This window comes from Acinonyx jubatus, chromosome B3, assembly GCF_027475565.1.
Source record: "Acinonyx jubatus isolate Ajub_Pintada_27869175 chromosome B3, VMU_Ajub_asm_v1.0, whole genome shotgun sequence".
NCBI lineage: Eukaryota > Metazoa > Chordata > Mammalia > Carnivora > Felidae > Acinonyx > Acinonyx jubatus.
This window is the reverse complement of record NC_069386.1, coordinates 112,390,110-112,507,748: the sequence shown is the minus strand read 5'-3', so window position 1 is coordinate 112,507,748 and position 117,639 is coordinate 112,390,110. Positions and strand designations below refer to the sequence as shown.

General features: G+C 51.9%; 1 protein-coding gene and 3 long non-coding RNA genes across 7 annotated transcripts; 2 read left to right on the top strand and 2 right to left on the bottom strand.

Annotated features, from left to right (window-relative positions):
• Positions 1–2,058: 2,058 nt before the first annotated feature.
• LOC113601356 (uncharacterized) lies at positions 2,059–12,367 on the bottom strand. Of its 2 annotated transcripts, none has more exons than XR_003422573.2 (3): positions 7,285–10,904; positions 6,538–6,697; positions 2,059–4,988 (listed from the first exon to the last, which is right to left on the bottom strand). It is a non-coding gene; the product is annotated as an uncharacterized LOC113601356 (long non-coding RNA). The 2 variants fall into 2 exon arrangements; XR_003422576.2 differs by lacking the exon at positions 7,285–10,904 and adding an exon at positions 11,760–12,367 and having other exon boundaries at positions 2,060–4,988.
• ACTN1 (actinin alpha 1) lies at positions 10,966–106,600 on the top strand. 3 transcript variants are annotated; one of them, XM_027066016.2, is made up of 22 exons: positions 10,966–11,314; positions 61,717–61,831; positions 66,227–66,346; positions 73,194–73,280; positions 75,612–75,699; positions 76,200–76,278; positions 80,226–80,307; positions 82,159–82,244; positions 89,375–89,467; positions 90,786–91,016; positions 93,536–93,683; positions 96,940–97,090; positions 97,570–97,678; positions 98,159–98,299; positions 99,099–99,281; positions 99,584–99,718; positions 100,868–101,047; positions 101,798–101,944; positions 102,851–102,931; positions 103,371–103,436; positions 104,633–104,791; positions 106,176–106,600. In XM_027066016.2, exons 1-22 carry the CDS (start codon positions 11,210–11,212, stop codon positions 106,332–106,334), a joined length of 2,745 nt encoding a protein of 914 aa, XP_026921817.1. In that variant the 5' UTR covers positions 10,966–11,209; the 3' UTR covers positions 106,335–106,600. The 3 variants fall into 3 exon arrangements, with proteins under 3 accessions (XP_026921817.1, XP_026921820.1, XP_026921819.1); XM_027066019.2 differs by lacking the exon at positions 102,851–102,931; XM_027066018.2 differs by lacking the exon at positions 103,371–103,436 and having other exon boundaries at positions 10,967–11,314.
• Positions 12,695–18,557, top strand: LOC128316064 (uncharacterized). The gene is made up of 2 exons (XR_008299494.1): positions 12,695–16,843; positions 16,877–18,557. It is a non-coding gene; the product is annotated as an uncharacterized LOC128316064 (long non-coding RNA).
• A 3,647-nt stretch (positions 106,601–110,247) lies between the features above and the next one.
• LOC128316065 (uncharacterized) lies at positions 110,248–113,466 on the bottom strand. The gene is made up of 2 exons (XR_008299495.1): positions 112,726–113,466; positions 110,248–112,310 (listed from the first exon to the last, which is right to left on the bottom strand). It is a non-coding gene; the product is annotated as an uncharacterized LOC128316065 (long non-coding RNA).
• Between the last annotated feature and the right edge of the window lie 4,173 nt (positions 113,467–117,639).

The following is a 117,639-nucleotide window of genomic DNA, read 5'->3' as shown; positions in this document are numbered from 1 at the left end:
TTTAGCTTCCTCCAACTCGCTTAGGTCTTAAATGTTACCTACTCTATGAAGCCTCCCCAGAACATGCCATTTTAAAAATGTAATCTCCCTCTACTTCTCCCCTGAGATATTGTGATTTATAAGAACAAATATATATTTGGTCTTTGTCCCCATTTCTGGCACAAAGCTCTTCATACCCTTGGAACTTCCTATGTGATAAGAGTAAGGAAGGTGTCTTGATATTCACAACGAACCCTTTTCAATAACACCAGAGTTTGTGTTAATGGGGTGCCTTTTATTTATTTATTTTTTATTTTTGTTTTTTAACGTTTATTTATTTTTGAGACAGAGAGAGACAGAGCATGAATGGGGGAGGGTCAGAGAGAGAAGGAGACACAGAATCTGAAACAGGCTCCAGGCTCTGAGCTGTCAGCACAGAGCCCGACGCGGGGCTCGAACTCACGGACCACGAGATCATGACCTGAGCTGAAGTCGGCTGTTTAACCGACTGAGCCACCCAGGCGCCCCATGGCGTGCCTTTTAGAAAGCACCTAGGAGTGGGGGCTGGTTGCCAGGAGAGCCAACCATGTGGTGGAAGGCTTAGAACCTTCAGTCCCACCTCCCTGACCTTCTGAGAGAGGAGAAGGGTTGGGGATTGGATCAATTGCCAGCAGGCAATGATTTAATCAGTCATGTAATGAATCCTCCATAAAAGACCCCAAAAAAGATGGTGTTTGGAAAGCTTCTGAGTTAGTGCACATGTGGAGAACCTAGGAGAGTGGCACCCTGTCCCCATACCTTGCCCTAGGCATCTCTTCCATCTGGCTCTTCCTGGATTATATCCTTTTATAATAAGCCAGTCATCTAATAAGTAAAACATTTCTCTGAACTTTGTGAGCCACTCTGGCAAATCAGTCAACCCCATGGAGGGAGCTGTGGGAACCTGGGATCTATAGCCAGTCAGCCTGAAGCAGAGGTGTGATTGGCATCTGAAATCTTGCAGGCCTGGGCACTTAACCGGGGGACCTGATGCTGTCACCAGGTAGACATTGTCAGAATGGAGTTGAATTGCTGGGCACCCAGTTGGTATCAGAGAATTGCTTGGTGATGTCAGAAAACCCATATATTGGATCCCCGTACTCTGTTCCCATCCCTGCTTAATTTTTTCCTTAATATTATCCTATTATTTTCCTCACTTCTCCTATTATCAGTCTCTCCTATTGGAATGGCAGCTCCACAGGGAAGGAGCTTGTCCATTCTGGTCACTGCTACACCCTCTGTACTAGATAAATGATGATAGGATGAATGAATGAATGTTCACAGTCATCCTGTGAAGTAGGTAGAATCAAGGTGATTCTCCTTCTCTTGAAGGTAAGGACAGTGAGATTTTGTTTTAAAGATATTTTAATTTTTTAAATGTTTACTTATTTTTGACAGAGAGAGAGAGAGCGAGCGCTAGAGCAGGGGAGGGGCAGAGAGAAGAGAGGGAGACACAGAATCTGAAGCAGGGTCCAGATTCCACACTGTCAGCGCAGAGCCCGATGTGGGGCTCAAACTCACGAACCTTGAGATCATGACTTGAGCAGAAGTTGGATGCCTAACTGACTGAGCCACCCAGGCACCCTGAAACTTTTTAATTAAAAAAAAATTTTTTTTAAGTAAATTCTACCCCCAGCGTGGGGCTCAAACTCATGACCCCTGAGATCAAGAGTCACATGCTCGGGGTGGGGAAAAAAACAAAAACAAAAACAAGAAAACAAGAGTCACATGCCCTACTGACTGAGCCAGCCAGGTGCCCCAAAATTAAAAAAAAAAATAATTGAAGTATAGTTTACATATAATATTATGCTCATTTCAGGTATACAACACAGCATTTCAACAATTATATATATTACTATATACTTAACCATAAGTGTAGTTACTGTCACCACACAAAGTTATTATAGTATTATTGACTATATTCCCTATGCTGTACTTTTCGTCCCTGTGATTTGTTTATTTTATAACTAGAAGCGTGTACTTCTTAATTCCGATTTTGCCCACCCCCCACCCCAGGACATTGAAACTTGAGAGAAGGATCCTGTTGGCAAAAAGATTAAAAAGAACTTAAAAAAAAAAAAAAAAAGGAAACGTCTTTAATTGTGGAATGCTAATGAGAACACAGGAGAAGGGAACTTAATGCATAATGGTGTGTTCCCTCCAAGGGTTAAGTGATGCCCTGTTGCAGCAGTTGAGACAGTAGAACAGAGTCACGGGAAGGCATGCGGGAAGACAGGCGTCCTGAAGGCAAAAGGGCCACCTACTCTGTCACCGCCAGAACTTCAGTCATGCTGGGAGGAGCAGTTTCACTTGGGCAAATAGCACCAGTCAAATTTAAATTAAAGCGGCTAAGGTGAGTCTTACTGCTTTTATAGTTTCTTTTAGATGGGAATTTGTAAGCTTGTTTTTATTCTATGTTAATTGTAAACCTAAAACCTTAACAAGTGTGTACCTAGTTTTCCGTTTGTATATATTTAAGGAACATTAAAACAAAAATTAAGTAACTTTGTGAGACTCTGTATCTTTTATAGAGGAACTTGCTTATTTTTTTTGTCAATGTTTATTTATTTATTTTGAAAGAAAGAGAGAGAGGGAGAGTGAGCAGGAGAGGGGCAGAGGGAGAGGGAGAAGGAGAATCCCAAGCAGGCTCCACACTCAGTGCGCAGACCGCGACGCGGGGGCTCAGTCGATGGATCCCACAACCGTGAGACCATGACCTGAGCCAAAATCAAGAGTCAGACGCTTAACCAATTGAGCCACCCAGGCGCCCCTAGAGGAATTTGTTTATATTCAAGATTGGACTCAAACCCACTTGTCATCGCAATATAGAGAAGGAGCCTGAGAAAGATGTTCTTAGGGTAGGGCTCAGGGCTTAACCACCATCTGGTGAGTCCAGCCCTCTTACTTTGCAGGTGAATAAACCAAAGCCCGGGGGGCACAGGTCTCCTGGCCCCGAGTCTTCTTCTGAGGTTACCTTGCTGCCAGAAGATTTTTCTCTCATTTCTAGGAAGCGCCCTGGGCAGGCCTCTGGGGCTCAGCTTCTGTGGGAGACCAGTGGGACCCAGTTGCTAAGAGAGGGAAGCTGAGGTTAATCAGACTTCCCTGCAACGCGTTCCCCCGGCCTGGATTCTGCCTGCCAGCTCCTAAAATGGGGCAGGGGCGTGTGTTACTCAACAGGAATTTCCCAGCTGTGATTTGCTGGGAACTAGAGGTAGCTGGGGGAGCTCGCGGCCCTCCTTGGAGGACTCAGGTTTGGCAGCTAGCAGGCATGACTATCTCTTGCTCACAGAACCCGTCTCAGGGTAATAATCGGAAGTGAAGACTTCTGAGGGTCCTGCCTGGATTTCCTCTGGAATTTGGGGTAAAGATTTATGCCAAAAGATGAAAAAGAGGGCACCAGAGAGGCCAGATGTTCCATCACTTGGCACCTAGACCCGAGAACGAGGCAGAGCATGGAAACAAACTGCTGCGTGCTCTAGGCCTGTCCTTTACTAGAGATTCTGCTAGAGGGAAACTGTGTTCTCTCCTCCCCTGAGCCGCGTGTAGTGGGAGGGGCAGGAGCTGGCCTAGAGGCAAACAACCTTTCCCTGGTGGTGAAGAGGTAGGCCTGGTGAGGGCTGGGAGCTGCTGGCTGAGGCATGTGAGCTAGATGGCCACATCCGTGTCTCCAGCACTGGCTCCTTGGGTGGTCAGAAGACTTAGGAAAGGCTTACATAGGTTATGGCAAAGGACTGGACTTCCAGGGCCTCCTACAGGTTGATGAGGGAAACTGAGGCACCGAGATGGAATTTGCCTAACGCATTGTTTCATTCAGCAAAGATTGAACTGGAGCACCTATGGTGTTCTAGGCCCTGTGTGGGGGAAGGAAGAGGGATGAAACCACAGTGTGACAATAGGAAATAACACGGGGACAAAGAAGCACAATAGAGAACGCTATAATATATGATATATATTAGAGAGACAACCATAAATGGTGTCTATGGGAATTCAGTGACAAAGGCGTGCATAAATTAGACTGCTGTTGGGACCGGCAATGCAACTGAGATCTCTGACCTATGGAGCCAGGAACCCAAGAAACCATGGTGACTTCCCTCCCTCCTTTTAGCCTTCTGCAAATACTACTGTCCTTAGTTCTCTCAGGAAGAGCCAATAAGGAACCCGTGACCATTAGGGTGTAAGGTTAGAGATTTGGGACACGCTGAAGGAAATCCCCAGAACTCTGGGCTGGGAGGTCCACAGAGCTTTTACTTTCCAGAATCTTGCAGATGCTGCTTTTTTTGTGTTTCCTCATGGGGACTTGCACGGCCAATGAATGACACATAGTGGGGTAAGAAAAAGAAACTGCTGAGCATCTAGGTGGCCTGGTGCATGTCAGGCACTGGGCTGGTACTCTACATTGTTTATGTCACCTCACGTGGCAGTCCAATTCATTTCTATTCTCTCAGCCTGTCAGTAAGTATCTGATGGATTCTTGGATGATGAATTCTAGAGGCGGAAACCCATTGTTTGGCCGCAGCTAGTCCAGAAGGTTTGGGAGGAATAGGGCTCTTCTGTGGGTCTCCTAGAATTCTGCCTGGCACAGAGTAGGTGCCTAATAAGTACTCCCAGAACTCATAGACATGATTTCTTCTTTCCAAGGAAATTGGGTCATCTACTCCAGACCTAGGTTCTTTCAATAGCAAAGCACTTATGGCTTTCTGGGTGACTCATTACCGACTAGATTGGGGCAGAAACAGTTGTCTGCAGTGCTGGTGGTGGATTCGGCTAGTCTCAGAGGCTGTTGCTGCTGAGTCAGGAGATCTCCCATCCAGGGAAAGGCCTGACTGGTGCCTGAAGGGACATCAATGTTGTCTGCCCTGCCATGACTTGAGCAAACTTCTTGAGCCTTAGTTCATGGCCACCTGCCATGGCAGTGAATGGCAAGAATGGCAAGAATTCTGGCCTCGATCTCGGTTCCTTTGTCATCGCACCTAGAGAAATGCAGAGAATGAATGGGAAAGGGGCAAAAGAGGCTGAGCCTCTGGAAAGAGAGGAGTCAGGACTGCTTCCAGATAAATCCTCCAATTTTCCTTCATGATCTTACCTCACTCCATTTTGGCTGCCCACATGACCCCAGTGATTTTGTTTTGTTTTTAAAGAGCTGTTTGGAGGGCACCTGGGTGACTTAGTCGGTTAAGTGTCCAACTTTTGATTTTGGCTCAGGTCATGATCTCACAGTTGGTGAGTTTGAGCCCCGAGTCGGGCTCTGGGCTGACAGCACGGAGCCTGCTTGGGATTCTTTCTCTCCCTTTGCCCCTCCCCTGCTCCCTCTCTCTCTCTCTCTCTCCCATTCTGTCTCTCTCTCAAAAAAAATCTGTTTTTTTTCTTAAACTTTTAATTGAAAAGTCACATGAAATGGCCATGGCTTCCCACCAAAACAAGTCCAAAACAAAACAGCTCCTACTAGGGGCTGAATAGCCTCGAAAAACAATTATTCATGGAATATTTATTAAGCATCTACTGTCTATTCTAAGATGGACATGACCATTCTTGCATCTTTATTCTCCAGCACGGTGCAGGGCATAGAGCAATTGCTTGCTAAATATTTGTTGAATGAATTAAATTTGGTGAAATCGATACAATACACATGCCATTGTCTCCTTATCTCAAGGAGCTAATACATTAAGAATCAATTGCTATTAATGGCAGCAAGAATGGAAGTTTTTTATTCAAAAGGTTGATAAGCCTATGGCAAGATTAAACCCATAAAAAGAGACCATTCTTCACCCACCATAATGGCTAAAATTAAAACAAAAATTGACAATAGCTTGTAGTCAGAGGATGTGGAATGACTGAATTCCTCAGACCTTGCTGCTGGAAATTCAACTGTTACCATCAATTTGAAAAAGTGTTTTGGCAATGGCTACTAAAATGAAATAGAGACCCACCCTATGACCCAATCCATTCCTAGGTGTATACCCAAGAGAATGAATGCATATGGTCACCAAAAACACACATAGAAATGTTCATGGCACTTACGTATGGTAGCTCCAAACTATAAATGAGGCAAGTGCCCGTCAATAAGAGAGTGGATACATTACTTGGGATATACTTATACAGTGAAATACTACACAGCAAAACCAGAAAAAAACAAAAACAAATGAGCTATGGATACAATACACAACACACACACAAATCTCATAGACATGAAATCACGTGAAAAATCCAGAAACCAAAGCATACACACTGTATGATTCCATGTATATGAAGTGCAAAAACGAGTGAGAACAATCACTGGGGGTAGGAAGTCAGAATAATGGCTTCCAACGTGGATCAGGAGTATAGATTGGGAAGGGGCATGAGAAAACCTGAGGTGCTGAGAATGTTTTATCTCGAGCTGGGTAGTAGTTTCATGGGTGTAGACCCAGGAGACATTTCACTGAGCTGTATGCTGAAGATTAGCACCCTTGGGGAATGCATTTTACTGTACATTATACCCTGACTGAAGGAAAAGAATGGATGTTAGAAACACGCATATACCTTAGTATCTGTAAAAAATCAGCATGTTTAGTAATTCTGTTTTCTCTGTGGGAGATGGCGTTATATGGAACTAGTATCACAGTGTGATGGCCACCAGTGAGTCCTGGATGGAAAGACCGGTCAATTCCACACCTTCAGTCCATCCTGTGGGGCCTCTTCCCTATTGAGAAGACCAAGATCATCAGTTACTGCTTCAACCCACTCCCGTACCCTCTTGAGATTCACTTCTGGACACCCTCGCCCATCCTCATCCCCCACCCCCCTACTCAGAGCACCAGGGCCTTTTCCTCTTTTTTTTTTTTTAAGATTTTATTTTAAAAAATTGTAATGTGTATTCATTTTTGAGAGAGAGAGAGAGAGAGAGGGAGGGAGAGAGAGAGAGAGAGAGAATGAGCAGAGGAGGGGCAGAGAGAGAGGGAGACACAGAATCTGAAGCAGGCTCCAGGCTCTGAGCCATCAGCACAGAGCCCAATGTGGGGCTCAAACTCACAAACTGCGAGATCATGACCTGAGCTGAAGTCGGGCGCTTAACCAACTGAGCCACCCAGGTGCCCCAAGATTTTAGTTTTAAGTAATCTGTCCTCCCAATGTGGGGCTTGAGCTCATAACCCCAAGATCAAGAGTCATATGGTCTACTGACTGAGCCAGACAGGCACACCCCCTTTGCCCTTTTTATGGGCCCATCTTTTCAGCCTGCACCCTTGAACCCACACGGTCTTGTCTCCTCAAAACTGTGCCACCTCTCACCTTTCACTTGCTTGCCTTTTCAGTTCTTTCCTCTCAACGGAATCCTTCCTCAAGTTTCTCCTATTCAAAGAAAAAAATTCCTCCTTTGGACCGCTGTCTGGGACTTCTATATTCACTGTTGTCCTTTATTCCTGGATAGTGTCTCTTAAAGTCACAGCTTTGGCCACATTATTGAAATTCCACAGGCAAAGGACACCAGTGAATTTTCAATGATCACATGCAAAGAATACTTCATTAAGCCTTATTTTCCTGATATATCTGATGTTGCTGACTCCCCTCACTTTGAAACTTCGTACCTTTGACTTTTATGACACAGAGTGGGCCAGGCTCTCTGTGTTCCTGCTGACCCCTTCCTCTCTGTCTCCATCAGGGGACCTTGTTCTTTATATTTCCTTCCAAGTGCTGCTTCTCCTGGTTCAGCCGTGGTCCCTTCCCAGTCCCGCTTAGGCATTCGTTATTCTTCATGGGTGGTCACATGGGGTCAATACCACCTGTACACAGATGACTCTCAGATCTGTTTCCTCTGAGGTCAGGGCCATGCGGTCACCTGCTTGCCGGACCACCGAATCTGAACATTCTCTGAGCCCTTCAAGCTCCGTGCGTTCAATCCAGGATTCCATTCCCAAATCTGAAATTCTTTGTCAGTTGGTCGTACTGCCACCATTCACCAGATCATCCAAACTAGAAACCAATAATTAAGGCAGGGGTTCTCAACCCTAGTACTGTTGATATTTCGGGCTGGATCATTCTTTGTTGTGGGGAGACTGTCTTGTCCTGCTTGTTAACAGATGTTTAGCTTCTGTCCACTGCATGCCAGCAGGGACCCGCCAGTTGTGACAACTAGAAAGTGTCTCCAGATATTGCCAAATATCCCCTGGGAAGGAGGGTGTCAAACTATCCTAGGGTTGAGAAACACTGGGGCCAAAGCATGGGTTTAGGTGTCACATGTATGTGTGTTACGTGTATATGGGGCTAGTTAGCTACCTCACTGAGCTTTGGTTGGTTTTCTCTGTAAGGCAGAGACAGCCCTCATCTCATAGTAGAACTTACCTAAGATAATATAGATAAATTGCATGGTCTATTCCATATGGGACATTGGTCGAGAGCAGCAAAGACTCCTCTGTTCTCACACTGAAACTCTGAGGCACTCAGTTTTATTTTCTAGGTATTTCTTGTCTATCCACTCTTCTCCATTTGCAAGAGACTGAAGTTCATGTCCCGCCCAAATTCACATTTTGAAATCCTGCCCCCCCACCCCCCAGAGCGACGGTATTAGGAGGATGAGTGGGTGTCATGAGGGCAGAGCTCCTACCACCACTTGAGGACACAGAAGATGGCTGTCTAGGAGCCAGGATGTGGGCTCTCACCACACCGAATCTGACCTTGGACTTCCCAGCCTCCAGAACCCTGAGAAATAAACGTTCTTGTCGAAGCCACCCAGTCTACGGGATTCTGTTACAGCGGCCCAAATGGACTAAGGGGCCATTCCTACCCGGATTATTGCAATTGCTTTGCACCTGGTTCTCAAAGCTTCTGTACAGCCTCATTCCCCACAGATCCACACTTCACATGGTGCACCGGGCCTACGTGGTCTGGCCGCTGCCCATCTCCACAGCCCCATCTCTTGCCCTTCCTGGCCTTGGATTTCTAGTCTAGCCGCAGTGAAATGTTAGGCATTCCTTTTATACCCTGCAGTTTCCTGCCCCCATGTACTAACTCACACCGCTCCTTCTGCCTGGAATAACCTCCCACACTCTTCATCTGGCTGACTCTTGTTTTCAAGGCTCCCTTGAATTTCACCTACTCCCAAAAGCTCCACCTGGAGCCTCCCTTCCCCTGCTGGACTCAGTGGTCAGAGCTGTCTCCTTGCAGTATATTTTTGTTTCTGTACCTGTCTCGGCTGGGCTGCATGGGGAAGGAATTGTGTCTTTTTCATCTGTATATACATAACATCTAGCACATCCCCGGACACACAGACGGTGCTCAGCAAATATTTATTGAGTGAATGGATGGCTACAGCACGATATTATCCTCTATGTTAGGTTTAGAGCCATAGTTCAGAAATGGTTATAAAATAGTCTATAAATCTACCCTCTCTGGCTCCGAGGCAGTGCTTCCTCAGCCAGGGGCTGGTGGCAGGCACAGTGCTGGCCGCTGACCGGTAACACTTGCAGAAACGTGAGGTTGACTAATGATACAGGGAGTGACAGCGCAACAGATAGCGGCTTACAGCAGCATCAGCTAGCTGTTCTGAGAGTCGGAGGCACTTCACCTTTTCCCTCTGTGGCCTCTCACGTATCCTAATTCATGGCCCTACCTGGCAATGCACTCTTCTAACTCCTTCACTCCCCTCTGGGGTGACACGCTGGAGTCCCTGAGTTGGCTCAGCTAATCCTCAGGGCACCAATATAAAAAAAGCCCCACCATGCCCATGACCTGTCGGAGGTCTGCTTGCTCCTGCTGTTCTTCGGTCTGGGATCCCTCAGAGGAACCCACCAGGAGGTCAGGGCTGCCTCTTCCCAGTATCTGTCACAGCTGGGGCAGTGTGTTTAGGCCCTCCTTACTAGGCCTGGGGAAGGAAGCCCAGGCAGGCACCAAGAAGTGAGAGGTGTTTAGCCAAACCCGCCCTCTTTCTTCCTCCAATAACAATAAGGCTTTGTTTATCAGGCCTAAGGTTACAGGTCAGTCTGTGGAGTCCTGAAAACCTGCTAAATCCCTTTTCGAACCCAACTCTTTGAGCCTCGGTCTCCCCATTTGTCAGGTGTGTGTGTTGGGGGCGGGGCGTGGAGTGGGTAAACCACTCAGGGCCCTCCGTCCCAGTTTTCAGGGTGCTGCCCAGGTGTATACGAGGGTAGATCCGGCCCGTCCGCCCGCGGGGAACGACAGCGGATCCCAGAAAGTTGGGGGACGTAGGCGCTGCCCGGGAAGCCCCTAGGCAGAGCGGTCCCCTGAGACCGAGGTCGGGCCAGAAAGGAGCCGGTGGCGAGGCGGGAAAGCTCTGAGGCTCCTGAGTGCCATTCAGTGGCAAGATACGGGCTCTCACTCGTAGGGCAGGGGTCTGCCCGGTCGCGACGGGCGGGGCCGGGCGGAGGCGGGAGGGATGGTCAAGAAATTCCCGGGAAATTCCTTTCCATTCCAGCATTCCCTGCCCCCTTTCCTTGGGTGCTGACCTCTCCGGACCCCGGGAAGGAGAAATGAAACGCTTTCCGGGTTTCCTCGCGTCCCTTCTCCAGCCGCGGGCCGCCTGGGGTTTGGAGCGCGTCGGGGGAGCAGTAAGGCCGGCGCGCCGGAGTTCGCCGCCTTCCCGCGGGCGGGGAGCGTGTCCAGTCCCAGGCGGCGACTGGGGCTCCGGGGCGCGCTGCCGCTCGGTCCCACAGCTCGGGGAGGCGTCCCCCGGCTTCGGTCCCGTTCGGCTTAAGCCGGTGTCACATGAGCGGCGGGGGAGTGGGAACCCGGGGAGTGGGCGGGGGCGTGCGCGCCGGGAGGGGGCCGCCCAGTCCACCTATATGCGCCGCGGCCCTGCTGACGGATGCCAGGAATTCCCAATGAAAGGCGATGGGGGGAAGTTTGGGCAACTCGGCCTGGCCAATGGAGAACCTCGGGAGGGCTCTGCCCCTTCCCCCCGCCCCCGCCCGCCTCTGCTCCCGCAGCGCGAGTGTGTCCGCCTCGCTCACTGTGCGTGGAGATTAGGTCCCAGGCAGGCAGTCCGCGAGCTCCAGCAGCCGGCCGCCGCCACCGCCACCAGCAGCAGCTACCGCGAGCAGCGCCGCGGCGGAACCGGGCGCAGGGGAGCGAGCCCGGCCCCGCCAGCCCAGCCCAGTCCGGCCCGACTCCCTCCCCACGCCGGGGCAGGAGCAGCAGCCGCCACCGCCGCCCCGAGAGAAGGTGGAGGAAGAAATCCAGCTTGTAGCACGCGCGCACCATCATGGACCATTATGATTCCCAGCAAACCAACGACTACATGCAGCCCGAAGAGGACTGGGATCGAGACCTGCTCCTGGACCCGGCCTGGGAGAAGCAGCAGAGAAAGGTCAGCAGCAGCCCCAGCACGCCGTAGCACCCCGGCCCGGCCCGCTCCGCTAGCCGCGCTCCCGGCTCGGAACGGATTCCAGGCTCGCACGAGCGGGGGCGGGGGATGCGCGGCCGCCGCGAGGTGGGGTGTTGGGTTACAGACGCGGGCGGAAGCGGGAGAGCCCCTTTCCCAGAGCCCGCGAACGCCGGAGCCCGAGCGCGGGGAGGTGGGGCAGCCGGCGGGCAGGTCGCCTTGGGGTCCGCGATTCAGGCCACCCGGCTGCAGCCGCACCGTCCCCGCGTGGGCAGGGGGTGGAGGGCGGTGCTTGGGAGGCTGGGGCTGAGCCGTGGCGCTGTGGCTGCTTGCTCCGGATCGATTTTCCCTTCCCTTCCCCGCCCCCTGGCCGCCTCTCCATCTGGCGTGCGGTGGCAGCGCGCTTCCTGGGCCACCCTGGGCTCCGTACCTGCAGGAGGCGAGCTGCACGCGACTCTGCACCTCCCAACCCCAGCCCGCAGGCCGAGGGGAAAGCGGGCGCCGCAGGGGTTGGCAGCCGCCTCCGGGTCTGCCTGGAGGTGGACCTGCTGGAGTGGGTTGGGGCCGAGGAAACTGGGGGGGCATAAGCGGGTTCTCCAGCTGGCCCTGTGGGGGCGGGGTCAGGACGACCAACCGTTTTATTGCTTAACTCAGCTGCCGGCGGAGATGGGGGTTTTGCGTCTGCGTCCTGCCAGTCCGACCCCCGCTTATTCTCGGGAGAAGGCGAATTTGGGCAACTTGATCTGAGTTGAAGGGCTCCAGGGCAAGAGGTTGTTTACTGAGATATTTGGGGTCAGTCAATGGGGAACCCCTGCTCAGCCACCTTCCCCAAGAGTCCCAGACGAGGTGTGCCGGGTGCGCACCCTCCACGGGGGCTGGGCTCAGAGCTGGCGATGGGACCTGGGCACAGTGGCCGGCGGCAGGAAGAGGTCAGAAACCACTCTTGTGGGGAGGGGGAGGAGGGTGCCCCAACCCTGCCTCTGCTTCCTGCCCGCGCTGTGAGCTCTTGCCCCAGGCGGCCACGTACCCTGAACACCCTCCTCTCCCCCCTCCCCCGCTGTCCGCTCCCATCCGGTCCCTCCTCATTTCATCCCCCCCCCCCCCCCCCGCAGATCTGGGAATGGGGGGGACAGGATGGCGCGTCCCTTTGGATAGTGCGGTTAGGGCTGGGCTTGAGGGAGAACGCTCATGTCCAAAAATGGTAACATTCATTCCCTTTTTTAAACTTAAAAGGGGGGGAGTTTAGGGAGCCGACTGAAGTTTTTTTTTTTTCAGCCAAAGGCATCCTGTATTAGCTCACTCAGGAATCCTAAGCCCTGAATCGGCGCCCTTTTTACTCACTTCATCAGACAAGCAGAGGTAATTTAAAACACACGCACAAAGGGCTTCCTCAAAGCCCGGCGACCTGACACCCAGGCCGAGGCTTCTGCTGGGCCCAACCCTATAGGGCAACGGCAGAAGGTCCCCGGCTTCCAGCTGACTTATTTGCAGTGTGGCAGTTGCTTAAACACCCCTCCCCCTCTTCCTGTTGGCCCCCCAGGGGGAGCTGCGGGGAGAGGCTGTGACAGCCCCCCACTCTGGGGGCTTATTTCCTGGGGCATTCGGGCTGTTGGTGGAGCTGAGAAATGGAGTGGTAATTTGGAGATTATCAAGAGGCCAAGGCAGGGGGCCCTTTTTAAATTTCAGGGTGAGGCCTTCATGAGACTAGATTTTAAATTGGACAGGAGGGGGAGGGAGTAGGGGGGTGGATGTCTTGGGATCTTCCATGGGAGTAGAAGAGACATTCCTGTTTACTGAGCACCTACTGTATGCCTAGTTGGGGCAGGAGTGACAGGACTGTGGGATGAAGTTCCTGGGGGGCAGAAATTCCTGTCTCCTCAGCGTTGCCACTGGACCTGCTCACAGTATTCCCTGGTATCGAATGAATGAATACATTAGATATAGTTGGGGAGGAAAATTGTATTGTTTCTATTTGTCTGTGTGTATGTACACACATATAGACTCACAAACCCCTGATCAGGGTGGTGGGGGTGTGCACCAGGCCTCTGGGTAGCCAGGTGGGATCAGGGTCATCTGGGAAATGTGGTTATCTGGAGGGCAGACTCAACAGTTCTAAGAGCTGGCTCTGGCTGATGTGAGCCTGGCACACCTGAGGTTGAGGAAATGAGGGGCAGAGGGAGAAGCGACCAGCCCCGAGGCCCAAATGGTGCATGATGGGACTGGAATGCAGCCATGTCAGGGGCGGGAAGCTTCCCCTCACTTGTCCCTTGGTGGCGAGGAAGGCAGGAAAGCTGGGCTTGGCATCCAGAGCCTACGAGGATCTCTGGACCAAGGGGAGTCAACCCGTGCTTTGGCGGGTTGATGGGGTGGGGGGTCGGGGGGGCGTGGCACAAGCTCCGGGCCTCACTTTGAAAATCCAAGGGTTTTTTTTTTGGCCTGCCATTGATTCTGTTACCTTGCATGGGCCTCGGTGAACTTGTCTGAAAATTTCACCTCGTTTTCAGCGGGGTGGTAGGTATATAAGGAAGTGGTATTAGGTGTGGGGGATCGGATCTGAAGTAACTGGCTGCTTTTGACAGCCTCCCTGCTGATCGTGGGAGGTCAGAGTTGAGTGGGATCAGAGCAGACGGGTGGACAGAGGAGGCTGACCATTGCAGATGGAGGCAGCAGAGTGAGTGTATGTGGGAGGGTGGGTGGGAGGACCCAGTGCGCTAGGATACGAAGGCCTCTGGGTGGGAGGCAGAAGGCCCTGTTTTTAGCCCTGGTGTGTTCACAACAAGAGAGACTTTGGTCCAGTCGTTTCACTTCTCTGAGCTTTTATTAGACTATTCAACACATAACTTTGAGCAGCTACTCTGTCAGGCCCAGTTCCAAGGGCTGAGGATAGAGCGCTGAATGGTACAGACAGGTGCTTCCGATCTGTTTCCTGCTCGGTAAACGGGCCACATTCCCGTCCTGCCCTGCCCTGCCCTGCCCTGCCGATCCCCAGGGCTCTTACGGGCATCAGATTAAGTGATGTGGTAGGAAGCGCTTCCTTGGTGAATGGTTAGGCCTGATGCAGATGCAGGTAGAAGTCTGTGCAGGCAGGAGGCATGACTCAAAAACCTGCATTGGTTGGCCGTGGCTTGTCCCTTCTTCAAAGAATGCTTTCTTGCAGCGTTCCTGGGGCTTGACTCCCTGCCTCCAGACATAAAATGCAGTGGATTAGGGAGTTTGCTGGCTTTCACAATCTTCCTGACCTTTGAGGCTGAGCTCTAAAGCCACCTTTTAGAAGGTAGCAGGTCTGAACGCCCGTCTTTTCGAGATGACCGTAGCCCCCAGTTTTTTCCCTCACCCACACCCTCATGCGAGGCCTGCTGGATGCCAGGCAAGCTGGAAAGAGCATGGACTTTGAGTAGCATCCTGGCTCTACACTTTCAGGCTTGTGACCTTGGGCAAGTTACTGTAACCTCTCAGCCTCCGATTCCTTATTCATAAAAAGGAGCTAATACCTCCACCTGCTGGGTTGACGAAGATTTGTAAAATGGCAGCTTTTGGTTGTTAAATTTTATTTTCTCTCTTAAATCTTGGAGGCTCTGGTTTAATGTGGATTTCCACAGGTGCCAGTCCTGGTTTTTTTTTTGTTTTTTTTTTTTTAACATATGTAACTTAATCAATATTTGTTGAGCTAATGGTGTTGAAACAGAGAGGCATTCACCTGGCAGGTAAATGAAGGTGGTTGTAAATAGTTCCTGCTCCGGAGTCTGTACCCACATCATTCCAGGTCACAGGAATATGTACCACCTTGTTTTTTGTTTTTTGTTTTTAATGTTTTTTCAATGTGTATTATTTTTGAGAAAGAGAGAATAAGCAGGAGCAGAATGAGAGGGAGACACAGAATTGGAAGCAGGCTCCAGGCTCTGAGCTGTCAGCACAGAGCGCAACGCAGGGCCCGAACTCACAGACCACGAGATCGTGACCTGAGCTGAAGTCGGCCGCCAAACTGACTGAGCCACCCAGGTGGCCCTGTACCACCTTGTTTGTACTCACTGCTGGTCTGCAGGACCATCACAGGAGCTAGCCAAGGCCACTGATGAAGGTGGAGGCCTGCAGAGAGGGGAGACCTGTTTTAGAGGGGTTTACATGGGGAGGAACAGGACATCCACCTGCCTTGGAGGTTAGGACTGCAAAAACCAAACTGATGCCTGGTGGAAGTAAAATGTCCAGGAGGAGAGAATTGGCTCTTGTTCCCATCCTCCTACCCCTCGCTGTTGTGCTCTCCTGCCTGCTTCACTCCGTGCCCGTGGCCATGGGCCCAGCGCTCAGTCTGTCCTGTTCTCTGCTGAATCCCTAGTGCCTCCTGTGGGGTTAGGCCTGTAGGTGGGTCAAGAAATAACACTGAATAAATAATTGGCATCATCCTGGGGCTGTATCTAGACATGCTCTGGGCACACTGGGTTCAAATCTCAGCCCGTCCACTGACTACCTATGTGATCCTCGGGGGATCACTTACCTGCTCTGTGCCTGATGATGCCATTGGGGAAATGAGTCTAATAATCGCTCCTGCCTGATTTAGTTGAGTGGAGGTTTAAACCAAGTAATGTGTGTAGGGAATTTAATACAGCACCTGACAGCGCGTGCTCAATAAAAATGCATGTTAACTATTTTGAGGAGCCAGAGTTTCTGTGGCCTTTACCCTGTATTCTTTGAGATAAGGTGTAGTATATAAACCCATCTTAGAAGGAGCCCACTCCTAGTTGGCTAGGAGTGTATGGAGTTGTGTTCTCCTTGACCTCGGACCCTGACGTCATCTCTGGCTCATTCGGTGTCACTTGACCTTTCTGATTGCTCAGTCCCTTCACTATAGAATGGTGTAGAAACCCTTGCTTACCCTTTGCCTACATTTTGGGTATCCAGGAGAAACAAATGAATGTGACGTGCTCAAAAGCTTTGTAAGTTGGTCACAGTACAGGTAAAATGACCTCAAAGTATGAGTGTCTTCTAAAGGAGACAGCCTGGGGGCCCCTGGGTGGCTCAATCGGTTAAGCGACTGACTCTTGATTTCAGCTCAGGTGATGATCTCACGTTTCATGAGTTTGAGCCCGGAGTTGGGCTCTGTGCTGACAGCGTGGGGCCTGCTTGGGGTTCTCTCTCTCCCTCTCTCTGCCCCTCCCCGGCTCACGCTTGCTGTCTCTCTCAAAATAAATAGGTAAACTTAAAAAATACACTAAACTAAAGTAAAGGAAATACACTAAACTAAACTAAAATAAAGCCTAGAGTGTTTTCAGGCCCTACAGTCAACTAGCTGAGGGCGTTCTTTAGGCCCTGCCCAAACCTCCCAGTAGCCTACCAGCCCTGCTTTGCCCCAGGGAGCTGTCTCTGGCTGCCACCCAGCCTACCCTGGGACAGATGTGAGAAGGCCTGGAGCTTCCTGAGAACCAGCTTGTCCAGTTTTGAGGAATGATGAGATCTCCAGGAGCCGTTGGTCACTGGAGATGGGCTTGTAGGAGTGACAGGCTAGCAGGCTCCTGCAAGGTCCCTGGTCACCAGCCTTTTCAAACGAAAAAGGAGCAAACTTGTTTCCTGAAGCTCCTTTCTTGAGAAGGGGCTGCTAAGGCTGTGCTCCGTGGAGTGGGGGTGGGGTGGGAGGAGGCCTGGGCCCCCGGGCCCTTCCTTGTGGGGCGGTTTTAAGTGTGAAGAGGTCAAACCAAAGGGGTGTCTTGTAGTTTGTTGTTTGTGGTTGGGATTTGGGTCTCCCCTTTCCTCCTCCAGGAAGGCCTGGGGCTGGGCGCCTGGCCAGTGGCCACAAACCGTAAGCCTGGCTTGAGGACTTGTCACACAAGACCCGGTGCCTCCTGTGGGTCTGGAACCAGGGCGGGGTGGCCCAAGTCTGAGACATGAGATCTGCTGCTGGGTATCTCTAGAGAAGAGCCAATGTCTCTGCTCATCTACCTTCTAGTCCCTTCTTAGTGTGAGAACATCAGTAATTTCTCTTGGTAGACTCAGTCAGTGAGCATTGGTTGAATCCCTTTTGGGTATCCAATGCTCCACCCACCTGGGGTTGTGGAAAACCCATGGTTTAGATGGAGAGGGAACTGGAAAGGTAGAAATCACACCGGGCAGTGCCACAAATGGCCAGAGATGTGGTGTTGGTCTCTGTGGGGCAGGAACCAGCACTGCTGCCTGGGCTGATGGCATTTGAGTTGCATCTAGAAGGACAGGCAGGATTTGAAGGTGCTGCTGGGAAGCCTCCCCTTTCCCTGACATCTGGGCTGTGTGTGCGTGTGTGTGCATGCGTGCGCACGCGTGCGTGCGTGTGTGTGTGTGTGTGTGTGTGTGTGTGTAAAGGAGGGTAGGGCAGTAGGAGAAAGGAGAAGGCTAGAAGGGCAGACCAGAGGGCGATGATGTGTAAGCTGCTGCAGGCTAGGGAACACCCCCTCCCATTGTTCTCATCCTTTGTCCTTCTTTCCCGGTCAGCTTTGTCCCTCCCAGAGCTGAACTCTCACCTTTCTGAGAGGTCAGTCTGTTTGTACAGCTCGAGAGCCCCACACCTGTGCAGGTGTTGTTGGGACTGTCCCAGCCAGTTAACCCCACCTGAGCTGCCCCAACGTGTAACCTACCCAAGCTTTTTCTAGGACGGGATGTGCAGCCAAGGGGCTGTGGTCTCAGGGCACCTTCCCCACCAGCCCTACTTTTCTCCCCTTTGTGTTTGCTCCTTGGGCACACAGCTCTGCAAGGGCCCAGGGAGCTGGGCTCAGTTACTCACCAATGACCCTGGAGAGGTCCTGGAGCCCACCAGCTGGTTTAGACAGTTTAGTCTGTAGCTCCCCAAAGGGGTCATGGCTGAGTTCCTTAGTCCTGGCCACTCTGGGTCAGCCCGATTGGACTCCTTTTTTTTTTCCTTAGAGATTTTATTTTCAAATAATCTCTGTACCCAATGTGGGGCTTGAACTCACAGCCCTGAGATTAAGAGTCATATGCTCCACTGACTGAGCCAGCCAGGCGCCCCCTGATTGGACTCCTGATTCAGCCCAGGGTTTTGTCTCACTGCTGAGGCACTGGTATCCTGCTAAGCACCACTACCTGCCCAAACCTGGCCTTGATGGAGGCTCAGGGGACCTTGGGAGCGGTGGGGGCAGGAGACCCAGCAAACCAGGGCTCAGAGTTACCCTGGAAGCCCACCTTCCTTTTTTTTTTTTTTTAAATAGATTTTTTAAAAGTAATCTCTATACCCAGCATGGGGTTCGAACTCACAACCCTGAGATCAAGAGTTGCATGTTCCACCAGCTGAGCCAGCCACCTTCTTCTGAACCATCAAGTTTTCTCACTGGGTCCCAGGTTAGGCATCAAGTCCCAGCTCCCAGAAGCCTTCCTTCTCAGTGGGTAGGGGGTACATTTACAGAGAGGGCTAGTTAGATGCTGTCTTCTCTGCCTTGCCTAGCCCCTGCTCCCATTTCCTGGCTGGGGATTATCCGGCAGATTCTCAACACAGTGGGCCCCTGTCTGGTGTAGTGATGCCCAGAGCCACCTAGGCGATAGTCATGACTCCAGCCTACCCACTCTGGGTGCCCCATTCAGCCCTCCCAGACAAATAAGCAAAACTGATGGCAGTCCCCAAGAGCCTGGGTACAGTCATCTTCCCGGGGACCGGACCTGGGAGCAGAGCTGTACTTAAAAAGAAAAAAATTCTTTTTCTCATGATCTCCATAGTGGCTCACCTTTTCTGAGCACAGGCTAAGTATCGGGCACTGTGTCAGGGACTCTGTGTTGTGTTAGCACGTCTAGTCCTGTGAGGTGGGCACTTTATCCACATTTTACGGATGAGGGAGCTGGCTCAGAGCAGCTGCATAACTTCCAAGATCACAGAGCCCGTGAGAGGTGGGCAGTGTGGCTCCGGCATTTCCCTCCTCACCACTTTGCTGCTTATAAAAGAGAGAGATGCTTGCGTGTCTGGAACACTGACCAGAGAAGACATATACAAAAAACAAAACCCAGTGATGAAAACATTCTGGAATTAGATAGTGGTGATGGTGGCACAGCCTTGTGAATACACTAAAAACTATATACTAAGTGAACTAAAACTTCCTCTAAATATGTATACACTAAAATATATGTAAATATAATCTAAATGTATCTAAATATACTAAAACCCACTCAAACGGATGACTTTTATGGTATAATTCCATCTTAATTTAAAAATTTAATGTAAAAAGCCCCAGAAAATGCTAAGTAATACAGAGAAGAAAATGACAATTACCCGTCCTCCCACCTCCGAAGCTAAGGGACCTCACGGGAGCTTCTGGTGCTCTCTGCCTCCTTGTCCCTCTTCCTCATTCGTGTCTGTCCACCTGTTCTCTCCTGCTGACCGTTTACTCTAAGGTCGGGGATCCAGGTTCATGGTGCGTGAGTGGGAGAGCCGCCGAAGAGGTAGCTAATCAAGAGGGCAGCTTTCATAAAAAGCTTGATGTGACCCTGTGCTTGGAGACTGCTTAAGAATGGATCACAGATAAGCCCAGGCAAGTAGAAGGCTGGGGTGGGGAAGGAGGGGGTGGCTTTCCTCATTTCCCCCAGGTGGAGTCCCCACTGCACCTGCACCTATAGACCCTGTTGGTCTGGGAGTGCTTCTCACTTTCTGCCATTCCCAGGGTGAATGGGGTCCACGTGGGGCAGCTTTCCCCAGTCCCGAGAAGTGGGGGGGGGGGGGGTGCGGTCCTCCCCCAGGAGGCAGCTGCACTGTGCTCAGGGTTGCCTAGCAATAGTGGGAAGAGGTGACTTAGCCCACTACAGAGGCGGGAAGAGAATTAAAAGCAGCTGGGGATGGAAATCCGGAGTAGGTGCAGAGGATGCTGTTACCCTGGAAACTGCCTGCTTGGTCCTTGGCTGTAGCGGGCTACTTTTGGGCTGGTGTCTGCTCTTTATTGAGAGGTTTTGGGGTCGTGTCCAGGCCTGTCATCTCTCACAATGGGGGGGGGGGGACCATAGAGAAGCCCCCGTTGCACATGGCTTGTATGGTAGATGTGTTCTGTCGATGGGCCCCGTTTAACATTCACAACAGCCTTGTAAGGGATGTGGGATGCTCACACCTGATAGACGAAAATCCTGAGCTTGGAGACATAACATGCTCAATGACTGCAGAGCAAGAAGGGCCTGGGAATGAAGGTACCCTCGGTCCTTAAGGGGAACTTTACGTTTTGGTTTAAAGCATTGCCTGGGGCGCCTGGGTGGCTCAGTCGGTTGAGCAGCCGACTTCAGCTCAGGTCATGATCTCGCAGTCTATGAGTTCGAGCCCCGCGTTGGGCTCTGTGCTGACAGCTCGGAGCCTGGAGCCTGCTTCGGATTCTATGTCTCCCTCTCTCTCTACTCATGCTCTGTCTCTCTCTGTCTCAAAAATAATAAAAAACATTAAAAAAAATTAAAGCATTTCCCAAACCCATGATTGGAGATAATGTAAACACTGTCCACCTCCCAGAAAGGAAAGAGAAGGTGAGAGAAGGACGACTAGAAAGGGGATTAACTGTTTTGTACCAACCAACCAGTATTTGGTAAGAATGTTCCCCAAATAATAATAGTTCATACTATTTGAGGGTTGCATGGTTTGGATTACCTCCATCCGTCAACCCTTTGAGGAAGGTACTGTTACTTTCCTTTTTGCAGACAGGGAAACTGAGACTCAGTGAGGTCAAGTGTCTTGCCCAAGATCAAACAGCTAGTAAGCCAGGTTATGCATGAACCCAGGCACACTGATCTTGGAACTCGACCCTTCACTAGAAACGGACAAACCTTTTGCTATTCCATAGTTTATGTTTTGAGGGACAAGGCTTATATAAATGAAATCGTAAGGAACGATTAAAGGTGCTATATAATCAAGTACTCATTACATGATTCATGATGTTTTAAAAATAAACTCCACCCCCAATGTGGGGCTTAAACTCACGACCCTAAGAACAAGAGTCATGCGCTGTACCCACTGAGCCAGGCAGGCGCCCCATGATTCATGATTTTTAATATTTATGCTTTCACACGTGGTTTTCTCTTCGTTAATCATGATGAGCAAACTTGTCAGGCCTTCTCCCCATTTTGTAGACAGGGCAAATAAGGCTCAGAAAGGTTCAGTGACTTTACCAGGGTCTCCCCTGCAACCTGAATGGACGGGTAGAGTTGGTTTTGAATCCAGGTCTTTGACTGGAGGGTCTGTAGTCTAAGCCAGGTGAGCAGGACCTTTCTGAAGTTACTTTTCTCGGTTGAAAAGGTAGGGGAGCGTTCTAGTCATATTTCTACACATCTAAAGAATAACTGACGGGAATACACTCAGGTCCCCTGAACCTGGAGGGCCCTAGGTGTCCCTGGTGGCCCCTGTAAGAGCTGACTCCAGCTTTTGGGGACTGGCTTCCCTGCTTTCAGATTCAACCATGTCCCTCCTCTGTTCCTTCAGCCTCACCTGTTCATCTTCCCTTTGTTTGGTCACCAGGGGAACAACAGGCTTTGAACCAGGTAGCTGAGGTGTTTGTTTTGCTTTTGAAAGCTTGTGCACATGGAACGTGAAGTTGGAGGTTCTTGTTTAAGCCTTGAGGCTGGTAAAAAGTTGGTGAGGGAAAGTTGGCGAGGCTTAGGTTGTTGGGAGTGAGCCGTTCTGGCTTTTCCGCGCTGTGGACCAGGCCAGAGGACGGCACGGAGGGTAGGACAGTGTCCTTCTTGGCCCCCGGGGTTGAACCTTTCGTCTCAGGGTCTAAATCAGAGGCCCCGGGGGGTTCAGCTGATGGTGGAAAAGCGATCCTTGGGGGAAGGGAGCTTTTGACAAGCTGCCTCCTCTCTACCTTGTTTTTCCTGTTTCTTGGTGGTTGATACTATGGGGTTGTTCCGAGCCCAGTCACAGGCCTGTGATTTGAGGCCAGGCCGGGGCTTGCAGGGGAGCATTTTTATGGGCCCAAAGATTTATTTTTTAAAAGCCATCTGTAAAGCTGATTATAAACGGATGGGAACAGAATGGAGTGATGCTGAGCTCTATTTTCAGATCGTCTGTAGGTGAACCGACAGGAGGTGGGGGGGCACGTCAAGGTGGGTGGCCTGCTTCAGACAGGTCTCCTCATGGAACTTGGCTTTGCATCTTGGAGGACAGGCCGCAAGCCTTGTGCTCGGGTGGGTGGGGGCTTGTTCCAGCCAGACTCTCTTTTCTCCTTGTGTCCAGCGTGGGAATGGCCACACAGCCTGTGGCTTGGGAACGGATGGAAGTGGGGCTTTTACTTCTTCTAAGTGCCAACACCAGGAAGTAGGGTCCCCGCCTGCCCCCCAGTGCAGCGTCTGCAGGGGGGCTGCAACTTTATGGAGGTTCTGTGGTCCTGACAGCAGTGTCTGTCCGGCTCTGTGAGCACGGCTGTGCGTGTCGGTGTGAGTGCAGGCACATGTGTGTGCCTCTTTGGCTCTGAGAAGCCCCCCTGTTGATTTTGGCCACTGATTTGAGTTTGGCAGAGGAGTGACTCCCTTTCAAACGCCGCAGACATCCTCCAGATAATACATAATGGCACTTTCCAGTAGAGCTCCCCGTTTTTCGGAAAGGCCTTTCTTTCCAGGAACCCGAAGTGCTTTTCCAGGCTTGGCTCTGGGAACCAGGAGGAGGCGGCTCATGAAACCTGCATTCCCGGAGCAGGGGAAGTGGGGCCAGACCCCCGGTTTCCTGCCCTTTATCCTGGATCCTGGCTGGGACTGTTGGGAGGTAGCTTTGCCTGCATGAAGCCCAGAGGCCTCTTTTTAATTTAGATGTTTCCCCAAACTTTCATCTCAGGTGAAAGCCACTTTGTTGTTGTGGTTGTTGTTTGTCTTAAGCTATAGTTAATTGAGAGGTTCATTCTATAATTAACTTTCAAAAAATTAAGGAGTGCCACTCTGGGGTTTCAGTTCAGTGGGCCTGTCTGGAGCTCCTCTACTAGGGGTGCTTGGCAAAAGCATTAAGGCCACAGCGGGCGCAGGGGGGTCAGGCTCGGGACCGGCCCCTGATTACCTTTTCATGGAAGCCCCTGGTTCGGAAGGCCCCAGCTTAGGCCCAGGCCCAGGCCCAGGGAAAGCGGAGCTGAGCACCCACCCCCAGCCTGCCCCCAGCACGTGCCGGCCCAGTTCTGTGCCGTGGGCCACGCACACTCTAAGTGTTTCCCAGATACTAATTCATTTAGTCTTTGCAACACCTTATGCGATGGCTTAGCTGGAGGTAACGAAATTTAGAAAGGTTTGCAAAGGCTCAGTTGGTTACAGCTGTTTTTCTAGGTTTTCTGCTTTGGAGGCCAGTTCACAAAGGCCTTATAGGCAGAGGTAGGGTTCTGGTGTTCCTGTCCCCAATGCTGTTCCCTTCCTCACTGGAATTAACCGCTGTCCCGCATTTGGTGTTTTCTTTCCTCAACGTTGGTTTATACAGCTCCTGCCTGTGTAGTTGTCTGTATCTTTGTGCCTGTTGAAAACTACATAAATGGGGGCGCCTGGGTGGCTCAGTTGGTTGAGCGTCCGACTTCGGCTTAGGTCATGATCTCGCAGTCCGTGAGTTCGAGCCCCGTGTCAGGCTCTGTGCTGACAGCTTGGAGCCTGGAGCCTGCTTCGGATTCTGTGTCTGCTTCTCTTTCTGCCCCTCCCCAGCTCATTCTCTCTCTCTCTCTCTCTCTTTCTCTCTCTCCCCCTCTCCCCCTCAAAAATAAATAAACATTAAAAAAAAAAAACAAACTACATAAATGGTGTCATACCCAATGTAGCAGCGTGCTCACATGCTGTTCTTTCTGCCCACACCGTTCCTGTGGCCTGGAGCTGTGGAGGTTGGCCTGGCTCCGCCCTGTTTTGTGGATGAGACAACGGTTGAGGCCCAGAGGGGCTGAGGGACTTGAGGGACTTGTCCGAGTTGCCCAGAGGGGCTGAGGGACTTGAGGGACTTGTCCGAGTTGCACAGTGGCTTATAGATGGCAGGTGGGACCGGAGGCTGCAGGTGGCTCTCTCTGTTATACCTGCTGCCATGAGCCCCCTCGGGGTTCGGAGACTCCCTGGTATTTGAGGAGGGAGGGCAGAAGCAGCCAGCCTCAGTTTCTTCTTTTCTTTCTTCCCACATGTGTTTTTGGCACCTGGCTCCCATTTCCTGGGTGGGGGGGGGACCTACACCCTTGCCCGCTGCCCTCTTCCTGGGGCTCCAAGAGTCAGCTTCTTAGGGGCTCACTGCTTTGCCAGTTTTTCTCCTCCCAGGATAGCAGTTGTCCTTTCATTGCTTCTTGATGAAGCAAATATGTAATGACAGAAAGCTACTGTGAATTTGGGAATGCTTCTAAATGAGTTTGCATTTTATGTCTCACAGTGGTATCTTGCAACATTTGGAAGTCAGTTGTTCTCTGCACATAGAGTTTTGGAAGAGGCAGAGGTGGGGAGCCACAGCTGAGCCCTTCTTGGCCGGGGCCGGGGGGCAGCCAGTGGGATTCCAGTTATGTCTCCCTGTCCATGCCTGGTTTCCTGGCTCTGGCCTTTTCTTCCTTCTCTGCTGGCTCTTGGCCGCTCAGCCCTTGCCTCGCTCACTTAGCGCCTGGGTAGAGGATGGGCAGGAGGGAGCTGGAAAGGACAGGCGAGTTGGCAGCCTCTTGGCAGTCCTCATCAGAGTCGCTTTGGGCATTGTTGTGAAACTCTTGGCCCTGAGGACATTTGGAGGGTTCTCAGGGGATATCACTGATCTGTGAATGACTTGGGGCTCCTTGGATGATTGGAGGTGGGTCTGGGGGTCTCGTGGGAGCCTCCCTAGTAGGGGGCTCCTGGAAGGCTGTGCCACCGGGATCCAGACACATTCAGGCCACCTCATCTCAGAGCCTTGAAGCCTAGAAGGGTGGTTCTCAAACTGGACCATGCATCAGAATCACCCAGAAGGCTGCTTAAAATACAGATGCTGGACCCCATCCTCAGGGTTTATATAGGTCTGGGGTGGGGCCTGAGAATTTGTATTTTTAACAAGTGTGAGGGCACTGCAAAGCTACTCGCAAAGAAGATAGATACAGGCAAGGGAAAGCATTGGGGCTACTTTTGCAATCTGCCCTAGAGGTCTTTATGTAGATGGTGACTTTGCTGGTATTTAGTACCTAGTGCCTCCTCCCTCTTCCCCCCCCAAATAAGGGGAAGTTGCGTTCTTTCTCTGTGGGGGGTGGGGGGGCCTGGACCTGGGGTGGGAGATGTGCTCCTGTACCCTGCGAGGGCGACTCCTCAGGAGCCTCCTGCTGGCACACAGTAGGTGCTCACCAAATATTAGATATGCTGAGCGGTGACCGTGGGTGCCTTAGAGGGGGTGGGGCAGCCACAGTCCAGCCGGAAATGTCTGGCGGATGCTGAGGTGTTGGGTGGCGATAGTCCAAGGCATCAAGGGCCACTTTGGTGATGGGGCTGAATTGAGGTCCCAGAGGGAGCCCAGGCTGGCCTTGCAGCCTCAGAAGTGTGCCCCGGAGTCCAGAGGAGGCCAGGGAAGCTGGCCTTATGCTTGAGCTGGGGTCCGAGCTCAGGATGACCTCAGCCCTGCCATGCTGCTCGACACCCCCTCCCAGGTGTCTGACCGAAGCAGGGTGGCCGGGAGCCAGCGCACCCACCCCCCCTCCCGGCTCCCTGGCAGGCAGTCCAGCTGTGTGTTTTCTTCTTTTGGCCAGCGGCCCACTTCAGATTCCTCTCCTGAGGTACTGGCCGTGCTGACACGTCCTTCTGTTCCCTGCCCTTGTTGGATTTGGCTACGGCCCCTACTTCAGAAAATCTTAGGGAGTTTCTGGTCCTCTTATGTGGGCTTGGGGGCCTCAAAGGAAATAAAACCTTCCAGCCCCAGCACTGAGGGTTCTCTCTTTGGCGGCGGACGTCAGCAGCCTGCTCTCTTTAGCCACAGCAGCCGGTTGGGGGGGGGGGCGGGGCATGGAACCAGACAGAACCTTCAGACCCCCCAGCTCCCTAGCATGTGGGGCCCAGCAGGACCCTGGTCCACCTGCCTCCTGCTCCCTTCCTGTTGGGACCCTGGTGGGTGGCATTTCGGAAAGGACTAGATATGGAAAAACTGTCCTCTTTGAGCTATCAGTCCAGAGAGCTGCCTGGGAGGACCCTGTTCTGTCCCTTCGGAACAAGGACAGCAGTTGTGCTTTGGGTACCAGGGCCACAGGAGACCCGAGGTCTGGTTTTAGAGCTGCTTATGGCTGCTGTGTGATGCTGGATAAGCCACACCTGATCCTTACCTATAAAATGAGAGGACTGGGTTGGGGGGAGTGCGGTGTTGGAAATGCCTTGCCTGGATTAGCACATGGAGATGATCTCTAAGGTCTGGGGCCAACGCCAGCTTTCTGTGTTTCTGTCCCCTTGATGGGGGTTGCTCAGTAGAGCCAAGGGCTTCTGGAGGTGATCTTGAGGTTGATTCCTGGGCTTCCCAGCCTGGCCCTGAAACTAACTATTCTGCTCATACACGGACTCTTATCTTTAGGAGTCTTCAGTGTCCTCAGCTGTCAGGAATTTGTTCCTACCCTCTAGGGAGGGTGTGGGTGGGGCCCGGTGAATGAGCTTCCCTTACGGGATCCGGTGGTGCTCTGTGTCTTGGGATCTGCATGCACTCTCTTATTCTGGAAATGCCTGCTTAGGGTGTGGCCATGTGGGAAGCCAGGTGCCTGTGGAGGGTAGGCAGCCTTATTTGGGATTGGTGAAGGGTCTCTTAGCTCTGCCTTCTAGCCTGGGTGCTCCAGGTATGGTCCTGGGGTGGGGAGAATATCTGGGCCCACTGCAAGGTGGGCTGCTCATCATCGATCCGTCTTTGGTGTAGGCTTATCTGGGTCACAGGATCAGTGTGAGGTAGGAGAGACTGCAGGCTGAGTGGAGCCAGGGAGCAAGGATTTCAGCCTGGAATCTGCCCAAGGGACTGGTGTCAATAGGCAGCCTTGTCTTCCACTTTGTTTACTCCCAGGACCCAGCTCTAGCCCTTCTTTCTTCTGGAGCAGTTTGAAGAAATCAAGTCACAGAATGCCAGAGCCCGAAGGGAACTATACCGTCACCTGGTCCTCCCCACCTAGATGAAGAGACTGAGGTCCACGATGGTGATCTGACTTGTCCAAGGATGCTCTGCCATGAGTTCATTCCTTGTGGGGCTGGTTTTGGTAAGGACTGTTTATTCCAGGCACATATAAACCCTCTTCTGAGGTCATACTTGTGGGTGGGCTCCAAACACCTGGTGACAGACAGGCAGCGTGAGCCTCTGTGCTCTGAAGGCAGATGGATGGAGCCGCTGGGGTTCTGGCTAGTGTGTGGGTGGTCGAGTTCAGGTGAGTTTCACACGTGACGGCAGCTGTCCTCTGCCAGGTTGGAGGTGGTGAATGACAGGTGGGTCCTTTGCATGGCTGCCCTTGTACCCAGATGTTCCCAGGACTGGCTCCTGAGATTACAGCTGAGGAGGGGAGCGAGAAACGAGCCAAAGGGACAGGTGCAGGTGGCGCTGGTGGCATGAGCGGTGCCGGTCCTCACATTAGCAGCTAACGCTTACTACATGCCCAGCCCTGTGCTAATTCCGTAACGTGCATTATATCAGTCATCCTAACCGCACTGTCAAGTGCAAGTACTATTTCATTTTCATCTCCACTTTGCAGAAGAAACGGAGCTTTGGTGAGATTAAACCGTTTGCCCCAAGCCACACAGCTCTTGAGTGGTGTTCCAGACTTTGAACTCAGGGCTGCCTGGCCAGAGCGCACTGTCCTCGCCAACTGCTCTGGCTGTCCCCTCCCTGCCAGGTTCCCTCTGCTCGGCAGCGAGCACCAGCTGCCTTCCCTGACTGCAGACCGGAAGCTCCTCACTAGAGATAGAACTGGGTCTCCACCCTCCTTGGGCCCCAAATACCTCTCTTCTGACACACACATTCCTGCACTTGCCTGTGGAACCCGGAAGTGGTCCGTTCATAAGAGCTGTGCCTGTGGCTGCTGTGCGATGCTGGACAAGCCACACCTGATCCTCACCTGTAAGATGAGGGGACTGCGTTCCAGGATGGTGGGCACTTTCTGTTGTAAATGCTGCGGGTTCTGGTCCCTGACACCGCAAGCCCCGGTGCCATGCCAAGCAGTGGAGGTGGGGCAGCCCAGGGCTAGATGGGGGCTGCTCCTTCGCCTCTTCCTTTCTTCCCCGTGTCTCTTCTCTTTCCTTCTTGCCTTGCGTGGCACCCCAGGCACTGGCCACCCCCAAGGAGGGTCTTGGGAATGAGGCTGTACTGGGGAGGGGCAGATTTCCTCGCCTCCTGGGAGCACGGGGGTGCTGGTCATGCCTTTGCTGGCTGCCCCCGAGTATGGCACCTTCTTGGCCATGGCAGGGTTGGGCCGGTTCTGTGGCTGTGGGGGTGTTCCAGGCTCCACCCTCTGACATAGTCACGGTGGTTGTAGGCCCTGTGCCAGCTGTTTGTTTGTTTCACATCACACTATTATTTCATCCTCAGAGCAAGGTAGGAGGCATTAGCTCTGTTTACAGGCGAGGGGCTCAAAACCCTGAGAAGTCAAATAACACGCTGAGGCTGGCATACTGCAGGCTGAGATCCGCACCCAGGTCTGTGGGGGCTCAAGTGCTCCTACCACCTAACGCCCAGGGTGAGCAGAAATTGACAGCTGGCTGAAAAAGACAAAAGCCCTGAACAGCAAGGACACAGTGCTCAGCCGGGCTACAGCACCCTGGGTGTGGGCAGGCTGGGGGTGATGAAGGGGCATTGCTGGCTTCCTCTGAGAGAAGAGGCCAGATGGAAAGCATTTGCAGGCTCGTGGGCACCATTCACCCATTAGGCTGTGGCTGCGGCATTGCTCGGAAAAGCTCAGGCAGACGAACGTAATGGTGCAAAGACAATTGGAGCCAGTCTGTGCCTGTCTCTTGAATCTGGCCTTGCCTCTGTGATTCCTTCTTTGCATTTCAAGCTCCACTGTCACCTCTGCCTGTTAATAGGCCGTGGGGGCCTGGTGAATAATACTAATACAGGAGTCATACGAAGTAGCTCTTCTAATGCGTGCCTGGCACCGTGCTTAGCTTTTTGCATCTAAGCACCGGGATGAGAATTTCCCATGCACTGACCCATAAGATTCTCACAACAACCCCGTGAGGCAGGCAGTATGTCCCCATTTTACAGATGGGGAAACCGAGGCCCAGAGAGGTTTAGTAGTTTACCCAGCGTCCTGCAGCTGGTAAGTGGCAGGGCTAGGATCTGAATCCTGGGATTTCCAGTCACTAGAACCATGATTCCCTTAAGTCAGGGATGTCTGTGTGGCCTTTATTTCTATCTCCGAAGCTGGTCTCGCACCTGATACTGAGAGGGCTTTAGGAGAAGTTGTAATGACAGAATGAAGGGTGTTTGGATCCTGCCCTTTGAGGGGAAAGCTGTCTTTTGCAGGCTTCCTGGGGGCTTGTGAGATCTGCAGCAGCTCTGAGGCCTACCCTTGGTGCCCTGCGGCCATTTTCTGAATGGGGGGCTGCCCCGGTACAGGGGGAGACCCTGTAGGTGGAGGAGGCAGGGCTGGGGAGACAAGCCCAGGGGACACAGTTCCCAAAGCCCCTTATCGGTCTTCTTCCCTCCGGGGAGATCAGCATTGTCTTGTCACAAGTGTGGTTAGATGTTAATTTTCAGGGAGGGTTAAGATAGTAAGTAATTTAGAATTAAAAAAAAAATGTTTATTGATTTTTGAGAGAAAGAGAGCCAGTGCAAGCAAGTGGGGGAGGGGCAGAGAGAGAGAGAGGGAGACAGAGGATCCCAAGGGGGCTCCACGCTGAGCGCCGAGAGCCCAATGTGGGGCTGGAACTCACAAACCATGAGATCATGATCCGAGCTGAAGTCGGACGCTTAACCAATTGAGCCACCCAGGCACCCCAGTAATTTAGAATTTAATAAAGTTTCAATTCATGGCAGGGACGGGGGAGGGTTGTTTCTTATTTCTCTCTTTAGCCATGATGTCTGAAATGTGGGAGGCACTTAGGGGATATTAGTTGTGTGAATAAGTTAAAAAAACAAAACAAAACCTAATTATCATGGAGAATTCAAGTGCAGGAGTAGAGGATAGTATAACGAATCCCGATTTCCCCTTTCCCCAGCTTCAGCGCTTAGCCACAAAACCTCCCTGTCCTGTTTAGCCATCTGGGCTAGCATGCAGTGAGATTAGCTGGGGTGAACTGTGTTCTCGCGAATGAAAAGGATGAGCGGAGGTGAAACGATACGCCAGTACCAACGCAACCTCGCCCGTGGGGTCACCACTGTGCCGAGCACGATGCAGACGTTCCAGAAGGTTTGAACGGACTACTTGGCAACTGGCCAAGTGGCATTCCTCCAGCCCCAGGGTCGGGGGAAAAGTTTCTGAAGGATGAGTTCAGCCAGATATTTGAGGTGGGCAGACATAACCCGCACCAAAGGCACGGCTGCCGACGATGGTCTACCCTCTCAATTCACATTTACTGTGGATCATTTTATTTTTTTAAATGACATTTGAAATATAAGAAAAAGTGTAGAGAACACCACGACAAAGACCTACGTGCTCACCACCCAGGTTTAACAAATATGAAGCACTTGCTCTTTCCAGGTCAGGGCAAAGTGCTCGAGAGGCCAGTGGGTGACAGACCTATGAACCGCATTTCCTTGTCACAAAGATGTGACGTGCAGTATGGTGAAGCGAGCCCAAGGAAGGCCCCATCCCACCTTGGAGGAGATAGGGAAGGCTTCCTGGAGGAGGTGATAAAAGTGAGCTAAAAAATCTGGAGTATGTCTGGGTGAGTCAGGCAAAGGGGGTGGTGGCAAAGGGCGGGGGAGGTGGGCCAGGCAGAATGTGACCAAAGGCATGAACAGTGAGTATGAAGCTCTGGGAAGGGTGGGGCAGGGGATGAGTGAGAAGGAGTGGGCTGGGAGCAGCTGGAGAGAAAGAGGCTTGGGGGTGGGTGACAGCGGACCGGTGAGTCAGCGGACGAGCTTGGCCGTCTTCGGGGCAGCGGGGGGCTCTAGACTTGTCCTGAGTCCTGCTCAGTGCCTGGCTGTCTGAACTGGACCCTGGACACTGGACACTGCCCGGTGGGGTGGGTGGGAGCCGGGTCAGGAGTAGTGGAAGGAGCCTGGCTGTGTAGACAAGGCTGCAGACCACGTTGGGAGGCCCAAGGGGGCAAAATAGTACTTGTGGGGGTTGTGTGGGAGATGGGAGTCTAGCTCAGAGCTTCTGTCAAACTTTCCAAAGAAGGAATGAACTGTGGGGTCATGAGTTTCCTGGTCTCAAGTGTGTTGGGTGGACTTGTCGAAGCCGGTGGGGGCGGTGGAAGGGGGAGGGCTCTGCCGTGCCTGGCCCCCAGGGCCCCGGCTCGCTCTGTACTCTCGGGATTCAGGCGGCGGACGGCGGGCTAAGTGACCCTTGGCACAGGGCGCAGGCGCTCCAGGGAAGGCGGCTGTGGAGGAGGCGCTGGCCGGTTGCCATGGGAACCACCTCTGCTGTGGGTTTCTGGTTCGAGGATGCCCTGGAAGGGAATGAGCTCACCCCACCTGCAAGGTGGTGAGTCAGCCTCCGAAGACCTACTTGCTCTCCAGGGCTAGGCTCCCCTGCCCCACGTGGGCTGCTGTCACTGGAAAAGAGATGGGTGCAATAGAGACAGCGGCCAGCCACTCTGGCAGCCCCGGGGATCCTGAGTCCAGTGGAGGGAGGAGGAAGCCTCTAGTCCAGTCGCCCAAACCTTGGTCCTCAGCAGAGGCTGAGCCATCCTGTCTGCCGGCCATGTGGCTCATGTGGCCCAGGTGCCATCTGCAACTGCGCCGGCCTTGGGCTCGCAGTCCCCTGGCCTGGACACACCGAGGACGGGGTTTCAGGTGTGTCAAGGGTTTCGAAGGAGACGTGCAGGCTGTGTGTGAATACCCATCAGTCAGGTGCGAGGGTCGTTTCTGGGGATGCAGGAGGAAAGCTTCCCGGAGGGAGCGCGTTTGATCTGACACGGGAAGGCTGAGGGGTCACTAGTTTGCCCATCGAGTCCTAGGCATGTAGAGGTCAGAGGTCGTGGCTTATGGCTCCTGCCCCTCCCCACAACCATGTGTGCAGGTGTCTAGTTTGTTGTTCTTATGAGGGTGTGTTCAGAACATGCCCGCTGACGGGTAGTGAGGACAAGAATTTCAAACCGCTGTGATTTCAGGGCACTGGGCATCTTCTGCAAGACCCTAAGAAGTCCAGCCCACCACCTACTGGGTTCCAGTCTCTAAGGAGCCACCTGTGGGCTTGTAGCCTGTCTCCACCCCCAATGTGGCAGCCTTGGGGATGACATGGGAAAGGCCAGGGAACACTGACTTTTGCTTGCCTTACTTGATACATCTACCTGGGCCTCTGTTGCCATTGGAGAAGAGAAAGCACTTCAGAGGGGGCAAAAAAGATGACATTTTAACCCTCTCACCTACACACCACAATTTATCGTTTCAGAAACCTATTTTTGTTTTTGTCCTCATACGTGCGTTACTTTCATAGTGGTAACCATAGCGTGTATGCAGTTCAGTTCCGTTTTTTTATTTCTCCACGTGGCTTTTTATTAAAGATTTGTTTTTTCATATATAGCAACACAGCCTTTGCGTTCCTTCCCTGATGAAAGTGAGATCCAGGGATAGAGTTTATTTCATGAATATTTTTTTATTTGTGCTTTTCTGCCTCTTTCCAAAAAGCATTTGAGGAGAGCACATCCAAAGGCTCATGTATGGCTAAGTTTTAAAGTCGGAAGATCTGAGCTTTGTCAGGGTGAGGATGAGGTAACTGTTCAAAGAGGTTAGTTTTTCTTAGTTTGCCCTGACCCTCATTCCAAGCTTCCTGGTAGCCACAGCAAAAGGGGAAATTGGAATTATCATAACATTTATTTCCTAATGAAAGGAAGCATAATTACTGACCACCAGGGACTTTTCCATTTTAGAGTCGTGTTGTGCTCAATGCTGTCGGTCGTAGTTTCACGGAACACACAGAGACCTTTTTTGCATATTGGTTCTTTCTTTCTTTCTTTTTTTTTTTTTTTTTTTAAGGTTTTTATTTTTAGGGACACCTGGGTGGCTCAGTCAGTTAAACATCCGACCTCGGCTCAGGTCATGATCTCACGGTTTGTGGGTTCGAGCCAGGTGTCTGGCTCTGTGCTGACAGCTCAGAATGTGGAGCTTGCTTTGGATTCTGTGTCTCCCCCCCCCCCCCGCCCCTCCCCTGCTTGTGCTCTGTCTCTCTCTCTCTCTCCTTCAAAAATGAATAAACACTAAAAAATAAAAATTAAAAAAAAGATTTTTAGTTTTAAGTATCTTTACACCCAGCATGGGGCTCAAACTTACGACCCCGAGATCAAGAGTCGCATGCTCTGCTGACTGAGCCAGCCAGGCGCCCCTGCATATTGGTTCTTAAATCAATCCTCAGTAGAGCCAAAGGCATGGTGTTAAATCACACTTGTATGAAGGCATTTCTGTGAGAAGCTGAATAATGAAATCTCGTCCTACTGCTTCAAGAGGTCCAGCTGAGGCCAGGCCTCACCCCTTGCTTGTCACTGGAGACCCTCCCTCCCGGTTGTTTGTGAGGTTTTCCGAGGCCTGCACAGAGAAGAGAACTGTTTGAGGTACCAGGCATGTGAGGACCAAAGCTGCTATTTTGTTAGGAAAATGAGAGGTCGGGGCTGGGCCTGGCATCTACCTTTTCAGAACGAAGGTGGTGGAGGCCAAGGCTGTCTTCTGGAAGCACATTTGGATTTGCTCTGAGCCTCAGCAAGGTGCTTCTGGCCTCAGGCTCTTGGCCACAGAGCAGGGATGAGGTCCCCCCGGGAAGGAAATGGCTTACCTGTCGGGGCTGGGCCTGGCATGTCACCTTTACTGGCTGCCTCTCTCCTCAGTGAGGTGCTACTCCTCTCCTCTTCATTCTCCCGGCATTGGACATCTCCATGGTTTCCAGTTTTTGGCTATCCTAGGTAATGCCTCTATAAGTAGTCCTTTCCTGTGGACGTTTTCTTGCCTTTTAGGTTCATATCTGGGATCTGAGTTAATTGGTCAAGAGAAATGACCATTTTACGTATTCATCAGTTGCCTTTCTAAGACGGACTGACTTAATATGCCACCGGCAATACACAAACCTGTTTCTTTAATTAAGAAGGAACGTAATGTTTATTGTGAAAAATACAGCACCGTACAAGGAAGAAAATAGAGATTGCCTGGAATTCTCCCACGCTGAGAGCATGGAGGTGTCGGTTTGGGGTGCTGCTGTAGTGACCTCCTGCCTCTTGTCAGGCAGGAGTGGGAGCTGTGGCGGTCCCGTTAGTCCTACGTGCCCTCCTGCTTGGCAGGGAGGGCACCCGATTTTCCTCTGACCCAGAATAGCTTAGCCACTGGCCTGCCTGGCTGTGGGCTTAACATTTCTAACCTGAAGTCCCTGTTAATATTTCAACCTAGTGCTAGATATGTAGAAGGTGGTTCAGAAAACTGTCAGGACTTAAATATTTGGGAGGAAAATGTGAAATATGATCCTCCGCTGGCAACTTAGTAGATTCTTCAGTAGCTACCACCTGCCAGGCGCTACCTCAGGGGCAGGGCACAAGGCTCATGAGCCTCCGTGTCTGGGAAAGTTCCCCCTCCCCCGGACCTGGCTGTTGACCACATTGTCCCTCCCCCGGACCTGGCTGTTGACCACATTGTTGCAAGTTCTTGTCTGTCTGTGAGGCTTGTCAGAAGAGCCAGGGTTCTTGGTAAAGCTGAAGGGAAGTGGGAGAAGACCTAGAACAGAACCTAAACCTGCCGGCTCTGTGCCGGGCTTTCACTTCCCCCCTTCACTTCTCTGAACCAAACATTCCATGGCCCAGGCGACCTTCTCCCATACTTCCATCTGCAGGAGGAAGCCTCAGGGTGGAAGAGACCGCTTCCTGCTCCCGCTGGGCCCTTGATGAACTCTCGACTGGGGTTGCTGGCACTCCTCAACCCGGCAGGGTTACTTCTGTCCCCGGGCAGCTCCACCGTCCCCTGAGCAGTGACGTGTCTGATGAAATGCCCCTGATGCTGGGCTGGGAAGAGGAAGCTGGACTGTTCATGAAATGGCTTGACCTGAAGTAGGGAACGAGGCCTCAGTCCCTGGGAACTCTTAAGAGCCAGCTGAAGATTTCTCAGGTGGCTTCAAATGCCAACATGGGTGAATGCATGGGGGCACCTGGTGCTGTGCCCACACTAGTGACACACTTGGATGTTTGTGTCATTTTCAATATGGATGCGCAGAAGCTTCCTTTCTCCTGCAGCTGTGGCTCTCCCCTTGTTTCATTTTAACCTAGTGCTAGACGTATGGAGTCAGGTGCGCTTCGGTTGGGGATCATACCTGGAGGTCCACAGGTGTTTCTTGGGGAAAGACGAGATGGAGCTGCAATGGTGGCTTCTTCGAGCCACCCCAGCCCCCGTACCCATGTGTGGGACTCTCAGGCTGCCTTGGAGGTGCACCTAGAGCACGCTTGATGTCCCTAATGCTGAGTGTCCTACGGCCGCCCCCTCCGACACAGTGGCAGACTGTTTTCCAATGTCCAGGGGCTGTGGATGATCAGAACTTTGGAGCCGTGGGATTCACCGGAGGGATTCTCGGTGTTGGGGGCACCGAAGGGGGAAGCCACTGGAATGTCTCAGCTGCTGTTTGAGTTGGTTAGGTCAAGAGCTCCCTGTCAGGGCCTCATGGTACTCCAGCTTGTGGCCATGTGGACGGGCTGGGATTGATTTGTTCTGTCTGGTTTGTTAGACACTCTACCCTCTCTGTCTCTCCCTACCCAGAAACCACAATGAACTGTAAAGGCTGGTCCAATTAAGACTCATGGTCGTTGGGAGGGTGAGAGGGACTCCTGAGGAGACCACAACATGTACTTAACTTTGCTCTGTGAAGGAGAGGTTCCTTTGCTCTGAGGAGGGAAGGTGGGCAACAGCAAAGGGCGTCCTGCCCACACTGTATTCATTGAGCACCCGCTTCAGGTGACCACATCTTCCGGTTCTGGTTCCAGTGGGCATGTCCACTCTCTACCACCCAAGTGGAGAATTTCACTCCGATGCCATATTTACTAAAGGGTGGTCCACGGCCCACTGAGGCTTCATGTATGAACTGTAGCCTCCTGAGCCTTGCCCAGACCTGCCGAACCAAATGCTCTGGGCTCAGAGCCCAGGAATCTGCATTTCTAGCAAGCCCCCTACTTAATTTTTAGAGAACATCTAGGAAGGCTTACGTGGAGAGTATCGTTGCTCTAGTCTGAGTGGTAGGAGTATCCCCAAAATGTGAACCAAGTGTCTCTTCTGGACCCTGAACCCATATTATTACTTAGAGGGAAAGTAAATAAGGAAAGGAAAGAAAATCTGTTCTTGCTTCCCTGACCGTAAATTGTTTTTGGCTTTGGAGCAAGAGGGCCAATAAGGCTGCTTTAAAGCAATATTGCAGTGCTAATGGTGGAGGCCATGCTTTTCTCACCCTGGGCATTCTGAGGGGCCACTTCTATCAGACAGGTGGCCCTCCCTGCTCACCCAGCACAAACATCTGTGTCCTTTAGTGACAGTCCAGCTCTGTTTGGTTTCCTGTGGAGAGAGGGCTTTTCAGCGCCCCATATGCTGCCTCGCCCTGTCCCACCTTAGTGACCTCTGACCCTGTAGTCTCAGTTGAGCCAAATTCTGACTGTGTACTGTTGTGTGGGTTCTAGCTTTCATCCAGACAGCGTGACAACAGGGGTTTGGGTTGGCTCTAGACTGTGGACGCCTCCTCATTGCCATGCTCCTGGGTCTTTTCAGTCCGGGGGTCTGCCAGCTGCAGTGTGTTTTGTTGGCATAGACTCCAACTGGCCCAGGGAGACAGGCCCAGGCAACAGGAAGCTGAGAAAGCACGTGAGACTCAGTATTAACAGGGCAGTTCCACATCCCTGGGTGTCATTTTGGGGGCTGTAGGTCAAGAACCACCCCTTCTGCCTCTCTGACTATCCGCAGTCTCTCAGGGGGGATGTGGTACCGTGGGAGGAGGGGCACAGTGTAGAAGGGAACCACGACTCTCAGAAGTTGAGGGGGGAGATTGAGTTTGGTAGAGCAGGCCTCAGGGGGCCACAGCATGCCTCTGACATCAGAAAGGACTAGGGTTACAAGGGTTGGTATAGAGAAGGTGGGTCTGAGAGCTAAGGTATAAGAAAAAGGACCCTCAGAGCACTTATTCTGGAGTCCCAGAGGTAATGAACTGTTTCAGGCAATACGTGTAACTGAGACACAATTTGCAAAGAGAAAAAAATCCAATCAAGGCAAGGTTTTAGATGAACAGGTGGATGGACTCCTTTCTGAAGGCTCTAGGGATTGTTGCAACTTGTGGGTTAGCATCGTGGCTCATTTATGTAGCAAAAGCTGTGAAAATGTTCATATCCTTTGGCCTGGTAATTCCACCGTGCCCCCCCCCCCCGCCCTCTCCCCCGCTCCACTAGCCTCCAGGATTTTGTCTGAAGAAAACTGTTCAACTGAGACAGAAATGCCTAAGAATATGCTCTGTGCCATCTGGGGAAAAAAAAAGCTTCCGTGTCTAAGCAACATTAGGGGAGGAGTTTAACAAACCTTCCTGATACATGGTAGTGGTGGGACATTTTTTTTCAGCCTTTAGAATGACATTTATACAGATTATACAGGAATAGAATATCCAATAGACTGTTGAATGTTAGAGTAACACTATATGCTATATGCATTATAATCAGTTGCAACCATAAAAACCGGTGTAAACAGGTAATACGCAGAAACGAAAAAGACTATGTTGAGGTTGTAGGATGAACTACTTTTTAAGAAAAAATAGTATTCAATTTAATAGCAAGTCAGGGAATTTCTATCTGAAGCACCATCTCTCTCCAAATTTTATTTATTTATTTATTTATGTATGTATTTATTTATGTATTTATTTATGTATGTATGTATGTATTTATTTATTTATTTATTTATTTATTTATTTATTGCTGTAACCTGTCCTTTGCTTGAGTAATGGCAGCTGCATGAGATTTAACCGTCTGTTCTGAGCACGCTCAGTGTGTGTTATGTGCTGCTAGGCGCTGTGGAGTGCATAGAAGGTGTAAGATGTGGTCCCCTGAGCTTAAGGGCAGGGGATGGATGTGTCCCCTTGCTGTGGAGACAGGATGTGCCTCTGTAGGGCCAACTGATTAGTGCTGGGTGCTGAGGCCTGGCCCTAGCATAGGGGGCATGGGCAGGTGGGGGGGCGGTTAGGTGGATGGTGGATGGGGTGGTCTGGGACTTCGGCTGGGGTTGGAAGGATCTGTAGGACCCAGGTGAGCTTTTAGGACAGGGGAGCGACCAGCCTGGCAGCCCAGCAGAGTCCAGGTCTCTTGAGGTGGGCTCTGTCTGCACCGGCACAGCCTTGCATGAGATCAGAGATAAATCAGATACCTGTTATTCATCCCATTTCTAGAGACTGCAAACTCGAGTCCTGGAAATGGACTCTTCCAGGAATCTCCAGAGTCCGCTAGGGACAGGAGTGATGCTCCCTGTGAGCTGAGTGCCCCTGCATGTGCAAACCCTCTCTGTGCCGTCCCCAGGGGCAAATCCCCAGGCGCGGGAACCACTCCTGGAAGGTACCTTTGGTACCTTCTGGGCCAGTGATAGAGGATCAGCATTTCTTCTCCAGTGACCTTTCCTTTTAAATCTGTCCCTGGCCTGCATGCGTGCCAGGCACTCCTGGGGGGCCGCCCCATCCACACTTGCCATTTGGGTACTTTGACATTTTGTTTAAGCGGGGATGTGATTGAGAATGTGTGAGGGTGAGAACCGGAGGTGCTGGCTCTTTAAGGCTCGGCCTTCAAGTGAATTTTGGCAGAGGAGACACTGAATGTTTAATTTTAGGGCCAGGAGGGGTGGGGGAAAGTCCCTACCACATCTGGTTTGTGTTAAGCCCTTCCCTTCAGAAAAGGGCTGTGTTTATGGTTCAAATCCGGCAGAGATGGGGTGGGAGGGGCGCCACTTTCCCCTACTAGGCAGTGCGGCACCGAGAATGCACGAAGCTTCCTTCTGGTCTTCTGACCCCGTCCTGAGCTAAACAGTTCCAACTCTGAGAAAGCCGAGACACCCATTTGATCCTAAAGTTACAGCAGACGTTTGCCTTCAGAAGGCCTCTGGCAGCTGGGCTTTGCAGGGCTGAGCCTCTGTCCCTGGTGCCGCATGACTCTCTGGAACTGGCCGACCATCAGCTGTGCTTGTCTGGAGTCCACGGGGCCCAGATGGTCGGGGTCAGTGGTGCTGCTGGGATCCCGGGATCCCAGAGACGCCCAGGCTGTCTGAGCTGGAAGGTCATGCAGAGACCAGTCCCAGGCCTCTCTTGACAGATCAGGAAACTGAGTCCCAGCGGGCTGAAGAAGCTAGTCCAAGGTCACGCAGCAAATTGGCGGCCGGTGCGGGATTCAAACCACGCTTTCCCTGGCTCTCAGTTTGGTTTGGTGCACTTCTCAGGGCCCCGTATGGCTTCCCCTTCTGCCTACTGTTCGGATGACTGTTCCAGGCTCTGCTTCCTCAGAGGGCTGGCCTTGGGGACAGGGGGTGGGGTGGACACAGTCATGAGGCTGTGAGTGCCTCGAAGGCTGGGCTGTTCGCCACTGTTTCCCAGTGCTGGCTCGGCCCCTGGCCCAGGGTGAGAGCTTAAAAAATATGAAATGAATGGCAGGGCGGTGTGGTCTGAGGGTGGGGGTGCTGGTGCTCCAGTTAGAAGCGCTGCGTCCAGGAGGGAGACCAGGCATGGGTCCCTGGAGGAGGCTCTCCTTGCTCCAAGGCCATGTCTTGTCTTCCCCAGCCCTTTCCTGGTTCGGGGACATCACCAAGCTCAGATGGAAGCCTTCAGTTTCAGAGCTGAAAGGAAGGAGCCACTGAAAACAAGCATTCCATCTGTTTCAAGTTACAGATGAGGAAACGGAGGCAAGGCCACATGGCCAGTCAGTGGGAACATCAGGACTGGAGCCTGAGTCTGCATCCCTCCTGGTGTCTTCTTGGCAAGATTGAGGGTAGAAATTGGAAAGGCCCCTCTTGTCCTTTGTGCCTCCCCCATCCTGCGCCTTCCTCCATCAGGTGGACGTTTTCTCCGTCTCCCTCTTCGCTGCAGCTTCCTGTCCCCCTGCGGTGGAGGGTGGGAGGTGATTTCACCAGAGTCCCGTGGGGGAGAAGGCCGGGCATGTAGGGACTGGGCTCAGTCATTCCCTTGTGCCTTCCTCGAAGGGGAAATAGGGCAGGGTGGCTCATTTCCTTCCAAAGCCAGAGTCACCTTGGAGTCAGAGCCTAGGGAGGGGCACACCAGTTACCCATCGTCTCTGGCCCTGGGGGCATTTCCCTACTCCTGTTTTCGTGAAGTGGGGAGGGCTGGGGAGGCCCCATGCGTCATTGCTGGCCCCCACCCCAAGTCCGCCTTCACTGCTTTCAAGGGGGGTGATGCTCATCCCTGTCCCGCCCGGCAGGCTGTCGCTGGTGGCAGAGAGGAGTCAGGTGACGGCATTGCCTGCAACATTGTGTAGAGTGGGCAGTTCTCAGACACCGAAATGGGTCACGATTCGAAACGGTTTTGTTGAGAAGTCTCCAGGGTCTCTTTTGGTTTTATTAAGAAAGTGTAACACGTTCACGGTAAAAACAAACAACCCCAAAAATGCTTCCCCACAGGTAATAGGGTTATTTTCCGATGCCCACATGCAAGTTTATGTTTAACCTGCATCTCTCTATATTTATATATTTATATATATATATATATATATATATAGAGAGAGAGAGAGAGAGAGAGAGAGAGAGAGAGAGAGGGGTAGTTTGTGGTAAAATATATATAACGTGAAATTTATCATTTTTGCCATTTTTAAGTGTGCAGGTCAGTGACATTAAGCGCATTCCCACTGTTGTGCAGCCATCACCACCGTCCATCTCTAGAACTCTTGGCATCTGGCCAAACTGAAACTCTGTACTCATTAAACACTCACTCCCAAGGGGCGCCTGGGTGGCTCAGCGGTTAAGCGTCCGACTTCGGCTCAGGTCACGATCTCACGGTCCGTGAGTTCGAGCCCCGCGTCGGGCTCTGGGCTGATGGCTCAGAGCCTGGAGCCTGCTTCCGATTCTGGGTCTCCCTCTCTCTCTGCCCCTCCCCCGTTCATGCTCTGTCTCTCTCTGTCTCAAAAAGAAATAAAAACGTTAAAAAAAATAAATAAATAAACACTCACTCCCCATCCCTTCCTCCCCCAGCCCCGACAACCAGCATCTACCGTCTTTGAGAATTTGACAGCTTTAGGTACTTCATCAAAGGGGAGTCAGACAGTATTTGTCCTTTTGTGTCTGGCTCATTCTCTTAGCATAATGTCCTCAAGGTTCATCCATGTGATAGCATGTGTTAGAATTCCGTTCCTTTTTATGGCCGACTAATATTCCATTGTGTGTATACACCACGTTTTGTTTGTCCCCTCTTATTTATTTATTTATTTAGAGGGTGTGAGCGGGGGAGGGGCAGGAAGCGAGGAAGACAGGGAATCCCAAGCAGGCTCCGTATGGTCAGCACACAGAGCCAGATGTGGGGCTCAAACTCATGACACCCTAAGATCATATAACCTGAGCCAAAAATCGAGTCGGACGCTTAACTGACTGAGCCATCCAGGCACCCAGCTGTTCACTTATTTTTGAGAGAGAGCGAGCGAGCAAGGGAGGGGCAGAGAGAAGGGGGACAGAAGATCTGAAGTGGGCTCTGCCCGACGGCAGCGAACCTGCCAGACCCTCGGGCAGCCCGAGCCCCTCACTTCTGTGCCAGGCATTCTGGCTCAGAACTCTCCCCCAGTTAAGTTGCTGTGTGACTGTGCCTTAGGTGGGTCCCCCTACCTTCCTAGTTTGCAGAGTCCAGGATCCCTGTCTCCCTCCTATTTGGGGACAGGAAATAGCAGCCTCCACGTCCAGGCAGTGGAGCCCCCCTTTCTCCTGCAGGATAGAGTGGTGGGGACCAGCCACGCACGGGTCACGTCCAGGCTCAGAGGAGGGGAGGGGGGCAGTCCTGCCTGCAGCTGTCTCCTTTCTAACCCCTCCTCCCCTGCCCCCCTTCCCCGCAGGAGAGTCCATCTTGTGGGGGCCACAGGGTGTTGAGCAGAGTCAGCTTCGGTGTTGGCACTTCTGGGGCGAAGAGAAGCCCTCTGCCGTCTTAGTCTTGTGACCTTGAGCAGGTCCTTGCTCTGAGCCTTGGCTTCTTTTTCAATCTATCCTGTAGGGTCATTGCCAGGACTAAATGGGATGAGGGATGTAAACCACCCAGGTTAGTGTCCTGTGCCTGGTGGGCTCCCCGAGTGTGGGCAGGGTGGTGATTTTATGTGTGCACAAAGCCAAGGAGGGCTTTCCGCAAACTCCTCTTGTCCTTCTCTACACGGGAGGGGAGGTGATAGAGACTTCCTCCATGTTTCTCCAGCCCAGAGTTGCCCAAACTTGCTCGATTATAGGATTCGCTTGGAATGCTTGTTACTTGTTAAAATTCTGATTCATGGGTCCCACCCAGAACTCGGGAACCACAGTGCCCGTTGTTGGGGTGGAATCTGCATTTTCAGCATGTTTTATAATTAGGTCAATTTGGGAAACTCACATTTGCTGCTCTCAGAGTCCTCTCCCAGTGGTGGTATCATCTGATTTAACAAGAGCCCATTACGGCAGCGGGGAGGCAGGTATGGCCCCACATAAAGTGGGAGACTTTGAAGTGAGAGTGAGGCTTAAGGGGCAGACCCGAGGCCCCGCGCTCCCTTGTGGTGGAACAGAATTAGAACTCAGATCTTCCAGTGCCTGTGTCCATTGTGTCTGCACACATTCTACTAAGGCATGGAAAAGGTAGGGGATGAAGAGAGGTGGGGTGACAGGAAGGAGGTGAGTAACACGCCCCAGTGGTGGCAGAGGGGGAACAGGGGCATCCTTCTGCCCCTCGAGGGAGGCCTGCAGAGACCAGCCATGGTGCACAGGTGGTGGGGTGGGGGGGCACCCACCAGGACGCTTCCCCAGATGTGCCTTCTGAAAGCCAGGGCCCACGTGAGCAGGGTGAACCGTGGGCTTTGTCCCAGGGCCACTGGGATCCACAGATAGAAGGAGGGTGGGGAGGCGGCACGGGCCAGGTGGACTGGGCTCAAACACCTTCTCAGGGACATTGGGGGAATCCTGGAACCCCTGAGGGTAGGTAGTGACCACTTCTCCTGCCCTTCCCCCATTACGGTTCTGTCCAGAAAGACTTCTAGAAGCACAGGCAGGGCCGGCCCCCCAGCTCAGATGGTGGAAGCAAAGTGTGCAGGAAGTGAGGAGTGGTATTGCCGGGGTCAGCCAGCCACTCGAGGTACAAGGGCTACACGGCCTCTCCTGCTTCCTTATTCCCCAGGCTGGCTTGGTCCGTTAAAGGAAGACCAGTTTAGGTCCTTGGCGTTCCCCCCAGTTTCCAGTTTCCTCTTTAGAGGCTCTTAATGATTTCAGCCTGATTTTCTCTGGGTTTTGATGGAGAGGCTTCCAGGGGAGAGGGAGGCCCTGGACTTGTTCCCTTCAGGCTGTTCTAAGGCCAAGGTTGTCCGTCCTGACCACATAGTAAGATCACCTGTAGCTGGGAGCTTCAGGCACTGCCGGTGCTGGGCCCACTCCAGGAGGGTGATCTGCCTGGGTTGGGGTGAGGTGGGCTGGGGGTGGGGGGCAGTGAGAGGGGAGGAGCCTCACTCTGGGCTTGTGCATGTGGCCTGCTGCTGGGCCTGGGCTGGCAGGGGAGTCGAGGGAGCGGAGGTCCAGGCTGACTGAGCTTGTGGTTAGAAGCAGGGGCTCTGCAGCCTGAATTCTGGCTCCTCTGTGTAGTGTTCGATGTGACCTTGAGTGACTTTGTGAGCTTTCTCATTTGTAAAATGGGATTAATGATGCTACCTACCTCATAGGGAGGTTGGGAGGATTGAATTGTGCTGCTACTGACAGAGCCCTCGACAGTGGGCTTGGGAGGGCGTTCTGCTCTCTCAGATCCTTCCATTCTGACCTTCAACTTAGACTGTCCGGCTGAGGGCTGTGGACCCTCTTTTGTAGCTGTGGTGAGCGGCTTGTGGTGTCTGGGTGGGCAGGGGAGTGTGGTGGAGAGCTGGGCTTTAGTGGATGACATCTTCGCCCATCCATCCATCCTTCCACCCATCCATGCATCTTTTGGCTCAGGTGCAAAATCTGGGGGTGAGGTCCCTAACCCCCAAGTGTACTTGTCCGCCTGCTTCTCTGTCTTCACCCTCCCCACGCCCCACCCCAAGTCACCTTTATCTCTTGCCTGGACATTCGTATGGTCTCCTGATTGGTGTCTGCTGACATTCTTGTCCGGCTCTGATCTGTTGTTCACGCCAAAACTAGGAGCCTCTTTCCAAGGTGCGGGCGTAGTATTTGTAAACCAACACCTGATTCCTGGACCCGCCTCATTCTCACCCCCGACCCTTGGCTGAAATCAAACAGGGCTCTCCAGTGGCTTCCATTGTTCTCAGGAGAAACTGTCCTAACATCATGCACGAGCATCAGGCCCCTGCGGCCTGCTGACCTCCAGCCTCTGGCCTCCCTCTCCCCTCCTCCTGCACCAGCCCCATGGCCATTTTCTAGTGGTTTGAGCCGGTGTCGTCCCTGAGGACTTTGCCCTTTGATTTCCTCTGCTTGGGCGGCATCACCCTCCCGACCATGCCCGACCCCACACATGGGGGTAGGGCCACCATATGTCTTGGTTTGCACCTGTTACCCTGATGTAATTATTAATAGCACCTCCTTTTGTTTTTAAGTGCCCTGGTTTGGATGATAAATTATATGGTCTCTCTTCACATTTACAGTCTTTTCATCTAATTAAAATTCCTCGGCTTTAAAAATTCACTGACTTCCTCAGGGCAGCAGTTGGGTGTGGGTACACACACCTGCTCACACACACATACGCACGACCGGGTTAGGGCCCTGTTTTAGCCTTACACCTTCTGAAACTTTTCCCGTATGCCTTTAAACTCAGTTTGCAAATATACAGTCATTGATACGAGGTTGGTTTTTTTTTTTAATGTTTATTTTTGAGAGAGAGAGAGTGCACGAGCTGGGGAGGGGCAGAGAAAGAGGGAATTAGAATCTGAAGCAGGTTCCAGGCTCTGAGCTGTCAGCACAGAGCCCGACCCGGGGCTTGAACTTGTGAACTGTGAGATCATGACCTGAGCCAAAGTCAGATGCTTAACCAACTGAGCCACCCAGGCGCCCCCATTGATACGACTTTTTGATTAACATTTGGCATCCCCAGCAGACTAAAGGCTCCTTGAATTAGGAGCTCATCATGTGACCCCCTTGCGAATCTGGCTCCTGGCTCACAGGCCGGGGGATCCTAGAGCCTGCGCGAGTCAGGAGCACCCACAGTGGACCTCTGTAAGGGAGGCTGCTGACATCAGGCCAGTCCAAGCCCCAACAAGCCAGTTGCCCACACTCTGGCATACATACCCCCGCCTTGGCTGTCCTTTTAATTATATTCCTGGTCTCTCTCAATGGGCTTTGTGTTCAGAAAGCCAAAAGAGACAGGAGTTCAAACCTCTTTCCACCTCCCTAAAACTGAGACTTAGAAGAAAAACTTGCCCAGCCCATTCTGCATCCCTTGGGAGCCACCAGGTCCAGGACCGTCTCTCGTGGCTGGATGAGCACTGGGGGCAGGGGGGAGGGGGTGATTCTTACCCTGGTGTCCTGGGCTGCCCTTTGGCTACCTCCCTGATCCAGGCCCAGGGGCTGCCTGAGGACAGCCGCACAGATCCCCGCGTGGCTCTGAGCAGACCCGGGACTGGTGCAGGATGGTGGGCAAAGCTGGGTGGTGGGGGCAGGTGGTGCTGTCAGATCCCTCATTACTTGCCACTCTGAAGGTAGAAGGCTTGCCTGGAAGCCTCAGCACCAGCATAGTGGACAGGGCTCAGGCTTGGGTGTCCTATAGACCCCGGTTCAAATGTCAGTTCTGCCTCTGCCTAGCTGTGTGACAGGGAAGGTTGTGTAACCCCTCTGACCGTCAGTCTCCTCCTCTAGCACAGGATTGTTGAGCAGATTTGCTGAGGTGGTAAATGCCTCTCTGAGTGATAATAATAGCCAACATCTTTGATCTCCTTCCCTCTCTCCTCCCCTCTGGACCAGAGGTCCACTTTGCTTCAGTGCCCCCATCGTGAGGGCTGGACACTGTTTCTCTCTGGACCGAGGTTTGGGAGCAGCTGTGGTGCCCACTGGCTGTCCCTGCTCCCTGCAGCTTTTTTCTCCCACTGCACAGTTTCTGAGGGTAAGTCCTGTGCTGGGGGACAGAGGGGTGTGGATCTCACAGCTTCAAGGAAGGCTCTGAATATATTCACTCAGAAGCCCCCCGTGTCCTGCCCTGTCCCAGCAGAGTTGGAGGGTCCTGGTCAGATCTACCTGCAGCGGCCCTTTCTCACCCTTCTGGAAATGTGGACTTCTCTGCAGACACATTCCTGTTCCCCAGCCTGCTGCTTCCTGCTTCCTGCTGCTGAACCCCTGGCTGCCCTGTCCCTCGAGCCGGGCTGGCCACGCTGACTTGTTGGCTGGCTACCTGGCCAACAGGCCTGCTGTGCTGGCTGCCGGTTCCCACACTTCTGACGGGTCTAGTGGACAGGCTGCGGGGACAGTGACGGCAGTAGGCCACATCGGTCTGGGCCTGGGTGGGGTTTTCCTTGGCTCACATGTTGTCTTTGGCCCCTTAATAAAGGGGTTTTGGGATTTCTGTGTTGCTTTATGATGTGCTGATCTGTGTTTGGGTTTGGGGAGAAGAAACTATTTTCTTGGACTTCAAGTAAAGAGAACGGACTTAATTAGGCCCTCGGCTCGTGGCCCACTGTCATTGCAGGTCTGTGCAAGGTCACATGAGTCACATTTTTACCCCACGGTCTTCCTACAATGAACACGGAAATCGTCCCCGACCCCTCCCCTGCCAGCACAGCTAATGGAATGATGAACATTCTCCTACATACCCAGTGTTCCCCACGGGAGGATTTCTTGGAGGGGGATGGATTTCCTGGCAGGAATTGTGGGTAGTGGGGTAGGTGCACATCCTATTTCACAATATAGTGCTGGACTGAGCTCTAGAATGGCTGCAGTGTGCCCTCCAGCAGGGCGTGAGGGCTCCTGGGTCCCTCCACCCCAGTGACATCCTAACTGCTTACCAGTCTGTTCAGTGTAGAGAGATAAATTATTGTTTTATATGCAACTCAGGAGGAACTCAAAGTGCCACGCCTCTTGTTCCCTTCCTCCATTCAGTGCTTCAGGAACCAGAAACTTCCTCTTAGGCAGAGGGTAATTGCTGTCATGGATGAGAATTATGGAGGTCTTCTGTCACAGGGAGTGGCAGGGTATAGACATGGTCTGTTGATGCCTCTTAGGAAGTCTGTGCTCCACCCCGTCTGCCAGGCCACCAGTCACTGGGGTGATTCCTTGTGGCTTGTCACACTTCCATACTTGTGGGGCTCTGAGCTTGTGCCCCCAACCCTGCTTTCTTCTCGGGGTGTCTCTGCCTTCCTGAGGGCTCTGGATTCCCCCGGAGCTTTGAGCTTTCCCTTGGGAGGCCATGTTTCTACCTGTGTTTGGTGTGAGGTCCTGTGGCTGCTGGGTGGCAGGTCCTGAGGAGGGAGGTGGGTAACACTGTGGCATTGGTTTAAGTCTGGGGTCCTACTGGTCATGTGCCCTTGACTGGGTCAAGGAGTCTGGGGCCGGGAGGAGCTGGGGCACAGTGCCTGCTAGATCCTGCTGGCCCAGACTCAGGAACACTCCAGGCACCGAGGTGACCTTTTGGCCAGCTGACCATTTCGAAGACAGTTTGCTTCCTTCCTCTTGCAGGACCATTTCTGCTGAGCGTGCTTTCACAGATCGAGGCTCTGAGATATGAAGTCAAGGGGTCACCCCTCAGCTACGCAGAGGAGTCCAGTTAGGGTCTACTCAGTCAGACCACAGATCCCCATATTTTCTGAATGCCAGGCTGGGCCAAATCCTTTGTCATCCGGGAAGTTTTCTGTGGAACCGAGTGGCCCATAGCTGTCAACATCTGAGCCAGAAAAACCAAATGACCTCACTTTTGGGTGGCTTTTCCTTCTTTGGGAAAGGAATGCGTGGGCTACTTCTGTGAGCTATGGCCTGCCGAGGCCTGTGCGTTATCAGACCTGCAAGGGCTCCAGACGTTGGACTCCAGACATGGGGGAGGTGTTACAGGCGGGACCAAGCCCAGGGGCAGCGGTGGGAGCAGGTTAGGTTGTTCTCACGGTGGCCTCCAGAGCACGGTGTCGCCCTGCTGTGGACTGGTGTGAAGTGTGGCCCGAAGGAGGAGATGCCCCGGGCTGTGACCTGCCCTTCAGAGTAGTTCCTCCTTGGGGAGGCTTGGTCAAGGCCAGTGGTACCTCAGGCTCACAGTTCAGGCCTGGCTCAAGTGCTCCATGTGGCCAAAGATGAGAGCAGCCCCTCTCACTTTGGAATCTTCATCCTCGCTTGCTTTTGGGCCACTGTCAGTAGCTGAGTAGTCCCATCAGTGACCTCAGTGCCTGGAGAGGGGGATGGTCCAGGGCCTGCCTTTTTGGCTGGTTTCTTGCCAGTGGGACTAATGGGTAAAGAACAACAACAACATCTTGGTAAAAGGCTTAGTGGGGTCTGGATATTTTATTTTATTTTGTTTTTTATTTTTTTATTTTATTTTATTTATAATAACATTTTTGAGATATAATTTACATACGGTTCACCCATTTGGAGGGTACGGTTGAATGGTTGTTAGCATATTCATAGCTGTGCAACCAGGACCACTGTTCGTTTGAGAACATTTTCATCACCTCAAAAAGAGACCCCGTGCCCCTTAGCTGCACCCCCTTTCTCCCCTGCTTCCAGCCCTAAGCAACCAGTACTCTGCTTTCTGTGGATTTCAACATTTAGTGAGCACTTCATCTGTGTCCAGCACTGGGCTAAGACCATTGCAGTAGCTCAGACAACACTCCCTCACAACAACCAAGTAGAAGAGACACTCAGATGTGTCTTTGTCTTACTGATGTGGAAACTGAGACTCCGTGAATCCGGCTTACAAAGGCCGTAGTTGACAGAGCCTGCTGATGGCTAGATGGTCGTCGTTTGGTTTCTGGAAGAAGCCAGGCCAGGCTGTGGAGGTGGTAGATTGGCGGGGGCAGCCGACTCTTACTGGCTACGAGCTAAGAGGACGGTCCTTGCTGCTTCACTGAGATCATGTGCCACCTGACTCTTTTTTTTTTTTGAAATGTTTATTCATTTTTGAGAGAGAGACAGAACACAAGTGGGGGAGGGGCAGAGAGAGACGGAGACACAGAATTTGAAGCAGGCTTCAGGCTCTGGGCTGTCAGCACAGAGCCCAATGCGGGGCTCAAACCCACGAACCGCAAGATCATGACCTGAGCCGAAGTCGGACACTTAACCTACCGAGCCACCCAGGTGCCCCACCACCTGACTTTTAAAACGGCTCCAGATTATCTCAGGAGCCTTCAGGTTCCATCCACACTGGGGGAAAGGTGCTGAGCTATCCAGGCCACGATCTACTTTCTGGGGTCCTTGTTAGGAAGGGGGTGCCTGGGCTCTCTAACCGGGGCGTGTTCGTTAGGCCAAACCACTTTGCAGGATGAGCCATGTGGCCCCCTTACTCCGTGGTGACCCTTTTGTCTCCGGACATGGGCTGCAGGTGGACATAAACCAGGAAACAGACAGGTTCCTGCTCCCCTCTCTAGTCTCCCCACTCCGGCTGGGAGGCTGGTCTCGAGGTTTCCCCATCAGTGGTGAAATAAATAACAGGACCTCTTTCCTTCGGCCTGTGGAGCTCCGTGAATGATTAACCTTGATTAAACAGAAAGGGATGGGAAGTGAGAGCCGTGTGACCGCGGACATTTCTGGGCTCTGGCTCTGTTCTGTTTTGCTTCCATTGCCCTCATTTTGACAACAATCTGCAAAGTAGGGATATTATGTGTCCCCATTTGTCAGGTGAAGCGACTGAGGCCTCGACAGGTTAATTAAAGTCACGTTGCCAGCGAGTGACAGAGGCCAGCTGGATGAAGATTTTTTTTTAATTGTATTTAAATCCAAGTTAGTTAACATATAGGGTAATAATGGTTTCAGGAGTAGAATTTAGTGATTCATCACTTGCATTTAACACCCAGTGCCCTAATCCTAACAAGTGCCCTCGTTAATGCCCATCCCCCATCTAGCCCATTCCCCACCCCCTACGCCCCAGCAACCCTCAGTTTGTTCTCTGTATTTAAGAGTTTCTTATGGTTTGCCTCTAGATTAAAATTTTTTTTAAGTGCCTGCTGTGAACACAGCACCAGGATGTCTTTAATTAAGCATGTGAGATATAATTTGGTCCTTTCTGATGCTGGGCTGTGTAGGTCTTGTTATTCCCATTTTACAGGTGGGCATCCTGAGGCTGAGACTGAGAATCCTGTCCAAAGAAAGCTAGTGAGAGGTGAACCAGCTCCGCCCAGTTCCAAAGTCTAGCTAGCTCCCTTGGATGTCCCCACCGCTCTGAGTTTCCAGGACCCCAGCACTTACATGACCTGGGGCGGGGGGTAGGGGGGCCAAGCTGTTAGAGGTACCCTTTCCAAACAGAGGAAACTGCCTGGTGGTTCTCAACTTCGTCAGTAACCACTCCCAGGTGGGGAGAAAGTAAATAGATCTGGGTGGAGATGTTCTTGAAGACTCTGCTTTTCATCTTTGAGCGAGCCAGCTGACAGCTTGCTTTGAAAGGCTGGCAGCATGCCCTTGATCAGTTAACCAGATACTCCTGTTTATGTTACCAGAACAGCGGGCATTTGAGATCACTTCCGGGCAGCTCTTCGCCTAGAAACACCAACCAGTGCCCACGCCCTGGTGGCACTGGCAGCGTGTGGGGACCAGAGGGTCTCCAGGGTGGCCCGAGGGAGAGAAGGTACCCTGGCTGTGCCGGCAGCTGCTGCAGAGAACTGAGCCCTGTGCACACGTGCTGGCCTGGCACTTTCAGGGGGGCCCTGGCCTGACGCTCTCCCACTGCAGCCAGCGGCGGCAGAGGAGGGGTGGACCCTGGCTGGCATCTGGGCACCTGCGGGGCAGGGGGGTGGGGGTCTCGGGGTTGAAGACCTGACGTTTTACTTAGAGCCTAGATCAGGTTCCTGGTCGTTCTACTGCAGGGAGGGGGATGGAGAAGGAGAAGCCATGTTCCGTCTTTAAGACGCTTAGATCCTAGATGCAGGGTTTTCTGGGGCCACTTGGCCAGGGGTGTTTTGCCCTTCATCTTCCTCCGCAGTTAACGGGTACTGACTATCGGGGTGGATGGTTTATCCTCATCTTCGCCCCTGACGATGACTTTCTTGGTAATAGTGGACCCTGATGAAGCACTTGAAAGTTTTTCACATCCCTTTCTCTATGTAATATTTGATTGTCTTGCTCATTCTTTTTTTTTTTTAATTTTTTTTTTCAACGTTTATTTATTTTTGGGACAGAGAGAGACAGAGCATGAACGGGGGAGGGGCAGAGAGAGAGGGAGACACCGAATTGGAAACAGGCTCCAGGCTCTGAGCCATCAGCCCAGAGGCCGACACGGGGCTCGAACTCACGGACCGCGAGATCATGACCTGGCTGAAGTCGGACGCTTAACCGACTGCGCCACCCAGGCGCCCCATCTTGCTCATTCTTTTAAGTAGATGGGATACTTTTTTCCTTTTTTTTATCTTTTTTATTGTTCTTTTTTATTTTGGAAATTTCTGTGTTTCCCTCCCTCCCGCCCCCCTTGATAATACATGAGCACTGATCCCTCTCCCCGACAAAAAAAAAAAAAAATTCCCAGAGAAATGGGAAGTTCCCTATATCCTACCCCAGAGGTCTGACTTAGATAAATGTACATGTTTTCAGGCAGACTTTTTTTTTTTTAATTTTTTTTTTTAACGTTTATTTATTTTTGAGACAGAGAGAGACACAGAGCATGAACGGGGGAGGGTCAGAGAGAGGGAGACACAGAATCCGAAACAGGCTTCAGGCTCCGAGCTGTCAGCCCAGAGCCCGACGCGGGGCTCGATCTCACAGACTGAGAGATCATGACCTGAGCTGAAGTCGGCCGCTTAACCAACTGAGCCACCCAGGCGCCCCGCAGGCAGACTTTTAAAAAATTTTTTTTTTTTTTTTTTTTTAGCATTTATTTATTTTTGAGAGACAGAGAGAGATAGAGCATGAGCAGGGGAGGGACAGAGAGAGAGGGAGACACAGAATCCGAAGCAGGCTCCAGGCCCTGAGCTGTCAGCACGGAGCCTGACTCGGGGCTGGAACTCACGAACTGTTAAGATCATGACCTGAATTGAAGTCGGATGCTCAACCGGCTGAGCCACCCAGGCGCCACCTCCCCTAGGCACACTTTTCTAATATTTGCAGAGCTCTTTCTTTTTTTTTTAAATAGGTAATGACTGTGTATGGTATAAAATTCAAAAGAAACAAAAGGGTATTCTGTGAAAAGCAAATGTCCTTCCCTCCTCAGCCAGGAGGCCCCAGATCCCTTCCCTAGAGGGAGCCACTGTTGCAGGTCCTTGTGTGTCCTTCCAGGGATACTCTGGCATAAAGCCTTTGTGGATGATCCTGTAAACTACTGACAGTGTCTGCTTGTGAGGGTAGGAGCTCGCGGTCATGAGACGGAAACACTGATCATACTTTGAGTCCTTTGAGATGAGACTATCCCTATGGAATTTATTGGCCTCTTTTGATAAGCAGTGGAGCCCGCCCATCAGAATCAGCCCTACACAGGAACAAAAGATTGTCCCTGGTGCTCTATTTGGCTGTGCTGTCTTTTATTGTTTAATTGAAGTCTAGTTGACACACAGCATTCCATTAGTTTCAGGTGCACAATAGTGATTCTTGATAATTCTATACATTATGCTGTCTATACATCACGGTGTAGCTCCCATTTGTGCTGCTTTTATTTTTTTTATTTTTATTTTTAAATTAAAAAAAATTTTTTTTAACGCTTATTTATTTTTGAGACAGAGAGAGACAGAGCATGAACGGGGGAGGGTCAGAGAGAGAGGGAGACACAGAATCTGAAACAGGCTCCAGGCTCTGAGCGGTCAGCACAGAGCCCGACGTGGGGCTCGAACTCACAGACTGTGAGATCGTGACCTGAGCCCAAGTCGGACGCTTAACCAACTGAGCCACCCAGGCGCCCCTATTTTTATTCTTAATTTTTAAAAATGTTTATATATATATATAGAGAGAGAGAGAACAAGAGACAGAGCACAAGCTGGGGAGGGACAGAGAGAGAGAGAGAGACAGAGACAGAATCCAAAACAGGCTCCAGGCTCTGAGCTGTCAGCACAGAGCCCGACGTAGGGCTCGAACTCACAAGCCATGAGATCATGACCCGAGCTGAAGTCAGACGCTTACCTGACCGAGCCACCCAGGTGCCCCTGTGCTTCTGTCTTTTAATTAGGCATGTTATGCTGGGGAAAGTTGCTGGATTCCAGCCTGCAAGGTGTGAGGGACTTATTTGGGGTCACGTAAAGGGGTGGAGGTGACTTATCTGGGATGGCACGCACACCTGGCTGACCAGGTTTCCTGACCCCTGTCCTCTGAACAATAGCTCCCCCAGAATGATCCCAGGAGAGCAGGAGGATGTGCCTGGGAGAGGCATGGTCAGCACGTGAGCCTGGGCCCTGGTGGCTCAGTGAGGCGGCGCTGCTCTCCCCCCACCCCCGCAACACCAGCCTTATGTGGCTGCAGGTGGGTTATCTTGTTTACTCTGTTGCGCCACCAGTAGAAAAGGCACCTTTGTCAACGGAGGCTTCTCTGGTGAGGTCAGCCAAGAGTGGACGGCCTGGATTGTGCACAGAGGTGAGTAAACATCAGAAAGGAAAGTGCTAGCAGGGGGAAGCAGATCGTTAACAACCAGCGACGTTTGCGGACGCCTGGACAAGGGAAGTAGACAAAGTCACGGACATTAGTTACTTGAGTGCCAGCACTGTGCACGTTCGGATGTGTTTTGTTTCAGGTGCTTTTCCTGCTTGTGTGATCCCTCACGTAGTTTCAAACCCGCAGCACACACAGTTCTGTATCCCGCTTTTTGTTAATTATATCTAAGGTTTTTTTTTTTTTCCCCCATAATAGTCTATGATTTCAGAACCCCTCATTTTGGCTGTATAGTGTTCCACTGAGTGGATGAATCATAATGTACTTTACTGATACTTTATTAATATAATTTGGGGCCATTTCTGATCTCTTCCTCTCCAGTAATGCTGGCAAAAACATTTTCACACGTGTGGTCTTTTCTGTCTTCAGCGTCATTTGCCCAGAATAGTGCCTCCGCCCTGGGCATGAGCCCATTGTAGTTCTTTCCCCGGGGGTTGTACCCAGTCGGCCCACTGTGACGTGTTGAGGCCTCGTCACTGTACCCGCCCTGCGGTGGGAATTAGCAGAAACTGATTTTTGCAAATGTAGTAAATGAACATTGGTTCCTTTGTTTCAGTTCACAAAGTGTGGCGGTGTGCGTGGCACATCTAATTGTCATCCCTAGTGACAGGGATCAGTCCTTGATCAGGCCCAAATGAGGGGAAACCCTGCTACCTCTGACAGGAAGTCCCGTCAGCCTCTACTGCCAGATCCCTAGATGGCTGGTGTCAGCTGTGGTGTGAGAAGGGGACTGTGCTAATAAGCACTGCTGTGTTCTTATGGTCAACACACTGGATGTTCCTGCGTGTGCTGCTTCTTTTGTTAGGAGACTTACAGAGATTTCATGTTTTCCCACTGTGGAGCCAGAGTCCCTGAGTCTTTTCTTTTTCTTTTTTTTTATCAAAAAAAATTTTTTTAATGTTTATTTTTGAGAAAGAGAGACAGAGCACCAGCAGGGGAGGAGCAGAGAGAGAGGGAGACACAGAATCCGAAGCAGACTCAAGGCTCTGAGCTGTCAGTACAGAACCCGATGCGGGGCTCAAACCCACGGACCGCAAGATCATGACCTGAGCTGATGTCGGACGTTTCACTGACTGAGCCACCCAGGTGCCCCCCCCTGCCTTTTAAAAAAACATTTTATTTTTAAGTAATCTCTACATCCAACATGGGTCTTGAACTCACAACCCCAAGGTCAAGAGTCGCATGCTCTATCGACTAAGCCAGCCAGATGCCGTGGGACCCTATGAGTCTGAATTCAGGCTTATCCTGGTGACAGCTTTTTGGGGGCTTGTGGGATGTCTTATTTTTAAACGGTATGAGCATTTAAAAACTAGGGGATGCATATAAAAGGGCCGGATTTCTAGCTCCCCTTCATTGGAGAGCTGGCAACCGAGGCCCATGTTCCCATGTGAAATGGGGCAGAGGCTGCTCCTGTCCCCTCGTCACCCCCACTCTCATACTGAAGCTGGGTTCCAGTTGTCACCTGCCGTCTTGTACCCTGGCAACCTCTTCTCTGTGCCCATGTTGCTGTCCCCAAGAGGGCCAGTGTTTTAAGAAAGATGCGTGGGCATACGTGGCAGTGAGGACTAGCCAGTCCTACTTTTCTTACATTTGCCCCTTTTGCTCATGCATTCAACCTCCTTGAGCCTTAGTTTCCTCATCTGTAAAGTGGCAAAGAATAATAGCACCTGCTTCGCAGTGTTGCCGTGAAGATACAGGATTTAAAGGGGGTATAATACCCAGAAGTAAGTGCTTAGGCGACGTTAGCTGCTAATCTTATTATTTAGGGCGTATGTTTGTCTCCTGTAGGTTCTCAGCTAGGGGTGAGTTTTGGTTGTCACAACTTGACATGGGGAGCTGTTGCTGGAGTCTCACAGGAGGGGCTAGGGATGTTGCTGAACATCCTGTGATGCATAGAACAGGTCCCCCACCCCTAACAAAGAAGTCACCAGCCCCAAATGTCAATAGTACGGAGGCTGAGAAGCCCTGTTTAGACATTTAAGTGTGACTCTTGGTAACTGAGCTCCTTAAACATATCTCTAAGGGAACAAGGACTGCCTTGGTCTCTCAAAGAATCAGAATTATAAGGGACCTTACTTAGTACGACCCCCAGGGGTACTTGGATCCTTTCCTAGCACCCTCACCAAGCACATGCCTTTGGCAGATAGCACACTGTACATCCAACATTAGGTCTGTTTATTACATTGAACTCCAGCCTTCCCGGAAGCTTCCTGTCCTCCACCTAGTAACGGTGGCCACCATTCATTGAACCTGATGTGTGCGTGGTTGTACTTAGCAGTTGCCATGTGTTGCTGTATTGATCCTCACCATCCTTCAAGGTGGGTTCTCTTCTTATACCCATTTTACAGATGTGGAGATTGAGGGTGGGAGAAGTGACGTCCCTTGTTCAGGATCGCTCAGGGGCAGAGCTGGGACTAGATGCAGGTCAGGCTTGCTCTTTGCTTCTGCCTTGTCCCGCCTGGGGCTGCACCCAGCAAGCTGATTTGCTCATCCACAGGAAGATCTTTCAGCTATTTGGGGTGGCCTCTGAGCCCTCTCTTCTGTCCTCCTGGTCAAAGAGCCCCAGTTCCCAGAGTTCCCTGCAAAGACGTGTTTCTGATCCGCTCACCATCCAGAACGCTCTCCCATGTCTTGGTGGTCACCTGCCTGTGTTGTGGCTCTGCTCCCCTCACCTCTCTCCACCACGCTGCCCCCGGCCCCCGGAGAGGCTGCCCACCCCACGGCAGCTCTGTTGACGTTTCATCAGCTCAGACTCTGTGCCAGTGCTGACCGGAGTCATCCAGATCCTGTCTAGTTGGTATTTTCACTTCATAGTGACCCATTTTCAATGATACTCCACAAGATTCAGCCCACCTGTACCTGAATCTGAAATCTACAATGTCCTGGTGGAACAGAAAGTGTGTGGGGTGGGGAGTCAGGAGGCTGGCTGGTTTGTGAACACACCCAACTTTGTGGCCTGGGAAAAGCCACTCGCCTTCTCTGGTCGTGTGTCCTCCATTGTGAAGTGAGGCTTTGACTTGGGTGATGTTAGCGTCTTTCCCAGCTCTAACATTCTTTGGTGAAATATGTTGGGCAGCAGGAGCTTGCAATAACTCTAATTAGTGTGGTAGCAGTAATGATAGGTAATTATTAAGCAGTCACTCTCTTCCAGGCTCTTTTCAATGTTTTGAACAGATCGTCTTACTGGCCCCTCCAACCCCATGCTCTTATTACCCCCATCATATTACCCCCCATTCTACAGATGAGTGCCTTGAGGCAGAGCCCTGTTGTGTCACTGGCCCAAGGTGCCCACCTGACCAGAAGTGGTTGCATTGTCTTCTTTAGAATGAACCCTTCCAGGCTCTTAGATGCTCACTCTGTAGAGTGACCTACCTGTGCTTCAGCATCTCGTGTTTTGCACTCCCTTCTTCCACCAAGATCAAGGCTATGAATGCCGCTGGACTTTAAAGTTTCAGCCTCTGAGTCATGCCTATGGGGTAATCCAGATGGGATACAGGTAGATAATTCAAGGTCGGTGAGAGGTTGAACAGGGTCCAGGTTCTCCGCTAGCCCCCCTCTCTCTGTCCAGCACCCTCAGAACTTGCCGCAGGGCTGGAGGAGGGTGAAATGGGAAAGGGAACCTGCGAGCACTTCCAGCATGGCGCCCCAAGCATGTTTCCCGAGCCCATTTCTGCAACTGCGTGCATCCACAGAAAGCCCACTGGTTCCCTCTATCTCTTTAGGCTGTTAGCCAAAGATGGACCCAGTGATGATGCAGTTGGAGCAAGGGGAAGGTCCAATGGGGCCTGGCCTGGCGGGGACTAAGGCAATAAAATGGCCCTCTGCCCTTCGTTTGAATGAGACTGGACCATAGCCCTGCTGGGATAGCACTGCTCCCCGCACTGGGGGTCAAGGGGCCCTGGGTCTCTAGCCATGGATGTCCATTGTGGCTGCTGGTTTTTCCTCCTTGCTGGACCCCTGGGGCACTGCTAAGGGGCAGGTGTCCTCCTCGGTCATAATGTTGGAGCTTGAGCATCAAGACCAAGGTCTGTTCGTGCGTCTTCACCAGCAATTGAGACCCCTCCACCCTTCGTGTTTCTTGTGGAAATTACTTGAGCTCTGGGCTTTGAAACCACAGTTTAATAAATCCTTTACTAAGGAGCTCCTGAAGCGCTGCCCTGGCCAGGGAAGCGTGAATCTTCAGTGTCTCAGACACAACAGGTGGGGCCATATGCTGGAGGAAAGAATATCACTGCGTGGTGTGCCTGGATGCCCATGTTGCTGGTGCTGTACTTCCCCCCCCCCCCCCGCCGCGTTCCCCCCCACACACTCTTTACCCTATTAGTCTCTCCTCTGTTGAGGAGTCACAAGGCCACTGTCAAAGTCACATGCTTTCTGCACCCCACACAATGGTAGTCCTTTCCCGTAACACATCCGCGTTCTCAGACACACTAAGTGTCTTCTTGGGAACCCAGGGCCGCACTTTTGGGGTGGGCCCCAGGCAGAGTTTGGTGGGAAGGCTGCAGGCTGGGGACACAGAGTGGTGGGTCCACCGGGAGGTTCAGGGGAGCTACCCTTTCTCCTCCTTTACCATGGATTGTGCACTTTTCTAAGTGACAGGCACTTTCTAAGTGTTTTCTAGTGAATCCTCCTGACTTAAAGCATGCCGTCACTGTCTCTCTTTTACTGTTCAGGAAACTAAAGTTTAGGGAGGGTAGTCTGAAGGTCACGCAGCTTGAAGAGAGTAGATCTAAGCACTGAATCCAGATCTGGTATATCTCGAAGGCACATTCTCGGTCACCAAGTTACCTCCGCCATTTCCTATGTAAGCCTGAGTTGCGTGATGGGTGCTGCTTGTTGGTGGAACCGTCTTATTTGGGAGGTGCTCAGACGCCCCTTCAAGGCATCATCACTGGGGCCCGGGATTCAAGACTGAGGGTTTTAGCGAAGCGCAGTCCCAGAGGCCTCAGAAGCAGGGTTTTGTGTGGGAGACGTGAGCAAACACAGGTGCATTTCTGTCTCCCAGGGCTCTGAGCCTGGCTTCCCCAGGAAATGGGGCTGGCTGCTTTCAACAGCATTTTCCTCTTGCAAAAGCAGTGTCTTTTTTCAAAACCAGCCTCTTCCTCTCATCCCCAAACCCTCTCCACAACTGGGTGATAAACAGTGAGATTTCACAGGCCCCAGCTGTGCTGGTGATTCCCGCCAGGACTCTGGCCGCATTAGGACTGAAACTGTCCCCTGCTTGGGGGGGGGTGGGAGGGGTGTGGATCCACTTACCTTCCGGTCTGTAGAAAACTCCAGGCAGTGGCAGAGTGTGGGCCTGGAAGGGAGATGAGAACAAGGCGCTGTGGAAATCCAAGATGGTGGTAAATGAAGAAAGACAGAAAGACCCCCCCCACCCCCCCCACCCCCCCCCACCCCCCTGCTAACTACACAGTGTGGTGACATCCAGGCAGTAGTATATGGACAGGTACAGCTGGGGGAGAATATGGAACCACAAAATAAATTATCTTCAAGATAAAAAATTTCTCTAACACTCTAATATTTTTTACAACAAAATAGTCTTAACAAAATGAAGATAAAGGCTAAGTGCCCTCTCATTTCCTGCCAGGTTGTAGCACCAACACAAAGGAAGGGCACCCAGTAAATATTCCTTCTTGCCCTTTCCTCTGAGCTGTCATCTCACACTTCCGGAGGGTCCCTGAGGGCACTGTGTGGCCCCCTGCTCTGATACCATCCGGCATCACCCACAGGCGCAGTGGGATCATTTAGGCCCCCTCACTTCACATCAGCTTCTCACTGGCTCCTTCTCCAGTTGCCCAATTTTCCACTAGAATGTCCGCTGCACGGGGCAGGGGTTTTGCTCTTTTGGTCACTGCTGTGTCCCTGACTCTGTGCCTGGGACTCTGGGGAGAGTATTGAGTCCACACCTTCAGGAGCTCCCATTCTGGCAGGTGGCCAGGCAAGGAACATGCAGTGGGATATGGGCAATGATGGAGTGGGTGTAGGGTGCTTTCGGCTCTGTGCCCCAACCCAGATGTGGCAGTTGGCTGTCAGGAAGGCTTCCCGGAGGAGGTGATATCTTAGCCTGATCTTGGGAGATGAGCATGAGATAGCCAAGCCAATATCCTGGAGGATATTCCAGGCTGAGGATTCGTCTACACCCCCTGCCCACCCTTAGCCTATGTGTCAACCTTCGCAAAGCTTTTGGAGAGCACATACGCGCCTCTTCTCTCTCACGGGAGCAGACTGGCCTACAGAGTGGAGGTGTGTTTGCAGGGACAGAGAAGTAGTCCATGTTGGTAAATTCCTAGTGAGGCATTGTTTAAAGGTAAGGTCAGAACTGGGGGTGTCATAATACTCCCTCTTCTCCCCACCTATGTGAACGGTTATCCCTTCTTCCTGCTCACAGGCTCTGTAATTCTTCCTTATAAACCTAAGCAACCATTTCTTTTCCCCTGATGGTCACCAGTGTGGCGATCTTCCCTTCTGCCAGTTCATTGCCACTTAACTGTTCCTCCGGGGCAAGAGGAAGTGGTGGGGGAGGGGGGGTCATGAGTCTGGTGACCTTGCTGAGGAGGAGGGTAGTTCTGGGGCGGCTGCTGCTGCTGAGTAACACACTGCTCACTGTTGCAACTTCGCAGGGCAGGTGGGAAGAATGCTGACTGGCCCTGCTGTGGGGGGCTGGACGTTGGCTCTTGAGCCCCCATGTAGTTGAGTGCCGTTTGGTTGATGCATAGAAGTGTGGAGTTGCCAAAAGTGGATTGGATCTGGAGCAAGAGAGTTCCTCTGTTTCCCGTGGAATGTGGCAGCTGGGGAGAGACCCCTGCCCAGATTTTAGGCGGGCGTGGGAAATTGAAGCACGCGCTTTTTTTTTTTTTTCTCTGCTTGTTGAGTCACCCTGTTCCTTGTTTGAGCCATAAGGTGGTGCTGTTGGCACAGGACTGCTTGGTTGCTACAGAAGAGGCTTCAGTGTTGCTGCTCTGTCCCCACCAGCTAGAAAATTACAATATAGACGGTCTTTCATTTTCTCTCCTTAGATTCCCTTCCTGGAATTCTTCCTCACGCTCTTGCAGCTTGAGGTGGCTCCACATCCCTACCCCAAACATACACACACGTGGGCATCGGGATGCTCACCATTTTCTCCTTTATCCTGATCCCGGGCCTCTGAACTCTGATCCCGACAAGACTTACTAAGTCTTTCCCTTGTCCCTGCCAAGTGGACAAGGATTTAATGAACTGTTTTGCCCTAATTAATTAGTGAGGCTTAATGTGTTACCTCTGGGGTAATCTGCCTTGTAACTGTGAAGATCGAAACTAAGCCTTATACCCCAAGAGGTAAGTTGCTGGCCCTTCTGCTGTGGACGGGGTGGTGTTTTTGGAAGAAGGTTGGTTGGGGAGGCATTAAAGGACGTGTTGCTTTGTCCATCCCACTGGTGCCAACACAGCAGCTGGAAAGGGCATGAGGCAGGTGGGTCCTGGGGACCCCCGGAGGCCCCTGTGAGGGCTTCAGAGACCATGGGGCCTGTGGGGAGCCTGACCGCCTGCTCGTCTTTCCTTTGCCCAGACGTTCACGGCATGGTGCAACTCCCACCTTCGCAAGGCGGGGACGCAGATCGAGAACATCGAGGAGGACTTCCGGGATGGACTAAAGCTCATGCTGCTGCTGGAGGTCATCTCAGGTGAGGTGGGCCGCCCTGGCCGAAACGGGGTGCTGCCTGCTGGGCTCGGCCGCTTTGGGAGCATTGTCTGCCACCTGCTTCTGCTCTGCCTTTGGTCGTGGTGAGCTGTGGGTCTCTTGCAAGAAGTCAGGGGCGACCTGTGTGAATTAAGACGAGGAGACCGGGTTTGCTTCCGGCTCTGCTGCGGCCAGCCGTCCATGTGTCCTTGGACATGTCACTGCCTTTCTGCCTTAGCACCCTCATTTGCAAAACGAGGGAGTATGGAGTGTGGTCTCGGAGGTCCCTTCCCCCTCCAGAGTGCTTGGACTTTGGGGTCATTATGTAACCATCTCCAAACCTCAGCTCCACTAGAACCCATCTGCCTATATCCAGATGATCCCACTCGCTTATCTGGCCCCCCGTGTAGAATTTGGATGTCCAGAAATCTGGAGGGGCAGCTCCCTTTGAATGCACATTTCCACTTTCTTATGAGTACCTTTCCTCCACGATGCCTTAGGGGTCGATGGTTCCAACATTCTCACCTTGGTTCATACACTGGGTAATCATAGCTACTCTCTTCACTTTACCTTCTACCTTGACCCTAGTGAGTCCCAGACCTGGTCTCAGTCCAGCCTTTTCTCTCAAACCCCATCTCCACCCACATGCCCCCCAGGGTCCCCTCAGCATGTCCCAAACTGCGCTGACCAGCCCTGGCCCCGGCAGACCTCTTTCCTCTCATCATCTCCATCTTGTCCTTTTGAACCTAATGTAGGAATCAAAGACCGCTCTTCCTCTGTCTCCAACTGGGCATTCGAGTTCTGTCCATTCTGTTATCCTTTCTTTTTTTCTTTTTTAATGTTTATTTATTTTTGAGAGAGAAAGAGCGGGGCAGGGGCAGAGAGTGAGGAGAACAGAGGATCCAAAGCGGGCTCCGTGCTGACAGGAGCAAGCCCAGTGTGGGGCTCGAACTCACGAATCGTGAGATCATGACCTGAGCTGAAGTCGGACGGTCAGCTGAGCCATCCAGGCGCCCCTTTCTGTTATCCTTTTAACCTCTGCTACCGTGGTATCAGTGTGGCCCTGGGTCAGCTCTCACCTAGGTGGTCCACAGAGGCCTGCAACCCCCACCTGGCTCCTTCCCCGCTGCTGCAATCCATCACCCACAGTGCAGCCAGAGGGACCATCTGACGGCCCAAATATGGTCTCCCTGTTCCCTGCTCAGAGCCCTTCAGTGCCTCCGGGCTCGAAGCCTGCGGCCCCACATTCCTTAGCATAGCTTGAGGGATCCTTTGCGAGCTGGCACCTGTTTTGTTTTCAACTAACTTCCCAAAAAGGTATCAGACCTCAGACCCTCTGCCACGCCAAAAGACATGCAGTCCTCATCAATGACATGCTTTCTGGAAACCCTCTGGGCTTTTGCATAAGCTCCAACTGACTTTTCCCCCCCAATACTTCTAAATAACCTCTTGCAGGTGAAATCTGTGCATTGGGGGTGGGGTGGGGAAGTGTGTGTGTGTGTGTGTGTGTGTGTGTGTGTGTGTGTGTGTGTGGTAAAATCTGCATAACATAAAATTTAGCATTTTGAACATTTTTAAAGTATTTATTTTGAGAGAGACAGAGACAGCATGAATGGGGGAGGGGTAGAGAGAACGGGAGAGAGAGAGGGGGAGAGAGAGAGAATCCCAAGCAGGCTCTACACCATCCGCATGGAGCCTGACGCAGGTTTTGAACTCACGAAACTGTGAGATGATGACCTGAGCTGAAAGCTTAACCAGCTGAGCCACCCATGCCCCCAACATTTTGAACATTTTTAATTGTACCCAGAAGTAGTCAGTACGTTCCCAGTGTTGTGCTGCCATCACCACCATCCATCTCTAGACTTTTCCATCATCCCATGCAGACTCCAAGCCCATTAAACTAACTCCCCCATCCCTTCTCCCTTGAGCCCCTGGAAGCCACCATTCTTTTAGTCTCGGTGTGTTTGCCTGTTCTCAGCACCTCATAACAGTAGAATCATACAGGACACGTGTCCTTTTGCGACTGTCTTATTTCATCGTGACGTCTTCTGCGCTCATCCGTGTTGTACCATGTGTCGGAATCTCCTTCCTTTGGCAGGCTAATATCCCACTGTATGTACGTGCCACGTTTTGCTTATCCACTCATCTGATGGGACATTTGGACGGACGGCTTCCACCCTGTGGCTATGGTGAAAGATGCTGCTGTGAACATGAGTGGATGCTGTCTGTTCGAGTCCCTGCTTTCAATTCTTTGGGGGTATAAACCTAGAAGTAGAAATGCTGAATCATATGGTAATTCTGTGTTTAACTTTTTGTAGGAACTGCCATACTGTTTTCCTTTAACTGCCTTTTAGAGCATCCTTCCCTGCCTCCTCTTCAGCATTTCTTTGTTTAAACAAACCTGGTGTTATTCTTTTTCATTCTTTAAAACTCAGCTCGGGGTTTCCCTCCAGGAAGGCTTTCACCACGTGAGTGGCCGCCCTCCTTTGGGCTCCTGTCACACCCCATTAATTCCTCTACTGTGTTAGTTTCCCCGTGGCATGATCATTTTTGGCTCACTTGGTTTTTTTCCCCCCTTCTACCCTGAGCTGTTTGGGGACAGGGATGGTCTCATCTTTGTGTCTCAAGTGCTTCAGATTGTACTCGGCATGTAGGTGATGCTTGGCAAATAGTAGGGTGACCGGATGCCCTGAACTGGGCTTTTCTGTGTAGCTGCCAGTGTGTCCCCACTGAACGGGACCGGTGTGTGTCCGTGAAGCGGGCTTGTCTCTTCCCATGGAGTGGGAGAAATGGAGTCACTGAGACGTTGCCTTTTCTTCCTTGAGTGTCTTGAGGTGGATAGAGTGACGGAAGGAAGGGGCTGTTGCCTGCAGAGGTTCTCTGAGAAGCGTCCCTGGACCACCCACACCAGAGTCCACAGGACTGCTTGTCAGCCTGCAGATTCCCGGAACACACCCCAAACTTCCTAAATCAGAAACGTAGGTGGCAGGTGAAGGCTGGGTGTCTGAAGTTCGAGAACTGCTGGCCTGATGGCCTCCGCCGTCCTGTTCCAGCCGGTGTGCACAGCCGTCAGCTGGCTGGGGAGCCCGGGCTTGGTGGGACCTAACGGCTGGGTCTTTAGCAGGAGGGCCTTTGGGGCGGTGGGCGGGATGGGGTGCCGCTTCCATCCATCCTGTGGGAAGATGTGGCGTGTCATCCGCCCGGGAGGACGGCAGGGTACCTTGCTGGAGAGGCTGAGCAGCGGCCGCGAGTGGAAAGTCCTGATTTAATCACAAAAGCCCAGCTGTGCTTCCCTGGGAACTGCCTCATCCCATCTGTAGCAGGAAGTCTGTTCCCTAGAAGCTGGGGGGCTGGGAGGCCCCCTGCAGAAGCGCTGCTCTGACCTTGTGGCCGCCCAGCCCCTTGAGCTCCCTCAGCCAGGCGGCTCACGTGCTTGGTGTGGCACGGAGGGGTGTGCAGCTGGCTGTGCTGGAGACCATGGCAGGTGCAGGCGTGCTGAGTCTGGGGCTCAGCCCTTTGGTGCCCCTGGCCTCTTAGAGACTTTACTGCTCTGTGCCCTTTCCCCGGTATGGGCGCGCGTGTTAGGCATATGAATTTTTCAAATAGTTTCAAGAAGGCCCCGAGTGCCTCTGTTCTGAGCCGAAAGTGCTCTTAGTGGGCTGTTGGGGGCACCATCCTTTCCCCACAGCTTCTGAGCCTGACACCTGAGTTGGAGGAGGGAGTGGAGTGAGGGTGGGGGGGTTGACTTGGAGCCAAGCCAACGATGTCCCTGCGGGAGGCAGCGGTTTCAAGTGAGAGAGGAAGGCTGTGGGCAGCTCCATTCAAACGCCAGGAACTTTTCCAGAATATTCGAGAGTGCCGACACACTTTCCCAGGCCGAACGTTCCAGACTAGAAGGGATTCAGGGCCTTTGCATGTGCTGTTCCTTTTCTGCCTTGAACATCACTCCCTGCTGTCCTGGCCTGGCTGCCCTCCCACTCACAGGCCTTCCCTGACTTCCCTAAGCCCTTTGTCCTCCTCCTGTGCTCCTCTGCATCCTTTTGTTAAGTATTTATCCTTCTTGGTGTTTGCTCATTTGCATATACTTGTGTGTTTCTCTGTTGAAGCTCCTCCTGGTCCATAAGTGCACAAAGGCAGGAAACAGTTTCATTCACCCCTTATTCCTAGCACCCAGCCAAGTCCCTGATTGGGGGGGGGGTGCTTACTACAGATCTGCTGGGTGGAGGCAAGCAGTTCAGGTCTGAGAAGTGGCAGAAAAGAGGCAGGGTCGGCTCTCTCTGTTGTTTCCTGCCAGCGTGGCCCTCGCTTGCAGCCAGGCGAGGGGGTCGTGAGAGCAGCAGCCCGGGTCCCGGGAAACAGCATCTCACCCTTCCTGCCCTCCCTCTCGGTCTGTATTCAGGGGAGCGCTTGGCCAAGCCGGAGAGAGGCAAAATGAGAGTGCACAAGATCTCCAACGTCAACAAGGCCCTGGATTTCATCGCCAGCAAGGGAGTCAAGCTCGTGTCCATTGGAGCCGAAGGTGAGCGAGGCCTGCTGGTGGGCTGGCTCCTCTGAGGAGCCTGAGTTTCTGCTCTCTGCTCTCCTGGCCTTTTCTGCCCTGACTCCCGGAGTCCCGCATCGCTGGGGGCATTTGGAAGTGAGGCTGCCGGCACCTCCACCTGGTCGACCTGTGGATTCTGCATGTAACAAATACGCTTTCCATCCAGTCTCTGTGCCCCCCACCCCCGGGTCTGCCTCCTGGAAAGCCAAGGGCCAGCTCCCTGGTCCTCACCCCAGTGCCAGCCCCTCCTCCACACGCCCAGCCTAATCCTGGTGCCGTGGGGTCTCATGTGAGCAGAATGCTACTTCCCTCACCCGAAGGCCTGCCTGCACTTTGCTGCCTGGGGTGGGGAATCCTATTGCCTGGAGAGTGTCAGACATGGACTGGGTTGGCAGTGAGGGCTGCTGCAAGGCCCCACAGAGTCCCGGGAAGACTGATGTCCAAAAGCCTTCTGGGACATTCAGGGACATTCTGAATAGCATTCCTCTGCCTGTTAGCTTCTTAACTCTTTTTTTCTTCACTTGAGAAAAACAAAAAAACAAACTTTAAAGCTCAGTATAAATTGTTATTAGCTTGTTCTTAATGGTTTAGAAGAGGCAGTGCAAAAAAAAAAAAAAGAAGAGGCAGTGCAGTTTCTTGTGTGCACTGGGGCGGCTCTGAAGGATTTGGGGAGGGTGGAGGTGATTAGAATAGGACACCCTAACCAGGCCGTGTCAGGACTGTGTCCCAAGGACTCAGCCAGGACTCAGCGGGCACCTGCCATGCAGCACCAGAAATCTAGAGATGGAAAGAGTCTCCGTCCATTCATTCACGATTGAAGGTGTGTGCACGGCTGCGATCGCTGAGCACATATGCTGTGGAGGGGGTGTGCCAAAGCCCCGTGTACCAGTGATCTCATTTAACCCTCACAGCGGCCCTCTCTGGTGGCCCCAGTTATCCTCACTTGATGAGAATGAAACGGATGCCCTGACGAGATGAAATAACTTACTTAAGGTCCCAAGGGCAGTAAATGGCAAAACCAGAACTCAGACCTGGTCCGCATGACCCCAGAGAGATGCCCCTGGAGAGCGGCCTTTTCTTAAAGAGGGTGGGGGACTTGCTCCAGTAAATCACAGGAGCAGATCTCTCTTCTGGTTGATGAATTTAAAGCCCCTGGCGCCCTTCTTTTCTAGAAATTGAGGGATTGAATATTGCTACATCAAACACAAATGTTAGCACGGTGTTGGCGAAGTGTAGCCCACGATGTCAAATGCGGCTGACACGGGTTTTTGTAAATACTGGAACGCAGCCACACCTGTCTGTTTGCATATTATCTGTGTCTGCTTTCCCGCTACAATTGGCAGAATAGTTGCGACAGAGACCATATGGCCTGCAAAGCTGAAACTATTTCCTGTCAGGCCTTTTACAGAAAAATGTTGCCATCCCCTGCCTTACTGGGGACTCAAGCTAATGCTTGAGCGGTCACGGGTAGGGCCTCGTGTGGCCCGGCACACCTTCAGCTGTGGAGCAAAGACTGCATCTTCCACATCCGTGTGGCGCCGGCTCCTCACAGTGTGATGCACATAGTAGGTACTCAGTAAATGTTTGAAGGACTTGCACATGGCAGGGTACTTGGTTTTCTGAGTGGGGACATGTTCTCTGCTTTTTAACAAGAAGAAAAGAAAAGAGTAGGTTGGTCTGTTAGGGAGGAATAAAGACGTGGCAGAAAAAGTTTCAACCAAGCAGCGCTGGGAAACCAAAGAAAATGGCACTCAGCTGGTCTGGAGCAACCACACATGTCCCCTGGGGCTGGGAAGTGAAGGATGGAGAAGGTGGGTCAGGGATGACTGTAGGGATGGGTGGGGATTGTGGAGAACTGGGAGAGCATGTCCTTCTAAGCGGGGCACCTGCCATGCATCTCTAATCGTTTGTTGCTCTCTGGGAATGTGGGTTCCAGCATCGCCACATCTTTCAGTGTTTTAAAAGAAGCCAGAAATCCAGATTTTTAGAAAGAAAAATTTAATAGCTATCTAACAACAACAACAAAAAAATGTTTTTTTTTTTTTTTTTTTTTTAAACTCTGAAGTCCAAAGGGGAGGAGGGAAAGGGCAGATGGGAGGGAATAGCGCTTGGTTTTGGCTCTTTGCCTGGTTGGACAGGATGCTTTGCATGGGATATCCCCTTTGACCTGAGGGCAGGCCTGTAGGGTGGGTATCACTGGCCACATTTTACAGTCAAGGCAACAGAAGCTTACAAACGTTGCTAGGGTTTTGAACCCAGGGGTTTGGGCTCCAGAGCTGAGGTCTGAACTTCTTCCTGTCACTCCGGACACCGTTGGAGTCCCATGCGGGGGCCAAGGATAGGACTGTCCCATCAGCGACCAAGTGGCGGGCCAGGTTGGCTGTGCTCCCCCCAGCAGGGGGTGAAGAGCAAAGACAGACACTGGCTCAAACTCCACCCAGCACCTCTGGCCTTCCCAGAAGTCTGTTAACCAAGCTGGCCACAGTTTCCAATTTTTTTCACATGGGCTCACTCCTCTAAAGATTTTTATTATTATTTTTTAAAGTTTATTTATTTGAGAGAGAGCACACCCGAGCAGGGGAGGGGCAGAGAGAGGGAGAGAGAGAATTTCAAGTAGGCTCCATGCCATCAGCCATCTGGAATAAGATGCTGGGCTCGAACCTGTGAACCATGAGATCATGACCCAGGCTGGAAGTTGGACACTTAACTGACTGAGCCACCCAGGCACCCCTCCTCTAAAGATTTTTAAAGGGTCCTTTAAAATGAGATCATCCTTACCTTCTCTCTGCCTGCAGGAGTCAGGGCTTCAGGCTGAGCCTTCCGCTTTGAAATCCTCTCTCCCGTTTCACGGTGAGCACTGAGATCATGCTGTGATGGCTGCCCTGCTGTGCCAGGACACTGGACGAGGCCACATGTGGGCTTTGTTTATTTTAATGAAATGAAGTTTACTGCTGTAGACTATATAACAAAACGCGGTGGAGTGGATCACCCGGAATGAGCTCTCCTGGGGGCTGGGCTGGGGTGGGGGGAGGTGTTGCTGGTTGCCCTGAGGAGCCATTCTGGGCCGAGGGGAGCAGGCCTGGCGTGGGCAAGACCTTTAAAGAACTATCATGTGGTGCAAGGACTAGACTCCGGCCAAGCCCTGAAGGGCAGAACCAGGCCCGGGAGCCCCCCTGGGCAGGCTGATTCTGCATGATGGGCAGAACCCACGGGAATGGAATGGGTGCTCCCCGGCGGGGGGGCATATGGCCCCTGTCCCTGAAGGTGTTCAGATGGAGGCCGAAGGCAGGGAATTTCCGTACATCCCGGAGGGATTAGGATAGGTCCTCACGGTTTCCTTTACCAGACTTGGTTTAGTGTCCAGACTTCATAGAGTTGAGGCTTGTCCTAGGTGAGTGGTTGGGATTTAAGCAGGTGAGAGGACCCGGGAGGATTTATGTTAAGATCTTTGGGCAGGGAAAGCTTGATGGCTTTGGGGGCCAAGAGCTTGGTGGTGCTCTTGATGATTTCTCACGTGTCCTCGGGGTGGAGGGGGTAGTGGGTGCAGTAACTAAAGCATCGGTCTGGGAGGTGGTGACATCCAGGTCTAGTTTCTGTCAGGTGGAACGTCTTCATTCTGCCCTCTGAATCGTGTGCAGGCGACCGCATCCCTGGAGTGGGGGCAGGGGGTAAATGCAGGATACAAGCAGCTCCTTGGCTGGCCATAGACCAGAAATTCAGAAACATGCCGCTTCTTCCCACACCCGTGGCACACATTGTAGTCTGTCATTGTGGTTTTGTCCACAGGGCCCAGTGGTGGCCTTGGGACCCTCCTTTTGGACCCAGCATGCGTGGTAGCACCCTGATGTAAAGCTGCTGGTGAGATGGGGTGTCCCTGCTCCAAACATACAGATGCCTGGGAAAAGGGTTTGTTCTGGGGCTCCTCTGGGGAGGGCTGTTCTCTGGGGGTGGAACAGGGAGCCAGTGGGCCCTGAGGCTGGGGTGGTGCATGGGGTGTTAACACCCCTCCCTGCTTTTTGCCTGTACTTGGCTCTCCTCTTTCCCGGAGGATCAGGTATGAGTGAGAATTCAGGAAGCAAAACTCCCTGGGGGTTTCTAGGGGAAGGAGGGAGAGGAGTAAGCAGGCAAAACCCAAGAAAGAAGGCACTCTGTCTCCCTGAGCTTGTCTCCCTTAGTGCTGGGAGGATACTGAGCTCCGGGCCAGCAGGAGGCACGGGTGTTTGGCCTTCACGGTTGGGGCAGAGGCGGGAACCCATGTAGCGGCCTCTCCTCCGATGGGAAGGTCACGTGGCCCTGTTACCACCGGAGCCTCTTCTAGGCTTTAAAAAAATGACCCCTGTATTTGAAACACCGTCCCTGAAATTTCATACTTGCTTTTTCCACTTTCCATATTACAAAGATTTCTCCAAGTCATTAAAAAGTCATGAATGTAATATTTAGTGGCTGTGTTAATTGTTGAGCCCAGCTGTGCTCTGTCCCAGACCTGGGTCCTGCCCTGGAGGAGCTTGAGTGCAGTTATGTTCTCCCAACCCCAGGCCTGGGTGACCGCCACCCATTCACCCACATGTGTGTAGTGACTTCCAGTATTCATTCATTCATTCATTCATTCACTCATTCATTCATTCAGCAAATGTTGATGGAGGGCTTTCTCTGTGCCAGGCACCGTGCTGGGCTCTAAGCAGCGATGCAAAACAGAAAAATTGTTCCCCCCTTGGAGCTTATGTTCTGGAAGGGGAACAGAGAAAATACACACATACATGCGTCAGAAGGGGAAAAACCAAGCAGGGAGTAAGGTGGGAGGTTTCTAGGAGAAGATGCAGTGGGGATGGGAGGGAGGTGAGGGACAAGTCACATGGGGGCCATGTGACTGGAGGAGATGGGGGGACCATGAGGACCTCACTGGCCACTGGCTTTGACTCCGAGTAAGGTGGGAAGCTATGGAGGTTCTGAGCATGGGGGTGCCAGGGGCTGGGGATTTACTCAGTCACACCTCGAACTTGGTATATTCTTGAAGTTTCCAACTTGGGGCCATGATAAATGACCCTACGACAAACTCCTTTATGCAGTAACCTTACTCTGCATTTCAGATCATTGTCTAGGGACAGATTCCTAGAGGTGGATTTCACCGTGAAAAAGTCGAACAACTTCAAGGTGCTTGATCCTGTTGCCAGATTATTTCCCAGAAAGTGTTTTTTTCAACCAGTTTATACTTCTAGCCACAGTGTGGTAACCTTGTTACCATCATGGTGTGTGTTCCTTGTTTTTTAACTTTGCTAATTTAGTAGCTGGGAAAATGTTATCTCTTTAATTACACGGAGAAGGAACATGGTTATAAATTGGTTATATTTCATATTTTGTGAAGTATTTATTCATGTTTTTTGCCTATTGTGAATTTAGATTTTTTTCCTTATCAATTTATATAAACTCTTTTATTTTTTAAATTAAAAAAAATTTTTAATTTATTTGTAATGTTTTATTTATTTTTGAGATAGCGCAAGCAGGGGATGGGCAGAGAGAGAGGGAGACAGAGGCTCCAAAGTGGGCTCCGTGCTGTCAGCAGAGAGCCCGATGTGGGGCTCGAACTCACAAACCGGGAGATCATGACCTGAGCCAAAGTCGGACGTTCAACCGACGGAGCCACCCAGGTGCTCTCCCTGTATAAACTCTTTAAACGTTACAGATACGAAACCATCGGAAGTCACTAGTGAAAAGGCATTTTTAAAAAACCAAATCTTTATGAACTGACTCCTGACTGATTAACTGCCTCTACTTCCCCCCAGCATGCTCTGCAAAGAGCTGGCTGGCTCTCTTACCTGTTAAAGAAGATGGTGGTCTGCTACTCAGTTGTCTGTCTCTAACCCAGGTCCTCTGACTCGGGTCTGTGTCCTGCGGGTATCTGGGGCTCTGGGAAGGGCATTTAAGGCCGTCGTTAGCAGGAAGGGTTACATCCTGTCCCCTGTCCAATGTGGACACTGTTCCTTCTAGACCCCACCCCCCATGCAGGCTCCACAGAGTTACCCCCCACCCCCCACCCCCTCCAGGAAGCAGCAACACTGCTCTGTACCTTCTTGGTCACATGGCAGCATGCAGTTTTGCCCTCACTTTGGAGGGGATAAGATGTTAGAATCTTAGAATGTCATCTCCTTAATGGAATCTACTCTTGTTTAAGGGGTTTGTGGGAAGCAGACCCTAGTGGACATGGGCTCAGGATATCGGGAGTTCCTGGAACTTACTCCTTCTCATGGTTCTGGTAGGTTTGTCCTACAGTTAGATTTTCAGGTTGGAAAAAAAAAAAAAAAGATATTCTTTGGATGCCAAACTCTTAGTTGAGAGTACCTTGCCACGGGGCCGGGTTACTGTCTCCTGGTCTGGAAGCAGGTGAGGGTTAGGGATCTATGTTTGCTGGGTTGATTACCTTCTGATGTGGACACTGGCTTTTTGGGTGTGGGTGGCTATTTTGAGAGCTGTGATCACCCAGACTTCCCTGACTCACAGAATTGCCAGAACATTTGCGATGATTTAGAAACATCTCCTTTTTCTCTGTCAGGCTGGTGAAGACACCCCCTTCTCTCTTGACTTCCCAAATGTACCCCATTGGAATTGATCACACCTGCCTTGTGCTCAGGGTCACCTCCAAATAGATTTCTCTCCTGTCACCTGTGGTACCTGGTTGTACTTTAAAAACCCATACCCACTTTTCCCTAGAAGTGGAGCTGTGTGGTCCTTGATTTACTACATGGTACACCCATGGATGTGGGCACTCCGGGAATTTTAACTCTGTCCCTGCCAAGAGCCATCCTAACATATCCTGATGCCATTTCTGTAGAAATCGTGGATGGGAACGTGAAAATGACCCTGGGCATGATCTGGACCATCATCCTCCGCTTCGCCATCCAGGACATCTCTGTGGAAGGTGGGTCTTCTGCTCTGTTCCATTAGTCCCTGAGCCCCCTCCACTCCCCTGCCCTTGCCATCACATCTTCTTTCCTGGACTCAGCCTGGAGAACTCCCTGACCCCTGACAATAGGGGCTTAATCATGGGCCACATCTTGGGCTTCTGACCCTTTGCTGTTATCTGCCCTCCCTCCTAGTCTGTAGAGAAATAAGAACTGATTGGGGTTCTGGTTTCCACTGGTATGTTGGCCCCTGGGGAATCCCCCTGACGCTAAGCCTGCCTGAGGTTACTCTGGGGAACTGGAAACCCCACCTGGTTTGTGGGCTGTTAAATCCAAAAAGGTAGGGAGATAGCAGCCTGGAGGGAGTGTCTTGGGATTCTGACTTGACCCCAGGTCCTCCACTTTGCTCCCACAGCACCCTCTGGTGGCCACTTCGCAGATCTTTAAGAGGCCACCATAGTTTGGGGCTGGGATCTCTGAACTTTTGGTTCCACACTCCAGCAGTTTCTGAGCTTTATATCTGATATGCGTGTATTCATTTTGTAATAAGTTATATTTGTGTATTGGAATTCATATTATGAAACCTATACCAAAACAAATTTCAAAAAGATGACACGGAGATAATATTTTTTAAATATTTTTTATTCATGGGGCACCTGGCTGGCTCAGTCATTGGAACATGTGACTCTTATCAAACTCAAAACATATGAGTTTGAGCCCCACATTGGGTGTAGAGATCACTAAAAAAATACACTTTAAAATTTATAATTTAAATTCATTTTATCAGCCAGGAATCTTTTTTTTTTTTTAATCTTTATTTATTTTTGAGAGAGAGATCACAAGCAGGGGAAGAGTAGAGAGGGAGGGAGAGAGAGAGAGAATCCCAAGAAGGCTCCACACTCACAGCACAGAGCCCATTGTGGGGCTCAAACCCATGAACTGTGAGATCATGACCTGAGCCAAGACCACAAGTTGGATGCTTAACCAACTGAGCCACCCAGGTGCCTCTATGGCCCAGGAATCTTATAAAGACTTTTATTCAAAGTAATTTTTTTAATGAGAATAATGCAGATTAAATTGTTTGCTTATAGAAATCTTGGTTTGACACATGATGATACAGCCATGTGAAGGTCTAAGTTTTATTTATAGATACTTGGTATTTAGGGCTGAAGTGGTTAAAAATGTGTCCACAATAGTCACTTTGAACATGGTTCTTTTTAGTAATGATGGATATAAATCCATTTTCAAGTTGCCTTCTTGATAAGTTTGATTTTTTTTAAGTATTTATTTATTTTTGAGATAGAGACATAGCATGAGTAGGGGAGGGGCAGAGAGAGAGGAAGACACAGCATCTGAAGCAGGCTCCAGGCTCTGAGCTGTCAACAAAGACCCTGACGCGGGGCTCAAACTCATAAACCACGAGACCATGCATGACCTGAGCGAAAGTCGGATGCTTTACTGACTGAGCCATCCAGGCGCCCTGATTAGTTTAATTCTTTGGGGCTGACCTTGTTGGCTCTGGTTAAATTGTCGTTGTTTTAATCTTGTAATATAGCTGATGAAAACCTGGAGCTGAGTAGAAGCATTAGCTTTGCTGATTTTTTAATTGTTTGCTTGTGCTTGAAATATTATCTTTGCAGGAGTCATTTAATGTCATTTTAAAGTCCATTTTGTGAATTGAAAGGAAAGGAGATCATCCATGAACCCTCTTTGCTGGGTGCCGTATCTGCAATTCACAGATGTGAACACGTGGGGGCAGTGTCGTTTGCAGCCCTTCTGTGTTGGGAGTTCCTGGGGTCCCCTCAGATACCTGCCTGCTTTATCTTACAGGCACCTGTCTGCTTCACACGTGCAGCAGTGGTTCATTAAATACAAGGCAACTTAATGTTTTAGATGACCCTAATGCTTTTGCCCCGTATAGCTGTGTGCACTCTGCATGGCCTATGTACTATGTACCCCTGTCTGGAGATTCTGGGACTTCAGATTTCATAGACCAATCAAACATAGACCTGAGACAGCTTGCTGATTGATTTTGTAATGCTCCCATGTCTTTGAATAACAGGGAGTGATGGGGGAGACCTGAAAGTTTGAAAGGTCATTGTCTCAGTGTTTAAATGTGTAAACGTGGCCAGCCCTGAAAAGCTGCCTAGTTTGCTTCTTTGTTTCTCAAATAGCTACTCAGACTTTGTCAAGGAAATAGACTTGATGGCCTGGAAGCAGTAGGGTTGCCATCTAGGGGGTCTTTGTACGGACCCTGGGGTCATGGTGGGGCCTCCCCATGAACCAACACCCCTCCCTCCACCAAGCCAGCCCGCTGACCTCTCTGTCCTTCATCTCCCTCCTCACAGAGACTTCCGCGAAGGAGGGGCTGCTCTTGTGGTGTCAGAGAAAGACGGCCCCTTACAAAAACGTCAACATCCAGAACTTCCACATAAGGTGAGTGGCCAGGGGCGGAGGGGCTCTTGCAGAGCATCAGCTGCTCCCCCAGGCCCCTTTGGCTGGGTTAGCCTCAGCTCCAGAACAGAGCAGGGGTCCTTGGGGAAGAAGCTGCTATCTCAGGGTGTGCCGCAAACCCTTTGATGTGGCTGCTTCGACGCCCCCGGTGCTGGAGAGCTCCCCAAGGAGCATGTCCTGTAGGTTCCAGCCTAGGGCACTGGAACAGAGCAGGAGGGACAAAGATCTTGGCGGAGAGGATAGTTAGATATGACAGGTGTGCAAACGTCCTGTGCCCCATAGAATCTTGACCCCAGAGCCTGGGATTGTGGCCAGAATGAGTGTGCCTTCCCATCCTGTCTTCTCACTCCTGCTCCGAAGCACTGTGGGTTCACCTCTGGTACAAAGGGGGGGACCCCCCGCCATCCTTGCTTAGAGCTTTACCCTTAGAGCCCGGCCCTACTCACCAGCTTGCCCCCCACCCTTCTCTCTCCCTTGGGCAGCTGGAAGGACGGCCTCGGCTTCTGTGCCTTGATCCACCGACACCGGCCTGAGCTGATTGACTATGGGAAGCTGCGGAAGGTATGTGTGCTTCCCTGACTTCTCGCTGCCAGAGCCCTCTTGCTGGGTCCCTGACAGAGGGTGGGGGTGAAGTGCAGGACTGGGCCCTTATTCTGAGGGTCCATGGCCATGGTAAGGTGGGGGGGGGGGGAGGGTTGGTCTCCTTAGACTAGTCCAGGAGATAGCCTACAAGAGAAAGAGAAAAACACCTTCACTGTGAGGGCCGCTGGGGTACCCTCTGTGCACAGCACGCATGTACTTGCTGACCCGAACAGCTCACAGAATGTCCGAACCCCTGCAGCCTTTTGTTGGGGTATTGAAACACTAATCGGCATCTCCCCCTTCTATTTTCTGGGTTTTGTAAAGTGGATATAATATTTTAAATTTAATCTGTTTGCATATTCTTAGAGGCATTTACCCCCGTCCGTGTCCAAGAGTTGCTGTTGGACGGTCCCCGCAGGTTCCTGTCACTGTTGACATTTGGCTGGGCGATTTTCTTTTTTCTTTTTTTTTAAACTCTATTTATTTTGAGAGAAAGAGAGAGAGCATGAGCAGGGGAAGGGCAGAGAAAGAGAGAGAGAGAGAGAATTCCTCTGCACTGACAGTGCAGAGCCTGACTCGGGACTTGAACCCACGAACTATGAGATCATGATCTGAGCCGAAACCAAGAGTTGGACGCTCAACCGGCTGAGCCACCCAGGTGCCCCATGGGTGGGGGATTTTCTTTAGCTGCTTCTTGATTTCACTTAGGGTCTTGACATGAAGCTGGCGGATTTTCCTGAGCACACGTATGTGTTGTGGAGCAGATCAGGGCGTGGGAGCTGTGTTTCTAACCTCGAGGTGGTTCTGGTGTCTGGGCTGGCCAAGACCTTGGAGAGGCCTGTCTGGGACCACTCTGACCTCACTCACCAGCTTCCCTCTCAGCCCATCCCAGCACCAAGAGGCCACCCCTGGAGCCCTCCCCACACCCCCAGTTGATGATCTAGACCTTGGGTTGGAATGTCACCTGTCCATGTGTGTGAATGTCTTGACAAGGCAGCTGCTAGGAATGGCTCTTCTTGTATTTCTCCACTTGACCTTGACACTTGGAGAGCACAGTGTTCCGTGAAGACCCCCATCTGGCCTGTGCCCCCAGAAGTAAGGCTGGATGTTGCCGGTACGGGAGCTGCTCTGGGAACTCCAGGATGGTGTCAAGCCCTCTGTTTCCAGGGTGTCGGGGAGGAAGGGAGCAGACTCCCACCCCCTCCAGTTTCTCTAAGTCGGGCCAAAGCCTGAGGCTGGGCTCTTGGCCCACCCGCTGAAGGAGAGAAAGCCTCCCCGCTCTTGCACGTGGCTTTGGACAGCTACCCTCTTAATGGGTAGGAGGGTCCCTGCACTCTAAGTCAGCTGCCTTGCAAGGAAGAAAATCAGGTTGAGAACCCCCTAACTTACCTGAACGCTGTGTGGCCACATCAAATAGAGCTGAGGCGAGAAACCCTAGAAGCAGTGATTTTTTGCTTTAAGTGGCATGCTCACGTACTGGGGCGCCTGGGTGGTTCAGTCGGTTAAGCGTCCAACTTTGGCTCAGGTCATCATCTCACAGTTGGTGAGCTCGAGCTCCACATTGGGCTCTGTGCCTCTCTCTCTCTCTCTCTCTCTTTCTGCCCCACCCCCACTCGTGCTCTATCTCTGTCTCTCAGTGAATGAACGTTAAAAAAAATATTTTTAAGAGGCATCATCACATACCTCCTTACTGTTTGCCTGATGTGCTTTGGTGACAAGCGTGCATGTATCCCTATGGCGGTGTGTGGGGCGACAGCCACTTAATCCAGAGCTGTTGGCCACCCCATACAAAGTGGGGTCCTGCTGGCTGTGACTATAGTCCCTTCCCCCATTCCACAGACTCCAGGAGCCTCAGCCATTCCGGAGGTGAGGGTCTAGGGGCCTTGGTCTGATACCTAACCAGCCACCCAACCCCTTGTGTCTTTTCTTTTTTCCCCGTTTCACTGTGTCTCCCCTCTCCTTAATTCAGCAGCATCAGTAAAATCCAGCCCAAATCCTAGCACAGACCTGCTCCCACTGAAGTGTGGATGCTTTCCAGAAAGCACAGGTTGCCAGAGCCAGCTGGCATTGGGACACAGGGGAGAGCCATGGGCTCTTGACTGGGAAGCTCTTCCTGCTGTGGCCTTAGGTGGGCACGGGGGCCTGGCGGTCCCTGGGAATTGAGTGGGGCAGGCGGGTGTGCAGGACTGCTTGAGGCCCTGGACGGAAGTGACTTTCACTGCTTGGCAGTGGTTTTTAAATCATTCTGGAAGCTGTCAGAAGCTTTCCCAGAAGGACTCCACCTTCTCTATTTTAAGCAGTTTCTTCCTGAAAGTATCCGGAGTGAATGTATTGATTTCTTTGTAACTTTGTGATTTTCATCGTAGCAAATGGGGAAACGGGGTCCCAGGCTGACAAAACCAGGGGGCACCGAGACGTGGAGGGGGGAGGGTCAGCAAGGAGCTCCCATCACTGGGTTGTGTGTTTTCCCACGTCAAAAAAAAATATTTTAATTGTGGTAAAACGTATATAACATAAAACGTAACATACGTAAAAACGCAGAACACGTATAATCTAAAAGCTTTAACTGAGTCGAGGCGTATGGGGTGGTGACAGTGCATTCACCTGACTGTGCCACCATCACTCTCTGCCTCCAGGGCTCTCTCCATCTTGCACAACTCCAGCTCGGAACCCGCTAAACCATCACTCTCCCCTCCCCCTCCCCCAGCCTCTACCTTCTGACTCTATGAATCTGACTCTAGATGCCTCGTGTAAGTGGCATCGTACGATATTTGTGTCTGGCTCATTTCACTTCGCGCGATGTGTTCAAGGTTCACCCTGCTTGTGCCGTGTGTCAGAACTTCCTTCCTTCCTTTTTCAGGCGGAGTAAGAGTCCATTGTATGGATCGCACAGTTGGTTTATCTCGTCATGTACCAGTGGGCTTTTGTGTTATTTCCACCGTTTAGCTCTTGTGAATAATGCTGCTGTGAATCCGGGGGCACGCACATCTGCTTGAGTCCCTGCTTTCAATTCTTCGGGAGATATGCCCAGAAGTGGGCCTGCTGGGTTACAAGGATCCCTGTGCTTCACTTCTGGAGGACACTGTGTTCCACAGGGGCCGCACCATTATATATTCCCACCAGCAGTGCCCACGGGTTCTGATTTCTCCACGTCCTCGCCAGTCCCCAGTCAGTTTTCTGGATGTGGCGGCAGAAGCCAGAATAGTCAAAGGTTGTGGCTGTGCGAAGGTGCCCTCAGATTTTGTGGAATGTGAGCACCGGAGGGGCTTGAGGGAGCCTAGTCCAACTCTTGAAAAACAGCTGGGGAAGCTGAGGTCGGGTTACGTACCAGTCCCGCCGGCTGGTGGCAGAACTGAAGCCAGGAGCCAAGAAGGGCGATGCCCAGGCCAGCACTCTGCTCGCAGCGTGTAGTTCCTAGCAGTTCTTTCTTGGGCTGTAGGCCAGTATTCTCCATCCCGTTTCTTTTTTAAAAATTTTTTTTTAATGTTTATTTATTTTTGAGACAGAGAGAGACAGAGCATGAACGGGGGAGGGGCAGAGAGAGAGGGAGACACAGAATCGGAAGCAGGCTCCAGGCTTGGAACTGTCAGCCCAGAGCCTGACGCGGGGCTCGAACTCACGGACCGCGAGATCGTGACCTGAGCTGAAGTCGGACGCTCAACCGACTGAGCCACCCAGGCGCCCCTCTCCATCCCGTTTCTGGCAAACTGAGGCTTGACGGGGAAAGATGGCATTTTAACCGCCCACACAACAAGCCCTGGAGGTGAAGCGAGCCTTGTACACACAGAGCTGGACCTTGAGGACCACACCTTGGGGGAGACAGGACTGCAGAAGTCCCCTCTGCCCCCCAGTCTTTGGTCACCTGCATGGGGGTAACCAGTGACTTCTTGGGCCTCTCACATACCTTCGCCCTCGTCTCCCTCTAGGATGACCCGCTCACAAATCTGAACACAGCCTTTGATGTGGCAGAGAAGTACCTAGACATCCCCAAGATGCTGGATGCTGAAGGTAAAAGGCGTCTCTGTCTGTGCCTCTGGCCCTTTTCTCACCCGGGGAAGGGTGGGGCCCGGCAGCCCGAGGTGGGAAGAGAAGAGGTCTGGTCTCTGGACCTCATCTGGGGAGCCTGGGGGTCACCTGCCGCCGGGGATTCCTCGGTTCCCTGGGGTTTGGAGGGGAGGCTAGCTGGTGCTAAGAAGGGCTTTGAGGCCGTTTCTGCATCAGCTGCCTAAAGATGGTTCTCATCTCTGTCTTGGAGTTGAGGTAGAGGGTGCTGGGGTGGGGCACCGCGTTCCTCTGTTGTTATAGCCAAGGGAAAAAATCTTTCCCCTTACCCTCTTAGGCTGCCCAGCTGGGATCCTGCACATTAGACTGGCAAAAGACATATTAACCGGAGAAAAGCAAACAGAGGTCTCTTAACAAGTGCATCGTGTGTACACACATGAGAGCTCTCGGTGATGAGTCCTTCATGGGGTGGTTAGGAGTTTGGGGTCTATATCCATACCCAACTTATAGGGGAAATGGAGGGGACAACTGGCATTTATAGGAAAACAAGTGACTTTTTAGAAAGATGAATGGGCCCTTAGGAGAATGGGAGGGAGAGGTGATAGTTTGTGACAATGTGTGTCTGGGGCCATTTTCAAATATATGCAAAAGCAGGGGGATAGTGTAGGAACTTCCATTTACCCAGCATATAGATAAAACAATTAGATTTTGTCACTTTTTTTCCCTTTTGTTTTCTTCATTGGAATATTATCAAATAAATCCCAGGCATCACAGCATTTCACCACCACATACCTTAAAAATATTCTTACGTAACCATAAAACAAATGTCATGCCTAGGAAGGCGACTGTAAATCCTTGATATAGTGACTGCCTAATTCAAAATCAAATTTCCCCAATTGTTTTCTTTTTAGAGTTTTATTATTTTGTTTTTTATTTTTTTTTTTTAATTTTTGAGAGAGAGAGACACAGCACAAGCAGGGCAGCGAGAGAGGGAGACACAGAATCTGAAGCAGGCTCCAAGCTCTGAGCTATTGGCACAGAGCCCGACGTGGGGCTCGAACTCCTGAACAGTGAGATCATGACCTGAGCTAAAGTCAGATGCTTAAGGTACTGAGCCACCCGGGCACCCCTTAGTTTTTTGTTTGTTTTTTTTTTTTTTTTTTTAAGCAGCATTTTAAATAAAAGATACTTTAGAATTCCCTTAAAAATCATATTTATGTAGGGCACCTGGGTGGCTCAGTTGGTTAAGTGTCCAACTCCTTTTTTTAATTTCAAGTTTATTTTATTTATTTTGAGAGAGAGAGAGAGTGCAAGAGGGACAGAGAGAGAGGGAGAGAGAGAGAATTCGAAGCAGGCTCCACACTGTCAGCACGGAGCCAGATGCAGGGCTCAAACTCACGGACCGTGAGATCATGACCTGAGCCAAAGTCGGACGCCTAACTGACTGAGCCACCCAGGCGCCCCTTGAGTTGGTTTGTTTTAACCAGGATCCAGATAAGGTCTGCACATGGCGTTTAGTTCTATTTCTTATGTCTTTTCCAATCTGTAGTACTTCCCTCCTTCCTTCATCCCTTTTTTATTCCTGCCGTGAAACTTGTTGCACAGACGGGGCCAGCTGCTCATGGAATGTTCCTCATTCTGGGTTTGTTGTTTGCTTCCTTGGGTCACTGTTTCTCTCCTCCCTCTACCTCTCATGTTCCTGTAAGCGGAAAGAAGCTGAGTCCAGAAGCTGGTGAGATTCAGGCTCAGCCTGTGGCCCAGAAGACTTGGTGATTCTGCAAGCTTCTTTCCGCATCACATCAGGAAGTGCATCATGTGTTCACCAGCTGGCTTTTAACTCCAGATTTTTCTTGACAGACATCGTCGGAACCGCCCGACCGGATGAGAAAGCCATCATGACTTACGTGTCCAGCTTCTACCATGCCTTCTCCGGAGCCCAGAAGGTACCCGCCCCCCCTTCCCCTCCTTCCTTGTGCAGCACACCTCGGGCCGGGACCCAAACCATGCGCCCCCACCCCCCCCCCGCCTCTCCCTGGCAGCAGGGTCTGGATGGCGCGTCTCTCTGGTAGAGTTAGCTCCCGGTGCCAACGCGGCGTGCTGCTCTCGCTCGGCTCCTCTCCCGCCCTGCCCCTCTGTTCCTCTTCTCCTCTTCCCCTGCAGTCTCTGAGAGGACTGGGCTCGAGCTCGCCTTCTGGGGCCCAGAGGGCTGGCTTGAGCAGGAAGAGCTGCATGTGTGGAATCAGCCTGGGGGTTCTGGACTCCTGGAAGCTGCAGTAGGCAGCAGTCCCTCTGCGTCCTCCTTTGTTGAAGCCACAGGCTTTTTAACACAGCAGCAGCCGGGCTTCCCTTAGGGAGGCATCTCCTGTCCTCCCTGACCTGTTTTGCAAAGGTGTCGTGAAGCCCCCACCTTTCTCCCACTCATGGGCATGATGTAGCAAATCTGTCCACAGCTTTTTTTTCGGGCCCTGATGCCTTCTGTATCCTGCCGGGGACCCACATGTGGGGTCACTCTGCATGCTGTATTTACAGACATAAGCACAGCCCCTTGGAGGGGGATGGGAGGAGGTGGGCCGCTGTGAGCCCCTTCAAATGTCCCGGCCCAGTTTTGCTCAGGGAGGCCTGAGTTTAAAGTCCAGTTGTGCGGGTTGCACACTGCACAAGGGTACCACAACTAAAGAGCGCTGAATATTTTTGTTACCAGGCTTAGCTCAGGCAGCAGAAGCCTCTCTCCCAGACCCCACTCACAGGCAGGACCCTGGAAACACAACATGCAGGTTGACAGGACCACAGGCTGGGCCTTCACGGTGTCGAGCCGTGGACCTGTCACATCAGGTTGGATGTGCTCAGGCCAATTTCCCACCCTCCGCATGGAGTCTGAGTGACCTGTCTCCAAATGCATGATGGGGGCACTCCCCCCTCCCACCTCTGCCCAGCCTTCCCCTCTGCTCTCTCTCTCCCTTTCCTGTCTCAGCCTGTGCCCTCCACCTCCTCACCCTTCTCTCCTCCCACCATCTCATTTCGTCTCTCTCTGCCCGTTCCTTCATCTGCTGTCTGTGCGTCTGTCTTGCATTCTCCCTGTCCGCCACGGCTGTTTGGGTTTATTCTGTGCTGCTGCTCCCTTTCTCCTCTCAACCTCTTCTCCTTCTCTGTGCAGATGTGTAGGCACGCTAAGGATGGGAAGGCCATGTGACCTAATGTTTCATGTCACTGCCACGCCTTCTTGGGTGCGCAGAAGGTGAGCTCTCCCTCGGCCTTGCCCGCTCTCCCTGCCGCCCTCCGCCCACCTCTTCCTTCCTCCCTGGATGCTCCGGCAGCAGTCCGTGGGGCTGCAGCCCCTCCTCCTCTTGTAGGAGGGCAGGGTGCTCTCTGAACCTTGGCCGGTTGAAGACGCCAGAGAGCCCCAGCCTCTGGATGGCCCCTTGTGTCTCTGACCATGCACACTGGGCTTAGTGGAGGTCACAGATGAGAAAGAAGCTCGTGGTCTCAGCTCCTTCCCTGGACCCTGAGTCAAGAGCCCTTATCCCAAGCGATATGGCTCTGGGCTATGCTTCCTAACTATTCCCTTAAACATTCAGGACCCCTTCATTTTCTCTCCTTCCCGCTCAGTCACAACCATCCTTTCAAATTACCCAGCAGACAGGGCAGGGAGAAGCCTTCCTCCCTTCTCCCTGGTGTCCAGGCCAGAGGCTCAGAGCCCTTCCCAACCAGGCCTGCCATGGACGTGGTGCAGGTTGCGCACTCCACAAGCCTGCCATGTGTGCACCATAGACCATGGAGATTTGGATATTTGTTACAGAAGGAATCCTGCAGATGGCAGTAACAATATTCTCTAACAGATCAGTATGACAGTTTTCCAATAGGAATGCCTTGGGAAGAGGTGCCTTTAAAAAGTTACACAGAGGCACGTGGGCTTGTAGCAACCCCGTCCCCTGGCTGGACGGGCACCAGAACCCTCCTCGCCTTCCTTGCAGGCCTCACTGGCACTGAGACGGGAGAGCTGCCCCTCGTGGAGGCTTCCGTGACTCATAGGTGTCCTGGCCCTCCCAGGATCCCCAGCCCCCTCCAACCTCCTCTCCGGCCTGCCTCTTGCTTCCTCCTGTTTCCCTCTGTCCCACCTCTGCTGCTGCTCTCTCGTCAACTTCTTCTGGCCCCTCTGAGCCCCCACCTGTCAGCCAGGTTGTGAGCAGCATCTGTCCCCTTCCTTGGTGGGCCCCCCCAGCCCTGATAACCACAGAGGGCCTGCTTGCCCGCCTCTGCAGCTAGACTGCTCTCTGCTCTGGGGTTTTCCAGCTCCTCCTCTCTGTCCCCTGCCCCTCCAGGGGTCCTCTCCTGGGCTTCACGCCTGCCGACACTGGCCTTCCCTGTGTCCTGGCTGATGATAATGCTCGGACGGGAGTGTGTGCGTGCGTGTGTGAGAGTATGTGCACGTGCGTGTGCGTATGTGCGTGTGCATTAGCAGCCTGCTTTTCTCCCTCCCAGATCTCATACCACCTCTCCCCACGCCCCTCTTCCCTCCCTCTCATCCTTGTTGCAACCATTTCACACTCCTTTTGTCCACATTCGAGGACAAGGTCACCAGTGTGGGGCTGGGGGCGGGGGGGCGGTGGCATTCAACTCATGTCCTGGGTCGGGGGCCTCTCCTAGAGTTGCCCATCACCACTTCTAAGGATTCAGGCAACTGCTTAGAGCCAAGCAGACCAGGGGGAGGGGAAGCTTCCTCCTCTCCTTGGAAGAAGGACGATTCATTCCGACTCACACGCTCTTCGTGTCTTGACTGTCTCCGTGTCTGATGCCAGTGGGGGGCCATATTCTGAAACCCATGCTCAGTACATACATGCATGCACCATACGATGGTGCACACATGCATGCACACGCGTGCACACGTGTACACGCGTGTGCATGCGTGTGCGCGCGTGTGTGGCCGTCCACGCACCCACACAGGGGCGCGTCGTTGGTTTTCCTTGTCAGGTGAGGACCGACTTCTGTTTGACATGTTGGTTTGGGTTCTGACTCTTTCTCAGTTTTCCTTTGCCCTCCTCGTCCCCCCGCGTCGATTCAGAATCAACAGAAAGCACCAGATTTTTGTTTATGTAGTTTGTGCCTTAAAGTTCACGGTCTATTGGGAATGTTGGAGAAACAGCCATTTAAAGCACAGGCTAGATCTGCTGCAGGTGTTTCTGGATGCTTTCAGGAGTAGATGGTGACGTTTGCATCTCTTCGTTTGGCCCCTTGCTTGCTTTTGTCACATCGTGAATCTCCTAAGGGAAGGAAACAGCCATTTGTGCCCTTGAAGGATTATGGTCCATCTGGGGAAACCCTGAAACCTGGAAGCCAGCAATGGCTGTGGTCTAGTCAGTGCCTGCTGTGCTGTGGGCCTGAGCAGGGGACGGGCAGCGGGGGAGGGCCACGGGGCTGCACCACACGGAGGCTTTCTTGAACAGGAGGCACCTGGTCTTGGGGGTCTTAAGGGTGGAGTAGGGGTCCTCAAGTGAAAGTGCGGCAAAGATCAGGAAGGCGGTCACAGCTTGTGTGACAGCTTCGAGATGTCACAGGTCAGCCTGTGAGGGGACAGCGAGTTAGCCCTGGTCCTCTGCCTGGGGTGAGGAGCACAGGGGGAGCCAGAGACGGGGAGCAGGCTTTGCCTGCGGGCCTGGCTGGCAGGGGTACTGGGGCTGGGTGCTGACTTAGGCACAGGGAGAGGCTAGGCTGTGGGAGGAAGGAAATGGGCAATTCTAGATAGATTTGGGAAATTCTCGACTAAAAAGGTCACAGATGACATTTTTGTGGCATTCATGTGAATCTGTGGCTTGTGGGTGGCAGAGCCATTGTGCGTCATTTGGCCACATTTGGGTGTTAGATGTTACCTTAATTAACTACCTTGTACCAGCGAGTTCGATGCTGCGTGTTAGCACAGCAGTGTGGCTCTGGGATAGCAGAGTTTCAGTTGGGATAGCTAAGTTATTAGTACTCCAGGAATAAGAGTCCATAACCTAAAAAAAAAGTTACTAATATAAAGCCAAACAGATTGTTCTGTGTTAAGCTGTATAATAATATAACTTAAAGTAAATCATGAAAATATAAACCAAGGGAAGGCAAATGCAGATTTCTAGAAGTCTCCCTTTTTTGTGTGTGTGTTTAGAAGTAATCCTTTTGCCTAGTGTTACAAAATATTTTCTCAGCCCATTTACGATATTTACGCTTACACCCCTTGTGCAAATTCTGCCAACATCAGAAAGGCCTGGGCACTCTGGTTTTGCTTCTTGGGTTCCGGAACAGCCCATCTCCTCTTGCAGGAACTGCCCGAGGTCAGGACTCTCCTACGGTTGTTTTTCTGATGGCGTTTCAATTTCTGTTTCTCTCAGAGAATGAATCTTTCCTCCCCTAGAACAAATCTCTCCTTTGGCAGTCTCTTTAGGAGCTGGTGGTGCTAAGTACCTCTCTCCTAAATCCCTCATGGTGATGGCGTTCTTGTAGCCACAGAAGAAACAGTTTCTAGAAAACTAGAAAGTGGGATGCTAGGGTAAGCCTGGGTCCCACGTTCAAGAGTCCCGCTTGCCTTCCACCCCAGGGATTATGTCCTTCAGGCCTTACCACATTGGTCTTTCCTGCGTGGTCTCTGTGACCTCCTGGGCTGGTGGTGGTGGATGACTGAACCCTTCTTTGTAAAGGGACCTTGTAAAGGGTGAGACTGCCAGCCTGGGGGAGGGAGTTAAGCAGTGAGTGAAAGAGATGGGTCAAGGTCTTGAGGTTTCTACTTTTTTTTTTTTTTTTCCCCTAACGTTAAATCTGGGTTCCAGGAGTCTGCTTCCTTCCTAAAGGTAACCGTGGAAGCTGGGCTGTCCCTCGAGGGCAGAGGCAATCCAGATGGAGTTTGCAGACAGCTCTCTTAAGGAAAGCTCTCTTGTTCCATGATGCCCGTGCTTTCTTTCCAAAAACAGATTTCCTGGTTATAATGAGTGGTTTTCTCAGTCTCTGCTGGTGAAGCCACCTAGGAGTGGGGCAGGCTGAGCTGCAAGCTTGGGACAGAGGTGGGTCTCTGCAAAAAGTCCCCAGGTGGCCCACTTGGGAACGTCCCCCAGATGGCATCCAAAAGGAGCCTCTGTTGATCCTAGAACAGTCCGTCAACAGGCTCTGCAGATGGGCGAGGCTCCCGAGGCTCAATGGATTATCTCCTAAAATCCCATGAACGCAGGCCTCACTCAGTCTGCCAGTTTGACCGACTGACACACAAGTCAAAGCTTATGACCACTGAGCCCAGGATTTCAAGATGCGTCGGGGTAACGAGGCCAAGGAGGGCTTTATCCATGAGACATCACGGTGGCAGCTGCTTCTTGCCTATGATGTGTGGCCACCTCTGATTCTTACCCACTTGGTCAGCATGCTGGGCATAGCTTACTTATGTCAGCACAGAGACCACTGGCCGCTGTGTCCCCTTCCCCGGCCTTCACAGGAAGTGGCCCTGGTCGCTTCAGGCAGATTGCTACCCCCAGCCCTCTTCATGGGGCACATTGGCATGTTTCCCATGACCTTGCTCTTTCCAAGGGCCCCACGTCTTCTGGCACAGTCTCCAGGAAAGAATATCTCTCCTTGTCACCTTTTGGTATTCCCTGTGGTTACTTGTTGGTTCTTAAGAGGAAGGACAATCAATCAAGAGCTCCATGGAAGAAATGGTCATGGCATCTACAGGGCAGAGTTAGGTCAGAGGGCAGGGGGGTGAAGGTCTAAGGATGTGACTCCTTGCCTCAGTTTCTTGAGACCCAAGACTCAAAGTGCCCATCTTGGAGGCCCTCTAGCCATTCCCAGTTGCCTGGTGGAGGCCTACCTGCTCTAACACCTTGCCTGGGGCGGGGGGTGTGATCTCCTGACTTTGAGTTTGAAAAGACCTTTATGCTGACCTCATTCTGCACGCCCCCCCATCCCAGCAGCCACTCCCAATCACGGGATTTGGTGGCTGTGTATCCTATTTGAAAAGTTTTGCAAAGAAAAAACATTTACATTTTAATTACTCCTTCTCAGTTCAAAGCACCCTCATTCTCAGGAAGTTCTTCTTCATGCCTAGCCTCAGTTTATCTTGCTGCAGTCAAAACCCATTTTGCCTTGTTCATCAACCAGTTGTGAGGTCCCATCTTTCTATCCCCTAAACCCTTGTCATCTGTAGGCTCACCCTTCTCTAATAGGCATTATCTGCTCCTACTCCCAGGCTGTCTTTCTATCCCAGGACCCCAAAAAGGCTTTGAGTTCCCCTCCCCTTGGAGTTGGGTTATGATGTACACAAGAAAACAGATGAATTTAAAGGTTACCTGAGCTCCTGTGGTTTAGGACCACCTGGCCCTTGCTGGCGTTAAGTCCACAGTGCCTTCCATGGCCCAAGAAGGTGGTGTTCCTGGAGTTTCCGGGCCTTTGCATCTGATTTCCTTTCAGTCCTCTTGTTGCCAAAACCTGCGTCCTGTGTCTGTTTGCCCGGCACTCACTGAGCATGAGGCCTCCGCTTTCCCAGAGGTGCCAGTGCCCAGCTTTCTGGACATTCTGTGCATGCTGGCTTGATCCTGAAGTCTTGTCCTTCATGCAGTGGGGGTCCCTGAGTCTTCTCTAATGTTCTTTGGGCTTTGAGCCAGGAGCAGATTCTGTAGGCCCCTTTGTTTCTCAGTCAGCACCTTATTCTGGACTCCCAGGTTTGAATACCTGCATCTCCTAAGATCCTGGCAAATCCAACCTGAGAGCCTGAGCCTTGGGGACCCCAGGGCCTCCACTTGGGATTGTAGGCTTGGCATGAATTTTTCTGCCCTCTTTTCCTGAGCTGACCGTTTTGACTGTATCAGTCATCACATTAGTTACTTCCCAACGTGCATGGTTGGCCTCAAACTCTGGTCCTTCTCCAAGGGCCCCGGTTCAGCCACCAAGATCTCTCTTCGGGCTCACTTGACCTGTGGGACCTGGCATGGGCTGGCAGAGGATGAGGAGGAGGGTGTGGACTGAAAGCCTCAGGGGCTGACTTCCTGCCGGTAGAGCTGCAGGGCGGGAGCTCCTGCTGCCCAGGGCTGACCGTGACACCCACGCCCTTTCTTGTTGCCAGGCGGAGACAGCAGCCAATCGCATCTGCAAGGTGTTGGCCGTCAACCAGGAGAACGAGCAGCTTATGGAAGACTATGAGAAGCTGGCCAGTGATGTGGGTACCTCTTGAGTTCCCCCAGCTGGCTCCGGCAGGGCTCTGCTACCCCACCCCGGGAGAAGAGGGAGCCCCCAGAGCCTGTACCTCCAGACCCATCCCTGGGGTACAGTCCCAGGCTGGGCGTAGTCCTTGGTCCCAGCATAGCTGACCCAGGGCAGAGGTGGGGCTCATCTCTAGGCTCCAGAAAGCCGAGTCGTAGGCTGTGTTTCTTGCCAACAAACAGTGAGCCCGGGAAACTTTTCACCTCTCTGGGTCTTGGGTTTTTTCCCCTTGCCGAGTGAGAGCTAAGCCAAGGGATCTCAAGGGCCTTTCTAGCCTGGTATACTGTTGTTCTGTGAGTCACTTGGCCTAGAAAAACAGTATGCCTGGTTCTGAGAGGATGTGATCTGGAGATGGGATCGGTGCTGCCTCAGGCTCGCTAAGCAGCTGGGCCCACCCAGGGGACAGGAGGAGACAGGGCTGGGTTTGCTGTTCTGCCGTTGACTATATTTGGGGTAGGGCTCCACTTGCTTAAAAGAATTCAGCCTTCTGAACATCTCAGCCCAGCCTCTTGATGGATCTGCCATCCAGCATAGTAAGAACGCAGGTGCCAGGTGTAAGCCCAGCTCTGCCATTCCAGCTTGGTCACCTTGGCAAGTCACATAACCTCACGGCGCCTCGGTTTACCTCTCTGTAACCTGGGGCAGGAGTCACAGCACAGAACCCCATGGGATCCCAATCCTCATTCCGATGAGTCCGTCTGGGGGACACGCTGGCACCTTGCGGGTGCTCGTTCTGTTTCCTGTCACCCATTCCACTCCTCCTCCACTTTCTCCACTGTCATCACCTCATCCAGGCTGTTCCCTGCCTGTGCCCCAGAAGCCAGCCTCTTCCTTTTTGAGTCAGAGGCCCACGTTCCAGAATTCTAGATCCCGGGTGACAAGGGCCTCAGGAAGCGGCTGTTATGGTTGTTACCTCCCCGGGACAGAGGACACCGAGGCCCAGCCAGCTGGTGGGGCTGGACCCAGAGCTCGGGTCTCCTCCTGGTCTGGCTGACTTCCTACCAGGTCCATGGTTCTTCCTTGGGCAGAGCTTGAGTTAACCCCTTCCCCTGACAGAGAAGAGGCTGGTGGCCAGGCTGCATGAAGCCTGTGACTCTCCCGGAGCCTGGCCTCTACTGCCGGGGAGTGGTAGCTGGGACGGGACATGCTGTCAGGAGAGACATCCCCCGGCTCCCCCTGTCAGGGAAGGGGCCCAAAGGCCGTAGGAGGGAAGGGAGGCAGCCCCGGGCCCCCCTCCCAGCATCCTCACGCCCTCCGCGTGCCCCTCCCCCCAGCTGCTGGAGTGGATCCGCCGCACCATCCCGTGGCTGGAGAACCGGGCGCCGGAGAACACCATGCACGCCATGCAGCAGAAGCTGGAGGACTTCCGGGACTACCGGCGTCTGCACAAGCCACCCAAGGTGCAGGAGAAGTGCCAGCTGGAGATCAACTTCAACACACTGCAGACCAAGCTGCGCCTCAGCAACCGGCCCGCCTTCATGCCCTCCGAGGGCAGGATGGTCTCGGTGAGCGCCGGGAAGCCGGAGCTGCTCCCGGCCGAATGCGGCACTGTGGGCGGGACAGGGCGGGACGGGCTTCCTTCCACCTGGATACGCTGTTCCAGAAATCGTTTCTCCCTTCCAGATTGCCACCCAGACTCAAGCCCCCTGTCTCCTGACCATCCCAGGTCAGACCTGTCCTGCCAGACCCCTGAATATCCACCCGGGCCTCCCAGCACCCCCTCCCCCCACCTTAGAAAAGCATCTCTGCAAACTAAGTGCTTCTTGACATATTGAACCAAAGAGGGCATGATTCAGTAGCAATTAGGGTGATTTTTACTTTTTTAAACATTTCATTACTTTATTTATTTGAGAGAGAGAGAGTGGATGTGAGCATGAGCAGGGGAGGGGCAGAGAGAGAGAGACAAGGGGAGAAAGAATCATAAGCAGGCTCCACTCTTAAGTGCCAAGCTGACCCGGGGCTCGAGCCCACGACCTTGGGATCATGACCTGAGCCCAAACCAAGAGTCAGATTCTCAACCAACTGAGCCACCCAGGTGCCCCTCTGTAAAATCTTTTTTAAGCACTTAAAAAAAAATGTGTTACCTTAAACAAGTAATGAGTTGGTGGTTTTTTTTTTTTTTTGGTTTTTTTTTTTTTGGTAGGATATTTCAAAGATACAAATCTGCTAAATACAGAAAATAGAAATTACTCATAATCTTAACTATCCAGTATCAACTTAAAAATGTTTTTTGAAATAAAGTGTTTTTTGGAAAAGATTCTTTTAGTCTATGTAAATAGGATTTTTTAAAAAATGTATTTATTTTGAGAGAGAAAGAGTACAAGTGGAGGGAGGGGCAGAGAAAGAGAGGAGGGAGAATCCCAAGCAGGCTCTGGGTCATCAGCACGGAGCCGATGTGGGGCTTAATCCCACAAATCCCTTGAGATCATGACCTGAGCCGAAGTCAGAAGACACTTGGGGCGCCTGGGTGGCTCAGTCAGTTAACTGTCCAGTTCTTGATTTCGGCTCAGGTCATGATCTCATGGTTTGTGAGCCCTGCATCTGGCTCCACGCTGACAGTGTGGAGTCTGCTTGGGATTCTCTCTCTCTCCCTCTCTCTCTGTCCTTCTTGCACTGTCTCTGTCTCAAAAAGAAATAAAATAAACTTGGAAAAAAAAAAGGAGTTGGACACTTAACGAACTGAGCCACCCAGGCGCCCTACATAAATATGATTTTTAAGGGAATTCTAAAGCATGTTTTACTTAATAAGCTGCTTTAAAAAAAAAAAACAAAACAACTAAGGGGTGCCTGGGTGGCTCAGTAGCTTAAGCATCCAACTTTAGCTCAGGTCATGATCTCACTGTTCATGAGTTCAAGCCCCATGTCGGGCTCTGTGCTGACAGCTCAGAGCCTGGAGCCTGCTTCAGATTGTGTGTGTGTGTCTCTTTCTCTGCCCCTCCCCGCTTGTGTTCTCTCTCTCTCTCTCCCTCTCTCTCACAAAAGTAAATAAAACATTAAAAAATATTTTAAAAACCGAACTAAAATTATATTGTGAATGGCTTTCCAAGTTGTTAAATTATCTTCATTTATGTTACTTATGTTATTTCCCCTTCCTTCTTGCCCTCTCTCAGACTCAGGGAGAAATGTTATGAGACAGACAAACATGCAAAAGAAAATTTACAAACCCACCAAGATAGAGCTTTTGGCCTTCAAAATGAGAAATCATGAGAAGGCATGGACATAAAAGGGAAGGGCAGGGAACGGCCAAGCCAGCAAACAGCATTGGAAGCCGGCAGGATCCCAGGGAATCTGGAGGAAAGAAATAGGCCCTTTCCATTGTGTATGCACTTTGGAAAATTGCAGTCTTTTTGTAGATTCCAGGCTGCATCTGCAGCTTTTAGGTGGCCAGAGCCTCAGCTGACCAGAGGGTGTTCTGTGCGAGTTAGAAGTGCCCCCTCTGGGTAGATGCGGCCTGTCCCCTGGGCCCCAGGTGGCGGGCAGGCTGGCTTCAGCCCACATGTGCCCAGCGGGCACGCTTGTGCTAATTGTAGAGACGACCCGGTGGGTGGCTCCCTGCCTGAAGGGCTGTGGGTTGTACTCAGCAGCCATCACTGTCCTCAGGTGCATGGCCAGCTCGCCCAGGCCAGGGTCCCTGCAGGCTCCAGGCTACTGCCCAGAGCCCATGAACAGATCCAGAAATGTGGGGAGGCCGTGAGGTTCCCATGCCTGCTTGCTTCATTCAGTTATTGTTCTTTTCCACTGTCTGGCCCTCCAGCCTCTGTGATTGGCCAGAATCCTGGGTCACAGAGGGCCTTGGGCTCTTCACAGGGCTGCACACCCACAGCCCAATAGCTGGGTGGCCCACGTGGACTTGGGCCTCACTCCCTGCCCGGGAGGCCTGGTGTCCAGAAGCCCAAGTTAACACCAGTAGAGGGCTGGGTGGGTACAACTGAGATGGGAAAGGGGCTTCTTCCAGAAGGCTTGGGGCAGCTCTGCGGGTCTTGGGGGCCAGGTGGGGCTGACCCCATGCCTCTCATCCCTACAGGACATCAACAATGCCTGGGGCTGCCTAGAGCAGGCAGAGAAGGGCTATGAGGAGTGGCTGCTGAACGAGATCCGGAGGCTGGAGCGGCTCGACCACCTGGCAGAGAAATTCCGGCAGAAAGCCTCCATTCACGAGGCCTGGACGGACGGTAAGGCCAGCCTGACCTCCTGCCTCCTGGAGGGTTCTGACCCTTATGACCCTCGTGCTCCGCTGACTGAACTGCCAGGCCACGACTCCTTTCTCTCCTGCTCTTTGGTTTGTTCTGCCTTGTGTCTTACTGGTTGCTCGATGTTAGACAAGTTCATCAGCCCTTTGGTTGCCTCAGTTTCCTCGTCTGCAAAGTGGGGATAATCAGAGTATCAACTTCATAGGTTTATGAGAATTTGATGGATTACTACATCTGAAGCATCGAGAAGAGTTCCTGGCATGGTACGATGCTGTGTATGTGTAATTTGTTGATGGTTCTTGTCACCGTGATGATTTCTTCTTCCCTGAGTCCGTTAGGTTGGGGTTCGAATCCCGACTCTACCACCTAGAAGCAGAGTACATTTGGACCAGCAACTTCTGTAACATGCAGATGATCGTGTGTCCTCTCCTGTGTTAGCTTCCTAGGGCCACCAGAACAAATGACCACACACTGGCTGGCTTAACAGAAACGTGTTCTCTCACAGGTCAGGAGGGGTTCTATAAGGGAAGGCGTCGGCAGAATTGATGCCTTCTGGAGGCTCTGAGCCGGAGGCCATCTGTGCTGCTTCCTGGCGTCTGGGGTTGCTGGCCATCCTTGGTGTCACTGACTTAGTTCAGTCCCTGCCTCCATCCCCACATGGCTGCTTCTACGTCTCAGTGACAGAATTTCTCTTTCCTTTGCTAATAAAGACACCAGTCATTGGATTTAGTCGCCTCCCTAATCTCACATGACCTCATCTTAACTAATTGCATCTACAAAGACCCTGTTTTCTTTTTCCTTTTTTTTTTTTTTTCTAATGCTTATTTATTTATTTTTGAGGGGGGTGGGAAGGGACAGAGAGAGGAAGAGAGAGAATCCCAGGCAGGCTCTGCACTCTCAGCACAGAGCCCGATGTGGGGCTCAAACTCACAAACATTGAGGTCATGACCTGAGCCGAAATCCAGAGTCAGATGCTTAACCCGACTGAGCCACCCAGGTGCCCTGAGACTTTATTTTCAAATAAGCCCAGATTCTGAGGTTCTGGGTTGACATGAGTTTTGGGGGACACTGTTCAACTCAGCATACCACCTCGTAGGATCGTTGTAGGCATAAGTATCACAAGTACCTTTTATGCTTAGATTAGTGCATGGCACGTAGAATGTACTCAGTAAATGGTAGCCCTGGATATTCTTCCTCCACTGCCTTCTGGCCCCCAATTATAGTGACCTAGAGCCTTTTCCCTGTTAGCACAAGTGTGTTTCCATTACTCCAACTCAGAGGCATTTAGGGCCATGTCTGGTGTTTGCTTGTTGACCGCTGAAGTTAACTCCAAAGAGAGAGAATCACACGTGGAATCGTCTTTTCCTCAGAACCTGGGCCAGGGCTGGAGAAGAATCCACGCCATTTCCTCCTAGGGTTCTGCAGCCACTTCGGCTGGAGCCCCTGCGGCAGATCCTATTGGCTGCTGGGGCACAATGTCCCCAGACTCCCCCATTGGGCTCCATTGGGCTCCTCCGATCTCAGGCTGGAGACGATTAGGGACAGCCGTACGCTGTGGCCACTCAGGGGCCGCCCGGCTTGGTAGGAGACGGGAGTGTGCTTGACTCAGCCTGAGGAGGTTGGGTTTTGCTCCGTGTTGTAAGAAAGCTAGGATGTGAGGTCGCTGCCCCGCCCCCCGCCCCTGCACACATGCGCGAAGTTTTTTATGTAGGTACGGATGGTGCAGAATACTGGAGACTGTACCAGTTCACCCACGCGCTTCTATTGTGTCCTCTCCAGGGCCAAGGAACCGCTCACAGAAAGGTACAGAGCAGGGACCCCATCAGCTGGCCAGCCGCCAGCAAGGACATGAGAAGTGCCGGCACGCTGGCGGCAGATGCGGGCGCAGCCCCTGGGCAAAGCAGTCCAGTGACACACATCCCCACCTAACGGTGTTCTTGCCTGCTGACCTAGGAATTCTTGAGACTGTCTAAAGAATTAACCCTAAATATGGGGAAATCACACGTCTGCGGATGGTTGCCATGAGACCCTCTATAATAGCACAAGCCGAGGGCCCTGAATGCCACACGGTAGGGCGGCAGGTGGTTACACCACTGGTGGTTCGGCCACGTGATGGAACGCTGGCCACCGGAGGGGGCACGTGGGAAAGCTGGCGCCAAGGCAGAGACTCTGATGGTGTGCTGCTGAATGTTTGAAAAGCAGGAAACAGAATTTACATATACCCTATGGTCTTACCACAGCCTCCGTATAAGGAAAGACTGAAAAGGGGTAGATAGGTAGGCTCATCTGTAATTTTTTCCCCTAAACTTGTCATATTATTATTTGGACTTAAAGAAAAAGAAAGCGGAGGGGTGCCTGGCTAGCTCAGTCAGGGGAGCGTGCGACTCTTGATCTCACAATCTTGAATTTGAGCCCCACATTGGGTGCAGAGATGACTTAAAAATAAAATCTTAAAAAAAAAAAAACAAAGGAAAGAGAAGTAGAGGGAAGGGAAGGAGGGCCACATGAGGCACAGTCTCCGGCCTCACGGCCCAGCTTTCGTTTGCTGAGCAGGGCAGAACATCCCTGGTGGACACAGACGTGGAAGGTGGGCGTGTGGGCAGGCCAGGGCAGCCCCAGTCTGGTACCGGGTGTTTCACGAGACAGCTGGTGGACGTCATGTAGTGACAGCCCCAAGAGGTTCATTTCTCATCCCATTTCCTCCTGGAAAAGAGGGATCCAAGAAATGCAAGCCCTGCCCCACCCCTAAAGAGAGGGCAGTGTCCCTGACAGGGAATATTCTGGCCAGTGGTGGATTATTTGCAGAGGGCACTAGACATGCTGAGAAACTGAGACTAATTCAGGGGAGGGGTCCCTGCAGGGCTGCTGGGGGCTAGCAACAATAGCTGGAGAAACTCTAAAGATGGGGTGCCCCTGAGGTGCCTGGCTCATTTTTTCCTGGTTATACCATAGGGCATAGCCCTGCGCAGCCTTTGTATGTAACTGCTCCTCATGGCCATGGAACATGTACCATGTTCCATGGAAGGTAGTAACTTCCCTTACCTGGCCCCGTAGGGGATGTTCAGTTGCACATCTGCTTTCTCGAACTGCAGATGATCGATAGCTATCTGGTGGACATCTTCTGGGGATGTACTCCTGGAAATGGGGCTCCTGGGGTCCCAAGGGGTGGATGGTTGGAGCCAAGAAGATGGGGGCCCCTGGCTTCCGCTTAGCCTTGTGTCCCTCTCTTTGAACCCAGGCAAAGAGGCTATGCTACGGCAGAAGGATTACGAGACCGCCACTCTCTCGGAGATCAAGGCCCTGCTCAAGAAGCATGAGGCCTTTGAGAGTGACCTCGCCGCCCACCAGGACCGCGTGGAGCAAATTGCCGCCATCGCACAGGAACTCAAGTATGCGAGGCCCAGTGAGGGCTGGGGCTGGTGGGGGAAGTGGGGCGTGGCCATGAAAAGTGAGGGGGCTGGGTACAGCCGGTGCCCCAGTGGGAAGGGCGTCAATACAGAGGACTCTGAGTATCCCCCAGGTGGAGAAGGAGCCTGTGACCCTTCCCGTGGAGGGCCTCTGGTCCTTCCCTGTAAGTAGTGCAGGACCAGAGGATGACCGTGTGTACCCTAAGCTCTCGCTGGGCCTCAGTGACTCCCTGCCATTGGACATTGGGGTCAAGACTGTATCGCCTCCAGCTCAGGTGCAGGGGGGGCCTTAGAACGGGCCTTCATTCATCTCCCAGTGGTCCTCTGAAAGCCACGGAGTTGGCAGGGGGAGGGCACATGGAAGGTCTTGGTAAAGGGAGCGCACCCCAGCCCCAGGGAGAAGAGAGTAGGCCGTGGAGGTAACCTGGGTCACCTGACTCTTCCTGTCTCTTCCCTTCCAGTGAGCTGGACTATTACGACTCACCCAGTGTCAACGCCCGGTGCCAAAAGATCTGTGACCAGTGGGACAATCTGGGAGCCCTAACCCAGAAGCGGAGGGAAGCTTTGGAGGTGAGGGCCCCTGAGGGAGATGGCAGCTCTGTGTGCCTCTTTGCTTTGGGCCAGAAGGTTCCACTGCGTTGCCTGGACCTGCCGTGGCCTGTTGAAGGTTCACCCTGGCGCTGGATTGGGCTTTGCCTTAATGGAGACGCCTCTTTTGTGGCCCTGACCATACCTCCCCCTCATCGTTCAGTGCACTTCACAGCCCAACCCCAGCCCTTGGAGAATTTTCCTATCTACAAACCAGACGGGGGGCCAGGCCGGGTGATTCCAATGTGGGATGGTCTGTAGACCCCACATTAAGAAGCAGTGTCCCAGAGAAAGTCTATTCTTTCGGTCTGACTTAGTCTGGTGCTTCCAGACTTGGACCCCTTGTGGCTGGCCAGGAGGACCTTGGGGGTTCAGGGGTGGGGGGAGCAGGGAGTGGTGATTCTGGATCTGACTCTGCTGCACCCCTTCTATCCACCCCCTCCCCTCAACTGCCATTCCTAGCGGACAGAGAAACTGCTGGAGACCATTGACCAGCTGTACCTGGAGTATGCCAAGCGGGCTGCACCCTTCAACAACTGGATGGAGGGGGCCATGGAGGATCTGCAGGACACCTTCATCGTGCACACCATCGAGGAGATCCAGGTGCGCTGCGGACCCCTCACCCCTGGAAGCTGCACCCCCACCAGACACCCGTGGAAACCTCACCCTGCAAACCTTACTCCTGCATGACTGCTCTCTAGGGAGAGGATGGGGGAATGGAGATAGCAAGCAAGGAGTTGATAGGTTTGGAAGAATTGCATTTTATTTATTTTGACTAGGTAATTTATGCAGGTTGTGTAAAACCGAAAAGGTAAAAAGAATATACGATAAATTCTCCCTCCTACCTTTGTCCCCCAGCCCCACAGTCTCTGCACATGCAGGCAAATAGATTTATTTATTAACACGTTCTTCCCCATACCCCTTTTTAACACAAAAGGTAGCTTTTGTTGGGTACTGTATTCTGAACCCTTTATCTTTAAATATTTTGGAGCTCATTGCATTGTAATAAACCACTTCCCCATTCTTTTATACAGCTGTGGTGTATTAGGTTTAAAAGATTTTGCAGAGGGAGAGCCTGGGTTGGGGGAGGTCACCTGGGGAGCAGACTTGTCCCCGACCTGACTGCGGGGCGGTGCGCACTCTAGGGTGGTCGCCCCTGACTTTACCAGCCACAGGCATGAAGCGGTTGCTTTAATGGCTCTGCCTTCACCTCCCCGTGGCCAGCCCTGCTCTCCTGGTTCTCAGCCATGAGCATCCTTGGTTGATGCTCCAGGTCTCCCCGCTGGTGTGGGGCCATGCCTTCAGTGGTCTTCCCACCCACCTCTACCCTGGGACCTGTAGGGCTCCCGTAGTTCATCTTGCCCACACGAGGCACCAGTCACTGTGTTTCTCTTGCATCCAGGGACTGACCACAGCCCATGAGCAGTTCAAGGCCACCCTCCCTGATGCCGACAAGGAACGCCTGGCCATCCTGGGTATCCACAACGAGGTGTCCAAGATTGTCCAGACCTACCACGTCAACATGGCGGGCACCAACCCCTACACAACCATCACTCCTCAGGAGATCAATAGCAAGTGGGACCACGTGAGTCCAAGGGCTGGTGGGACATTGTGGCTGAGCCATTGCAAGTTTTATGAGGGCAGGGATTTTACCTTTTTTGTTGTTGGTTTTCATTGATTTTATTTATTTATTTATTTCATCATTACATGGCAAGTGTTCATCTGCCAAGTTAATGAATGGCTGAATTTCTGGAACAGGGCAACATGTTCACTCTTGTTCTATTTACTGACTGGCCCCTTCCCTTCATGGCTCCTCCATTCCCTGATCTGAAGAATGGGGCAGGTGGCTTGTCCATTCCCAAGGTTCTGTGATTGTTCCCACCCCAGGTGCGGCAGTTGGTGCCACGGAGGGACCAGGCCCTGACGGAGGAGCATGCCCGCCAGCAGCACAATGAGAGGCTACGCAAGCAGTTCGCAGCCCAGGCCAATGTCATCGGGCCCTGGATTCAGACCAAGATGGAGGTAAGTCCCATCATGGGAGGCAGGGATAGGGGTTTCCACCCCTTCCCAGCACCATCCCAGCCAGTCAGGCTTGCCCTGTCTCCTCCTTGGCGAGACTCGTGGAGGAATGCATTCCTAAATAGGTTCAAGATTGGTCTGCTGCCCTACAGAGGGTGTGGAGCCTGTCAGGGAAGGCTGGTGGGTTGGTCCCAATGTCTGGTTCGGGAGCGAAGACCTGCACATGGATGCCACTGAAGAGCCACCTGAGAAAGTCCCACGGAGGGATGAGTGCCTGGGGAACTGACTAGCTTACTTCAGCTTATTTGGCTAACCAGGCCTCCCTTCCTCTTGAGCAAAGAGCAGGATCTTTCCAGAGAGAGAACCGAGGCTCAGGCAGGCATAGAACTTTTTATTGAATCGTTGGGCCAGATATTGGGGTTCTGTAGATCAGGGAAGGGGGCACTGCTAGGGTTAGAGCATGGTGTCCCTCCGAGCTCCTTGAGGGCAAAGACCATCTCGAGGTCATGTTTGTGTCTCTCCTGTACCCCAGCCCTATCTGCTTAGCACATTGTGCATAGTAGGTGCTCAGGAAATATTTGCTGGGTCGAATTGAGTGCACAGAAAGGGCTTTTACAAATGTTTGTTTACATGGATGAAGGACAGACAGGAAGGGGGATTAGGCCTGGCCCATGGGGCAGTGGGATTGAGGCAGGCCAAGGCAGGCATAGCCACTGAGGAGGTAAGTCTGGTGCTCTGAGGCTGTGAAGAATCTGGCTCCCTGGGCACAGAGAGAGTCCCTGAGATGGGTGACAGTTGGGAACAGGCTTGGGCGGGGAGTTTGAATGGCAAGCAGAGGAATGAGCATTTAGGTTAGCAACTGACCTTGCAGCCCCTTTCTGAGGTTGAGAGCTACTTGAGAGACAGGAAGTATTTCATCTGATGATGACAGTGTTTTTCATACCCCTTTATGATGCTATTTCCATGCCAAAGTGCATCCCTGCTGAATGTGTCTTGCTCTCGGCTTACTAATTACCACTGACGGGTTCCCTGGTGCTGGAGTAGGAACCGAGGAATCATCTGAGGGGCTGACTGATGACCTAGGCACCCCAGTCCTTACCCTAGGGGCGCAGAGCGGGGTAGTCTGACCAGGGCTTCCTTCTGGGTGAGCAGGAGATTGGGCGGATCTCCATTGAGATGCACGGGACCCTGGAGGACCAGCTCAGCCACCTGCGGCAGTATGAGAAGAGCATCGTCAACTACAAGCCCAAGATCGACCAGCTGGAGGGCGACCACCAGCTCATCCAGGAGGCTCTCATCTTCGACAACAAGCACACTAACTACACCATGGAGGTGGGTGGCGCCGGCTTTGCTCCTCCAGGAAGGGAGCCCCGGATCCCATTCTGCTCCCTGCCCCCTGGGCTGGGGCAGGGGACAGTTATTCATCTTCCAAGGAAGCTAGCTGGTCATACTAGGAGGACAGACTCTTTGGAGTGAGGGGATACACACTGCTTCTCACGCCTAGAGTTCGGGGTCTTCGGTCCTCAGGGCCTTCTGAATTTCCAGGGAGCTTGTTGAGTATGCAGACTTTCAGGCTCCATCTCCAGAATTTGATTCACGAGGTCTGGGGTGGGGTTGAGGAATCAAAATTTTTAACAAGCACCCTGGTGATTCAGATGCGGGTGGTCTCCAAACACTGGCTTAGGCACCTGCTTTCCAGGCGATGAATTGTTCGGGCCATGAAGGCACATACGTGAGGTCACAGAGCAGGATATAGGGGGAATTACCCAGGCTTTGTTCTTTAATCCTTCCCTCTACCAAACCTGCCCTCCTTTCTGACCTGACCCACGCTGTCAGTTCTGGTCTCTGCTGTCCCAGGCAGAGGCCACTGCCCTGCCTGAACTTCCCTGCTCATCATCTGGGTTCTCTGTCCTAGAGAGTGTGTTGTCCTTGTCTTGGTGATGCTGTAAATCTGGACAGAAGGCTGGATTTGATTGCTTGGGCCATTTTGACAGTTGGGGGAAGGGAGTAGCCACGAGTGGCCTGGGTCCGGGCCTGGGGGGGGGGGGGCCCTTTGATGACAGGCCCCTCATGCACCCCTAGCACATCCGTGTGGGCTGGGAGCAGCTCCTCACCACCATCGCCAGGACCATCAATGAGGTGGAGAATCAGATCCTGACCCGAGATGCCAAAGGCATCAGCCAGGAGCAGATGAACGAGTTCCGAGCTTCCTTCAACCACTTTGACCGGGTGAGAGCCCCTGCATTTAGAGCAGCCCCCAACCCTTGCCCCAGGGCCCTGGAGGGCACTGCCCAGGGGATGGGCGGCCATGCCGGGCCAGTTCCTGGGCAGGAAGTGCTGTCAACCTGTCCTGGTGTCCTGTGAATTTCCCTGCTTTTCTGAAGCAAGAGTTGATGTAGTGGGTAGAGACAGGCTGTTTGGCCCATGACGCTTGCTCTTCTGCCATGAGGGGTCAGCCCTTGGGAGCAAGGCTACCATGGCCTTAAGGACAGGCCTGATGTCCCCTGGCTGTGGGGACTATCACTTGCCTCTGCCTCAGGACAGAGGAGCAGAGGCTTCCTCCCCACCGCACCCCCCATCCCCACCCCACAGCCTTCAGGAGACGCTATGGGGGTGTCAGTGATGTTAGGTCATGGGTTCTCATCCTAGCTTAGGGACAGGCTGGGTTCTGTGTGGGCTGCCCCTCCCAGTGCCCTGGGGCTCCGGGGCGGCCAGAGGGGTGGAAGCATGGGGCCAGGTGCTGCCCACCACCTCTGCCTGCTTCACTGTCCTCCAGCCTCCTGGGTGAGGTGGGTGAGGCCCTCTTAGAAAGCCGGGTCTGGGCATTGGGGCTGGGGTGGGCTGGGCACCCCCACGGCTCACCGTGCTCCCCTCTGGCCTGCTTCCCGGAGCAGGGCTGTGTGTGCCAGGGAGAGGGCACCCTCTGGACCTGGTCCGTGTGTCTAACCGTGTGCACTTTTATTTCCCCTCCTCCCCTGCCCCTTCCACCCTCCACCCTCTCCGTCCGCATGCCTTTGTCCCTGTGTCTCCCCACACACACCACCCTCCACCCGGGGCATGGCCCACCCCCCTCCCCTCACGGCCTCCACCTCCCTGGCACCGCATGGCTCGCTGCCTGGCGCACGGCGGCCCCAGGATCACTCCGGCACGCTGGGTCCCGAGGAGTTCAAAGCCTGCCTCATCAGCTTGGGTTATGATATTGGCAACGACCCCCAGGTACTCGCCTCCTGCATGGAGCACGCTCAGGGGTGGCATCCGGGGCGAGAAATAACGCGTGTCTCCTTTTTCTTTTCTCTCTCTGTCTGGATCTCCCTGTCTTCCCTTTCCTGTGGGCCTCGGGGCTCGTCTTCTCCTGCTGTCCCTGCCTGGCCTGCGTCGGGCTCCTACCTCTGACCTCTGCCCTTGGTTGTCTTTCGTGGGAACCTGCTCGGGGCCCACCTTCCTCTCTCCTCGTTGCCCTCCATCCTGTGGACCAACTTTTGTACCTCCCTATTCTTTCTCCTCCCTGTGGATGTGTCTCTTCCTGTGTTCCTTTTCCCCTCCAAACCTCCCAACCGTATACCCTGACCTTCCCTCTGGCCATCTGTTCCCTGTCTTCCTGGCCCCGGGCCGGCTCTTCCTCCTCCTGCCTCTGACCCTCGCTACTGCCCCACAGAAGAAGACAGGCATGATGGACACGGATGATTTCCGCGCCTGCCTTATCTCCATGGGTTACAACATGGTAATGTAAACCCCACCCTCTGTTCTGGCGAGGGCCAGCCAGTTGGCCAGAGAAGCCAAGTCCTGGCCAGGGCAGGCTGGAGGCCCCAGGCTAGGGGCTGCTCTCCCCGGAGGGCCCTCAAGATTCTGGTCAGTGGGGAAGATGGCGCCCTGAAGTCTGGGCCTGGCCTCATGGCCTGTGCGTGTCCCCGAGGCCTGGCCTTCTCCCCTCCGTCTCGGTGCTGGCGTTGTCTTTTGGTACTTACTGTGGAGATGGGCTTTTTCACTCCCATGGCAGATGGTGGGGCTGACCCCAAAGCCAGCAGGAAGGACTGGTAGTTTGGCCTTTCTGGCCCCGAGTTGGCTCTACTTCGTCTTTTCGTGAAGCAAGAGATTTCTGTCTCTGCCCTGGTGGGGGCTCCAGCCACGCCTGCCGCCCCTTGACCTGCACAACTTTCTCAGTGGTCTGCTCCCACGCAGGCCTTCTGAGCAGAGCAGGGGCCTACCTGGGCGGCCGGGCAGCTCCTGAGCCATGATGCAGAGCGCAGAGCTTGTGGGCTGCCCAGGGCAGAGCAAGGGCGCAGGCTGTCTATGTGGGGAGCCCAGGAGTAAATCCCAGCTCCAGCTTGGGGACCAGGGGAACCCTGCAGGCCTGTCGTAAGGGTTAAAGGAAGGAACTTCCCTGAATGCTGGGCACACAAAGTCTGACACACAAAGTACGGGGTGGTGGGGAGAGCACAGGCTGTGGAGGCAGACCATCCAAGTTCAAGTCCCAACTCTACTACTTACTGGTTGTGTGACCTTGAGCAAGTCACCAAGCCTGTCTGGGCCTCGGGTTTCTCATGTGGAAGCCTGATGGAAATAATAAATGCCCGTGTCCTATGGTCGTGGTGAGGGTTAAGTGAGATGAAATGTGTGTGGTGGTTAGAGTAGCGCCTGGCGTGCACTGGTTGTGATTACAGCTGTGACCGGCATTATCAGCATTTGCTCCCCCGGGAACCTGCAGGGGGCGGGAAGCCTGAACCGGGTCTCCACTCCTAGATGTTGTGTCCCTGTCATGCCCTCAGGACAGCCCAGGTTAGGTCAGAGGGCCGCTGCGCCCCGCCTCTGACAGCCTCAGGCTACTCTGAGCCCCCTGGGGCTTCAGGACCATAGGAGAGATTCCCAGCGGGCTGAGGCAGAGAGGCTGACAGGCCTGGGGTTGGCTCTTCTCTCCAGGGAGAGGCAGAATTTGCCCGCATCATGAGCATTGTGGACCCCAACCGCCTGGGGGTAGTGACGTTCCAGGCCTTCATCGACTTTATGTCTCGGGAGACGGCCGACACGGACACAGCAGACCAAGTCATGGCCTCCTTCAAGATCCTGGCTGGGGACAAGGTGGGTCTGCTATGGCGTGGGCACCATGCAGGGGCCACTCTGATCTGGAGGGGAGGCCACTTGCACCCCATAGCCTCTTCCTCCCACTGGGGCCTCCCAGTGCTGTCCACTTCTACCCATTTCTGTAATGCCTGGGCATCTGCTAAGGTGTTAGGACACATATTAGCTTAAAGGGGTCTCCTGCCAGGGCGTGGGACTCCTTCACACTTGGGATGGAGTGATGAGTGGCAGAGGTGGGTAGAGTGGGGGTCGGGGGGGTATGTGACTGAGTGATGTAAGGGTGATGTCACCCTTACGTCACTCTGGGCATAGGTGTGGAAGGTTGGAGGGGAGCAGGAGGGAAGCATGTCTCGCATTTATCTACCCCAAGCAGCAATCCGTTTTGGTTTCCAAATTTCCCAAGTTCCCTGCCTGGCAGTGGGAAAGTGGGAGCACCAAGGGAAACTAGCAAAGCAGGGATTCTAGAGGCCAGATTTCCTTTAATCCTTAATGCCATCCTTTCCTTTCAGACGGGAGAGATTCAGTTATAAAAAATGAAAGCCAATAGGGATTTATGCCTCAAGGGAAAAATAAGGGAAAAAAGCCTGAACCTATAGAGGTTCCTAAAGGTCTGATTTAAGTTCAGGGACACCTTATCAGAGTCATACCTAGAGCTGGAATGACCCTCAGAAACCACCTTGTTGAAGTGACTCTGGGGCCTGGTCTCCTGACTTCTGGAGGGATCTGATCAACCCCACCCTCCTTGAAACTGGTTCCTAGGGGACTCTGGCAAGAAGTAGGGCATGGGGCTAGGAGCCCACCTTGTGGGTCAGATCCTGTGAGTGAGCCCTTCTGGAGCCTGAAGCTCCCAAGAGAAGCAGCTTCCAAGGAGGCCTGTCATGGGCAAGCAGATAACCTGGACCGGGAGCCAGGCTGGGTGGGGGCGGGGGCAGGCCCAAGACCTGCCAACGTAGTGGAGGAGACAGCAGCCGGGTGTCAAACTTGGATGCTCACTGTATTTGCTGAAATGACACGACCTCCACAGAGCCCAGCTTGAGTGGGTGTGGGGTCCCCTGTCTTCCACCAGAGTACCTGCTGGTGTTGATCCTGCCCATGGTTCTTGCAGACTAGAGTGGTACATGAAATTACAGGTGCAGTTCCCACTTGGAATTAGCTTGGAAGTGGGCCAAAGTCGGTGTTGAAATGGCAAACAGGAGATTTTAAATGCCTGTGTATTTCGTGGTGTATATGTATGCCTGTGTATGCATAATAAACACACGTGTATACTTGGTGTACACGTGGATATGTGTGCACACACATGCCTGCGTATCCAGAAGCGGGAGGGCGGGGCACTTCCTGCCGCCCTGAGTGAGGGTCCCGGCCGCCCCGCCCGCTCTCTCTGCAGAACTACATCACGGTGGACGAGCTGCGCCGAGAGCTGCCGCCGGATCAGGCGGAGTACTGCATCGCCCGGATGGCCCCCTACACCGGCCCCGACGCCGTGCCCGGTGCTCTGGACTACATGTCCTTCTCCACGGCGCTGTACGGCGAGAGCGACCTCTAACCCGCCGGCCCCGGCCAGCGCCCTCGCCCTGCCCGCTGTGCGCCCCCGCCCTGCGCCCCCGCTGCTCCCCCCCCTCCCCCCCCCGCCACCCCAGCCCGGGTTTGGTCTCCTCCCGCAGCCTCGAACCCTCGAACTGGGCGAGCCGGGACCCACGTGGCGTCGAGCCGCCCTGCCCGCAAAGTGACAGTTTACAAAATTATTTTCTGCAAAAAAAAGAAAAAAAAAAGTTACATTAAAAAAAGTAAAAACAAAAAACAAAAAAAAAACCACCAAAAAACCACATATTTTATTATAGAAAAAGTATTTTTTTCTCCACCAGACTTCAATGGAAAAGAGGAAAAATTAACTGTTTGCACCGAAATGTTTTGTTTTGTTGTGACATAGGAAAATAACCAAGCACAATGTTATATTCCATACTTTTTATCGATTTTTTTTTCCTCTCTGTATCATCTGCTGTATTCATTTCGCCAATCTCATGTCCACCTTGATGTGGGGGTGGGGGTGGGGGTGGGGGGATCTTGTCAAAAGGCACATTGGTGCATGTGTGTTTGCTAGCTCACTTGTCCATGAAAATATTTTATGATATTAAAGAAAATCTTTTGAAATGGCTGTTTTCTAAGGAAGAGAATTTATGTGGCTTGTCTTCTCGTTTTTAAGTCCAGAAGTGTGGTTAGGTTCTTTATCAGCACACACTATTTTCCCTTTAATTTTAATATTGCCTATTAAAAATGGTCAGAACAAGATCGGAGAGTGTGGACAACTTTGGTATTGCTTGTCACACACCATATTAAAGCGACAGCGTTCCCATGACCTCTTTTTGCTTGCTCCTTGCTTACTGTTTTCCAGAAGTGTGTGTGTGGGGTCAAGGATGATGGGGGCCACCTGTACCCAACCTTAATATGTTTATGACCTTGGCATAGTCAATCCAAGAGTTGGACACTTTACTGAAAGAGCCACCCAGGCGACCCCCTTTATTTTAAAAGGTGGTTTCCTCGGAAGGCTCCTGTGAGTTGAGAATAAGGTCACAGATGTGACCCATTAAAGGAAGGGGCTGTTTAATGATAAGTCCTACCTTTGTTTTCTGTGGCATGAAACAGCTCTGTGACATCTCTATGCCCCCCTTCCTTGTATCTTTGCTACAAGGGAACGCACTGAGGTCTCAAAAACCCCTCCCACCCTTTGCTATTCAAAATGTTCCACAGACAACAGCTGTCCAGCATCACCTGGGAGCTTGCTGGAAATACAGAGTCCCAGGCCCCACCCCAGACTTTCAGACTCAGAATCTGCATTTTTTTTAATGTTTATTTATTTTTGAAAGAGAGTACAAACAGGGGAGGGGCAGAGAGAGAGGGAGACACAGAATCCGAAGCAGGCTCCAGGGTCTGAGCTGTCAGCACAGATCCCAATGTGGCGCTCGAACCCACGAACTGTGAGATCATGACCTGAGCCAAAGTTGGACGCTTAACTGACTGAGCCATGCAGGCACCCCATAATCTGCATTTTAACAAGATCCCCAGGGGATCTGTGTGCACTGCTCTGGCTTCTGTAGTTTTTTCTCCTTACCTGTCTCTCCTCCCTGAGGCTTTTACTTCAAGTACAGGGAGTAAAGACAATTAGTGATCATACCAGTAATAGTGCAGTAGACTGCCATTTCCCAAATGGGTAAACTGCACTACAGTTCCCTTATCTGTTAAGTGGGAATAATAGTGCTTTTGGAAAGCCATCGCGGTAACACATAGAGCTCCAAGAATATTAGAACATTTTGGAATACTCACTTCCCAGGGAAGGAGGCAAGAAGGCCACTCAGAAGGAAGGAGCTGGGGTAGAGGTTGGCATTTGCTTTGGGAAACATTCCTGTCAGTGTTACCACTGGCTGGTAAAAAGTCCAGAAAATGCTCAGCCGTCGGTCTGCTGTGGGTATAGCTGCACGGGGAGAGCCGTGGAACAAGGCCAGAGGCTGGTCTCGGAAGGTCAGAGTCCTTTGAGAGAGGCCAATACATAAGATGGCTTCTTTTAGCTATTTATATGCAAGTCTAACCAAGGGTACAGTGGGACAGGAGTTGAAGAGAAGGGGAAATCGTTCCAACCAGAAAGTTTCCTAAACCTGGGGTGCAAGCACTTTACCATACCACAGTTTCCAGAGGTACAATCAATCAACCTTTTCACTGCTTGCTTTAAAAAAGAAATTGTGTAAGAGTCCTTTCAATGCAAGTATGCTTACTGAGTTATTCCACATCCTTTAGAGAAATTCCCTTATTTGATTTTTTCAATATTCAAGCGTGCTTGTATGTGGGCAAATGATTATAGTTACTTTAAATGTTCAATCTGTTAAAGAGATAAAAATTTTAAAACCTGTTTCTTAAGCTTTTTAGGTCACCACACTTGTCTTAATATATTGACAATATGATTTTTTCTGTAAAAGTAAAAACACTCTTGCTTGTCCTAATCATTCATACATCTTAAGTTTACCACCCACAAACAACCCCGTTTAAATTTCCCAAAATAATTAAGTTCCTTTAAATATTTTAAACATATTTACGAATTTTCATTCTTTCCAGTACATCAGACTCCCACCAAGGCAAATTCAAATTGAAGCAGCAAAGTCTTAGCACAAAGCAGTTGAAGTATTATAAATGTAAATCAAGTCCTCTGGAGCAGTGCAAAGCTGTTTACTAACAATTCTCTCACACCTCCAAAATTAAAATCATGCATCTAATTTCAATTACACATTCCAGATGAAAATCCCAAAGCAGATAGGTGCTGGGCTCTCTTATGTGTTCAAACTCCTTAGATTAAGCCACAAGTTGTCACGAGTATAAAACTGTGTAACCCCCCTCCCCCCCCTCCAGAATCTTAATACTGAGAGTCTGACTTACTTCATCCATTTACTTATTTCTACATAGGTGATTTTAAGTTCCCCTGTGGCTCATTGCTGGGTTTTCGGGTCACAGGTTCAGAATTGTGACATCTGTCATGTGGCGATTCCAAACCAGGACACAAAATGAAGTGCTCACCCACTTCTAGATTTCACCCAAGGCACCGGTGAACTCATGGCCTTGACTCCAATAGTCAAGGGCTGTTTGCTGTGCCCCGAGCCCATGCCCCTCACCTGCTGGTCATCTCTTATGTTTCACCCTTTGCCAATTTTCATTGTAAACAATTCCAGCTTACTTGCAATGATAGGGTAGGTGGAATTTTCTGTCCTGATGCAGGTGGCAGTTGGTTGTTCCTGCATCCTTGGGATGAGCTCATTGACTCTCTTGCCTATGTAGAGCATGCGTTTCCCTTGTATTTTTATCTGCCTCTGTCCATACATTTGGAGGGACTTTGGTGACAGCCTGATGAAGGCCAGTCTACGAAAACAGCTCCTCTCTCTCTGGCCTGTCAAGCGTTTGGTTGAGATCCTGTGACCATTCCAAGTCCCAGGCCTGTCTCAGGAATCTGCTGTGTCCTCCATCACTGGACCAACTCAAAACTGTCCCCTGGACACAGGACTAATGCTCAAAGGGTACAGTCAGTGTGGTGAGTGAGTTACCACAACTGAGAACAGTTAAGATTTCCTTAGGTTGGAAGGGGATCAGAGGCTCTGCCAGTACCTTGGCCTGTGCCAGGTAGGGTTGCTCAGTATGGAGGGTGTCCAAGGGTGGCGTGTGTAGTGAGGGGTGCCTCTGAGTCGTCCCACCTAAACCCAGCCTTAGACTAGGGTCTGCCTTCCTGTCACTGAGGGAACGAATACAACCTCTTTTGACATCAGTGCCTTTCAAAGGAGACACGTGGGCTCAGGTGTGCCCTTCTACTCCCCAGCGAGGTAAATAACCTCCCCAAATGGCATCAATAATGCCACTTACCTTTTGTGCCTGGCACACGATAGGCATTTAATAGGTGACAATAAGTATTAATATAGTTTTAAAAAAAAAATTAGCTGTGCTTTGTTATGCTATTTTAAAAATTCTTGAGGCAAAAGGCCTGGTTCTAGAAAAATACCATTAAGGGGAGTCCTCTTCCCGTCTTTGAGCTCTGTGGTGGGCTTAATAATAGTCCCCAGGAGACGTCCCTGTCCTAATCCCTGGAACGTGTGATTACGCCACTGCACATGGCAGATGGCACTTTGCAGATGTATTGAAGGATCTTGAGATGGGGAGAATATTCTGGATTATCTGGGTGGGCCTTCATCAAGAGGTAGGGACGGTGGAGGTAGAGATTGGAGTGCTGTAGAGCCATAAACTGAGGGACGTGGATGGCTAGTAGAAGCTGGAACAGACAAGGAAATGGATTCTCCCCTAGAACCTCCAGAAGAAACGCAGCCCTGCTACTGACTTTGTATTTCTGATCTCCAGAACTATATATATAGGCTTACCTTGTTTTATGGCACCTCACAGATACCGTGTTTTGTACAGGTTGAAATTTTTTGGCAGCCGGGAGTCGAGCAAGTGTCTCGGCGCCATTTTTCCAACAGCATTTGCCAACTTCGTGTCTCTGTGTCAATAAAGTATTTTAAAATTAAGGCACATGCATCTTTTTTTTTTTTTTGACATAATGCTATCGCACACTTAATAGGCTGCAGTATAGTGTAAACATACATTTATATGCAGTGGAGAACCAAAAAATTCACTTGATTTGCTTTATTGTGATATTTGCTTAATTGTGGTGGTCTGGAACCAAACCTGCAATATCTCTGAGGTAGATGCCTGTATAAGATAATAAACTCGTGTTGTTTGAAGCCACTATGTTTGTGGTAATTTGTTACAGCAGTAGTAGGAAACTCACACCTGCTCCATTGTTCAGGCCTCACGGGAGCCTGGTTGCCTCCCTGACGCCAGGGGCCCATGTTATAGGCTTGAGGCTCTGGAGAAACCACTCCTGCTTCAAAAGCTTGAGTTGGCCCCTGGGAGGCTGCCACAGCTGTTGGACCAGAGCCCCTCACCCTAAAAACACTAGTCCACAGAGGAGGGAGATAGAAGCTACAAAACTCTGAAACCCCAAAAGGGCCAGAATGGCCGGGCCTACAGGAGGTGGGTGGACTGGTTAGCGGCCCTGGGCTGAGGGGGTGAGGGCTGCAGGCAGGACACAGTCTAGGACACTGAGTTGTCTGGGAAAATTAGGAGCTGAAGTTTCATCTCAGTTTCGTTCTCTGAGGATCGGAATTAACGGAGATGTCCCCTTGTCCGTCCAGATTTTCCCAGGGAGCCCTCCCAGGCTCACTGCAAAATTCTTTTTAGTTCTAAATTTAGAGCCAGTGGTGAAAGCAGCATTTCAGGAAGAAAGGGAGGAGCCACTCCTCTTCCAAGGTAATAGCAGGAGGGCTGGCTGAGAGACATCCAAGGAAGCTTCAGTGGGCCTCAGTGACGAGCTAAATGTGGGATGAAGGGCAAAGATGTCCATGGAATGTTAGTGTTAGAGAACCGAAGAGGTCACGAAGTCCAGCCTTTCCATTTGACAGAGGAGAAGATTACAGCCTGAGAGCATTGGCTTGCTCGAGGTCACAGGGGTAGGTTGAGGAAGAGCTAGGGTGAGAACCCAGGTCTCCTGACCCATAGCCCAGTGCCCTGTGCAGAACAGCCAAGTTTGGAGCCAAGGGGCGTGGGAGGAGAGAGAGGCGGGAAGAAAAAGAGAGAGAGGGCTCTTTTGTTTCCACACACAATCAGCATGAGATAATTAGATGTGATAACTTGTTACCCAACCTCGAATCATTTGTGGATGATAATCAGGAGCTGCTGGGTGATCTAACGATTAGGACACTTGCCTGCAAGAGTCACGAAACCCAACGTACGCTGGTAAAGCCAGAAGGGTCGTTTCACTGACTTGGATAAATGAAGTGTCCAGAGGTAATGCTGTCTTCCCAGGTGCCTGAGGCAGGGGCTCACCAAGGCCAGCAGGACGTAGTTTCCCTGGATTGACTCCATTCTCAAACGGGCTCTCCTTCTGAGGTGGCAAAATGGCCAGGGGCTCCAGCCTCACCACCTTGCAACTTCAAGTCTAGCCAAGAGAAGAGACGAAGCGACGCCCTTGAGAAGAGAATGACATCCCCCGGAGGTATGTCACATGTTGGCCTCAGCCAGGGCAATGAGATTTGCTCACCGGCTTCGGCCTGGCCTGGGTGCTCAGCCTAGATTGGAGGGTGCAGCCCTACCCAGGCCACCTGGACTCAGAGTGGGCATGTCAGGACTCTACGGCAAGCAACAGGAAAGGCTCTGCTTCCCCGCAAAACTCGCATAAGGAGTGGGTTCTCCCGGTGCTGATGCTGGCCAGCCAGCGTGACATCATCCACGGAAGTGGGAAGGAAGGGGTTCCCACCCCAGATCAGGGGCTGGAGGCAGGGGGCACTGGGGTCAACACGACGGCCAAAGGCAAAGGCAGCCTCTAGCAGCTGCTGGCACTGCCCCGCCCATACCCAGCAAACTTCCACCTATGGTTCTTGCATCTCTGTGCCTGGGGACTTTCCCCCCAGAACCGCAGAAGGAGACTCGGCCTGAGGACGAGGCAGGCTGCCGGGAAGTAGCTACTAGGAAGAGTGAATACCAGCTCCCTTACCCCTTGGATGGGTTGATTGTGATGCACGGGTTTTGCAACTGTTTCACAGCGTTTCTCCACTCAGTCCCGCTGCCCCCGGAGCTCACAGCGCAAACAGCCATCTGGAGGCTGCTTTGGGAATAACCCAAATAAACACACAGCCCATTCTCAGGGAGTGCCTGGAGTGTGGCTTCACCTGGGAGCCCCGGTTTAGACCCGAGATGAGCATCAAGGGGGTCCCACGCCCAGTCCGAATACGGTTCTAGAACGCTTGGACCTGCGTTGGAGAATCCGTCCCTGCTGCCACGTCGAGAAGGGAACACCAAGCATGCAGGGAGGGGCTGCCGCCTCCCCCAGGGCTGCCTGCGTGTTTCTTCATGTGCAGCCAGCGGCTGGCAGGGTGAGAAAGAGCCTTCTGTGTGCCTGCAGAGGGCTGTGGGATCCTGGTGGCCAGGCATGTGGACACTCAGAAAGCTATCACTGGGCACCCGTGGGAGACCCCAGGTTTAGGAGCAAAATTCCCCTTTTATAATTCAAGGCAATGGGAAAGCAGTTCTTTATGCCAAACTTGTCTCTCCAGGTTATATTTTAGGGCACACCTATGCACTAAGCGCTGCCTGGAGTAGAGTGGACGTTAAGTAATGCAAAGAACCCCGATTCCCCATTAAGGCTTCCACCCTCCCACACTATCTGAAGATGCTTTTTGAGAAAACGAGCTAGGTGGATGTTGCCCTCCAGTGGCCAAGTGTGTCTTTACAGCGTTTCACAGATGAGAGCCGCTGAGGGCGATACCAAAGCTCTCACCCTGCCAGCCTCCCCTGTTTTTGTTTTTCCTGCTCCCAACATGTATCAACTCAGTAATTGCTGAGATGGCGAGGGGCCTTGATCTGTGCCACAGAGGGACAGCAGATGCAACCAGGAACACTTAGCAGGAAAAAAAAAATGGCTAACATTTGTTTGACCACTTATTTTGTGCTAGCCCAAGTCTTAAGCAATTTACATGCATATAATCTAATCTCCACACATACTATTCTTATCCCTTTAAAAACCAGGAAATCAAGGCATAGACATTTTAACTTAGTTACAGAACTGGGATTTGAACCCAGGTCTCTCTAATCCCCAGAAGCAATGTTTCATTCGCCTTACTAGTGGTTCTCAAACTCGGCTGTGCTCAGGAATCATTTGGGAAGTTTGTCAAAGAGTCCAGGGCTCTGTCCCCTGAGAACATGATGGAGTAGGTCTAAGAGGAGCAAAGGGAACTGGGGATCTGTCCCTAGGATGTTCTAGGTAGAATCCAGTAAGTAATCCAAGCAGGTTCACGGGCCACACTTTGGGAAGCACCAACGTAAGACCTCATCATTGTCTGGAGAAGATTCTGTCTGGATATAAAAAAGAACTAATAGTCATAGATGTGGAGTCGATTAATGTCCACAGGCCAACCATTGTGACAGGTGGTTTTATATACACAGCCTCAGTTCCCTTCCTTGAGTAACTCTTGGAGATCAATGTCCCCAATGTGCAGATAAGGATGCCTCCAAGAGAGAACCGGCCCTCCTCTCCCTGCTCTCTTCTACTTGGGGAATCCGTCTATTTGGCATTCCGCCACCGGTTGACGGTGCATCTCCCAGGACGCTGCTCCAGAATAGGCCATTTCTGCAGAGGGATTATTCTGAACTGAAGGCGACTGAGAAGCAAAAGCAGATACAAGAAAGGCTCCTTGTCCTCCTCCTATCTGCCTGAGTGTGAGTGTCCCCTTCTTCCCTCTCTACTAGGAAAGACAGAAGTTAGTCACCGGAGAGAACTCTATATACCCCTATCTGGGGCGCCTGGGTGGCGCAGTCAGTTAAGCGTCCGACTTCAGCCAGGTCACGATCTCGCGGTCCATGAGTTCAAGCCCCGCGTCGGGCTCTGGGCTGATGGCTCGGAGCCTGGAGCCTGTTTCCGATTCTGTGTCTCCCTCTCTCTCTGCCCCTCCCCCGTTCATGCTCTGTCTCTCTCTGTCCCAAAAATAAATAAAAACGTTGAAAAAAAAATTTATATATACCCTTATCTTCCGGCACGTTTCACTAAAGAAACCTATATAACAAACCTGGCTGGGACCAGCCCTTGTTTAACATACTTCTCCTCATTTGCCTTCCCACAACTTGCTGCCCTAGAAACTGAAAGCTCTTTTTCTGTGTTTTGTTGCTTCTCTAAATATGTATTGTTCTTCAGTCAAGATGCTGTATAAGGTCAAGTTCTAACCACCTTCTTTTTTTTATGTTTATGTATTTATTTATATATTTACTGAAAGAGAGAGAGAGACAGACAGACAGACAGAGAATACCAGCAGGAAAAGGCAGAGAGAGGGAGAGAGAATCCCAAGCAGGCTCCACACTGTCATCACATTCCCATGTGAGGCTCAATCCCACAAACCTTGAGATCATGACCTGAGCTGAAACCATGAGTTGGACCCTCAAATGACTGAGCCACCCAGGTGCCCCTCCATCCTTCTGAGTTATTCAACTCTGAGTGCTCCCATGTGTATGTGGGAGGACTATGTTAATAAACTTCTGTTTGTTTTCCCCTTGTTGATCTGTCTTTTTTCATCAGAACTCCAGCCTTTGTCATTAACTTCCATTTACTTGATTTGGTACTTCAAAGAGAAAGTATAACTTGGTATATTAAAAAGTTAATAAAGATTAAAAATGATCTCAATTTTCTTTATCTACTTTTTAAAGCATTAAGTGAATTTCTTCTGTGTTGAGGCCTTTTCTCTGAGGTACAACGATCGTTATTTCAGATTTGTGATTTTCACAGAGAAATATGGATTGAATCATTAATCATCCATCTGATTTAAGGAAGATCTACCATTTAAAACAGACAAATACCAGGGTGCCTGGGTGGCTCAGTCGGTTAAGCGTCCGACTTCAGCTCAGGTCATGATCTCATGGTTCGTGGGTTTGAGCCCTGCTTTGGGCTCTGTGCTGACAGCTCAGAGCCTGGAGCCTGCTTCGGATTCTGTGTCTCCCTCTCTCCACCCCTCCCCTGCTCGTGTGCTCTGTCTCTCAAAAATAAATAAACGTTTAAAAAAATAAAAAAATAAAATAGACAAACATCTGAATCATTCCAAGATCTATCATTTGTTAACTTTTTTTTTTCCAACTTTGTGAAGTATATGTTAATTTTTTTTTTTTTTTTAAGAATCTGAGTCCAAATACCCGTGGAACAAAACCCAGAAGAAAATTTTTGTTCTAATATTACATTTGCTATTATAGGAGTAGTTCTACATAAAGCGGAAAATACTTCTGAAATCAGTCTTTTGTTAGTCTAATATGCAGAGCTATGAACCTGAGATGGGTAGAGGAAAAAAAGTTGTTGTTTTTTTCCCCTCCCCTACACCCCCATGGAAATTAGGCACCTTGATGTTGGTGGGGACTTTTGCATTGTCTGGCAAGGGGCCCAGAGTAAGGGCAGGTAGTATTGTTGAGCTGAAATGCCCCATCCCGCATCTGGAATAGTTAATCCCTGGGACAGGCCCCATGGTGGGGGGGAGGAGGTGCGGAGATGAGGCACTGTAACAGGCCACTTGGGAGCCAAATCCTGGTTGCTGGGGGGCTGCTTTTCACGAAGCCCTCAGAGTGCTCTGAAACCAGGACAAACCCCTGCAAGGAAGAGGTCCTGTGAGGTAAGCTGAGCAAGCACAGCGGCAGGCAAGGCTGGAAAGCAGAGGGGTGGGGGGGAGGGAGGCCAGCTTGTTCACAGTTCGGGCCCCACCACTGCTGCTTCTGGCCACCAGCTTCCAAATAAACCCCTGTTCTTCAGTCCTTGACTCAGGGTCTGTTTTTGAGGGAGAACTCCAACCAAGCCAGTGGCCCTCCCCGGGCGCAGGGTCCCTGCTAGTACACGGTTACCATCTTGCCGTCTAGCAAACAAATAGAGCTCTGGTTTGCAGCATTTGCTGATCTCGGTGGCATAAGCACTCCCCCGCCGTGGCTGATTTCCATCTACTAAGTTGATGGCCCGGACCGCAAGGTGGAGAGGAGGTGCCCGCTGCTGGCTCTCAGGGGCGGGGGGTGGGGGGCGTGAGCCTTCTCTGCACAGCACTGCCCCTGTAACACCTGCCATGCTCTACTGTGTCTGCTCCTGCTCCTTGCCCCCTCTGTGGTGTCCTGTCATCTCAGTACTTGACAGAGCGTCTGCTCATCCTGGGTACAAATATTTGTTGAGCCCATGGGAATAGCAAAGCGACAATGGTAGTAGAGGTGAGAACTGGTGCCAGGATGTGTGTCCGGGCAGAGGGAAGGGGACCCTTAGGCCTGGGAGAGCCAAAGACTCTTCTGGCCGAGACTTGAGTGTCCAAGCATAAGCTTTGAACCCACCAGGCCTGGCAGGGAGCAATTGAACACACAGGGGTCATCAGGAAATGAAGCCCAACTGGGGGGTAAGGGGCACATGTGGGAGGTGCCAGGTCTTTGGGGTGCAGGTGGCTGCAGCATAGAGGAGGAGAAAGGAGAGGTGTCCTTCGGTCTCTGGGGTCAGCGACCCTGGTTTGATCTGCGATCCCACTGGCTCTTCCCAGCCCCCACGGCTGGAACCCAGACAGGCCTTGCCAGTGGCCCCTTCTGTCACCAGCCGTTTTGAACATGGAGCCCTGACCTGGCCATCCTACTAGTCAAGCCCAGTCTGACAAGAGAACTTGCAATTAGTGTCTTTCGCCAAACTGCCACCTTTGGGATCTCCTTCAAGCTGCTTTCCCCAGGGCCTGCGGTGGGCAGAGAAGCAGGGAGTAAGCTTGGTCAGTAAAGACCCAGTG

Bases quoted from the DNA above. Each gene is read 5' to 3' on its own strand.
- ACTN1 (XM_027066016.2), top strand. From the start codon at position 11,210: ATGGACCATTATGATTCCCAGCAAACCAACGACTACATGCAGCCCGAA. The intron at 75,700-76,199 runs GTGAGTGGCCAG...TCCCTTGGGCAG, and splicing joins ATCCAGAACTTCCACATAAG to CTGGAAGGACGGCCTCGGCT. The intron at 104,792-106,175 runs GTGGGTCTGCTA...CTCTCTCTGCAG, and splicing joins AGATCCTGGCTGGGGACAAG to AACTACATCACGGTGGACGA.